The 144,179-nt window shown below is 31.8% G+C and overlaps 9 protein-coding genes and 3 pseudogenes across 28 annotated transcripts in view; 8 read left to right on the top strand and 4 right to left on the bottom strand.

Moving 5' to 3' along the window:
- Nucleotides 1–11,650: 11,650 nt before the first annotated feature.
- On the top strand, nucleotides 11,651–46,113 carry LOC129313894 (glycine-rich RNA-binding protein 1-like; annotated as a pseudogene).
- Nucleotides 46,114–52,976: 6,863 nt separating this feature from the next.
- On the bottom strand, nucleotides 52,977–59,189 carry LOC129313893 (aspartyl protease family protein At5g10770-like; annotated as a pseudogene).
- Nucleotides 59,190–64,302: 5,113 nt separating this feature from the next.
- On the top strand, nucleotides 64,303–67,985 carry LOC129312921 (mitochondrial import inner membrane translocase subunit TIM22-4-like). Its single transcript, XM_054955706.1, has 5 exons — nucleotides 64,303–64,452; nucleotides 64,999–65,203; nucleotides 65,393–65,583; nucleotides 65,691–65,763; nucleotides 67,480–67,985. Exons 2-5 carry the CDS (start codon nucleotides 65,044–65,046, stop codon nucleotides 67,563–67,565), a joined length of 510 nt encoding a protein of 169 aa, XP_054811681.1. The 5' UTR covers nucleotides 64,303–64,452; nucleotides 64,999–65,043; the 3' UTR covers nucleotides 67,566–67,985.
- Nucleotides 67,986–68,731: 746 nt separating this feature from the next.
- Nucleotides 68,732–72,706, top strand: LOC129314491 (pentatricopeptide repeat-containing protein At2g03880, mitochondrial). Of its 6 annotated transcripts, none has more exons than XM_054957940.1 (3): nucleotides 68,732–70,981; nucleotides 71,664–71,729; nucleotides 72,260–72,706. In XM_054957940.1, the coding sequence occupies exon 1, from the start codon at nucleotides 68,911–68,913 to the stop codon at nucleotides 70,822–70,824; it is 1,914 nt and encodes a 637-aa protein (XP_054813915.1). In that variant the 5' UTR covers nucleotides 68,732–68,910; the 3' UTR covers nucleotides 70,825–70,981; nucleotides 71,664–71,729; nucleotides 72,260–72,706. The 6 variants fall into 6 exon arrangements, with proteins under 6 accessions (XP_054813915.1, XP_054813913.1, XP_054813914.1 ...); XM_054957938.1 differs by having other exon boundaries at nucleotides 72,215–72,706; XM_054957939.1 differs by having other exon boundaries at nucleotides 72,210–72,706.
- Nucleotides 72,707–77,107: 4,401 nt separating this feature from the next.
- On the top strand, nucleotides 77,108–83,212 carry LOC129313350 (heat stress transcription factor A-1b-like). Of its 2 annotated transcripts, XM_054956353.1 has the most exons (4): nucleotides 77,440–77,564; nucleotides 80,675–80,891; nucleotides 81,136–82,410; nucleotides 82,906–83,212. In XM_054956353.1, exons 2-3 carry the CDS (start codon nucleotides 80,805–80,807, stop codon nucleotides 82,381–82,383), a joined length of 1,335 nt encoding a protein of 444 aa, XP_054812328.1. In that variant the 5' UTR covers nucleotides 77,440–77,564; nucleotides 80,675–80,804; the 3' UTR covers nucleotides 82,384–82,410; nucleotides 82,906–83,212. The 2 variants fall into 2 exon arrangements, with proteins under 2 accessions (XP_054812327.1, XP_054812328.1); XM_054956352.1 differs by lacking the exon at nucleotides 80,675–80,891 and having other exon boundaries at nucleotides 77,108–77,564.
- A 3,031-nt stretch (nucleotides 83,213–86,243) lies between these two features.
- LOC129314292 (O-fucosyltransferase 1-like) lies at nucleotides 86,244–91,391 on the top strand. 2 transcript variants are annotated; one of them, XM_054957691.1, is made up of 10 exons: nucleotides 86,244–86,381; nucleotides 86,529–86,648; nucleotides 86,759–86,906; nucleotides 87,109–87,187; nucleotides 87,284–87,354; nucleotides 87,540–87,628; nucleotides 88,873–88,996; nucleotides 89,091–89,374; nucleotides 90,034–90,163; nucleotides 90,284–91,391. In XM_054957691.1, the coding sequence occupies exons 2-10, from the start codon at nucleotides 86,641–86,643 to the stop codon at nucleotides 90,809–90,811; spliced, it is 1,461 nt and encodes a 486-aa protein (XP_054813666.1). In that variant the 5' UTR covers nucleotides 86,244–86,381; nucleotides 86,529–86,640; the 3' UTR covers nucleotides 90,812–91,391. The 2 variants fall into 2 exon arrangements, with proteins under 2 accessions (XP_054813666.1, XP_054813665.1); XM_054957690.1 differs by having other exon boundaries at nucleotides 86,744–86,906.
- A 1,882-nt stretch (nucleotides 91,392–93,273) lies between these two features.
- LOC129312413 (putative tRNA pseudouridine synthase) lies at nucleotides 93,274–97,427 on the bottom strand. 2 transcript variants are annotated; one of them, XM_054955037.1, is made up of 7 exons: nucleotides 97,070–97,422; nucleotides 96,945–96,980; nucleotides 96,442–96,554; nucleotides 96,192–96,340; nucleotides 95,735–95,879; nucleotides 94,755–95,174; nucleotides 93,274–93,900 (listed from the first exon to the last, which is right to left on the bottom strand). In XM_054955037.1, the coding sequence occupies exons 1-7, from the start codon at nucleotides 97,323–97,325 to the stop codon at nucleotides 93,487–93,489; spliced, it is 1,533 nt and encodes a 510-aa protein (XP_054811012.1). In that variant the 5' UTR covers nucleotides 97,326–97,422; the 3' UTR covers nucleotides 93,274–93,486. The 2 variants fall into 2 exon arrangements, with proteins under 2 accessions (XP_054811012.1, XP_054811014.1); XM_054955039.1 differs by having other exon boundaries at nucleotides 93,730–93,878; nucleotides 97,070–97,427.
- A 2,116-nt stretch (nucleotides 97,428–99,543) lies between these two features.
- Nucleotides 99,544–106,735, top strand: LOC129312344 (histone acetyltransferase MCC1). 3 transcript variants are annotated; one of them, XM_054954901.1, is made up of 7 exons: nucleotides 99,636–99,694; nucleotides 99,791–99,846; nucleotides 102,934–103,179; nucleotides 103,274–103,418; nucleotides 103,965–104,064; nucleotides 104,143–104,371; nucleotides 106,284–106,735. In XM_054954901.1, the coding sequence occupies exons 3-7, from the start codon at nucleotides 103,061–103,063 to the stop codon at nucleotides 106,468–106,470; spliced, it is 780 nt and encodes a 259-aa protein (XP_054810876.1). In that variant the 5' UTR covers nucleotides 99,636–99,694; nucleotides 99,791–99,846; nucleotides 102,934–103,060; the 3' UTR covers nucleotides 106,471–106,735. The 3 variants fall into 3 exon arrangements, with proteins under 3 accessions (XP_054810875.1, XP_054810876.1, XP_054810877.1); XM_054954900.1 differs by lacking the exon at nucleotides 99,791–99,846 and having other exon boundaries at nucleotides 99,544–99,694; XM_054954902.1 differs by lacking the exons at nucleotides 99,636–99,694; nucleotides 99,791–99,846 and adding an exon at nucleotides 101,513–101,573.
- Nucleotides 106,736–109,458: 2,723 nt separating this feature from the next.
- On the top strand, nucleotides 109,459–113,015 carry LOC129313662 (uncharacterized). 5 transcript variants are annotated; one of them, XM_054956952.1, is made up of 6 exons: nucleotides 109,475–109,725; nucleotides 110,193–110,246; nucleotides 110,766–110,869; nucleotides 111,966–112,004; nucleotides 112,504–112,643; nucleotides 112,742–113,015. In XM_054956952.1, the coding sequence occupies exons 1-5, from the start codon at nucleotides 109,614–109,616 to the stop codon at nucleotides 112,633–112,635; spliced, it is 441 nt and encodes a 146-aa protein (XP_054812927.1). In that variant the 5' UTR covers nucleotides 109,475–109,613; the 3' UTR covers nucleotides 112,636–112,643; nucleotides 112,742–113,015. The 5 variants fall into 5 exon arrangements, with proteins under 5 accessions (XP_054812929.1, XP_054812927.1, XP_054812926.1 ...); XM_054956954.1 differs by lacking the exon at nucleotides 112,742–113,015 and having other exon boundaries at nucleotides 109,459–109,725; nucleotides 111,902–112,004; nucleotides 112,504–112,614; XM_054956951.1 differs by having other exon boundaries at nucleotides 109,483–109,725; nucleotides 112,504–113,015.
- A 1,266-nt stretch (nucleotides 113,016–114,281) lies between these two features.
- On the bottom strand, nucleotides 114,282–124,651 carry LOC129313513 (cell division control protein 48 homolog C-like; annotated as a pseudogene).
- A 1,820-nt stretch (nucleotides 124,652–126,471) lies between these two features.
- LOC129314533 (uncharacterized) lies at nucleotides 126,472–130,201 on the bottom strand. 2 transcript variants are annotated; one of them, XM_054957995.1, is made up of 3 exons: nucleotides 130,037–130,201; nucleotides 126,935–129,004; nucleotides 126,472–126,776 (listed from the first exon to the last, which is right to left on the bottom strand). In XM_054957995.1, exon 2 carries the CDS (start codon nucleotides 128,982–128,984, stop codon nucleotides 126,957–126,959), a length of 2,028 nt encoding a protein of 675 aa, XP_054813970.1. In that variant the 5' UTR covers nucleotides 128,985–129,004; nucleotides 130,037–130,201; the 3' UTR covers nucleotides 126,472–126,776; nucleotides 126,935–126,956. The 2 variants fall into 2 exon arrangements, with proteins under 2 accessions (XP_054813970.1, XP_054813971.1); XM_054957996.1 differs by having other exon boundaries at nucleotides 126,472–126,773.
- Nucleotides 130,202–140,015: 9,814 nt separating this feature from the next.
- The window catches only part of LOC129313054 (stromal processing peptidase, chloroplastic), a 15,503-nt gene continuing 11,339 nt past the window's right edge, over nucleotides 140,016–144,179 (top strand). For 4 of the 5 annotated variants that reach the window (XR_008593840.1, XR_008593842.1, XR_008593841.1 and 1 more), the window contains exons 1-5: nucleotides 140,016–140,230; nucleotides 140,676–140,916; nucleotides 141,581–141,816; nucleotides 142,598–142,796; nucleotides 143,779–143,826. Coding sequence is in view for 2 of the 5 variants with exons in the window: in XM_054955881.1 (XP_054811856.1) it covers nucleotides 140,037–140,230; nucleotides 140,676–140,916; nucleotides 141,581–141,816; nucleotides 142,598–142,796; nucleotides 143,779–143,826 (918 nt within the window). In the remaining 3 variants the exon portion in view is untranslated. The remainder of the gene's footprint in view (nucleotides 140,231–140,675; nucleotides 140,917–141,580; nucleotides 141,817–142,597; nucleotides 142,797–143,778; nucleotides 143,827–144,179) is intronic. The other variant, XM_054955882.1, reaches the window with a different exon arrangement.

The following is a 144,179-nucleotide window of genomic DNA, read 5'->3' as shown; positions in this document are numbered from 1 at the left end:
TTGAGATGGTTGCTATAACTAAAAGTTGTACGGATATCATCAAGCAATTACCTCAAAAGATGAAGGATACCAGCAGCTTTTAAAATCAATCATAATATATTTGAAACATCATTTCTACACTTGCACTAGTATTTTGGCCCTATTAACTTAAATAACTTATCATACACAACTATTTAGGGCTTAAAATACAATTCAGACATTTTAAACAACTTATAGTGCAAGTGTGAACAAAATGCATCCTAGAATTTACAATGATATTCTATTATACAAAATAAACATATACTAGAAGTATACAATAGGAATGTACTAATTCCTAAGCCTCTTGAGCTTTCTTCCTTTCAGCATCAGAGCTAGAGCTTGTAAAGTCTTAAATAAAAGGGGTGAGTCTAGCTATTTAGTAATCAAGGTAAAAACTTATCTCATACAGTTTTATATCAATTGTAAATAAACACATGCATATGAAAGCTATTTCTTAAAACATGCTTGCACACATATCATGACATGTCATTACTCAGTTAGTTCATTTTCATCTCAACACAGGGTACAATGTCACAAGACATTGAGACATGTGCCATGACCAAATATACCATCGACGATGGTGCTCCAGTGATGGTAGCTGGTGCTTTTTTTTTAACATTTGAACTGTGAATATTTTTATCTTTTTTATATTCAACTTATTTTCAATTAAATCCTAGAGGACTGAACTAAAGTTTTAGAATCTCTTAGGACCCATAAGAAAATATGTTTCTTCCTAGATCCTTAAATGAAATTCACCTATAAAATATTAAGATGTAAAATATATTTTCACGAGACCAGCCAACAAGCACGTAACTAAATTGCTAAAAAGTTATACTAATTTAATTAGTGATCTTGAGTTTGAGTTTTGAGTATACAGATGTATTATAAATACTCATTATTAGAAGAGTTTTGCCATTAATGTGATCCTATCAGCCTAGAGCCATGAATAATAGTTTATTGTGTTAATATAATGTATACTGGGTAAGCAATAAAATGCGATTAACAAATTAGGTGCCATTATGTTACGCATAGGAAGTAATTATAATTAATATATACACGGACAATGACATGTTTGTATGCATACATGTAGCAAACAAAAGTTGAGAACACTTGGAAGAAGGGCAAGGGATATAAGAATAGGAAGAAGAGTGTGAAGGATCGAAGATTGCTTCATTCTAGGTGTAGCAGGAGACAAAGCCAAGGCATGGCAAACACTGAGTCCAAGGGAGGTCACTTCCCATGCCAAATACTAGAGACAACTCCTTTGCCGGAGTTCCCAACCCTACCCTCATGAAGTATTCCCCATTTGTCCCTAGAATCTGATTAAATTTTATACTCTTGGAGTTATTGATTAAATTGTATACTCCCTCCGGCACGGTTAAACACTTTTTAAAAGTACAATTTGATCTACTTTATAAGTTACAGCCTGCTAGGATTATTTTATTTCAAATTAAAATTTTTAAACTACCCTTAAAAAGTATGAAAGTAATAAAAAAAATTTATATGGTTTGTTTACTTTTTGCTTTTTATTTGAAGGTCATGTTTAAAATTTCATTTAATTTTGTTCCTTGTATTTTTATTATTTTTATATCAATGATGTTGATAAAAATAACTTATAGATAAAATTGGAGGGAGTATATTATAATAGAGTGAGAGATCGAAGAGAAAGAAACATTGAGGAGGAGGGCTGGAAGAGGATGAAAGGAAGAGAGAGGCGAGAGGAACATGATGATGAATTTGTTGAAATTCACTGCCTTCTTTCCTCGTTATTGCAGAAACAAAGGGTTTGTTCTCTATGAAGATGAAGACGAAGCAAACCAGAGAAATAAAAGCAAACAGGAAGCGATAATTAGAAGGAGAAGCCATGGAAAGAAGAAAGATAGCTGTGCTTCAAGATTAAGAGGTCTCAGAGCATACACTCAACGTCGGGATGCATGGCTGGCTTTTATAGGCTAAATTTCATGGCTGATCATTTTATCATTATTATACACTTCATGGTGGCCATGGTATTGATGAATATTATCTTATATTTAATACTGACTTGTATTCATCAAATGATGCCAAGCTTGATTGGGCAGGCTTTTTTATATGATATTTTTCATTGACCTTGTTTAAGGGAAATTAAATATACCTTCCAGTGTCCACTCAATACAACCCCACTGGTTTTAGTTATAAAATTATTAAAAAGCCGTTGTGTTTAACTGACAACTTAGTTCATTCCATATTGGGCTCTGTACCATCGTATTAGGCTCCTCTCTGTACACGATTTGGTGTTTATTGCGAAGTTTCTATGCCAAATATATATACATAGGGCAAAATGATGGTCAAACGATCCTTCCCCCCCCCCCCCGGCAGACATTACAACCTATGATCTGCGAACTCCCCAATGATTTCTTCTCCAAGGCATTTCATATCTCATTTGAAATCAACGACGACCTTCAATATTTCTTTTCTAACATATACACAATATGTTTAGGGTTTAAAACCATGCATGAGAAAGGGGAAAAAAACAGAGACCAATGTGATATAGAGCATTAAAATCCTCAATCCTCACACTTACATATGTCTGATTTTAATATGTTTTTGCATCCTGACAGTGGCTGGAATCTCAGAATAATTTATTTATCCATATGTGATAGGCATGCCGAGTTAACTAATTTACATATATGAATTTTTACTATGCCTTGTTTAAATAGGCCTTGGATAGTATACTTTGGATTTGTAGTGACCGACCTCCAAGAATCTGTGCGCGCGCGCGCGCGTATATATATATATATATATATATGTTCGAATTTGTGTGTCTATCACTCTCTGAGTCTCTGTACACAGACAGAGAGAGAAAGTAATGCTTCATCCCCAACGATTTTTCTAACAATATAATACAAACTACGTTCTTCACACTCCCCAATGATTTCTTTTCCTAGACATTTGATAATTGATAGTATAGTGGCATCTTATTTTAGTAAATTTTATTTACTAAAATCTTATCCGAGCTGCGTCAATAAGCTTGAAATATTTGGGTTAAAATTAACCAAAATCATACGTTTAACCTAAATACCTGAAACTTTTTATTATTAATAAAATAAAATTAATCTTACTTTCAACTTTCACTTGGTACTTGCAAACTTTCTCTCAAACACCTTATTCACACTTCTAATAAATTTTGATGTTCTAAAAACTATTTGTTTTCAATTTTTTTTGAAAATTTAAGAAAAAATAAATGCAAGAAATTACTTTATATGCTTTTATTTTTACTATTTCAATACTTGGTCTAACTTTAATATAACAAAGATAGAAAAGTGCGTTGCAGTGGTGTGTTACTTGAAAAATCTTAATGTTTTGATATAATTAAAATTGGTTAAGAAAAGAAAAAAATATAAATAAAATAATATTCAATGATTCGGGTATTTGAGTTAGTCCAACCAAACATAAAACCCTATTTTGTTAGGGACAAACTTGGCTATATATGAGCTTTTTTTTTTTAATAAGTTCAAGTATTTTAAACCCCATTCAAATAAGCTAGCTTGCTCGAATTACTTACTTGACGTCAATGGTTTGCTGGTCACTTGGTATTTCATTAATTATCACCAATTCTATTTATATAACCTCTATTGTGTAACTCCAATGGCAATGGACAAACTTATCCAGTAGTTAGCTCACACACGCAAGAAGACCAGTAAAACACATAACATCCACTGATATTAATTAACGCAATCCCATGACATGCATCACCTTTTCATGCTTATAAAGCCATGATTAATCAGCATTAAATATAGGTTTTAGTGAAACAAAACATGATTTTATGGATGTCTACATAAGAAATCCAGCAAATAAATCAAACGAATGTGAATCAATAAGTTGATCTTTAACATTCACACACAGTGAACCCCCTCTGAGGTTCCGAACTTTTTATAATAATATTTGTGTTTTTCTCAAGCGTACCTGCCCATATGGAGGAAAGCAACCAGGAAAAAACTCAATCACAATTAAAACCGTGCATGTTTAATTTTGAGAAGACTTGTCTTGAAGATAAAACCAATATATCAAATGGAATATAAATAAATACGTGGTCATATAAGAAAGTAATAAAGAATTAATCTTGTAAAACTTTTGCTTTTAGCTAAGCAATTATTAATTAGTTACAACTGCAAACACTTACTGCTCTGCTGCTTAATATTTTCTTTAGACAAGATTTCAATCATTTTGGTCATTTAATTTCATAAAATATTTCATTAATTTCATAAATCATTAAGTCTATTAATAAAAAATTTGCATTCAAATATTGATAAGATATTTTTAAATGTTGATATATCAAGTTTAATTTTTTAAAATAACAATGATTGACACAAAATAATCATTTAAAACTAATAATGTTAAGATAAGAGGATTTAAAACACACTTTAAAACATTATTTCATAGGCATGGCTTATTATCTTTCAAAATTTTTAAAGGTAAAATATAAATAAAATACATATACAATAAATTTGAACCTTCCAAACTAAAATTGAATGATTCAGATTTGCTCGCCAACTGTAATAACTCTAAAATTATAAGTAAAAGAAAATAAAAAAATATAATAATAATGAAAAATAAATAATAAAAATAAAAATAAAGATAAATTAAATATAATAATTTATTTTAAGTGTATTTTATTAATGATTGAAAGCAATTATAATAAGGAGGAATATTAGTGTAGTGGAAGTGCGCAGATGGTTTATCATTTAAATCTCGTTCGATTCTGACTAAAGCCAAAGTGAGAGTTTATTTTTAATATAGTCTTGTAAAATTACTAAATTACCCTTGCCTCCCTTAGATTTTTCTCTTTTCTTGTTCTCTCTCCCTCACCGACTTAATGCTCTGCTTCACTAGAAGAACCCAGATCCTCTCCTCTCTCTCATCGTCCTCCTTCTCCGTCTCTGCTTCTCTTCCATCATAGCGACACAGTACGAGTTAACGCATGCTCGACAGAGTTGCTACATTTCTCCCCCATTCTTCCTTGCTCGGGCGACAGCTTCTCCTCCTTAACAAGTGCAGAGCTGTTGCTACGTCTATGGGTGTGAGTGCGTCTGGTCTTAGACTCCCTTTCGTCCGTCTGTGCATCGCCGAAGAGAGGGCATGGAGTGTATGTGTGTGAAAAAGGGAGGCAGAGAGAGAGAGAGAGAGAGAGAGAGAGAGAGAGAGATCAGACCATCCTCCACTGTTCATCGTTGCTGCCGTCATCAGCCTGGCTGTGTGATTGTGGGTCTTCCAATCTTTTTCCCTTTTCCTTTGTTATCGTCCGTCTGCTGCTGGTTACCGTGATAGTGCCATTGATTCTTCCTCTTCTCTGAACATGTAGCAGTGTTAAGTTTCCCCTGTTCCGCGTTGCATCTCCTCTTCCTTCCTTCTTCATGCTGTCTCCAACGTTAATGATCTAAGGTGAGAAATTTCTTTTCTCCCCTGCGTCGATTCCTTGTATGCGTGGATTGTGATTTCTTGCCTGCACGGATTTTGTGATTTCTTGTATCTCATAAACAGGGTCTGATTTTCTTCAATATATATATATATATATATATGTATGTAATAATAGTTATAGTTATGTTGAAGGGGTGATACTAAGAGGCTGGGTTAATTTATAGACTAATATTGAAGAATTTATGAAAAATGGTAAGAAAATTTGATTGGAAAGTATGATGAATTGATGTTGTAGAATGGTTGGATATTTGTTGAAATGAAAATTAAAGAGAAGAGTTTAGTATTAAAATTTAAGTATTATAATGTTTGTGAAAGGTTTGATTGATAAAATAGTGTTTGGAGAATTTGCTTTATTTTGTATTTTTAAAATTTTGTTGATTATGATAAGAAGCATGACTAATGGTAGTTAACTTGGAAATTGTAAAGGAAGTTAATTATGAAATCATTATCTATCGAATGTTGGGAATTTTATTGTTGATGATTTATAAACCATGATGTTTTATGACTTGTTAAGGGATGTGCCTAAGGTGTTCGATAAAAAAAAAATGGGTGATATATTTTTGGATTTGTGAAATGTATAAAGGAAATAACGATGATATCACTTGGGTGTTAGGGAATTAAGAAGCAAACAATATTATAAAAGCAACAAATTAGGAGTAATTTATGTACTTGAAATTATTTCAGGTAAGTGAATAGCGTCCCAACTAATTTTTTTTAATTAAAATTTTCTTTACTAAAATATTACGTTTTTTTTTCTGAAAATTATTTTAATAGCATTAATGTGATTATTGGATATTTGTTGATTAACATTGCTTTATTTTGAGAAATTAGCTTTACCAAATTTAAAATGTTATTTGATCAATTAAACTAAGTTTGGACTTTGATTATGAGATTTTTATTTTATCAAATATTGAATTGATATAGAGAATGATTCTTGCGAGTTCAACTTCAAAAAATTTTTTTATTCAATAAATGCAAGCATGAGTATCAAATATGAAATTTAATTCTGGCAAGTTTTAATGCTTAAAAGTATTCATGCGAGTTTGATTTTGAGAATGAGAACTGTATTTTGAAAGTGATGATTTTCTTGCATGTTTGAAAATGATTTTAAAAAGGGACTTTATATAGAACACTGGTTGCTAACGGCAGTTCCGATAGCCCTTGGCGCGCCATGGTACACCCAGCCAGCAGAGTGTTTATAGGAGTTGTTAGTCTCGTACGATGACCAACGCACGTAGAATTGAGGGATGGTTATTCGTGAGCATTGTACTCACATTTGTTTCGTGGCTTCAAGCCGCGTTTGATTAGTATTACTCTCGTGAACTGTGTCTACATTTGTTTTGTGGCTTCAGCTGCGTTTGGTTACTTACCCTCGTGGACTGTGTGTCCACATTTATATTCGTGACATAAGTCGTGTTTGGTTATTTACCCTTGTAGACTGTGTGTCTACGTTTGTTTATTGTTCTAATAAGTCCCTAAAACTTTGTGAATTTGATTATTTAGTAATTTTATATTCTATCGGTTTTTATCTAGTAAATTATTTACAACTATTTATTTCATTTATGTGCTTTTTGAAAATCAAGTGATAAAAACATTTGTTATGATAGTTTAATGGTTTAAAAATTTTTAAAAATTTTATATAGTCATTTTATTTTGAAGTTTATTAAATTTTTATGAAAATTATTGTTTATTTGATTTATATAATTATTTCAAACTTTTCTTATGTTCAATTATTTATTGTTAGGACGTTATTCACTGAAAAATATTTTTCAGTGGTCTCAGATACCAAAGCTGATTTCGTACTCTCTGCTAATCTTTAATGGGCTCATTATTGAATTGATTAGAAGATTATTTTTGAGAATATCATCTTATTTATGTAAAACTTGAAAACCTATATAGTATCCTTTGGAAGTCTGATTTAGAGAGCTTTACATTAACTATAGTTAGGGTCCTGTCTCTTTTTGTTATGTTAATTATTTGCTGTTGAGGAGTAAAGCTTTATATTGTTGGATATATGTTGTAAATTTTCTGTTGAAGAGATTTTGGTGTATCCTACCTTTAGGGGAGGTGTTTCAGAAATTTTATAGAAACTTTGATGTTTTGATTTATGTGAAAAGTAAAACTTGATACATTAATTTAGAACTCTTCTTATTCAAAGCTTTAAAAATGTGAATTTGTATATATATTTTATGTCAGTCATGTTAAAATTTTAAGACGTGACAGAATGGTATCAGAGCTTTAATTTTTTATAGCTATGTGAAGTAATTTGTATATATATTTCATGACACCAACCATCATTGTTAATGGAAAAGGAACTTCTGCTACAACGAATAGGTCTAAATCCAATGTTCCTTGTTGCACATTTCCAATAATAACTATATCAGTCTTGTGTTGATAAGCAACAAATGCCAAACACACTAGCATCAAATGTACTAAAAATCAAACCAATTATTGAATCTAGGTTCAATTGAGAGTTAAACTAAGGTTAGACCAGTCATAATTAAATAATATAGTTTAAAAAATAATAAATAATAATTTTTGACCTAAATATACTAATAAATAATATTATTTTGATCTTAAAAAATAAATAATAATACAATTAGTTAAATAAAGGTATTCATTTCTTCTTAATAGAAAAAATGCTAGTCCCATGCTTTCACTCCAATTTCAAACCGTTTTTAATTGATTAATATTAATTTAGGAGTCCCGATGCTTTCAATTCCATCTCAAACTTTTCTCAATTAATTAATATTAATTTGGGAGTCCCCATGCCATAATTTTCAAAACCAAGAATAGACCCTTTACTGCATTTTAGTCATGTCTATCTGAAAGTGGGAAGGAAGCAAGCTCGCAAAGCCAAAAGCTCACACTAAGGGGAAGCAAAGCCAAAATCGTGGAACCCTATTAAAGCGACGGCAACAAGAATATGGGAGTAAGGGGAAGGGAGACCATAAACCAAAACACCAAATACTAAATGAATCACAGCAGCAGCGTCAACAGCGTTCATAGATCAGGAGATCAGAGACTCGACAGTGAAAGACTCAACAACAAAGGGAGGAGACAAGAGAGGATCGATAATGGCGAGACCAGGAGCCAAGAAGAGAAGGCGAGTCTGAAAGCAAGAAGCGAAGCTGAAGAAGGCCATCAAAGGTTCAAGTTCTAAGCAATTTGCAAAATGCGATTTAGGATTTTTTTCTAGATGAATTTAGGCGCTAGGAATTTGGAACAAAACGTAACCCGCCCAACTCTCATGAACCATGGGGATGGGCGGGTTACTTTGGATTAATCTCGTGTCACCAAGGTTAACCCAAGTTGATTGATACCTGAAGGAATGGCCAATCCGGACCGGACATATGGCCGGGTTATTGGCTCATCGGTTCGACCGTCCAATTCAGTCTGATTTTGCAAATGTTGCTTGCATCTCACTCACTGCATACAAAACCCCATTTGCGTCCAACTCCATTTTTCACCCAACCTTCAAACGACATCATTACCTTCGGAAAAACAATATTTTTGTGTCCACTCAAAATGTAGAGCATGTCCAATATGGAAATTGGATATATGTATTGTCAAGAATGAATAATAAGAGAAATAGGGAGAGATTTATACCGAACAACCTATATGTATATATATATATAAATAATACATACATACATATCTATAGCAAAGGAAAGCTGAGGACATTAGGAAGAAAGCAAGGGATAGGAAGAATAGTGTGAAGGAGCAAAGCCATACCGTCATGTAGTTTCGCGATCCTAAAATCTCAAAATCTTTGACCGAGCCGCCATCTGGTCTGACGATGATGCCACCTCTGACCTCCTAACTTTTTTTGGTTGACATTATTGATTGGATTATATTGATCTCACCCTCGTTTCGTCTTGCTCCAGGATTTTACTGTGTGGTTTTATTAATGGAGCCTTCACCGACGACAAAGACCAAGATGTGCGTTGGTTTAGTTTTGACTTTTGAGCACGGACTGTGCTTGTGTATCACTTCTGACAATTCCTTTCTTTGGTTTTTTTACTTGCACCTATGCATCGTAGATACGAAAAAAGTCATTTAACGTTGTTTAGAATCTATACATATTAAAGTCTGTACTTATAAAGTTGTTTACATCACATAAGGTCATTTAACTCAGTTAAATAGGCCCAGGATAGTATCCTTTGGATTGTGGTGACCGATAGAGTTGGTAAACGGACGGCCTAAGTCATATCCTTTGGATTGTGGTGACCGTAATATGTTCGAGTTTGTGTGTCTATCACTCTCTCTGAGTCTATGTACACAGTGAGACAGAGAGAAAAAGTAATGCTTCATCCCAGCTTTTTCGACAATACAATACAAACTGCGTTTGGCACACTCCCCAATGATTTCTTGTCCTAGACATTTGATAGTATAGTGGTATCTTATTTGTGATTCATCACCGAACTTCAAGATATTGTTCGTACGTATAGGTAAGGTAATAAGCTCGAAAAATCTCTTAAGAAAATTTTATTTACTAAAATCTTATCTGAACTGCATGAATAAGCTTAAAATATTTGGGTTAAATCCAAACCCAAATACATTTAACTTAAATACCTGAAATTTTTATTATTAATAAAATAAAATTAATCTTATTTTCAACTTTCACTTAATACTTGCAAACTTTCTCCCAAACACCTTATTCACACTTCTAATAAATTTTGATGTTCTAAAAACTATTTGTTTTCAAATTTTTTGAAAATATTAAAAAAAATAAATGCAAGAAATTACTTTATATACTTTTATTTTTACTATTTCAATACTTGGTCTAACTTTAATATAATAAAGATAGAAAAGTGCATGGCAGTGGTGTGTTACTTGAAAAATCTTAGTGTTTTAAGATAATTAAAATTGGTTAAGAAAAGGAAAAATAAATATAAACTCAATCACAATTAAAACCATGCATGTTTAATTTTCAGAAGACTTGTCTTGAGGAAAAAACCAATATATCAAATGGAATATAAATAAATACGTGGTCATATAAGAAAGTAATAAAGAATTAATCTTGTAAAACTTTTGCTTTTAGCTAAGCAATTATTAATTAGTTACAACTGTAACACTTACTGCTCTGCTGCTAAATATTTTGATTCTTTATGCAAGATTTCAATCATTTTGGTCATTTAATTTCATAAAATATTTCATTAATTTCATAAATCATTAATTTCATTAATAAAAAATTTGCATTCAAATATTGATAAGATATCTTTAGATGTTGATATATTAAGTTTAATTTTTTAAAATAATAATGATTGACACAAAATAATTATTTAAAAGTAACGATGTTAAGATAAGAGAATTTAAAACACACTTCAAAATATTACTTCATAGGCATGGCTTATCATATTTTAAAATTTTAAAAGGTAAAATATAAATAAAATACATATACAATAAATATGAACCTTCCAAATTAAAATTGGATGATTCAGATTTACTCGCCAACCATCATTGCTAATAGAGAAGCCGCTTACGTTACAATCAATAGGTCTAGATCCAATGTTCCCTGTTGCACATTTTCAATAATAGCCATATCAGTCGTGTGTTGATTAGCAGCAAATGCCAAACACACTTGTATCAAAGGGGTCACACTGGCTATAGTTAAATAATATAGTTTAAATAAAAACTAATAAATAATAATTTTTTACCTAAATATACTAATAAATAATATTATTTTTATTTGAATAAATAAATAATAATACAATTAGTTAAATAATTATATTCATTTCTTCTTAATAGAAAAAATGTGAGTCCTATGCTTTGACTCCAATCTCAAACCGTTTTCAATAAATTAATATTAATTTGGGAGTCCCGATGCTGTCACTCCCATCTCAAACTTTTCTCAATTAATTAATATTAATTTGGGAGTCCCAATGCCACAATTTTCAAAACCAAGACTAAACCCTTCGTTGCACTTTAGTCATGTCTATCTGAAAGTGGGAAGGAAGCAAGCTAGCAAAGCCAAAAGCTCACGCTAGGGGGAAGCAAGGCCAAAATCGTGGAACTCCATTGAAGCGACAGCAACAAGAATATGGGAATAAGGGGAAGGGAGACCATAAACCAAAACACCAAGTACTGAATGAATCACAGCAGCAGCATCCATAAGTCAGGAGATCAAGGACTTGACAGTGAAAGACTCAACAGCAAAGGGTGGAGAGAGTAGACAATGGCAAGACCTCGCTGGGAAGAGAAGGCGAGTCTGAAAGCGAGAAGCGAAGCTGAAGAAGGCCGTCAAAGGTTTGAGTTCTAAGCAACTTGCAAAATGCAATTTAGGATTTTTTTTTTTCTAGATGAATTTAGGCACCAAGAATTTGGAACAAAAGGTAACCCGACCAACCCTCCTGAACTATGGGGTTAGGTAGGTTATTCTGGGTTAATCCTGGGTCACCGAGGTTAACCCGGGTTGACTGATGCCTGAAGGAATGGCCAAACCGCATCGAACACATGGCCGGATCGTTGGTTCATCGATTTGACCACTCAGTCCGGTCAGATTTTGCAAACGTTGCTTGCATCTCACTCACTGCATACAAAACCCCATTTACGTCCAACTCCATTTTCACCCCACCTTCAAACAACATCATTACCTTCGAAACAACAATATTTTTGTGCCCACTCAAAATGTAGAGCATGTCCAATATGGTAATTGGATATATGTATTGTCAAGAATGAATAATAAGAGAAACAGGGAGAGATTTATACCTAATATATATATATAGTAATAATAATACATACATATCTATAGCAAAGGAAAGCTAAGAACATTGGGAAGAAAGCAAGGGATAGGAAGAATAGTGTGAAGGAGCAAAGCCCTACCCTCACGAAGTAGTTCCACGATCCTAGAATCTCGAAGTCCTTGATCGAGCTGCCATCCGGTCTAAAGATGATGACACCTCTGATCTCCTACCTTTTTTTGGTTGACACTATTGATTGGATTACATTGATCTCACCCTCACTTCGTCCTGCTCCAGGATTTCACTGTGTGGTTTTATTAATGGAGCCTTCACCGACGACAAAGACCAAGATGTATGTTGGTTTACTTTTGACTTTTGAGCACAGACTCTGCTTGTGTATCACTTCTAACGATCCCTTTCTTTGGTTTTTTTTTCCCTTGCACCTATGCATTGTAGATATGAACCAACTCATTTAACGTTGTTTAGAATCTGTACCTATCAAAGTCTGTACTTGTAAAGCTGTTTAGATCACATAAGGTCATTTAACTCAATTAAAACTTCATTTTCAATCAATCAGGAGAGGATTTCCAGAAATAAGTCTAATCAGCAACATAGAGATTCTCATAACAATCCAAGTCGTGTGGGTGGCAGACAATGAAAACGAAGGAAACTTTTTGCTTGTGCAAAGGTACTTTTCATAAGTCAAAAGTTACAATGACTTCATAGGATTTTTTACGCCACTAGGATAAAGGTGAAAACCATCTAAGGAATTTACAGAAGTTGGATCCTTCATTGTGTCTATCTTAAAGGTAATGGTAAACGAGTAAAGGTGAGATAACAAGTACACATGAGCACAAGGTTGAGATGGACCACATCTACCACATGGCTTCTTCCAGAATAGAACCTCAAATATGAGGAACAGCTAGATATGGAGTCTAGATGTCAACGTATTCAAGTTAAGGGTGGATTTGGGCTTTTTAAAGAAGGTGGTTAAGTCAAAAGAACAAGCTTCTTTTAGATCACTGGTGAATTTCAAGAACAAATGTGGGACAAGAATTAGGAGGAAAAACTAATTTCTTGAGTATGATAGTAAGGATAAAAATCATATGGCAATAATAAGGTTTAGGTAGTCTATAATGATGTTATGACCTCCCTTTATATGGCAAACTATGAATTTATAGCAGGAGAACCATTCTTTCCATCAAAAGAGTTAAGTTTCAAAGAGTACTTTTTTGTTTTGATCAAGGATTTTTGAAAATGAAGGGTTGTTCATTTTTGCCACAAAATGGTAAAGACTGAGATGAAAATTGAATTTCTCTACGCCATGTTTAATAACTAGAACTTCCTTATAGGCTATGTGATAATGTTTTTTAAAGTTTTTGAATTCTTCTCTAGCATGACCACAATATTTTTCCCCTATTTTCTTCTTCAATAAGTATGCTCCCTAAAAGTCATCATTCGCACAAGTCTAGAAAATTGTTTGCCATCTATTAAGGAACTAGAGTGGCAGAGGATGCTAAGATATCTTCTTTAGATATTAAACAGCTTTAGTTTGATTGATTTCCTAAGGTGGGGAATGTTTTTACAGTAGCTTAGATAGTTGCCTAGTATGATTGGACACATAATGAATAAAATCCTTAATGTAGTTCACAATTCACAATTATTGTTGAAATTGTATCACTGATAAATCTTCATCTAGAAAATTCAATAATTCTTGAGTAATATATGGCCTATGTTGGTTTTCTCTATCTTGGATAATCTTTCTCAAGACCAGTCTGGTCCAACCGAGATAGCACGGTCTAAATAAAAACTAATCTTTCAAGACTAAAAAAATTAGACTCTTTCTTTAGGTTGGAATGGAAAAGAGATTGAGCATTTTAACTTCAAAACTCAATTTAATTCAATACGAACATGCATACAGTCAAATTTACACTTACACTAATATTTTGACCTTGTTCAAATTTTTCAACTAAAAAGATACTACATACACTAAGGCTTAAAATACACATTTTAATACTCAATATTCAATAATGCAAGTATAAAGAAATATTAACATCCTTATTGATAATATCAATTAATTACACATGCATATGAAATTACGAGAGGCCTATAGTAGGAAATTGAGTTCCTAAACCTCTGATGCTTTTTCTTTCTCCTACTCAAAATTAGTGCCTTTAAAATGCTAAATAGATGGGCGAGTACAAGCACTCAATAACTAAAGTGATTTTAGCATATACAAATGCATATTAATTAATCATCGTGATGAAATGGTATATTCAAACGAAACATATCCACATATTAAACCACCCAATTCATATGGTTACAAAATTAACAATCATGTGACATTAGATTACTTGGCATGTAAGGGTCACAAAAATAGCAACAATGTGCCCTTCGTAAGATGTGTAAGACACTAAAAATAACAATCATGTGGTTATATAATTATATGCATCAAAATGCATGGGGTCACAATACTAAAAATCATGTGCCCCTGTCAAATTATGTCAGACCATAATAAAAACAACTATGCGATTGTGATATTATATATATGATTAATGCTAACCTTATATCCTCTAGATACATTCAACGTAAAACTAATGGCTATTTAGTAGGCTATGCCCATGAATTCAGACTTCCTAAGCCTTCTACTTGTGAGGAGTTACCTAACCAAGGCTACTACACTCATTTATGTAACACAGTTTTTACCAATACTAATAGCCATGGGATGTCATACCTTTAATCTTATCTTTTTATGAACATCAGGAGATTAGTTAGTTTTGAGTCCCTTGAAGAATAAGTAGAAAAGTCCTTATATAACAATGGGCCAATGACTACCTCTCAATTTCAATAGTTAGCAACCTGGCTTGCTTTCGATTCCAACAATAAGTAGCCATTATCACGTAAATTTACAACATCTACTCCTCTCCTTATAGGTGAACTTTCACCTGATGATCATGTAAATGAAACATGCTTACTCTATTATAAAATTTCTCATTAAATGCACTGCATGCAATTTCTTAATCATTAAACTCCACTGACCACTTTGTTCATCTTTTATTTATTATTCCCATCACATATTCATCTCATTCACATCACATTTCATCATATCAAAAGTCTTGGCATGTTCTCATGTTTATGCTCAAACATACCATTTATCCACACATCACATGTATATATTCAAACATATAATTTTTCTTACATGTCATTACACAATCCCAACACATCACATAAACTTACTTACATTGTCATAATTTGCATCAAATATCGGCTTACAAATATCACTTGGTTTTCAAATAATTCATTTAAACATATAATCAAATAACAAGTAAATGCATAAAAAAAAAATTTTCCCTATTCCCTCAAACATTTGAGAGATCAAAAGTATACCCCTTAGTACTACTTGCTTCTGAGCTAAACTCAAACTCGTTGGTGCTACATGAAATAGTCTACAATTAATATTAATGCCCATCATTAATAATCATCAAAATCATGACTTCTAACATTTAATTTCATACTTTAATAACCAAATTTCTCAACTAATAGATTAGTCTCACATCCATTAAGTTTCCCACTAACTTCATTTAATTTTTAACAACTTAAATAATTACTAATATATCATTCAAAACCTAAAATGATCATCAATGTCATGAATTATTCGCTATTAACTCTCAAATTTCAACATTTTAATCACCAAAAACTCTCAACTCTTGATGTTAATCATCACATTATGTTTATTAACTTCCATTAACTCCAACTAATACTAATAAAATCCTTAATCAATATCAGTGGCAGCCACCTACCTCAACTACCACCATTTATGGCACTTTAGGGCATAATTTCGTCCATACTAATAACCCTAAGTTTAAATATACTTGAACTCATTAACTCAAACAACTCCCATTAGTCTTATTTAGACTAATAAGTTTAGATTCATAGCCCTAGGTTCAAAAATCATCATCTCTCAACCTCAAATCTTACTTTCCAAATGTGTAGAGTTAAGAAGAAGAGATAATGAAGGCATACTTAGGTGAAATCAAGCTTCAATCACCTCCAAATGTCTAAAAATTGATGACTTAGCAGAGCAACTACTCTCTCCATCATCCTCTCTCTATCTCTAACTCATTTTTCCTATTTCAAATGTTTTTCACATTTTTTAAAAAATTATTCTAGAAATTATGTTGCTGTATAAATTTTTATGTTGCAATATATTGCACAGTAAGCAAAAATCTAATTTTTCTCTACAATTTGAGCTTAGGTGGCTCAATTCACTTTCAAACCCAATCTTATGGCTCAAGTTAAATCCATTAGGCTTATTTGTCGTCTTTAATCATTCTTAAACCCAATTATACTTACATTTACATAATTATCCTTCCTTAATTAATCAATAGGATAATTTTTGGAATGTTAGATCTAATCTCTTCTCTTCATAACTTGAAGAAGTTTGTTGAACTTCCAAGATAATTGGATATCAGTATGTTTGCTTAAACTTTATCATCTATAAGGTTTTTATAAATTCTTTGTTTATTAATAAACATCAAAGCCAGAAAAAAAATCTTATACCAATTTTTTTTTCTAGTAATAAGATCTATCTTGAAAGTTTTCCATCATAGTTGTGAAATATTCATTATGCGAGGCCTATTCTTCTTTAGAAAGGATGTCAAATTTCATGACACTTCTACAAGAACCAATGTCGATGAAGGCAATGGTTAAAATAAGACTATCATATTTATTGAGCATAATTTGGACTCTAATATTAGGCTGAGGATTCTCGTGAGAAGGTTGGTTGCAAGACTACTCATCATCAGAGAAATTAGAGTCTTCTTTTGATACAGGAAGAACATATTGCATATCTTAATCTCTTTCATATGGTTCTTTAAGAAAATATTCCATGTCTTCATCAACATTAAAGGATTGAAGTAGCTTCATGCCTTTTTTGGACTTATTAGGACTTTTTTTTTTGGTTGGAAAAGTGATATTTTGTTTACAAAGAAAGCATCAATTTGACTATTTTGGCAAAATGATATTTGCTAAAAGGCTTACCCTGGTAAGAGATTGTACCAAAGCAATCCTAGTTACACCAACTCAATCTGAATCTTCTTTGGTATAGGCCTGTTCAAAAATAGCTTTTCTGATAGAAGCAATAGTTTTTTGTCTGTCAATTAGGCCTTTTTTTTTTTAACCAAGAGGGCTGTGGTCTTTGTTTTAGTGGTAAAGGTGATGAAAATATCTTCAAGGATTTGGCAAGATATGATTTTAGGTGGTTTTGAAAAAGATAGTGAAGCTTAATATTCTTAAAGTTTAATATGTGCAGGTTGTTGGCCTAATTATGGTGATAGCACTGGTTTCCTTTTGGCTTGCCTCAGAGCAAGATAAGACATCTTAAAAATTTTGCCATAATTACTTTTTGTAGGATTGGTAGGATTTTTGAAACTATTTTTGGTAGGATTTTAGGTAGTTTATGGAATATGATTCATAAATAGTTCTAGATCGATCCTTAACTATATCAGCTTTTAATCCTTATATTTCTCTTTGAATATTGGAAAGTTCTTGCTCTTTTCTTGTAAAATCAAGCTTAAACTATCTCTTATCAATATATCTTCTGAGATCTACATCTAGCTATTGTTCTTGTTAGGAAAGTCTTGTATACAAATAGTTAAGCTTTGAATCAATTCCATGCAAGACTTTATTGATTGATAGCATTGTGAGATTTCCAATTGAGAACTTTTTCTATGACTTGGACAGGCTTAAGAACTCCTTAATAGGTCTAAATCCAATGTTCCCTGTTGCACATTTCCAATAATAACCATATCAGTCGTATGTTGTTTAACAACAAATGCCAAACATACTTACATTAAAAGTACTGAAAATTAGACCAGTCATCGAACCTGTCGAGATCAAGGGTCAAGGGTTCAACTGAGGGTCAAACTGGAGTCGGACTGGCCATAGTTAAATAATATAATTTAAATAAAAAACTAATAAATAATAATTTTTGACCTAAATATACTAATAAATAATATTATTTTGATCCGAATAAAAAAATAATTATACAATTAGTTAAATAATTGTATTCATTTCTTCTTAATAGAAAAAAAAAATGCGAGTCCCATGCTTTCACTCCAATCTCAAACCGTTTTCAATTAATTAATATTAATTTGGGAGTCTTGATGCTTTTACTCCCATCTCAAACTTTTCTCAATTAATTAATATTAATTTGGGAGTCCTAATGCCACAATTTTCAAAACCAAGACTAAAACCTTCACTGCACTTTAGTCATGTCTATCTGAAAGTGGGAAGGAAGGAAGCCAGCAAAGCTAAAAGCTCACGCTAGGGGGAAGCAAAGCCAAAATCATTGAACCCCATTGAAGCGACAGCAACAAGAATATGGGAGTAAGGGGAAGGGAGACCATAAAACAAAACACCAAGTACTGAATAAATCATAGCAGCAGTGTCAGCAGTGTTCATATGTCAGGAGATCAAAGACTCGACAGTGAAAGACTCAACAGCAAAGGGAGGAGACAGGAGAGAATCGATAATGGCGAGACCGAGAGCTAAGAAGAGAAGGCCAGTCTAAAAGCGAGAAGCGAAGCTGAAAAAGGCCGTCAAAGGTTTGAGTTTTAAGCAACTTGCAAAACGCGATTTAGGATTTTTTTCTAGATGAATTTAGGTGCCAGAAATTTAGACAAAAGGTATCCCGCCGAACCCTCCTAAACCATAGGTTTGGGCGGGTTACTCCAGGTTAATCCCAAGTCACTGGGGTTAAGCCAGTTTGAATGATACCTGAAGGAATGGCCAAATCGGACTGGACATATAGCCAGGTCATCATTTCATCGGTTCAATGGCCCGGTCTAGTCTGATTTTGCAAACGTTGCCTGTATCTCACTCACTGCATACAAAGCCCCATTTGCGTCCAACTCCATTTTCACCCCACCTTCAAACAAAATCATTACCTTCGGAACAATAATATTTTTGTGCCTACTCAAAATGTAAAGCATGTCCAATATGGAAATTGGATATAAGTATTGTCAAGAATGAATAATAAGAGAATGAGGGAGAGATTTACACCTAACAACCTATATATATATATATATATAATACATACATACTCCCTCCAGTTCTATTTATAAGTCATTTCTACCAACCTCATCAATACCAATATAACAAAGGTACAAAGAATAAAATTTTGTAAAATTACAAACATAACCCTCAAAAAGTAGATAAACCATATAATATTATTTTTTTTGTTTCTCTCTCTCATACTTTTTAAGGGTAGTTTAGGCATTTCATTTAAAATAAAACATTACTATCAATTCAATGACTTATAAAGTGAACCACTTTATCCTTTTAGAATGTGACCTATAAAGTGGACCGGAGAGAGTACATACACATCTATAGCAAAGGAAAGCTGAGAACATTAGGAAGCAAGCAAGCGATAGGAAGAATAGTATGAAGGAGCAAAGCCCTACCCTCACGAAGTAGTTCTGCGATCCTAGAATCTCAAAATCTTTGACCGAGCTGCCATCCAGTCTAACGATGATGACACCTCTGACCTCATAAATTTTTTTAGTTGACACTATTGAATGGATTATATGATCTCACCCTCGCTTCGTTCTACTCTAAGATTTCACTGTCTGGTCTTGTTAATGGAGCCTTCACTGACCACAAAGAACAAGATGTGTGTTGGTTTAGTTTTGACTTTTGAGCATGGACTATGCTTGTGTATCACTTCTAACTATCCCTTTCTTTTTTTACTTGCACCTATGCATCGTAGATACGAACAAAGTCATTTAACATTGTTTAGAATCTATACCTATCAAAGTCTGTACTTGTAAAGTTGTTTAGATCACATAAGGTCATTTAACTCAGTTAAAACTTCATTTTCATGTGACAATCAATCAGGAGAGGATTTCCACAAATAAGTCTAATTAGCAACATAGAGATTCTCATGACAATCCAAGTCGTGTGGGTGGCAGACAAGGAAAACAGAGGAAGCTTTTTGCTTGAGCAAAAGTACTTTCCATAAGTCCAAAGTTACAATAACTTCATAAGATTTTTTACGCCACTAGGATAAATGTGAAAAACATTTAAGGAATTTATAGAGGTTGGATCCTTCATTGTGTCTATCTTAGAGGTAATGGTAAATGGGTAAAGGCGAGATACCAAGTATACATGCACACAAGGTTGAGATGGACCATATCTAGCACATGGCTTCTTCCAGAATAGAACCTCAAATATAGGGAACAACTAGATATAGAGTCTAGATGTCAACATATTCAAGTTAAGGGTGGATTTGGGTTTTTAAAGAAGGTGGTGAAGTCAAAAAAACAAGCTTCTTTTAGATCACTAGTAAATTTCAAGAACAAATGTGGGACAAGAATTAGGAGGAAAAACTAATTTCTTGGGCATGACAGTAAGGATAAAAATTAGATGGCAATAATAAGGTGTTATAAGCTAGATCTTTTCTTAGGATCTAGTTAAGTAGTCTAAAATGATGTTGTGACCTCTTTTTATGTGGAAAACTTTGAATTTATAGCGGGAGAACCATTCTTTCCATCAAATGAGTTAAGTTTTAAAGAGTACTTTTTTGTTTTGATCAAGGATTTTGGAAAATAAAGGGTTGTTCATTTCTCCCACAAAATGGTAAAGACTAAGATGAAAGTTGAATTTCTCTATGCCATGTTTAACAACTAGAACTTCCTTATAGGCTATGTGATAATGCTTTTCAAAATTTTTAAACTCTTCGCGAGCATACCACAATATTTTCCCCCTATTTGCTTCTTCAATAAGTATGCTACCTAAAAGTCATCATTCGCATCAGTCTACAAAATTGTTTGTCATCTATTAAGGATCTTGAGTGGCAGAGGATGCTAAGATATCTTCTTTAGATATTGAACTTTAGTTTGATTAATTCCTTAAGAAGGGGAATGTTTCCATAGCAGCTTAGATAGTTGCCTAGTGTGATTGGACACATGATAAATAAAGTCCTTAATGTAGTTCATGATTCACAATTATTGTTGAAATTGTATCACTGATAAATCTTCTTCTAGAAAATTCAATAATTCTTGAGTAATATATGGCATGTGTTGGTATTCTCTATCTCGAATAATCTTTCTCAAGACCAGTCTGATCCAACCTGAAACAACACGATTCGAATAAAAACTAGTCTTTCAAGGCTAAAAAGACTAAAAAAATTAGACTCTTTCTTTAGGTTGTAATGGAAAAAAGATTAAGCATTTTAACTTCAAAACTCAATATAATTTTATGAAAATGCATACAATCAGATTTACACTTGCACTAATATTTTGACTTTGTTTAAATATTTCAACTAAAAAGACACTACATGCACTAGGGCTCAAAATATATATTTCAATACTCAATATTTAATAATACAAGTATAACAAAATATTAACATCCTTGTCGGCAATATCAATTAATTACACATATGTATCTAAAATTACGAGAGGCCTACAGTAGGAAATCGAGTTCCTAAGTCTCTAGTGCTTTTTCTTTGTCCTACTTGGAATTAGTGCCTTTAAAATGCTAAATAGATGGGTGAGTACAAGCACTCAATAACTAAAGTTATTTTAGCATATATAAATGCATATTAATTAATCATAGTGATGAAATGGTATATTCAAATGAAACATATCCACATATTAAACCACCCAATTCATATAATTACAAAATTAACGATCATGTGATACTAGATTACTTGGCATGCAAGGGTCACGACAATAGCAACAATGTGCCCTTCATAAGACATGCAAGACCACAAAAATAACAATCATGTGGTCATATAATAATATGCATCAAAATGTATGGGATCACAATACTAACAACCATGTGCCTCTGTCAAATTATACTAGATCATAATAATAACAATTATGTGGTTGTGATATTATATGTATGATTAAGCCAACCTTATATCCTCTAAATACCTTCCACAAAAAAAAACTGATGGCTATTTAGCAGGTTATGTCCATGAACTTAGACTTTACAAGCCTTCCACTTATGATGAGTTACCTAGCTAAGGCTACTACACTTATTTGTGTGACACAGTTTTTCCCAATACTAACAATCATGAAATGTCATACTTCTAATCTTGTCTTTTTGTGAAATATAGAGACTAATTAGTTTTGAGTCTCTTGAAGAATAAGTGAGAAAGTCCCAATACAATAATGGGACAATGACTACCTCCTAATTCTAATAGTTGGCAGCTTGGCTTGCTTTCGATTCCAACAGTAAGTAGCTAATATCATGTGAATTAACAACATTTACTCCTCTCCCTATAGGCAAACTTTCGCCTGATGATCATGCAAATGAAACATGCTTACTCTAACATAAAATTTCTCATTGAATGCATTGCACACAATTTCTTAATCATCAAACTCTACTAACCACTTGTTCAACTTTTAGTTATTATTCCTATCACATATTCCATCTCATTCACACCATATTTCATCATATCAAAAGCCTTGGCATGTTCTCATGTTTATAACATATCATTTATCCACGTATCACATGTATATATTCATATAGACAATTTTTCTTACACGTCATTACATCAATCCCAGCACATCACATAAACTTACTTACATTGTCACAATTTGCATCAAATATTGATTTACAAACATCTCTTAGTTTTCAAATAATTTATTTAAACATATAATCAAATAATAAGAAAATACATTAACCAAATTTCTCCCTATTCCCTTAAACATTTGAGAGATCAAAGGTATACCCTTCATTACTACTTACTTATGAGCTAAACTCAAACTCTTCAGTACTGCATGAGATAGTCTACAATTAACATTAACACTTATCACTAATAATTATCAAAATCACCACTTTCAATATCTAATTTCATTCTTTAATAATCAAATTTCTCAACTACAAGATCAACCTTACATCTATTGAATTCCTTAACTCCTGTTAACTTTATTGAGTTCTTAACAACTTAAAAAATTACTATTATATCATCCAAAACCTAAAATCCCCATCAATGTCATGAATTATTCACTACTAACTCTCAAATTTCAACATTTTAATCACCCAAAACTCTCAAATCTTGAGTTTAATCATCACATTAGGTTTATTAACTTCTATTAACTCCAACTAATGCTAACAAAATCCTTAATCAACATCAACAGCAGCCACCTACATCAACCACCACCATTTATGACACTTTAAGGCATAATTTCATTTATAATAATGACCCCAAGCTTAAAGATGCTTCAACTCATCAACTCAAGCAACTCCCATTAGTCTCATTTAAACTAATAGGTTTGAACTCATAGCCTTAGGTTTAAAAATTATCATCTCCTAACTTTAAATCTTACTTCCAAAATGTGTAAAGTTAAGAAGAAGAGATAACGAAGGCATACCGAGATGAAATTAAGCTTCAATAACGTCCCAATACCTAAAAGTGGAAGCCCTAATAGAACAACTACTCTCTCTATTGCCCTCCCTCTGTCTCTAGCTCCTTTTCCCTATTTCGAACATTTTTCACATTTTAAAAAAAATGATTCAGGAAATTGTGCTGTAGTATAAATTTTTACATTGCAACATAATGCACAGTGGGCAAAAATCCAATTTTTTCTCTACAATTTAAGCTCAAGTGGCTCAATTCACTTCCAAACCCAATCTTATAGCTCAAGTTAAATCTAATAGGCTTATTTGCCATCTTTAATTATTCTCAAACCCAATTATACTTACATTTACATTTTCATTAACTTAATTGATCAATAGGATAATTTTTGGGATGTTAGATCTAATCTCTTCATAACTTGGAGAAGTTTGTTGAATTTCCAAGATACTTGGATATCAGTATGTTTGCTTAAACTTTAATTATCTACAAAGTTTTTATAAATTCTTTATTTGTTGATAAACATCAAAGCCAGAAAAAAATTCTCATACCAATTTTTCTTCTAATAACAAGATCTATCTTAAAAAGTTTTCCATCATAATTGTGAAGTATTCATTATACGGGGCCCATTCTTCAAAAAGGATATCAAATTTCATGACACTTCTATAAGACCCAATGTCGATGATGAAACTCCACTAAACACAATTGATAAATGAAACTCATGATAATGAGAGGATTAGCTCAAAAAATAATTATCAAGGTTTAATTCAAAAGCAAGGGATCCCAAGTTTTCTAAATAGAAATGAGTTAAAATTGATCAAAATGTTTTATATCAGAGTAAAAATAAGTTTCAGAAGCATGGGATACCTTAGAGGAGTGAAAGAAGTCAAAACGGCTAAAAAACAAAACATGTGTTATGATACAAAGTAATGCGCTGTGGCTCGTGCATGCTGCACTGCAATATGTTGCTCTCTGTGCTAGGCACTACGACTCAAGCGTCATGTGCCACGGCGTGTTGCAAAAAATTTTCACTAGTTCTGCTGTCTTTTGACAGCAGAATCAGGGGAACTTCCGACTTGCCCTGTTTCTCCGTCCGACATCAAAATGACATGATCTAGGTGTCTATGAAAAGCTCTTTACATGAACTAGCTAATGGCACAGGTTTCACTTCCAAAACAAATCACACTAGGAAGATGGATACCCAAACACATGTTAACTACTTTTCAATATTTTTACACAAAATGAGTGTGTAAAACCCTCGACAAGTGCCAAAAGCTTTTCTTAACACCTGGATCATGTCCAATAGACCTAGTACTACCAGTACAACACGTCATAAGCACTGAAATATCATTATAATAAAAATTCACTCTTCAACCATATTTTACCAAAAACAAAGGGGGAGGTAATTTAGCATTGCATTTCACTCAAATCATTCAAAACATGTTCAAATCTTCATTTCTATACTTGCTCTAGTAATTTGGCCCTATAAACACACACACACACACACACACACACAGATATATATATATATATCATACACAAAGGTTAAAGGCCCAAAATACAATTCTAACATTTCCAACAACCAAAATAGTACAAGTGTGATCATATGCATCATAGAATTGGCAAATCATATACCATTACACAATTAAAGCTAAACTAGAGACATACAGTAAGAATATGCTAATTCCCTGCCTCTTTAGTCTTCTTCCTCTCAACACCAAAGCTAGAGCCTGAAAAGTATTAAATAAAAGGGGTGAGTCTAGCCACTCAATAATCAAGGTTAAACCTACCCTACACAGTTATATATCAATTATAAACCAAATATATGCACTAGGAAATCAAATTTATAAAACTTGCTAACATAAATCATATTGTCATTTATCGTTAAATAACATCTCTAACTCTCATAACTAAGTGCATTGTTATCATATTCTTAAATATGTGACATGACCCATACTCATTAGACTTGCTACCACTTATCACTTGTGATACGTCATATATTCATTTAGGCAATGATCAACCAACCTTATATCTCCCTTATTTTTTTAGACTGAAACTGTGGGCTATAACACTGATTAGGGCTTCGTTTGTGTAACTAGACTACCCAAGCTCACCAATCGTGAGGTGTGACTCAGCCAAAGATCACAAAACTCACTCTCAAATCATGACTTCCCTCCATTCTCGAATCCCTAAGGCGTCTCATACCCTAGGCTATTCTCCTCATTGAACCAGTGGAGATAGCTAGGTTCTAGTCTCTAGATAAATAATGGGATAAGGTTATAGCCCTCGTGCACCGGAGAGCAACCTAAATATCATATAGATTTTCTATACTCCTAAATTCTTAGGCGAACTCCCGCCATTAGTCATGCCATCATCATTACTCACTTGTTTTTCACTTTTACACTTTTGTATACTCACTATTACAACAACCACGTTGGACTCACGACTTTGCACTACCCAAGTGTATATTCTCATCATTTTCTTAGTAACAAACAATTATCTCTACACATCATCTCATTCATGTTTCAACAAAAGCATGTTCATAGTCAAAATCCTCTTGACTTGTATATTGCATTTTCAAGTCAAAAATAGCTTTTCCACGCACTCAATGAAACATATATATAGTTTTTACTTTAACAATCAATCCTATGCATGTAATATTTACAAACTCATATTCAACAATCAATTAACAATCAATTAACATATAACTACTCAAAGTAGAGTTTTGCCCCGGTTACCTCAAACTTTTGAGAGGTCAAAGATTTACCCCTCAATCAACTAGCTTCCAAGCTTGAAATTCCACTCAAATAGGTGACCAAGAGCTAAAACTACAATCAACCAAATTAAATTCGATCAGCATAACAAACTCAAACATTTAAACCCTCAATCTCTACTTCTAATGTGCCCAACATTCACTTTACAAGAGGTGAAGCCTAACCATTGGATTTCATAGTTACCTTTAGCCCCTAATAGCATTGATGAGCTATTAAATCTCCATTAATGGCATCACAACTTCCAACCACCCATAATAAATGAGATTTTCGGATATTTATGGTGCCCAACAACCCAAGACACCAAAACTCAATATACTTAGGTTTAAATACTCTAATCTACCTCCATTAACTCCATTTGAGTCAACAAATTTAGACCCATAACCTATATGGATCAAAATCCCACTTTCACTATCAAACCCTAACCATAAACTCATAAATGTGGAAGAAATGGGGAGATTAATGAGTGTGATACTTACCTTGGGTGTTCGTAGCCTTTAAAATACTCTCAAAGTCGTCCCCAAGTAAACCTTAACAGAGCATTAGCACGTCTCTTCTTTCTCTCTTTTCTTTTCTTTCTATTTCTGTCTCATTTCGCGTCTGATAAACTACAAAAAATGGTTATACGCCGTAGTAGACGCACAATGCGCCGTGGCACATGGCACAGAGAGGTCCTCCTTTGCTCAGAAATGGTTGTGCGCTATGCCAGACAATCTACGCGCCGTGATGTGTGGCACAACAACTTCAACTCTTTCTTTTCTTCTCCTTTCGATGCCCGGGTGGCCTACCTCAATACCGGACCCACAACTAAGGCTGAAATACCATCAAATATAATTATTAGACCTCTCTAGCCACACACCACTTCAACTTACTTAATTACCCTAATTAGATTTAATTGATCAGGAAATTAAAACTCGAGATGTTACAGATGAAGGTAATGGTTAAAATAAAACTATCTTATTTACTAAGCATAATTTGGACTCCAATATTAGGTTGAGGATTCTCATGAAAAGGTTGGTCACAAGACTATTGGTCGTAAGGAAGAACTAATAGCATAGATTGGAGGATACTACTCATCATCAGAGAAATTAGAGTCTTCTTTTGATATAGGAAGAACACATTGCATATCTTAATCTCTTTCACATTGTTCTTCAAGAAAATATTCTCTGTCTTCATTGACATCAAAGGATTGAAATAGCTTCATGCCTTTTTTGGACTTATTAGGACTCTTCTTTTTTTAGAAAAATGACATTTTGTCTACAAAGAAAGGATCGATTTGAGTATTTTGGCAAAATGATATTTTGTCCATAAAGAAAGAATCACATATGTTTCTAATTTTTGCTAAAAGGCTTACCCTAGCAAGAGATTGTACCAAGGCAATCCTAGTTATACCAACTTAATATGCATCTTCTTCAATGCAAGATTGTTCAAAAATAGCTTTTCTGATAGAAGCAATTATTCTTGTTCTATCAATTGGGCTCTTTTTTTCTTTTCTTTTTAACCAAGAAGGTTGTGGTCTTTGTTATAGTGGTAAAGGTGATGATGATATCTTCAAGGATTTAGCAAGATATGATTTTGGGTGGTTTTGAAAAAGACAGTGAACCTTAATATTCTTAGGGTTCAATATGTGCAGTTGTTGACCTAATTATGGCGGTAGCTTTACTGGTTTCCTTTTGGCTTGCTTAAGAGAAAGATAAGACATCTTAAAAATTTTGCCATAATTACTTTCTGTGGGATAGGTAGGATTTTTGGAAGTATATTAGAGAAACTATTTTTGTGGAATCATTGTAGGATAGATGGGATATGATTCATAAATAATTCTAGATCAATCCTTAACTATATCAACTTTTAAGCTTTATATTTCTCTTTGAATATTTGAAAGTTCTTGCTCTTTTCTTGTAAAATCAGGCTCGAACTATCTCTCAACAATATATCTTCTAAGTCAACCTTTAAGTCAATTCCATGCAAGACTTTATTTTAATTGATAGCATTTGAGATTGCCAATTGAGAACTTTTTCTGTGACCTGGACAGGCTCAAGAACTCCTTGTGGCGTCCCCTTTCATAGCTGTAATGAAAGGTCTACTAGTCACCCTTGTTATTTTTTTTTATCAAATCTACATTCCAAAGGAGGAAAATCTTCTTTATAAGGTATCATCATCGCAATACAAGGCAAAGCTTGTCTTTTAACAATTGAAAATGTTGGAATAATAAGGTGAGGCCTCCCGTGAAAGAAGATCATTACGAACTAATTCCTTTAAAATTTCAAAAAGAGAATTTCTTTCCATGCGAGGATATGGAAGTCCTACACATTTTCTCTGAGTTTGTTTAGGTCTATGGTCTTTCTGGTAAACCTTCGACTATCAAACCAATCATCCTCATCACTATCCGGATCATCCCAAAATTCACAATCATAACTGAATTTACACAATTTTAGGGTATAATGCCAGATAAAGTGACCATTAATATAAGATATAAAGACTGGTTTAGTTTACATTGTGAAATACTCAATAGGCAAATCACACATAAGATGGGTATAGACTAGTGCGATAGTTAAAATCTTGCTAAAGGATTGACTTGTTTCTTGGTGAGAATCTTAAAGATTTCAAAAGCTATGGTGAGAATCATACTCCTATTGCTAAGAGTTGACAATAGGGTTCCTATCAAAGCAATGTTGTATGTGGTGTAGCCATTGTCTAATAAGGCAACTTTAGTTATAGTAGGAATCCTTTCTATCCCATGTAAAATCAAGATTAAACAAACAGCTCCAACATGAAGGTGTATATAGCCTTGAGATTTTCAAGTGTGTCAAGGGCTGAGGAATTTCAAGGGTTCATATATTGTTCGACAAAAGTAGCTTGAAGACCATACTAATCAAGCTTGAACAATTTTAGCTGGTAGAAAAGGCTACCATAATAGAAAATGCCAAAAACTATGTTATCAATCAACATCAAATTTTCATATTTATTATGATAGGAATGGAATAAACCCCTTGTGCAAGCCTATCAATAGTGAAAAAGGATTACACACACTTCAAAGATACAAATTATGTATTATTCCTTATCGTGCAAAAAAGTAGGCAATTCCCAAAATAATTATATCACTCAACCTTTGTAGTTCCTGCCTACTTTAACACGCTTGTAAGCAAATCCTAAGTAGAGCTTTGTACCTCTACTATCAATCAATAAGCTGATTCTAAAATTTCAAAAAAAAAAACACAACATAAATAAATAAAGAAATCTACCAAGATCAATATAACTTGTACTCTCGTAAAGTCTCCTTGCCACAGCATCCAATAGTCGAACCATCTCAAGAAAGCAAATCAGTTATCAACCTAATCTAAAGTAAAAGGGCAAATAACAATGCAAAAGGGCCCTAAGGATGGCAGCAATAATGTCCAACATAGAACCATACTTTTTATAAAGCCTAGTTTCTCGATGTCGATTCTTTTTTTACAGCACTGCTTATGTTCCCTTAAAAATATTAGGGAAAGAAGTGAGACAAGATGTCTCAATAACCACGTTTAAGGTTATAAAGTATCCATGGTCAATAAACAACCTAATTAAGTGGGTTTTTGTATTCCAATCAATAATATTCCAATATATCAAAGTCATAAAATAAACATCATGCAACAATCAACACTAACAAGGGTCTTGATTCCAATGGTTACTAATGCATAGTTGAAAGCACATATCATATTTCATTAATCATTGCTCACAAGGTTCCCAATTTTAATGATTACCATGCAGCTGAGGAATTTTGAAGGTCATATATTGTTCAGCAAAAGTAGCTTGAAGACCATACTAATCAAGCTTGAACAACTTTAATAGCCAGTAGCTAAGGACATCATAATTGAAAAGGATAACATATATGTTATCAATCAACATAAAATTCACATGTTTACTATGATAGGAATGGAATGAACCCCGTGTGCAAGCTTATTAATAGTAGAAAAGGATTACACACTTTAAAGACACATTTATGTATTATTCCCTATCATGCAAAATAGTAGGCAATTTTATAAATGGTTAAATCACTCAACCTTTGTAGGCTCCACCTACTTTAACACACTTGTAAGCAAACCCTAAGAAGAGCTCCGCTGCTCCTCTATCAATCAATAAGCTAATTCAAAAATTCTAGAAAAAACACTACATAAATAAATAAAGAAATATGCCAAGATCAATACATCTCACAAGGCAAATAACAATGCGAAGGATGTTAAGGGTGGCAGCAATAATACAGCATAACATCATTACTTTCCAAATAATCACATGATTAATTAACTAACCTCCTCCTTTTTGAACACTTAGGAGGCCTAAAAATGGTACTGAACCCAGCCTGACCCTAGACAGAGGACCTAGATGAATCAAGTATACGAACACCACCTAATGTGCTCCTTATGAAAGCGAGAGTGTGATCATAAACACAAATACCTTCAATGCCCCATATCATGCAATTTATAATTTTCCATAAGCATGATGACAATCACAATAAACCTAGTTATATTAATCACATGTATAGACTAGTTTCTCAATACAGATTCATCAATTCCATTCCATGTTCAATCCTACACAACCAATATTTCACAATATAACATATTCATCAGTTCTATATAGTCCCTACTGAATCAACAATAATCAATCATAAACTAGTAAAGAATTCTATAGAAGTAAATTTACTCTCCATTAAGTTGTAAATATTTTTTGAAACCAATGACCACTAATCATGTTCATTTGCCAAATTCAATAATAGTTTTTTTAGTAAAATAGTTACCTACCAACACATGCATACAACGTAAATTTGAAGTTAGTTGGGTTCAAGTTTAACACAAGTAGCTGAGGTCTCTAATCTAAAGAGAGCATCCAAGGCTCTTACACAGACAAGTCAAACCTAAAGTTTAACTAGAACCCCTACAATTCATAACATCTCAAATAGTTAAAGATTCATTCAGTAGCTATAGGTAATTCCTAATCTCAAAAATCTCCATTATCTTCTTATCATTCAACGTTATCAAGTATGACTCAAATCTAATTGTGTTTATTGAAATAATGTATTAGGTCTCAAACTTACTTTTCTTGCCTTATGAATTCTAATTAATTAATATATTTAAATTCTCGGTTAGCCTAAAATTAATCCCAAGTTCCCCAAAATCCCAAGTATGTAAAGCTATGGCCTTGGTAATCTTGAATCTAACAATATATTACATAAATTAAGTTTTTTATGGTTTATAAAATTAGAAAAACATCCTAAATTCCAATTCTTAGATCAATTATAACCTTGTAAACCAAAATCCACAGCTCTAATAAATGAAATATGCAGAAAAATTAGGAAAATGGGGAAAGAAGTAATCTAGCCCTGCCAGCACCCGTACAGGCCCATTTTAAAAATAGGTAGGGCTTGCTTGTACAGGTTAAAATGGGTCAGGACTAGGGGTGTTCAACCTAGACCCATCCCGATTGGCCCGGTATCATCCCGATCATATCAGGACGGGTCTTGTCCCGGCCCGAAAATAATCGGGACGGGACTTTACGGGACGGGACAGAAAAGAGGTTCGGGACGGGACGGGACACGGGATTACCATCGGGACGTCCCGTCCCGTCCTGAATATTATATATATTATTTTTATTTTAAATATATTAATTATATTAATATAATTTATACTTATATTAATTATATCAATTATAATTTTAATACTTGCAATTCTTATTTAAAACTAAAGTTTTTTTATATTGATAATTTTAATGGCATGGAGTAAATATGGCGATATCTTTCTTTATAATATATTAATTATATTAATATAATTTATTCTTATATCTATCTATTTAATAACCTTTATTTATAACATATTTCTTGCTTATTTTTAGAAGAGTAATTAGCTTAGTACATCTTCACTAAAGTAGAAGAATAATGATTTGATGTTTGTTTGACTTGCCTGTTGTTGCTAATCTTATAGCATAAAGATCACTTGTATTTGTTATTATAATATGTAGTTATGATTAATATCATTCAATAATTAATTTTAAATTATTGTTATTTATGTGCTTGTGTTTATTATAATATGTAGTTATGATTAATATCATTCAATAATTAATTTTAAATTATTGTTATTTATGTGCTTGTGTTGTTTTAATTTTAAACTTATTAAATTATATGATTTAAAATTTTAATGAACGTTATTATCCAAATCTTTTTTCGATATTATTTCATTTATCAGGACGGCGGGACGTCCCGATCTTGTCCCGATCCCGTCCCGACTCTTAACGGGACGGGACGACTTTCGGGACGGGATAGAACACGGGACCAAAATTCAATCCCGATCTTTTTTTCGGGACAGGACACAGGACGGGGGTGTCCCAGTCCCGTCCCGTCCTGTGAACACCCCTAGTCAGGACTACCCATATAAAGAAATGTAAAAAAAAAAGTTTGCAAGTGATCTAAAGTCTCCAAATTACTAAAATCTTGGACTGAGTAATGGGTGTGATAGGATAGCCTAAAGGACTACCCGTATAGCTCGTCTCGATTCCCGTCCAAGATCAAAACAATCTTACCCTGTTGGTACCCTTATAGACCCATTTTAGCCCGTTTTAAAGAGGTAGGTCTAGCCCGTACAGGTTAAAATAGGCCAGGGCTACCCATATAAAGAAACATAAAAAATACCTTAGGAGAAAGTTACATAAAGGCGAGAAGAGAATGCATCTTTCATAAAAAACTATAGATAATCTATGGATAATCACTACTCATGTATCGTCTAGATAATCTCAAAAAATATCAAACAAACAAGAAAAATTCAAACAAAATGATGAATTTTATTTAATAAATCCAAAGAAACCAAAAAAGACCAAGCCAAATTACTCAAAGAGGATGAGGAAAGGATATTTTTGAATCATAGTAAGATCCCAAGGATCAGATCCATAAGCCAAGGACAACCTAACAAGACAAGTGAGTCAGAGAGAGAGCATGAGAGACGAGACTCTAAGGGAGTAATGAGAGACGTCAAGACCTCGCACGAGATTGAAACTTAAAAGTTTTAGGATAGGAGCAAAAGGTGAACGATAGAACAACAATGATGAGAAGGACAATTCGAATTTGGATAAGTAAAGAAAAGAGAAACAAGGGCAAGTAGTTAGGCAGAGAGAATAGATTGAGGAACAGAAGGGGGAGATGAACAAAAAAATAAGTTTAAAGGTTTCACCGTTTCATATAACAAAACGCAACGCACCACAATTTCAATTAAAAAGAAAAAAAATACACATACATTTACAAGCAAGAACAAGCTAGCCCGATGGCCACCCCACTCTTTGTCAATAGTAGCAAGCTAGCACCTATCTTTAGCCTTCTCGTTTTATTCTACAAACAAGTAGGTTAGTGCCCGCCCAACTTGATTAGGAAATGACCCCCTTACCTCAAATCCTCAAGAACTTTAAACTCTAGCAAAGAGAGGAATTTCAAAAGTGGGCCATGATTTGGAATGATTTAAGACTTTAAAATACTATTTAAGGCATCATGTAGTGACTTATTATGACAATGTTCATTGATAATCATCTGTGTCTTCCACATCCACCAATGGTCACACGTGAATAGAGGCTGCCACCTCTGCTCATGTCTGACCATGGATGTAAATAACATAGTTCAAGCCTTCTCTATTCCTCGAATGGACATGGACAAAACCTCCATGTCCTCATTCTATGACCTTTACAAGGTGTTCTAACCCTCTCTAAAGCATTCCTATAGCCACAAACATGATCCAAGGGCCCATTTTAGGAGGAGGATGCTCCTTTTTTTTATAAAAAGCATCAAGTACATTTATAGAAAGTGGAAAGGTTAAAAAGTTGTGCTTAAAATCTAAAAAAAAAAAAATCCTTCACAATGTAAGAAAAAGATCAACAAAAAGCGTAAGGAAAACGCAAGAAAGAATGGGATGATATATATATATATATATATATATAATTATATGTATATATGGTATGTGAGCAAGGTGGTTTCCAATAGTTCCACGTCAAAAATATAATTTATAAGAAACATACTATAAATGTTTGAAAATATGATACATTTTTTATGAATATATGATTAACATAGTTCATAAATTAAAAATTAAAGGAAAACAATAAACATTAACCACTTTTTGAAGAAGTAAGATAAAAAAAATTAAGTCTAAAAAAATATAAATAAATAGTAAACAATAGAAAGTTCAAAGATTAAAAAGGTGTTCTTATAACTAAAAAAGCTTTACAATGTAAGGAGATAAAAAAACAACAAAAACCAAAAGGATAAAAAGGAGAAAGAATGAAATGAGACATACATACATACATACATACATACATACATATATATATATATATATTGTGGTTTTCTCAAAATCCACAAGTTCCACGAGAAAGAACAAAATAGAAAGAATGCAACGAGTGGAGTAAATGCATGGTAGTGTTCTCAATTTCCACATCAAAAATATTTTTAAAAAAAATACAGTAAATGTTTCATAATATGATGCATCTTTTATGAACATATGAAGGATTAAAAAGATGTGTTTATATTTAAAAAAGCTTCAAAATAATGCGAAAAAACCAACAAAAATCCCAAGGAAAAAATAGAAAGAACGCAATGACTAGAGTGAAGGCATCATGATTTTCTCAATACCAACATCAAAAATATTTCTTAAAAAAGAAAATACTGTAATTGTTTTATAATATGATGCATTTTTTATGACTATACTACTAACATTGCTAAGAAATGATGACTTTTATTTAAAAATTGATAAAGATATCAAGAAAAATATAATGTATCAAGAACTTTTATAAAATATATTTAAACTAAATAAAAAACTCAAGTTTCAAAAAAAAAAGGTAAACAATAGGAAGCGGAAGGATTAAAAAGATGTGTTTATATTTAAAAAGGATTCATAATAATGGGAAAACCCTACAAAAATCCCAAGGAATAAAATAGAAACGATGCATGAGAGGAGTGAATGCATGGTAGTTTTCCCAAGTCCCACATCAAAAATATGTTTTAAAAAATAACATACTGTAAAATTTTGATATATGATGCATTTTTTATGAATATAAGATGTTTTTATAATACGATGCATTTTTTATGAATATATAATTAACATTACTGAGAAATGGTGACTTTTCACTTAAAAATTGAGAAGGACATCAAGAAAAATATAAATTATTGAGAACTTTTTGAAAACATATTTAAACTAAATAAAAAAACTCAAGTTTAAAAAAATATGGATAAAAATAGGAAGTGGAATGATTAAAAAGACATACTTAAACTTAAAAAAGCTTCAAAATAATGGGAAAAGCCAACGAAAATGCCAAGGAAAGAAACAGAAAGAATGCAATAACTGGAGTGAGTGCGCGGTGCTTTTCTCAATTCCAACACCAAAAATATTTTTAAAAGATTAAAAAGATTGATTATATTTATAAAAAAAAAAAGAATTGAAATAATGGGGCAAAAACAACGAAATAGAAAGAATGCAATAATCGGAGTGAATGCATGTTGCTTTCCTCAAGTCCCACATCAAAAATATTAGTTTTTAAAAAATTACTGTAAATGTTTTATAATATGATGCATTTTTTATGAAAATATCATTAACATTGCTAAGAAATGGTGCCTTTTATTTAAAAATTAAAAAAGATATCAAGAAAAATATAATGTATCAAGAACTTGTTCAAAAAAAACAAACTCAATTTTTTTATAAAAAATATGGTTAAAAATAGGAATTGGAAGAATTAAAAAGATGTATATATTTTAAAAAGCTTCAAAATAATGGGACAACCCAACAAAAATCCCAAGGAAAAAAATAGAAGGAATGCAATGACCAGATTGAGTGCATGTTACTTTTTCCAAGTGCCACGTCAAAAATCTTTTTTAAAAAAGCAAATACAGCAAATGTTTTCTAATATGATGCATTTTCATGAATATATGATTAAAAAAATTGAGAAACATATCAAGAAAAAATAATGTATCAAGAAATTTTTGAAAACATATTTAAACAAAATAAAAAAACTCAAGTTTTAAAAAATATATGGTTAAAAATAGAAAGTGGGGGATTAAAAAGATGTGTTCATATTTAAAAAGCTTCAAAATAATGAGAAAACCCAACAAAAATACCAAGGAAAATAATAGAAAAGATGCAATGACGGGAGCGAGTGCACGATGATTTTCTCATTTTCAACATGAAAAATACTTTTTAAAATAGAAAATGCTGTAAGTGTTTTATAATATGATGCAAATTTTATAAATATATGATCAACATTGCTGAGGAATGGTGAGTTTTATTTAAAAATTGAGAATCATATCAAGAAAAATATAATTTATTAAGAGCTTTTTGAAAACAAATTTAAACTAAATAAAAAAAATCTCAAGTTTTTAAGAAATATGGTTAAAAATAGGAATTGGAAGGATTAAAAAGATGTTTTTATATTTTCAAAAGCTTTAAAATAACGGGAAAAACCAACAAAAATCCCAAAGGAAAAAAATAGAAAGAATGCAATGATTGGAGTAAGTGTATTGTGATTTGCTCAATTTCAACATTAAAAATATTTTTTACAAAATAAAATACTAAAAATGATCTACAATACGATGAATTTTTTATATATAAGATTAAAAAAATTATAATGTATGAATAACTTTTCAAAGACATGTTTAAGGAAAAAAATTCAATTTAAAAAACAATATGATTAAATAAAAGGAAATGCAAAGATTAAAATGATGTGTTTATATTTAAAAAAAACAGCTTTAAATTATAGAGGAAAACCAACAAAATTCCCAATGAAAAAAATAAAAAGAATGCAATAAGTGGCGTAAGTGCATGGTAGTTTCCACAAATATCACATCAAAAATAATTTTAAAAAATATGTAAATGTTTTAGAATAAGATGCATTTTTTATGAATATATGATCAAAATTACTAAGAAATGCTTACTTTTAATAAAAATTAAAAAAATATAATGTCATAAGAACTTTTTGAAGACGCATTTGAGTTCAATAAAACATAATGTTTAAACAAAAAAAATGGTAAATTATAGGAAGTGCAAATTTTAGAAAAATGGATTATATTATTTTAAAAAAAGCGTCAAAATAATAGGAAAAAACCAACGGAATAAAATAGAAAGAATGCAATGATATGCATGGGGCTTTCCTCAAGTATCACATCAAAAATATTTTGCAAAATACAAAATACAGTAAATGTTTTATAATATGATGATTTTGTAGGAATATATGATTAACATCGCCAAGAAATGGTGACTTTTATTTAAAAATTGACAAAGATAAGGAGAAATAAAAATATATTCTATCAAGAAATTTTTCATATCATATTTAAACTAAATAAAAAAAACTCAAGTTTAAAAAAAACATTGTTAAAAATAACAAGTGGAAGGATTAAAAAGATGTGTTTATAGTTAAAAAAAAGCTTCAAAATAATGCAAAAACCCAACAAAAATCCCGAGGAAAAAAATAGAAACAATCCAATGATTGGACTCAGTGGACCGTTATTTTCTCAATTCCAACATGAAAAAATTTTTTAAAAAAGAAAATACTGTAAATGTGTTATAATATGATGCAATTTTTATAAATATATGATCAACATTGCTAAAAAATGATGACTTTTAAACATATTAAAGCTAAATTAAAAAACACAGGTTTAAAAATACCATCATTAAAAATACGAAGTGGAAGGATTAAAACGATGTGTTTTTATTTAAAAAAGTTTCAAAATAATGGGAAAACCCCACAAAAATCCCAAAGAAAATAATAGAAAGAATGAAATGGGTGGTGTGAGTGCATGGTATTTTTCTCAACTCCCACATCAAAAACATGTTTTTAAAAAGAAAACACTGTAAACGTTTTAAAATATGATGCATTTTTATTGATATGTCATTAACATTACTGAGAAATGATGACTTTCATTTCAAATTTGAGAAGGATATCAAGAAAAATATAATGCATTAAGAACTTTTTGAAGACATTTTCAAGCTAAATAAAAAACTCATGTATTAAAAAAAAATGTGCTTAAATAATAGGAAGTGCAAAGATTAAAAATATTGTTTATATTTAAAAAAAAGCTTCAAATAATTGGAAAAACACCAAGAAAGCCCCCCAAGGAATAAACTAGAAAGAATGCAATTGGTGGTGTGAGTGTATGGTGATTTCTTCAAGTCCCATATCAAAAATTAAAAATATTTAAAAAAAAATAGTGTAAATGGTATACAATATGATGCCTTTTGTATGACTATGAATATATGATAAACAATATAAAGACATGATGACTTTTATTTAAAAATTGAGGAAGGTAATAAGAAAAATACAAAACATTTAACTACTTTTGAAGACGTATTTAAGCTATATAAAAAATCAAGTATAAACAAAAATATATGGATATATATTTGGAAGTATAAAGATTAAAAAAGATGTGTTTATATTTAAAAAAAACTTCAGAATAATGGCAAAAAGCCAATAAAAATCATAAGGAATAAAATAGAAAGGATGCACTGGGTGGAGTGAATGCATGGTAGTTTTCTCAAATCCCACTCCCACATTAAAAATATTTTTTAATAAAAAATACAGTAAATGTTTCATAATATGATGCATTTCTTATGAATATATGAGTAATATTGCTAAGAAATGGTGACTTTTATTTAAAAATTGAGAAAGCTGTGAAGAAAAATATATTGCATCAAGAACTATTTCAAAACATGTTCAAACTAAATAAAAATCTCAAGTTTTAAAAAAAATATGGGTAAAAACAGGAAGTTGAAGAATTAAAAAGATATATTCATATTTTAGAAAGCTTCAAAATAATGGGAAAACCCAAAGAAAATCCCAAAGAAAGAAATAGAAAGAATGCAATAACTGGAGTGAGTGCAAGGTGCCTTTCTCAATTCCAGCATCAAAACTATTTTTTTAAAATAGAAGATACTGTAAATGTTTTATAATGTGATGCAATTTTTATGAATATATGATGTTTTATAATTAATATGATGCATTTTTTATTAATAGGTTATTAACATTGCCAACAAAGGGTGACTTTTATTTAAAAATTGAGAAAGATATTAAGAAAAATATAATGCATCAAGAACTTTTTCAAAACATATTCAAACTAAATAAAAAAAAAACTCAAGTTTTAAAACAGTAAGGGTAAAAATCGGAAGTGGAATGATTAACAAGACATGTTTATATTTTAAAAGCTTCAAAATAATGGGAAAACATAACAAAAATCCCAAAGAAAGAAATAGAAAGAATGCAATGACTGGAGTGAGTGCATGGTGTTTTTCTCAATTTGAAGATGAAAAATATTTAAAAATTGAATATAATATGTTATATAATATGATGCTATTTTTTTGAATATGAAATTAAAATTACTAAGAAGGGATGACCTTTATTTAAAAATTTAGAAAGATATCAAGAAAAATATTATGTCTCAAGAACTTTTTCAAAACATATTCAAACTAAATAAAAAAACTGAAGTTCTAAAAAAATGTGGTTAAAAATAGGAAGGGGAAGGATTAAAAAAATGTGTTTATATTTAAAAAAGCTTTAAAATAATGTGAAAACCCAACAAAAATCCCAAGAAAAAAGAATAAAAAGAACGCAATGACTGGAGTGAGGGCATGGTGATTTTCTCAATACCAACATCAAAAATATTTTTTAAAAAAGAAAAAATTGTATTTTTTTTATAATTTGATGCATTTTTATGAATATCTGATTGACATTAACAATGCTAAGAAATGATGACTTTTTATTTAAAAATTGAGAATGATATGAAGAAAAATATAATGTATCAAGGACATTTTGAAAAAATATTTAAGCTAAATATAAAAACTGAAGTTTTAAAAAAATATTGTTAAAAAAAGGATCAATAACATTTTGAAAACATATTTAAGCTAAATAAAAAAATGAGGTTTTAAAAAAATATGGTTAAAAAAAGGATATGGAAGGATTAAAAAGATGTGTTTACATTTAAAAAAGTTTCAGAATAATGGGAAAACCCAACAAAAAATCCCAAGGAAAAAAATAAAAAGAATGCAATGACCAGAGGAAGTGCATGCTGATTTTCAAAATTTCAACATGAAAAATATTTTTCAAAAAAAGAAAACACTAAAAATGATTTATAATATGATGAAATTTTTATGAATATATTATTAACATTACTAAAAAATGATGACTTTTTATTTAAAAATTGAGAAAGATATCATAAAAAATATAATGTAACAAGAAGTTTTTGAATGCACATTTAAGCTGAATAAAAAATAAAGTTTAAAAAAATATGGTAAAATAATAGGAACCAGAAAGATTAAAAAGATTGATTTATTAAAAAAAAGAATCAAAATAATGGGGGAAAAACAACAAAATAGAAAGAATGCAATGAGTGTAGTGAATGCAATGTGCTTTCCTCAAGTCCCACATCAAAAATATTTTTTAAAAAAGAAACTACTGCAAATGTTATATAATATGATGCAATTCTTATGAATATACGACTAACAATACAAAGAAATGATGACTTTTATTCAACAATTGAGAAATATAGTTAGAAAAATACAAAACATTGAGCATACTTTAAAGACATATTTAAGTTATATAAAAAAATGAAGTTTAAACAAAAAATATGGATAAAAAATAAGAAGTGCAAAAAATGCTTCAAAACAATGAGAAAAAAGAAACAAAAATCCTAAGGAATAAAATAGAAAGAATGCAATAATCGGAGTGAATGCATGTTGCTTTCCTCAAGTCCCACATCAAAAATATTAGTTAAAAAAAGAAAATACTGTAAATGTTTTATAATATGATGCATTTTTTATGAAAATATCATTAACATTGCTAAGAAATGGTGCCTTTTATTTAAAAAATAAAAAAGACATCAAGAAAAATATAATGTATCAAGAATTCATTCAAAAAACAAACTCAATTTTTTTTATAAATATATGGTTAAAAATAGGAAGTGGAAGAATTAAAAAGATGTATTTATATTTTAAAAAGCTTCAAAATAATGGGACAACCCAACAAAAATCCCAAAGGAAAAAAGTAGAAAGAATGCAATGATTGGAGTGAATGCATGGTGATTTGCTTAATTTCAACATTAAAAATATTTTTTACAAAAGAAAATATTAAAAATGATTTACAATATGATGAGTTTTTTTGCAAATATAAGATTAACATTCGTAAGAATTAAGAAATGATGACTTTTATTTAAAAATTGAGAAAGATTTAAAAACAATATAATGTATGAATAAATTTTTCAAGACACGTTTAAGGAAAGAAAGCTCAATTTAAAAAATAATATGATTAAATAAAAGGAAATGCAAAGATTAAAATGATGTGTTTATATTTTTTAAAAAAAGCTTTAAATTATAGAGGAAAACCAACAAAATTCCCAATGAAAAAAATAAAAAGAATGCAATGAGTGGTGTAAGTGCATGGTAGTTTCCACAAATATCACATCAAAAATAATTTTTAAAAAAATATGTAAATGTTTTAGAATAAGATGCATTTTTTATGAATACATGATCAAAATTACTAAGAAATGCTTACTTTTAATAAACATTGAGAAAAATATAATGTAAAATAATGTTCAAAAAAAATGGTAAATTATAGGAACTGCAAATATTAGAAAAATGGATTATATTTTCTAAAAAAAAAAGCGTCAAAATAATAGGAAATAACTAACGGAATAAAATAGAAAGAATGCAATGATATACATGGGCTTTCCTCAATTCTCACATCAAAAATATTTTAAAAAACATAAAGTAAATGTTTTATAATATGATGCATTTTTTATGAATATATGATTAACATTGCTAAGAAATGGTGAATTTTATTTAAAAATTGAAAAAGATATGAAGAAATAAAAATATATTGTATCAAGAACTTTTTCAAAACTTATTTAAACTAAATAAAAAAACTCAAGTTTTGAGAAAAACACCGTAAGAATAACAAGTGGAAGGATTAAAAAAGATGTGTTTATATTTAAAAAAGCTTTAAAATAATGGGAAAACCCAAAAAAAAAATACCAAGGAAAATAATAGAAAGAATGCAATGACTGGAGTGAGAGGACGGTGATTTTCTCAATTCCAACATGAAAAATATTTTTTAGAAAAAGAAAATGCTGTAAATGTTTTACAATATGATGCAATTTTTATAAATATATGATCAACATTGCTAAGAAATGATGACTTTTAAACATATTAAAGCTAAATAAAAAAACTCAAGTTTAAAAAAACATCGTTAAAAGTAGGAAGGGGAAGGATGAAAGGATGTATTTATATTTAAAAAAGTTTCGAAAAAATGGGAAAACCCAACAAAAATTCCAAGGTAAAAAATTAAAAAGAATGCAATGACCAGAGTAAGTGCATGCTGATTTTCAAAATATCAACATGAAAAATATTTTTCAAAAAAAGAAAACACTAAAAATGATTTATAATATGATGAATTTTTTATGAATATATTATTAACATTACTAAAAAATATGACTTTTTATTTAAAAATTGAGAAAGATATCATCAAAATTATAATGTAACAAGAATTTTTTGAATGCACATTTAAGCTAAATAAAAAATAAAGTTTAAAAATATGGTAAAATAATAGGAACCAGAAAGATTAAAAAGATTGATTGTATTTAAAAAAAACATCAAAATAATGGGGAAAACAACAAAATAGAAAGAATGCAATGAGTGGGGTGAATGTAAGGTGCTTTCCTCAAGTCCCGCATCAAAAATATTTTGAAAAAAAAAAAGAAATTATGGCAAATGTTATATAATATGATGCATTTTTTTTTTTGAATATATGATTAACATTGCTAAGAAATGATGGCTTTTATTTAAAAATTGACAAAGATATGAAGAAAAGAAATATATTGTATCAAGAACTTTTTCAAAACATATTTAAACTAAATAAAAAAACTCAAGTTTAAAAAAAAACATTGTTAAGAATAACAGGTGGAAGGATTAAAAAGATGTGTTTATAGTTAAAAAAAAGCTTCAAAATAATGGGAAAACACAACAAAAATCCCAAGAAAGAAAATAGAAAGAATGCAATGACTGGAGTGAGTGGACGGTGATTTTATCAATTCCAACATGAAAAATATTTTTTAAAAAAGAAAATACTGTAAATGTGTTGTAATATGATGCAATTTTTATAAATATATGATCAACATTGCTAAAAAATGATGACTTTTAAACATATTAAAGCTAAATTAAAAAACACAGGTTTAAAAATACCATCATTAAAAATACGAAGTGGAAGGATTAAAACGATGTGTTTTTATTTAAAAAAGTTTCAAAATAATGGGAAAACCCCACAAAAATCCCAAGGAAAATAATAGAAAGAATGAAATGGGTGGTGTGAGTGCATGGTATTTTTCTCAACTCCCACATCAAAAACATGTTTTTAAAAAGAAAACACTGTAAACGTTTTAAAATATGATGCATTTTTTATGAATATATCATTAACATTACTGAGAAATGATGACTTTCATTTCAAATTTGAGAAGGATATCAAAAAAAAAAATATAATGCATTAAGAACTTTTTGAAGACATTTTCAAGCTAAACAAAAAACTCATGTATTAAAAAAAATGTGCTTAAATAATAGGAAGTGCAAAGATTAAAAAGATTGTTTATATTTAAAAAAAGCTTCAAATAATTGGGAAAAAAAAAACCAAGAAAGCCCCCCAAGGAATAAACGAGAAAGAATGCAATTGGTGGTGTGAGTGTATGGTGATTTCTTCAAGTCCCATATCAAAAATCAAAAATATTTATAAAAAAAATTACTGTGAATGGTATACAATATGATGCCTTTTTTATGAATATGAATATATGATAAACAATATAAAGAAATGATGACTTTTATTTAAAAATGGAGGAAGGTAATAAGAAAAATACAAAACATTAACTACTTTTGAAGACGTATTTAAGCTATATAAAAAATCAAGTATAAACAAAAATATATGGATATATATTTGGAAGTGAAAATATTAAAAAAAGATGTGTTTATATTTAAAAAAAACGTTAGAATAAAGGACAAAAGACAATAAAAATCATAAGGAATAAAATAGAAAGGATGCAATGGGTGGAGTGAATGCATGGTAGTTTTCTCAAGTCCCACTCCCACATTAAAAATATTTTTTAAGAAAAAAATACAGTAAGTGTTTCATAATATGATGCATTTCTTATGAATATATGAGTAACATCGCTAAGAAATGGTGACTTTTATTTAAAAATTGAAAAAGCTGTGAAGAAAAATATATTGCATCAAGAACTATTTCAAAATATGTTCAAACTAAACAAAAATCTCAAGTTTTAAAAAAATATGGTTAGAAATAACAAGTTGAAGGATTAAAAAGATGTGTTTATAGTTAAAAAAGTTTCAAAATAATGGGAAAACCCAACAAAAATCCCGAGGAAAAAAAATAGAAAGAAAGCAATGACTGGAGTGAGTGGACGGTGATTTTCTCAATTCCAACATGAAAAATATTTTTTAAAAAAGAAAATACTATAAATGTTTTATAATATGATGGAATTTTTATCAACAAAAAGCACATGGAAAAAAGAAAAAGAATACAACGAGATAGGCAGTTTCTTAAGTCCCACATCAATCACATCATAATAGAGAAGAATAGCGTGATGGTTATCTATAAAAAAGGAAGCTATGTAGAGTCTACGAATGTATCAGTGGCTGACAAACAATTTCATGGATAATAATATGATACTATTTTCTGACTCTGAAATTGTTTCTTCCTAGAGAAGTAGTGAATAACAAACAAGATGGATAGCTAACGGAAACAAAATATCATAAAATGTTGGAGCGCTAGGAAAATGAGAGCAGAAATTTGGAAAATAAAGTATCAGCTACTGTAAACCTAGTCAACAATCAACAATATCAAATATGTGATTATCCTACTTTTAAAGCAAAATAACATATTTACATTCACTAGGAGTTCTGAATCAAGTCAATCATTAACAAGGTGACGCTGGGAGAGTAAAAAATTAGAACTTCAAAATTTAAAAGAAAAGAAGATCAGCAGAAATTTGAGAAATAATATATCAATTATGGGTGTGATGAGCCGGAAATGAAAATTACCCTGATTAACAGATTGGAGAAGCGACGCAATGTCTGGCCTTGATCTGTCTCGCCACCGTTTTGTGCTTTCACCAATTCAAGACCTAATTCTGTAATCAAACGAGAAACATAAATAGAATTTCTAGATTAAGGAAAATGGTATGAAAAAAAACTAATAATAATAAGACAGTATACCTCTGAGCCCTTGAAGAATTGTGAGAAAGATAATCATTCGGAGGAGTTGAGGCCTCGGCGAAGAAGAGAGATAAAGTGCTTCGTTTATTGAGAGAGTGAGAACGACAACGGGAAGAAGAGTAATCGTTGAGAAACAACGGGAAGAGAGAAAACGATGCCCTTGCTCCTTTCGACGGCATTATCGAATCGAGGGTTATCAACAATCGCGAGACCGAAAGGTCAAGAGGTTTGGATTCGTGATGTTCTCCTCAGAGCAGTCCATGAGGGATGCGATCTACGGCACGAACGGTCAGAGCCTTGATGGCTGGAAGATTACGGTGAAAGAAACTCAGTCGCGTGGAAGAGATGGCAATGGGATTGGCAGGCATAGCCGTGATGGAGGCAGATGAAGAAACGGCGATAGATGCCGCGAGGGTGTATCCTACAGGAACGGCGGTGGAGGATATGGCGGTGCCGGTTATGGTAATCGTGGATCTCGCTATTCTCGTGGCGGCGGCAAGTCAGATGGAAACGGGAGAAATATAGATTATAGAATGACGGAGTTTAGGGCTTTTTTACCCACAGCATTTAGTGAATAAAATAATAATAAAGTCTTTGGCAGTGGTTAATCGTCTTTTTTTTTTTTATCTTTTTACCGTTGATGGGAATAGATGGGCCACACTGGCGCTCTGCTGTTATGGCTCTTCTTATTTTTATTTATTTTTTTAATGGCCCATCAGAATATAGCCGTTCAGGGATTCTCCAATAAATAAGGCCATAATGAACGAAATTGATTTGTTAGGATAAGTTGGGAATTGAATAATTTTTTATTCATTAATAATAGTATGTATTAAATATTTATAAATTATAATGGTTGTTTCATAACTTTTCTTATTTATAAATTTATAATTCATAATTTATAAATATAAATGTGATACTCCCTACAAAATATAAAGCATTTTTAACCAAATCTCACTCACACTAAAGTGGTTACTTGTCCTTAAATTATAACTATATTTTTATATTTATCCCTATTTAATAAGGTATCTTATTCTAAAATAAACATAAAGTGATTTATTCAATGGGGACACTTTTGAAAAAAGACAACAATTATACATTAAAAAATTAAAAATATCTTATATTTTTTAACATCCAACCCCTTAAACAAATATATTATATTTTTTAATAAAGGGAGTACATACTATAAGTATAGGGAAAAAGTGATGGAAAGACAAGAATATTAATTAAATATTTATAAAATCTCTAAGAGAGGGAAAATTAATTAGGGTTTTGATCATTCCAATTTAAATTTTCAGATTAATTAGAATTAATAAAAATAAAAATATGTAAAAATAATAAAATTAATTAAGAAATGTTTATTGAGTTTAATTCAAAATAAAATTTTGATTTAAGATTGTTAGAAAATAATATATATCATAAAAAAAGTAAATGAAATAAAAAAAAAGAAACATCCATATATACATACATACATATTTATAAAAATTAGGGGGAGCGGAATGGAAAACCTATGAGAATATAATATAGGGTTGTAGGTCTTTTTTATCCTCAAACTTTTCACATCGAATATGTGGGTGTTTTGAACTTGATTTTAAACATGTCAAAACCCATCCATTTTTGTCCTGCCACTGTCGTTAACCAAATTTTTTTGACAAAAAATATACATGTAGCATCCCTAAGCAAAGACTTTGATGGTGAAAGTAACCTTATTAAATTTTAACATTTTTGTTTAAAAAATTATTTAACGGGGTTAAAAGCAGGGCAAAAATGCACAGGTTTTTTAAATACGTAAGATAAAAATAATCCAAAATTAAGTTTAGGATACTTGCATGCTTAGTGTGAAAAGTTTGGAGACAAAAATAACATTTAACCTTAAAAAAGTACAGCTTTTACTTTTTAGTGGCTAAAATTATAGTTAATTTGAGTCAAGATTTGGGGATTTATTTTTCATCCAACTTTTGTCAAAATTCATAACTTAATCGAATATCATTAACACGTCATTACCATAACTATAATAAATCATCTCAGGGGCCTTAGTCCTTGGCTAAAATTAACCATAGTTTGAAGCATTACTCTCTGACCAAAAGAAAAAAAATTATAGAACTTGATTTAGCTTACAATGACTTTATAGAGATTAAAAGTTACACTATATACCAGTACTTATTAGGGTGTATCATTAAATCTCGTGATTTTTAAGAATTTTACTGTTTTTAATATGGTCAACAAATAATTCTAATGATGACTTTAAACCTTTAAAGAATCTCATTTAGGACCTTCAGAATACAAAAATTTTCATTTAGGACCAACAAAATATGAAAGTGATTGCAGGCCAAGGGCCCTTCTGGCAAATTTTGTTGTAAATAAAAAATATGCATTTGCCCTTGTCTCAATAGAATGTTCATGTATGCACAACGTAACACCTCAACTTTACTAACTAAAAACTTAACCAAATACTATGGTAATAAAAAGATTTAAACTAATAAAAGTAATTAACATGGTATATATATTTAAAACCAATGGTATATATATTTAAAACCAACTCTCAAATTTATTTTGAAAAGATGATCTTAGTAGAAAAAAGTTAATCTATATTTTAGGAAATTACCATGGTTACAAAAATTTTATCTACTAAATAGATAATTAAAATCTAGCATTGCTAAAAATGATTAAACTAATTAAAAAGGCTATAAAGGTTAACAAAATTTGCACTTACTATTTAAGATCATAAATAAAACCCTACCATGATAGAAAAAAGTCTACCATGATAGATAGAAACGAACCTAAAAAAATAAATATTCCATTCAATAAAAGTCTAGGCTTACTAAAGCCTACAAACATGCGTGTCACATTCCACTATAAATACTCAAATATTTATTTCAATAAATGTCTTGACACTTAAAATTTTATATTAAAATATTTACTCTAAATAGATCTTTTAAGAAAATTCTATGACCTTAGGCCTTAACTAACAATACTATTTTCAGTCATTAATAAATAATAAATAATTTTAAAACTCAACCCAAATGACAAATAAGTCCTATATTAGAAAATAATTATTTTACAAACTAAAATAATTCTTAAAGCTTACTCAAGCTAAGCCCCAAACTTACATACACTTCCTCTTTGCTCCGCTAATAAGCTTATCTAAAATGTTAAAGAAATGGGTGAGCACAACATCTCAATAATTGAGAATTTAACCATACATACACAAACTACAACCACACAAATATATGACAGATATACAAGTAAGTCTATAAGAATCATTCATTCATGAAATTAAGAATTTCATAGGACATAATTTATAACCATTAAATGCAACATGCTAATATGCAACCTCTTATCACTCCATCTAGACTTATCCCGTTGACTAGAACCATAGGTCTATATATGGTCTGGCCCATACACTGGACTAACTAAAGCTTTTTTGGTGCTCGAGATGTACCCAGCCAATGGTACAAAACTCAAGCTCAGGCTATGGCTCCTCTCCTCAAAGAACCTAGCTAGGAGGTATCACTATCACACATTACCTCTTTACAAACCTGACTAGGTAAGTATTGAGGAATAGGGCTTTAAAAAAACCCAACCACTGCGTGCAAAGTGGAGGCAAGCCACATGGTCACAAAATCATAAATACATCAACATCATCATCTCCTCATCAACCCATCCCCAATGTATATCACACATATACCACATTTTTCATGCATACAAGCAGGATTAAAAAGAAATAAATTATTCCATTGGATTATTAATTTAAACTACAAGCATGCTTGAAGAAAAAACACTAACAATAAGACATAGGTAAGCTACAAGTATGCTTAAAAGGATTTAAGTGACATATGAATTTTCAACAAGTAAATTTATAATTATACGTGTTCATTATCACATACAAAGTTTGAATACATATGAAAAAATCTCGAGTTATTTGTTTTCTTTGAGTTAATAGTTAGTGTCACAGCAAAATTTAAAGAAATAAAAGCTCTCAGTGAAAGTTTACAGAAATCACATACATGTAAAAATATTAATATAAAATTCAAAGGTACTAAAAATTACACTAAAACTATCCTAAGATTACTCTAAAATTACTCTAAGACCTTAAAGCTACCCAAAAGATGTTTTCAAATTAAATCTTAAGTCTTAATCTAGATTTTTATTATACAAATAGATATAATGCTATATTATACCTAAATGCATCCGCAAGCACGAACATGATGTGTTGGAACGGATCCGTCGCAAGGGTACATATTTTCCCAAAGGATGATCACCAAAAGGCAACTAAGAAAGCAGCTATTATTATTATTACTACTACTATTATATAAGGTGGAAGCAACAATTGAAGTCACTTGTTGGTGTGTGCCGGTGAGTGGATGCCGACAACAAACTTCATGGCTTGACCAAGGAAAACACCCATCTTTTACTATGCTAGCTACCTACATCCATAAGGAAGGGAGAGCAAATCAAAAGCAAGAAAAGGAAAAACAAAAAAAAAAAAAAGCAAAAGAGGGAAGTTGATGGTCACTTACTAACACGAGAAGGAGACGCAGGGAAAGGAGAAAGCAAAGGACGAAGGATAAAGTTGGGGGGAGAGAGGGAGAGAGAGAAAGAGGTAGCTGGAGAAATTTTATTATTTTAATAACCATATCTTGAAAGATCCTCTAAAATGATGTGATATATTTTAAAATTTACAAGATTCTCTGATTATTATGTTTTCTTTTATTTTATAACTTAGTTTGAAACATTTGATAAGTTTAAATACTTTAATTGTTATTATTTTCCTACTCTTCTAAGCCCAACTCTCAAACATTTGTCCTCTTTAACATGTCCATTGACACTCTAAGACTCAATATAATTTATGATGTTACAATTCTCTCATTCCTAAAAATTTTTATCCTCAGAATTTAATACTTGATATACCATATTATCAGATTTTAACCTCCAAATATATGCATTAATTTCCTCTATGTTTATAAGTTCTTGAACTCTCTCTCTCTAGTTGTTCTAGTTGTATTATCATATGCTGTACTTACTTGACACTTATTTATATTATTCTAGATATTATGGATATTGATTTCTAAATTATCCTAATTCCAAAATCCCCAACATCCTTAGACAGCATCATGGCCAATATTTCCTTATTCGAATAAATCTCCATCTCAAGTCCTCTAACTCATGAGAACTATCTACCACTTGTCAAATTCAAACCTACCCCACATACTATCTTGAAAAGGAAACATCAACTCCATAAATCTCGTATCCTATTTTTAACACTACTTGTATAGTTGTTAACTCGTCTCTAGCCTCTAGACAACATCATTAGTGTAGGAATTTAATTTAATATTTATAAAATTCAATAATTTCTTTAGTGCCTAAAATTTTATACTTTCCCAAAAATTTTGCAAAACTATACACTTCATATATAACAATTAACATTCTAAGTCACTCTTCAATTTATTATACGAGAAACAATAAGTTAATGCGGTAACATTCATTACCAAACACATACATTGTAAAGCCAGTGCCATTCAAATCCTCATTTTATCTCTAGTTCACTTTCAGGGTTTTTTTTTTTTTTAAAAAAAAAACTACTCTCGCAGTTTACTTGCAACATTCCTCTATGCTAGCTACTCAGACTAATCACATCCATAAGGATTTCCTATTGCATATCTTGGTTTACACTATAATTTCATGTATGAACTATATAATACATTTCACTAGCTTGATTTTTCTATAGCACTTCTAAATCTATATAATTCTTCGTCCTCCAACTTCTCACAGTTATTTTCCTACAACATACTTTCACCCAACAATCTCAAAACTGTTTTTTTTTTTCCATACACGTGCTATCACCATTGAAACATAAAACTTCTCTCTTTAAATCTTATAATTTATTAGATTTGCACAAAACTCAATTATCACCATTCTGTAGGAAAAATTTAGTTTATTGTGTCTTAAAATGTTTTTATAACAAATACACTCTACCTTATAATTCATAAAGGTTATATTTAAGTTTATATTCTCATTCTTCAATTGATATCATAAAAAACATCCACTGCTGGGATTTAACTAATTCATACCATTATAAAATGAAAACATCTATTCCAAAAAAAAATCCGTAGAATTTAAACATCAACTTATTCTTAACTCATAGACTTCCTATACAAATATCTCAGTTCAAAGGAACCATTACTCATAACAGACTGCAATTGCTATCCTTATAAGCCACCATACCTAAAAATTTATCGAACCATCAGTATTAATTACCTAACTAACATCTTACATTCATCTTCTCATTTAAATAAACTAATAAAAGTTGTAAATCTCATAACTTTTGAAAATTCCTTTGTGCACAAAAATTTTCGTGGCTCAAAGTTCTTTACCAAAAGATTTCTTTTTTTTTTATATATACTCTCAATTCTAAAATATTCATGAAAGTATCATGGAAAGCAAATAATAAAACAATTCGATTTAAAAGTTGGCTAAGAACAAACATTGCTTTCAAAATCCTTTCTAGATAGTAACCCACACTTTAAGAATCTTTTTCTTTGCAATCACCAAGAAATATCAATTTTACAAACTATTTTTTTTTTTTACTTCATGGATAGAAATATTCTTTCTTCGTCTTTTTGTTCTTCTTCTTCTTCTTCTTTTTTAAAACTTGACCAAATCATGAAATAAATTTCTAATAATACCCCAAGTTCATAGCATGTGTGAGAAATTAAATGTACAAGAGAAAGTACTTAGCTATACATAATAAATTACTAGTAACAATATAAATTAAAAAAAAAACTCTTCACTTAGAAAGGGAATAGATTTCAAAATTAACAATAAAACCTCATAAAATCTTTATGTTCATATTTATTTTTGCAAAGCAAAAATAAAAACACAAGTTTTGTCTTCATACATTTGGTTTTTTTATTCTAAATATGGTCATCCAATAAGTTTCAATGTTTTACGTCTCTAAGACTAGCATACTTACTAGATCAATCAATAAATCCATACACTCTTCTAATTGTCCACCAAACATGTTCCAGTATAAAAGTTTTTCCCCGCTCTTATACCAATACCATAAAAATTAAAAAAAAATCCATGTACTATGTCATTTAACTCTTTCTCTCTCCCTACCCCCCCCCCCACACACACACAATTTCATCTCAATCTATTTAGTCAATTTCTTATTCTCTTATAAAAATTTCCCATAGATTTTAGTGCATAATCACAACTCGCACCCTATGGTTTCTAACATTTCTATTCTATCATGATACCCAAACATTATTCTTAGACTTTGATATCAATACTTGTACGTCATTATCATTCTTGTGACAATTCATACACTTCATAAGACATGAAATGATTTTTTTTTTGTTTTTTACATAATATCGTAGTAACTTTAAAAGTTTTCAAAAACCATAGATAGCAACAAACAAAAGTCTTTTCGCCTCTAGAAGAGTCAGTTCATATACCCTTTGTTCTCAACTGAAAATGAGTCCCCCAACCTAGGAATTTTAAAGTAAATCCTTTCCTCAGAAGGAATTGAAATAGTAAGAAAATTAGCATAAAATCCTTCCTCCTCTCGTCTCTTGGAATCCATTGGCAAAGAAGCTTTAGTCGGAAGTTGAGTTGTGCTATCAGCTTTTCTTAACAAATTTCTTTCAATAACTAGATGAAAACATTTGAGATATTATCATTTTAAAGTTTGATAATAGTTCCACATAAAAAGATATATAATAATATTTTGATGGATTGAAAAATTTTCACAACCATTAATGAATTTCATATCGCCCACTTTATTATATTTTTAAGAAAAGATCATTGATACCTGAAAATATATATAATTTTTTTTCCTAAAAGAAGTATCATTTGAAATAATTTTCTTATACCTGTCATGCTATAATGATCCTTTTCTATATATATATATATATTGGGAGGGAAAAATACATAATTCATTTTATATAATTCGTGTATACTTACTTATAAAGTTATACAAAAATAATTGTCTTATTCTTATTCCCTTTTTGTTTAATTCCTTACACACACAGTACATACTATCCTAACAATATATTTTAAATTTTTTTTTTTGAATCTTCTACCTTGTTCACTGCCCCGTTGAATGACTTCCAATTTGTTAGAACTTAATTTTTCTAATTTGTTAGAACTTCTTATTATTATTAGGTCTCTCTAAGCTATTCACATAAAAATCATATGGTCATCATGTAACTTCCCTTTTGTCATGAATATCTCTTATAATTTCAATTTTTCTAATCATTTAAATATTTAAAATTGATTTTTACTTTATATCAAGTAAAAATAATAAATAATTATTAATTATATACAATTTAAAAAATTATTACTTCAAATTCTAACATTATTTCTATAAATAATTTTAATTATATGTATTGTTTAATAAATTTATTTTTATATTTAAAATTTTTTTTAAAAATAAAATTTAGGCATCAGTGCAAAACCCAACTTGAGCATTCAAGTGGTTTGATGCCCGAATATGCACACAAGGTTGGGTATCGGGCTAGGGTGGAATCCAACTTGTCCTAACCCATGTGCACCACTACTTGTTTATACATTTCATTTTAAGTTAAACTACATTCATTAGATAGGTTGTGTAAGAATCCTCAAGCCCGCAATGAGTTTTCAAATTTTATATATTAAGCTTAAATGTAAATTTTTGTATTCTAGGATTCTAAGTGAGATTATCCTTTAAACTTTCCTTCCAAAAAAAAAACTGCATGGAATAATTAGAGGCCCTGATAAAATAAATGAAGATGGTGTCCTTGCTGATGAATTTTTGCAGGTGGGACCCCACGTGTTGAATTCAGAACTTCAATTTGGCCCTTGGGATCCTTGAGGTCTAGATCCTAACTTAAATTCACATGTAGTAAGTATAGTTAGTATTTAACATTAGAAACTAACAGTTTTATATAGTAAAGTTAATGATTTGGTCACTTTTATACTAACTCTTATAATGTTATTATTATTTTTACTTCTTTTTTCACTTTAAGTTACTAGATGCTCTTAGCTGACCACTTGTTAGGTATTTTTGCACATTAACTCCTTTTTTTTAATTTGCACCCTGACAAAGTCAGAATTAAAAAACAATATATTTAACTAATTCAAACATTAATTTATATAATTATTCGATATTTATCTGAAATAGTATTACCCGGAGGTGTTTGTGTGCTTACAATATAACTAGTAAATCACGTGAAACTGATAGTTATTAATCTTTGTAAATCATGTGAAACTGGAGTGGTATATATAGTTTATGAAAATGAACTTGTAAATTTTATAACCTCATGTTAGCTAACTTTTATTCCTCCTGTCCTGGTTTAAACTTTAAAGCCCTGCTTTATCTTAAATTTAATGCAAAGATCTAATAGTTAATTTTTTTTCAACCTTACCCTCTTGATTAATTGTAACAAGTAGTTAGCATGCTTTCAATTTCTATACAGCACTTTAGCATGGTTATTAATTTTAATGAATGGCAAAATTAGAAAGTTATGTATTTTTACTACAAGTTTAAGTATCAACTACCATCCTTTAAAATTTATGAAATTAGTTAATTTTATACTTTCAATGCTTGCAAAAGCGTCGGTGATAATTAAGGACTCTATATGATTGATTATTCAGCCAATGTGTGACCAACTGCTTTTTTTAATTAACTCAAAATTTCCATGTTTATTCTCGCCTCGAGAAATTATTGCTTGGTGGATTTCCATTATTCTTTAATTTTATGCCACCGAATCACGGAACTAGGCTTCAATATATACATATATAGAATCCATGTTTGAGAAACATGGAAAGACACGAATAAATCAGATGGAATATAAATAAACAGTCAAAGTAAAACATTAATAAAAACAAACAAACCTCTTCTAAAACTTTTGCTTTCAGCTAAGCAAATATTAATTAGTTACAACTGCAGAAAAAGCACCATCCCACTGTTTCCTTGTTTCCTCCATTCTTAATAGTTCTACATTATTTTTTTATCGATCAACATTATTTTATACTAGCTTGCATCTTTTAAAATTTTAAAAAATAAAATGTAAATAAAACATATGATCATTTATATTTGCATTATCACCAACAGAGAAGGCGCTTCCACTGCAACCTGCAGGTCTGAACCCAATCTGACCAACGTCAATGTCGTACACGACCTCGAATGTTTTCTGCTGCATATTTCCAATGATAGTAATATCATTTGCATTTTTATTCCTAGCAAATGCCAAACACACTGGGTTTCACTCACTACGTACAAAATACCGTTTGTGTCCAATTTTATATTGGATTGAACTCTCTAATGTGCCCTTCTCTAATATTTCAATGTCTCAATTTTGTTTTTCATTTTTCTTTGGATCAATAGCTTCTACATCAAATAAGAGACATTTGAATATCTTGATATTTCAAAATAGTAAAGATTTATATTTTTATGATTTTTCAAAAATAAAAGAGTGTATTTGTGATATTTTTTAAAAAAATTATAAAAAAATATAAATTTTTACCATTTTGAGACATTAAAATATTTAAATATTTTTTATTTTATATAGAAGTCAATTATTTAAAAAAAATAAAAAATAAAAATAAAAAATTAGGACATTATAAGAAACATTAGAGAATGGCCACTGACCCCTCTACATTCACTCCGCCTTCAAACAACAACGTTACCTTCGGAACGACAATAGATTTTTGCCCACTCAAATCATAGCATGTGTCGAATAGGGAAATCGGGGCTGTCATCGGGTACCTCGACATCACATTCCGGAACGCTTCTCTCAAGGAGCTGTAAGCTCTCGGAGGTAGCCGCGTGATGATAGTGCCGGAGTCGATAATCACGCCGGAGAACACAGAGGGTGTGATAGAGAGATTGTCCCCAGCGAGGGCGACCCCCGCAACATGGAGGGCGTAGAAGGTGGAGCTTTCGTGGATGGAATAGAGCGGCGTGTAGTTGATGTTGTCAGAGATGGATACACCACCGAAAGTTAGGAAGCCGACATCGTTAGCAGTTGGGGGATGCAATAGGAGAAGACTCTGTGGAAAGTGTCGACAGTGTGCTGGACAACGGAGATCGGGTAACGGCCGAGGCCGAGGAGGCCGGCGGTGCCATTGAAACGACCCTCATTGTCATGACCGCAGCCGAAGAGGAAGTTTTGGAATACGTCAGTTGGAGAAATTATAAGTGTTTCCTTGGCGAAGCTTCCTTCGGAGGTGGATCCGTCAATGTATGCAATGTCGTAAATGCATGCTTCTGAATCAGAACATCTCGGCAGATTTCCTACATATATATATATATATTATGAAGAAGCATGAAGGAGAAGTTTTTGTTATGCAAGAGAAGATCAACTTAAAAAACTCCACTTTTGATAATGGCTGTAGATACAACCTATTTAGACATAGGAAGTCAAGTAAAATTGATTGATTATGTACACAGAAAGTCAAAAGTATTGAACCAACTAATGATGACATCAGTTATTTCTAGAGTTATAACTACTATGAAAAGTGATTTTTTCCTGTTAGTGTTTGGGCCAGCTAGCTAGGAGAATTAATGATCTCAATTTAAAAGTTTTTACTTTTCCATTCTCATTGATAAAAAATAAAAAGTGAAAATTTGTTACCTATAGGAATATATGTGTGTACACGTGTGTCTGCATATATGTATATACCTGTAACAGAGAGAAGTAGAGAACACACTGGGAAGAAGAGCAAGGGATATCAGAATAGGAAGAAGAGTGTGAAGGATCGAAGATAGGTTCATTCTGGGAGTAGCAGGAGCCATCCCCATCGCATGGCATACACTGAGTCCAAGTGAGGTCACTTCCCGTGTCAAATGCCAGTGACAACTCTTTCACCGGAGTTCCCAACCCTACCCTCACAAAGTAGTTCACCGCACCTAGAATCTCCCCTGACCGAGCCGGAAGTGGAGGCTCAGCCAGAGCCATCGGCAGCTCTGATGACTCTGACAACCTCTTAGCTTCTTTTTGTTGGTGTTGCACCTTGGACTGGATTGCCCTCACCCTGGCTTCATCTTGCTCCGAGATTTCACCATGTGGGATTATTAATGGAGTTGTCACCGACGACGACGACGACGTGTGTTGGTTCAGTTTTGAGCATGGCCCGTGCTTGTGTACCACTACTAACGATCCCTTTCTGCTTCCACCTATTCACCATACGGTGCGTATCAAATATTTTCATTAACGCATTGTCTTGCACGTACAAGAGTTTATTTACAGATTCATGCAGCATAGTCAACGATGGAAGAGAAAGAACCTTGAGGAGAGCTGCAAGAGGAAGAAGGGAAGAAGGAGGCGAGAGGAACATAGTGATGAGTTTGTTGAAGAAGCTCAGTGGCTTCTTTCCTCGTTATTGCAGAAACAAAGGGTTTGTTCTCTATGAAGAAGAAGAAGAAGAAGAAGAAGCAAATGAGAGAAATAAAAGTAAAAAGGAATCGATAATAATTAGAAGGAGAAGCCATAGAAATTAAAGAAGACAGATAGTTTCTTTTTGTTGCTTCAAGATCAAGATCAAGAGACCTCACATCATATGCTCAATGTCTCTGGTTTTGGCTTTTAGAGGTTAAATTTCATGGCTGGTCATTATATTAATTATTTCATGGTGGCCATAATATTGATCAATATTATATTCTAATTATAAAACTATTTTTATATAACTTTTTGATACTGGTTCATATCAAATATTGTCGAGATTATATAATTGGATAGTTTTTTTAAGGATTAACGGACATGTTTATCCCTAAACTATATACAAAAGATCATAAATGCCTCTAAATTTAATTATGAGTCAATTCTGTTCTTTAACTTTAAAAATTTTCTTCATTATCGCCCTAATGTTAAAATTAAAACACTTAACATCCATTAGTCATCAGTGGGTTTTACTATTTTTTAATCAGGTTAATGATCATTTTTATCTCTCAATTTCTATTCGAAGGGTCATTTTTGTTCCTCAACTCAAATATTTTATATTAAAAAAATATAATATGAGGCTCGCAATGGTTAACTGATGGTGAGAAAACGACAGGATGATGAAAAAGAGAATCTTTAAAGTTGGAAGACAAATCAGAATTGACATATAATTGTATTTAGAGATATTGACCTTTTGTATATAGTTTAGGTTAAAAATAACTCTTAACCCTTTTTTTAATATGATTTTTTATCCACATTAATGACCTTGTTGAAGGGAAATTATTAAAAACCCATCATGGATAACAGACAACCTAATTAATTCATTTCATAATGAGCTGCGTGCCATCGTACTATATCAGGCTCCTCTCTGTACCCAATTTGTTGGTGTTTATTATGAAGTCTTCCAATAGAAACAAGCCAAAAATATATACATGGGCCAAAACGAGTCTCAAACGATCCTTTTTTTTTTTTTTTCCAAACATTACAACCTATGATCTACGAACTCCCAAAAAGGATATCTTCTCCAAGGCATTTGATATCTCACTATCTCATTTGAAATCAACGTATTATTTTGAAGGTGGTGACGCTGACGGGCCTTCAAGACTCTCTACACACACATATATTGCCAACAAGGGTCATGAATATTCTAACTATGATTCTAGTTTTTTTTTTTTTTTGTGTGCGCTTATGATACCTGTTCTATAATTTTCAGATGTCAATTTGTATATTGACATTACTACAAAAACTAACTTTAGTAGTGACGTTTAAAATTTTAATTTCGTGGCATTTATAAAATGCTATAAGATTTAATGCTATCTTAGATCTTAAATGATGTTTCATTAATTAATAAAAAACCACAAAAAGCTAGCAACAACGGTGGCATTTTCTCAATAAAATGCCACCTCTCTACTTAATTTTTAAAAAATAAAAAGAGATAGGTGGCGTACTATCTCCTTGTATTTTAAAAAAATTTAAAAAATTATCACTTTTTAATATATATATATATATATATAATTTTTTATATATCTATCAACTCATATACATAATTTTCTTAGTAAATACACAATAAATTTATATAATAAATTTTATTCATATAATTAACAAAAATAATTAATTAATTTCAAACTATACAAAACTATGATAAATTTAGCAATGTCATAAAAAAATCAAAGATGAAGAAAAATAAATAAATTAAATATTAGTTAAGAGATATAATAAGGTTTATCAACAATTTTTGTAATATAGTTTTCAAAAACAATACTTACAACAAAAATAAATAAACAATAAAATTAAAAAAAATTATGACTAATATTTAACAAGTTTCTTTCTCAATGATTAACAAAGATTATCATCATTACCTTCTTAAAAGTTTAAAACTAGACAAAATGAAATCATTTATTATTGAAAGCAAAAAAATTGAAGATCTTACTATCTGTTTTTCAGATCTAAATAAAGCTTTATACTCAGAGAATTATTTCACCAATAGATATGTCTATTAGCAAATTACAAGAACAAACCCTTCAATAGTGAAAAAAAAATTGTTAACTAAAAATAAACAACAGCAAATCGTAAAGACCCATATATGCGTATGTGGATAGGTAAATAGGAGGTAATAAAAATGAAAAAAAGAAACCTATTATTAATATAAATGTACAAGCGACCTTAGCAAGAGAAGATGATGAAAGCACTTTCAATTATTAGAAAATAGATAACTTGTGGATTATAAGAGAGAAGACCAAATGATTGAATGGAGAGAATGATTAAGATGAAAAAAATTAAGATTTAAAAATTTGAACAAAAGTTAAAAACTATCTTTAATTTTTAAAAATAATTAAAAACCACAATAGTGACGTTTCTTCATAAAAGAAATGCCATCTCTATACAATTTTTTTAAAAAATTAAACTAACTAATAAAAAAATAATTTTGAAGAGAGAGGTGATGTTTCCATCACTTAGAAACGTCACCTCTCTCAATTACATAATTTTTTTAATGTTTAATAATTGAAAAAATTATTATATATATATGTATTTAAAATTATATTAATTTAAAACAAGTTTAATCAATAAGAAACAGGTATCATTTTCATCACCTGAAAATATTACTTCTTTCATTTAAATAATTTTTTATTATTTTATATTTAATAAATAAAATTTAATAACTATATATTTTAAAAATAATATTAGTTAATTAAAAAATTAATATATATGAGAGAGGTGGCATTTCTATTATTTGGAAATGCCACCTATCTCATTTAAATAATTTATTTAATATTTAATATTTGTAAATATTATTTTATATATATATATATATATTAAAAATAATACTAATTTAAAAAGAGTTAATCTATAAGAGAGAGGTGGTGTTTCCATCACCTAAAAATATCATATCTTTCATTTAAATATTTTTTATTATTTTACAATCAATAAATAAAATTTAATAACTATATATTTTAAAAATAATGTTAATTAATAAAAAATTTAATATATGTGAGAAAGGTGGCGTTTCTATTACTCAAAAACGCCACCTCTCTCATTTAAATAATTTATTTAATATTTAATATTTGTAAACATTATGTTATATATGTTTTAAAAATAATAATAATTTAAAAAGAGTTTAATCTATAAGAGAGAGGTGGTGTTTTCATACCTAAAAACCTCACCTCTCTCATTTAATTTTTTTTTATTTTTTTACATTCAATAAATAAAATTTAATAACTATATATTTTAAAAATAATATTAATTAATAAAAAAATTTAATATATATGAGAGAGGTGACATTTCTATTATTGGAAAACGCCACTTGTCTCATTTAAATAATTTATTTAATATTTAATATTTTGTAAACCTTATTATATATATAGATATATATTTTAAAAATAACATTAATTTAAAAAGAGTTTAATATATAAGAGAGAGGTGGTGTTTCTATCACTTAAAAACCTCACATCTCTTATTTAAATATTTTTTTATTATTTTACAATCAATAAATAAAATTTAATAACTATATATTATATTTTAAAAATAATGTTAATTAATAAAAAATTTAATATATGTGAGAGAGGTGATGTTTCTATTACTCAAAAATGCCACCACTCTCATTTATTAGGTGGCATTTTCTTAAGAAGAAATCACTGCCTAAGATTAATTAAATAAATTTTCTTTAAATATTATATTTATTATGAAATAAATGTTGAAAAAACATATTTGTAATTTTATATTTTTAGTTTTAAATTGTTGTGATATATTAATAATGATTATTAATTAACTACTTAATTTATATTATAATATGTTCTAAAATTAATAATAATATTTTAAGAATTATTATAATAATTATATTAATAAGTATAGTAACAATAATTTTAATTATGATAATAAATAAAATTATTTTTTATAATTATCATAACTATTAGGTGGCGTTTCATTTTGAAATGCCATGAAATTATTTATTGGTAACAAGTTGTGACGTTTCATAAAGGAAACGCCACCTCTTGTTATTTTAAAAAAATTATAAATAAAAAATAATTGATAAGTGGTGACGTTTCATTAAAAAAACATCACCTAATATACTTAAGCTTTTATTTTAATAGTGTTTTATTTTTAATTATTATAAAATACATGTTATTAAATTTTATTTTTGTAATAGTGTGATTTGTGTTTTGGTTTGGTACCCTCCTTCAATTCTTGTTTTCTGATGTGGGTTCGATTTGTGCTCTCCTCCTGAACAAAATGGTCAGTTGGTCACTTCTTCCATTGTCTGTTTCGCTTTTGTTGATTTATGCGTGGCCGCAGGTTAAATAACCATTTTATATGCCGTATAATTGAGCTTGCACTGCGTAGCACTTAACTATATAACGGTTAAAAACGGTTATACAAAGCTCTTTTTCAGTAGTGAATCATAAAACAAAAAAAATAATATTTTATTTCTTTAAAAAATTGGGGAAATGACGAAAATGGACCAAATGAGGATGGGAATTACAATCTAGAACCTTTAATTATAGAAATTTCAATAAAAAAAAACATGATTCTTTTTTTTTTTTACAAAGGGAAAAAGAAAACAGAAAGCAAGTTAAGAATTGCCTCTATAAAGTCTTAACTTGCTGGCACCAGGGCATTCTTATTTTTGGATAAATTTTTTCCTAAGAAATTTTTTTTAATAATTTGGTCATGACTGTTGAAAATATCCTAGATGTAAAATTCCTTAGCTTCGCTATTGAAAAGTCTTAACGTCACTTGCAAATTGACATATTTCATACATGGTCTAAATTGTTGGTAACTGAAAATATGACTACAAAAAATGCTTAAGATAAGTATGAATTTTTTTTAAATTGTACTACTGAAAAGCTTTAATCTCACTTGAAAATTGAATTATTTCAAATATTGATTAAATTTTTGGCAACTGAAAATAAGGCTACTATCCTATTTAAGTGATGTTAAAGCTTTTCAGTTTTCAGTAGTAAAGTTAAAGAAACTTCATATCCATCTGAAACTTTGTTTCTAAAAAAAAAAATTCCTTTGGTTTATTAAATAATTTGATCATAGTTGCTCAAAAATACTTAAGAAGGGTGTGGAACTTCTTAATTTCACTATTGAAAAAGCCTTAACCTTACTTCAAAATTGACCTATTTTAGATTTGGATTAAATTTTTGGTAAATCAAAATGTATAAGAAATTTCTAACCTCGTTTGAAATTTCTTTAATTCCATTGTTGAAAAGTTCTAACCTCGTTTGAAAATAGGTCAATATTTTTATTTCTAGTTACGAACAAATTAATTCATTTTTTTAACCAAGTCAATTTCCAAATGAAATTATATTTTTTTCGGTAGTGAAGTTAAAGAAGTTTCATACTCATTGTAAACTTTTTAGCAGTTAAGTTGAGGAATATCATACACATTTAAGACTTTTAAGGAGTTATGACTAATTTTCTTAAAAGAACAATTTTTAAGAAAAAAAAATCGTGTGAAAAAAGTGGCTTGCACTACTAAACACTTGTTTAAGTGATAAAGAAGTTGTGGTAAATTAATGAGAAGTTTTGAATTTAAACTTAGAAATACAACATCTTTGGTAATAGAGCCATTTGTCACGGATGATATCTCCGTGACTGTGTAAAGACTAAGATAATGAACGATCCGCTGGTTAGTCTCGCACAATATGGGTAAAGGGGGCGACATTAGCATTTGGGGGTGTTCTGCCTCAATTTTTGGGCTGAGTGCACAACTGGTCGGGGGCTAGTGCCGCCTCCCTAATGAGCCCATGGCAAGGCGAAACCAGTGTGATCCGTATGTGGTAAGGCTTGTCATGAGGATTATGGGATCCTCCAGGACGTCGCACGGGCGCCGTATACTGCACCAGACTCTCAGCCCATGACACATTGCTTCAAATGTTCCTATCATAATCTCAATCTGGATTAATTTATGTTCTTATTAAAATCCTCTCAATTCAACGTGAGATAAATTCATGATATTAGGTGCTTTATACAAAAAATGTGTCGTTGGTAAACTCATGCTACTTGATGGCTATCGGAATTCATTCACTAGTAGGTCTTCGGTGATTGGCTAGCCACCAACAGCGAGTCTTTAGTGAAGACATTTTGGTAAAAGGAAACTTTCTCAATTAGAATTAATGGCCATGGTTTTTTTTATCGAAATTTTTATAAGAAAAAAATAGCATTCAAAAACCATTATATAAAATTTATGTCACATAAGGATTAAATAATTTACAATTTACTCTGCGAATTCTTTGGTACAATGTAAATTTCATTCAGTTTTCCCATTTCTATAATGCAAGGTCCTACATGAAAATTTCATCATTATGTGGTCCTTATTTGTCATTTCACGAAAAAAAAAATTTACTCTCTGAATTCTAATAATCTTCCTCCGTGGTTTAGACCGCTCGATGCTCTCTCCTTCCCCCAAAATCCCTGTTAACCCTAGCCGGCCACCGTTTGCCGAGCCCCTGCAGTGCGTCGTCGTCAACCTGAAGTCTTGGTTCCAGATCAACGGTAACGAGCAAGAACAATGTGAAGGAAGCTTTTGTGTTTATGAATTTGGTTTTGTTTGCTTGTTCCTGCGCAATATATTGAACTCAATGATATTGGTGGTCTGAATTTTTTCGATTGGCTTTCGCAAAAAGTCTTATAATTTTATTGGAGCGAGTGCCCGAATATTAAGTTTCTATGCTTTTGTTTTGTGAGGACATTTTTAAGAACTTAAGAGGCTTTGTTTGATAGGAGGGAAAGAGAGTTAAAGAAAGGATCAAGCGAAAAGGAAAGTTGATTTTAACATATTTCTGCAGCTGTAGAAACACCTGTTCGTTTTTTTGTGATACTTTCATTGGAATCAAGTTTTTAATTGCGAAAACTTTTTCATAAGTGATGGGTAAATGATGGACTTTAAGATTAACCTGTTTATTTGGCATTTTTATCCTTCATTGTGCTTGAGTACTGTTTTGGTAGTGGAAAATGAAGAGGCGTACCCTCGTGAAATGGATTCTTCAAGCTCCACCTCCTTTTATGAATTCTCATTTTTCCAACTGCTCTGTTTTACAGGGGATTTCAGTTAACTCTTGTATATTTTGGATCTGAGCCATATTAATGGCTGATAATTCGGGAAATGAATCTGGAGGCTCTTCGAACATGAAAGAAGCTGAGAAACCTCAGATTGAACCCATAAGATTGCCCACCGTTGAGGAAATTCGTGGTCAAGACATTTGGAACAATTGTGCAATGCGTAGTGTCGTAAGTGGAGTCATGGGTATGACAGTAGCAGGCTCACTCTTCAATTTTTCGATTTCAAAGCATATTTTTATCTCTACCTCTAAATAAACTGAATTGCTCTGCTCCAGATGTGATTTAATAAACATTCATCTTCACCCTAGACATATCAAGCTGTTGTAATATCTATGGTCAAATATTTATTTTATGATTTATGTGATGTTTTTAGGAGGCGGGCTTGGCTTGCTCATGGGTTTGTTTATTGGATCCCTGGACACCCATGTGATGCAAGAGGAAATGAGTGGGAGGCAACAGCTAATATATCAAGCAAAGCAGATGGGGCGAAGGAGTTGGAGTTCAGCCAAAGCATTTGCTGTCATGGGTTTGATATTCTCAGCTGCCGAATGTGTTGTTGAGAAGGTGTGACTCTAATGAAGTTTAGGAGTGAAGATTTTTATTAGATTAAACTTCTCAGGTTATTTTCTTTCTTTCTTTCTTTGGTTTTTTTTTAATAATATCTTTTTCAGGCACGAGCTAAACATGACACAACAAATACAGTTGTTGCTGGATGTGTAACTGGAGGTGCGATATCAGCAAAAGGTAACACCTTCCAAATTATAACTATACGTGCTTTTATAATTTTCAAATTTCCTGTTTACATTTTCTATGTGTGGTGCTTTCTAAACCACTTTACATTCTTGAGCAATAGGGGCTTAGGGATTAGGGAGATAGATTCTTAAGGTTCATTTTCATAAAGAGGAGTAAAGTGATTTAAAAGATGAGTAGGTGACTTGACAGTTTGGAAAATTGAAAATTGGTTTAAGGAAAAATAAAACAAAATTAGCTGTATTCTAAGCGGTGAAATAGTCTGTAGTACATATTTTCAGGTCTTGTAGTTCTAAGCAAGTTTAACTTCCAAAACTGATGAAGGAATTCAGAATGGCTTCAACAATTGGATAGAGATGTAAGTATAAAACAAGATAAGGCAAAGGATCTAAAATTATATAGAAAAAGAAATAGGGAGCACAATAATTGGAGAATTCTTCAATGCTCATGACTAACAAAGACTTTCCTGTATTGGCATTTATATGATGGAACAAAGCTATTCCCTCTTGAACCATCTCTGAGAGACTGCCTTCTCTCTTACTTACTTCAGTTAGTACTTAGTATACTTGTTATTGCCGGAGTTAGTTTCCCTGGTCATTTGCCATGTTTACCTAGAACCACATTTCCAGCTCATTCCTTTAGCATGCACCTTGAAGTCATTAGGCTTCATCAGTTACTCCTGATCAGGCGCATCATAAGAACTGATTGAGTTGAAAGCAGTTTCAGTGATGTCTGTTGTAGTAGTCCACCGTACATATTGTTACCTTGTAATGGATGTGAAAACTGAAACATTGAAACAATTTTATTTATTACATAAATTCACGAAGTCAACTCATACGGCCATACAGGTGCAAACTCATCTTAAAATGGAAAACCATAGTATGACTGTAACAAATATCATCAGTGAAAATTTGTTGTTCAGAACCAAGGATGTCAAACCCTTCACAGTTGATAGTCAATGCTTAATATTTTAACATCTTACCAAAATAAAAAGAAAAACCTCAACAGCATGAAGTTTATTAATAAACAGAAACTGAATTGTAAAAGTAGCTGTTACTTGAACTTGTCTTTTATCACTAGTTTGCAACTATTCTGTACCTCTAAATTGTAGCTTTACATTATAGGGAAAGGATTTATGCAAGTTTGGACTATTTTCTCCAATTTAACTCTGCTTCACCATTTAGCACGTGTTTTGGAATCTAGGCTGCAGTAAGCGTTTAAATGACCCAAATGAATGGGGACAGAAAAACTTGCTAAACTTGCACAAACATGAAAGCTACATGCGAAATTAAAGAATTTAGAGTTTGATCACCAAGTTTGGAGGGGTCCAAGTTTGCATACGAGTCAACATGAACTTTGAGCTTGTAAAGAGTGTAAGAGATTAAGAGTTAACTCTAGAATGAGCTGGTGCCGCAGTGAATCCTTTGCTTTTATTTCAGAAAGTTTAGCATTTTCGTTCTCTATGTGTTGTTTATCTAAGTATAATTGTGGTCGTCGCTTGAGGAATGGTGTATTAGAAGTTGTAAAGGGGAAAATCAACAAAAATGAATGAATGAATGAAGCAAAAGGAAATAGATAAAAGGTGCAACTTATTTAACAAACCAGAAGGTGAAGTCTATATTTTTACTAATTATATAATATAATTCTGTATTTCTGTTCTGGCTTTTTCTCAATCTTATTAGTTACCATTCTTGTGTTGTGTTGTTCTAGGTGGTCCAAAAGCAGCATGCGCTGGTTGTGCTGGCTTTGCAGCATTCTCAGTTTTGATAGAGAAGTTTCTAGAGGGCCATGATTAAGTAAATTGATTTCAGCCAAGTTCGTTTGATTTTTCATCGAGGTTGAATAGATTGAATTCTTGGTGAGGATCTTTTGCTGGTCAATGAAGGATTGAAGGGATATGTTAGGGAGCACACAAATTTTAGGATCTTTTTTTTTTTTTTTTAACACCCTTATCATTTATTGTATACAAGATGCCTCTGCGGAGAACTCTGGTCTAATGATACACATTGGCAATACCTCCCCTTGTGGTTTCCCTAAAAGTCTTGTTTGGGAAACCTGCTTGGTGCAAGTTTTTAAGTGAGGTTTAGAGGGTAATTTAATTTTTGGCGGTAGTAAAGACATTTAATTATTATGTTTCTGTAGTGATTATTTAACAATATTTTTTATATTCCTAAATTAAGGGAATAAAGCTATATTTGCCTCTTTGGTTCGTAAAATTATTATTTTATTCTACATGTTGAGTGAATTCTTCCCAAAACCGTGGACAATGAACCAAGTTTGTCCCAAAAAGTATGATATATTTATTAGAGGAATTGAGGGTTGGCCTAAAGATAAAGGACACGGCTAGTCTCTCGTTTGATGGGCATGGAGTAAAATGGGGAAAGAAAGAAATTTATAGCAACACATGTTAAATTCACTAGCGCAATTTTATTTTAAGAAAATGAAAAATTGTATCTATTTTTTTTTAAATACATTTCTTCTTTTTAAGAAAATATTCTTTTGTATTCCAAGGATGAAATAAAATTCTTTTGTTTTTCTCTTTTTTACCCTGATTATTGTAAATTGTAAAGCAATTACTGTTGTTCAATGGCCAAGAATTAGCCCTCGTACGATTTAGATTGATCTCATTTCCAATGTATGTGATATTCTTATTAAAATTCTGTTCATATTCTTATTAAAATTCCATTAACATGTTCTTAATAAGAAAATTTGGATTCATTGCGTTGCATGTAGTCTAATAAATCAGCGGTATAATTTACAAATTTATGACTAATGTGGCTCATTTAAGTTTTTATATTTATACTAAACTAAATTTGATATGTTGTTTTTTAATTTTTGGCATATTAAATGTAACCAAATTTGTGTTCGTATGGATTAAGCATATTTAAAAAAAGGTTTTACATTTAGTATACCATCCTATGATTATATGCGTCTCTTACTATCTTAATTTTTGGGTGCATATGTCTTGGCTACGTATTTGACATTTGATTATTCCTCACAAAATATTCGCTGATAATTCACAACTTCGATTGAGTTAGATTGCTGCTGCTCAACGATGGCTTTGAAGTTTTAATGTGATCAAGGTATTCTTAGACCAATTTTCATTCAGAATTGAGAGCATCCCACAAAACTCGTAAACCCATGAGAGTAATTTCAAGGTTGTTGCCGCGCCTGAAGCGACCTTCTTGTTCGTCCTGTCTCACATCTCTTGCATCCAGAACTAGTTCGTCTGTAAATTCTTCGTTACTGCTCAATGATTTCACCAACTTCTGCTACAACAGAGACCTTCCCAGAGCCATGCGAGCCTTGGAAGCCATAGAAAGGCACAAGGTGTGGGCAGATGCGATCACCTATTCTGAGCTTGTTAAGTGTTGCTTGGCTCGTGGGGCTATCGGGGAAGGTAAGCGTGTTCATAAGCACATTTTCTCGAATGGTTATGAGCCAAAGACGTTCTTAATCAATACTATGCTCAACATGTATGTGAAATTCAATCTCTTGGAAGAAGCACAGGTACTGTTCGAAAAAATGCCTGAAAGAAATGTTGTTTCATGGACGACTATGATATCCGCTTACTCTAATTCTAAGCTCAATGAAAAGGCCTTGAATTTTTTTATTCTTATGCTTAGAGAAGGCGTCACGCCTAACATGTTCACGTTCTCTTCTGTTTTAAGAGCTTGTGAGAGGCTGTCTGATGTCAAACAACTGCATTCTAGTATAACTAAAGTAGGATTGGAGTCTGATGTGTTTGTCCGGAGTGCTCTTATTGATATTTACTCGAAATTGGGTGATCTGCAAGAAGCATTAAATGTTTTTAATGAGATGGTGACCGGAGACTCCGTTGTTTGGAATTCCATCATTGGGGCTTTTGCTCAGCACAGTGATGGAAATGAGGCACTGTACCTTTATAAAAGCATGAGAAGAGCTGGTTTTCTTTCTGATCAGTCAGCACTGACGAGTGCTTTGAGAGCATGTACTAGTTTATCAATGTTAGAATTAGGACAGCAGGTCCATGTTCATGTTCTGAAGTTTGACCAGGATCTGATCCTCAACAACGCACTCTTGGATATGTACTGTAAGTGCGGTAGTTTGGAAGATGCAAAGTCAATTTTTAATCGGATGATGGAGAAGGATGTAATTTCTTGGAGTACCATGATTGCTGGGTTAGCCCAAAATGGTTGTAGCATGGAGGCACTTAATTTATTCGAGTACATGAAAAAGTCTGGTCCAAAACCAAACTACATCACACTTGTTGGGGTTCTGTTTGCATGTAGTCATGCAGGGCTTGTAAATGAAGGTTTGTACTACTTTCATTCTATGAAGAACCTTTATGGGATTGATCCTGGAAGAGAGCATTATGGTTGCATGCTTGATCTTCTTGGAAGAGCTGGGAAACTTGATGATGCAGTTAAGTTAATCAATGAAATGGATTGCAAGCCAGATGTGGTGATGTGGAGGACTTTGCTTGATGCATGCAGGGTCAATCAAAATATGGATTTAGCCACATTAGCTGCCAAAGAAATACTAAAGCTGGATCCACAGGATACAGGAGCCTATGTACTTTTATCTAACATCTATGCAAATTCAAAAAGGTGGGATGATGTTGCAGAAGTTAGGAGAAGTATGAGAGTGAGAGGTGTGAGGAAAGAACCTGGATGTAGCTGGATTGACGTCAATAAGCAGATACATGCTTTTACTTTGGGAGGTAAATCGCACCCTCAAATAAATGAGATCAACAGACAGTTGAATGAACTTGTTGCTCGACTTATTAGTGTTGGTTATGTTCCTGAGACAAATTTTGTCTTGCAAGATCTTGAAGAGGAACAGGGAGAAAATTCCCTTCGATACCACAGTGAGAAATTAGCAATTGTCTTTGGTATCATGAATTATCCTAGGGAGAAAACTATTAGAATAGGGAAGAACCTAAGGATATGTGGAGATTGTCATTTATTTGCAAAACTTGCAGCGAAGCTAGAGCAGCGGCATATTGTAATAAGGGATCCCATATGTTACCATCATTTTCAAGATGGGATCTGCTCTTGTGGTGATTATTGGTAGTACGAGAGGTGTGCTATTCTATGCTATAAGAGATACACAACAAAAAAAATCCAGCAATCACTGGGGCCTCGTACCAAATGAACAACCAGTTCTTGTTAATAAAAAGTGAAGCCTGTAGAAGTGGATTTTGTGCTCAGGAATGTATTTGATAGATTGAGTAAGCTTCTTGTACTGAAATTCTTTACCCTTTTTTGGTGTATTTTTTCATGTTGTAATGGTTCACTTTTGATATTAACTATCAGTCAAATCCTTTCATTTTCCAACCATGGATTTTTGTCTTTGCAGTTTCATTTTTTGAAATAAATGACAACTGGGTGAGATATCGTTTAAATTTTTTCCATGGAAGGCAGGTGAACCAAATTTTCTTATAAATAGCTGCAATTGTTGACCACATGGGGTACACCTCTGCAGGACACTAGTCATTGGTCATAAATGATGTCAACGTTTTTACTTGTATCGTTTTTCTGATTTTATAATGTTCCTTTTGGTTTTCTAATTTGGGCTTAACATGATATTGTTATGTTGTTATTTGTTTCTTTTCCTTTTTCCTAGGTGATGAACATCCTTTCTTCTACTTGTAATGATTTTTTGCATGAGAGTCCAACTTGTACCCTACAACTTTGGCTGGAAAAAGATCAAATCTTGTCCCATACAGTCTCCTATGTTTTCTTCTTCCTTTTCTGCAGCACAAAAAAATTGCTACTTGCTATAGAAATGGATCATGATGCACGACAAATATCCATAAGCTTTTCTTATTTTGTAGCATTTAGAAAAAAAAACATAGTACCTAGCAATAACGGTCATAAATATACTAAATCATATGATCCATCTTGTTGTAGCTTACAAGCAGAAGGCAGCAGTGATATTCTTGGCGATCAGAGTAAAGCTAAATGATTTACTTGAAGGTACTATTTTCTTTCACCTCCTCTTGCAATCTATTATATTTTATTATCATTATTTAACAATAACTGCCCTTTATTATTATTATTTTTGTTTATTCAAGCATGCAAAGAAAAATTTTCAAACTACAAAATCACATTTTCTCTTCGCATTCTTCCCATCTTATTCTATGAATTAGTAGTCTAGAGAAGGCTGTGGAAGGCTTTAGTGAGGAAAGTGGAATAGATAGCTTCACATTCCAAAGGCTTAGTTGCAGACAAAGTACAATGGCATCATGTAATGCATGTAATGGACTCCACCTAGTGAAATAAGACTTGATTGTATTCTATGAATTAGTGCTCAAGAAATTTTGTGTATGTGTTTGTGCGTGTTTTTTCCTCCCCCTTTTGGAATACGCTGGGCTAGCTAGCTCTCTCTCTCTCTCAAACAGCTAAAATATTACAGTTTTTTTTTTTTTTTTTGGTGGGGGTTTCAACATGATCAAGCATAGGAAACCAACTCAAGTGGTGAGCATTTCTTGCCTTCCAATATGCAGACAGCATGTATTCACTTGGGGTACACCTTCACTTCCCAGTTTTTCTCAAGCATTCCTGTAATTCTTCAATTGAGGTCAACATAAGGATGATTTTTCATCACAGCATCTGATCACAAGGTTGATGGCCTCTAAAGAATCACAGTGCAAACATGAAGACCATAAAATGATTCCCCAAACATCCAGAGCTGTAATAGGATAGTATACCACTTTGCATCCATAGCCTACCAGCTATATATCCTCTCCATAGGCATCACTTCCATTCAAAATGACAGAATTCTCAATGTCCAATCTGACCGTGCAAGTGCAACCCTTGCAAGGGTATCCAATACCAAACAGCAAGACTTGGTTAGATTGTTTATGATTCGGTTTGATCTTGTCTAGCTGTAAACCTGGAACGCTTCTATGAATATCTCATCTTCAATATTTAAACCTGAAATTTTTTGTGCATCTTGCTTTCTACAATTCCCAGCAGGTAAAAGTGGATAGCTTGTTCCATGCACTATTATGCCCCTGATCCAACCCTATAGTTTTAAAATTAAATACAATCCATCCGCACAACAAAAGAGTGGCAACTTGTTCAGTTGTTCCATTGAGAATAACAAGTAAAAATTCTGTAATTAACAACAATGTATTTGAATTTTTACAAATCAATTCCTTGGTGTTACATGTTATATTTACTCGTACAATTCCAAGTTACTTTTAAAAATTAACATGCAATGATTTTCCAAATAAAACGTGCGTGTTCAGATTTTGACCTTGAAATATATTGGGAAAATAGCATGGTGTCAAATTTATACCACACAAGGACTAAATGATTGGGTATTTATTCTTCTATCTTCTAGTCCTTCTTTCATATTAATTTTTGTAAGCAAAATGATGAAATTATCCCTCAAGTTAAAAAAAAAAAAAAAAGGATACCCCACCCATTGTCGACCATTGAACCGTCGACAGCAACAAGGCCATCACCAGAGCTCTAGTAACATTTTATTGCAAAAATAATTGGTTTAGATGATCAAGGAAGGGTTTGATCCCATAACCCATCACCTAACCCTTTAATCATTTATAACAAATATATATAGATATATATATATGTATATATATAAGTAGTAAGCCAAGCTTTTAACTACTTTCATGTAATGATATAATGGTGTGTCGTTAATTTTGGAATAGAATTTATTATTTTACAAATGTTACTTGTTAATCTGATATTAATATTTACAAATTGGGGGCTTTACAACTTCATACATTTTACTTGTTAACTATCCAAATATATTATTGTTAATCACGAATAGGTTATTGTTAAAACCAAATGGATAGTTGTTAATGAATAACTAACACATCCAACTAAGCCATTCCTATCAGTTTTTTTTAATTTGTTAAAACTAAAATAGATTGTTTTTAATTTTGAATAAATTATTGTGAAAACCTAAATGTATATTTGTTGGTGAAGGACTAACACATACAATTAAACCTATTTTATCTGTTTTCCTGGCTTTAAGCACGAATGGGCTGTTGTTAATTTAAAATAAATTATTGTAAAAACTTAAATAGATATTTGTAGTTAATGATTAAAAGCACAGTTCTAATGGGCTGTTGCTTTTCTAGCTTGTTAAATTCTAAATGGATTGTTGTTAATTTTGAATGAATGGTGTTAAAACTCAAATGAATACTTATTGATAAAAGATTAACACATATAATTACGTCAATCCTATATGCTTTTCTAGCTTGTTAAAACTAAATGGATTGTTGTTAATTTAAAATAAGTTATTGTCAAAATCCAAATGGGTACTTATTGATAAAAAATAAACATGTACAATTATGCTTATTCTATATGCTGTTCTAATTTGTTAAAGCCAAAATAGACTGTTGTTAATTAAAAATTGTTGTTTTTTATGCACCTATTCCATTAAACTTGTGCTTTTAATCATCAGTATTAAGTATTTATTTGGATTTTGACAATAACTCATTCTAAATTAATAGCAGTCTATTTGGGCTTTAATAAACTAGAAAGACATATAGAATTGACATAATTATATGTATTAGTGTTTCATCAATAAATATCTATTTAGGTTCTGAAAACAACTCATTTTAAATTAACAATAGTACGTTCGGACTTAACAAGCTAGAAAAGCAATAGTTTATTAGACCTGTGATCAATAAGTGTATATTTAAATTTTTACAACAATTCATTTAAAATTAACAATAATCTATTTCGGTTTTAACAAGTTAAAAAAATTGATAGGAAGAGCTTAATAGTACGTGTTAGTTATTCATTAACAAATATCCATTTTGATTTTAATAACAACCTATTCATTATTAACAATAATATATTTGAACGTTTGACCAGTAAAATTTGTGAAGTTTTAAAGCTCTCAATTTGTAATTATTCATATCAAATTAACAAGTAATATTTGTAAAATAATAAGTTTTATTCAAAAATTAATAATACACCATTATATTGTTACATGAACACACACACACACATTGCTATGTATGATTAAAGGGCTCCATCAAGCTTTTTAAGTGGTCAAAGGTCATGGAATCAAACCCTTCCTTGACCACCTAAATTAATTATTTTCAGTGGCAGGGTTTTGTTTTTTGTTTTAACTTGAGGGACATTTTAAACTTTTGATTTTAGAAATTAATAGCAGTCAAAAATCAAAGAATTACAATATAATTTTAAAGTCAATTAGTCTTTGATTAATATTAATTTTTCTCAGCAATCCTTAAATGCTATTTTTCCACGTATATTTTTACTACAGTCCAGTGGGCTTGGATAAGAAGATCAGGGTTCCATAGGGCCAAAATGCCATTTGCGTCTACGAGTCTTTGATGACATTCCTCATAATTATCAACAGCTTTGAATTTCTTTATATTTTTCTTCTTTTATAATCCGTTTTTTTAAATATTTTAAACTACAAAAGATGTAAGATCAAATTGGCCTTTAAATTATAAATCAAGAAATTTTAAACTCATTTTTTATATAATATTTTTTTTATTTTTAAAAATGATGTAATCAGATTTTTATCATTAGTAAAAGTTAACTTTAATGTTAGTTGTCCAGAAAATGATGAAAAAAATTAAAAAAAATACAGACAATGACCCAAAAATTATATAAAAGGATTAATAAAATTTTATTGATCTTTTTTTATAATAATTTTTGAGGTCATTTTTTATCATTTTTTTTGTCAATTTATGGTCAAAGTTACTCCCTCCGTTCAAAAATATAAGACATTTTTAGTCTTTTGAAATATAATTATTATTTTTTTTAAAATGTCCCTATTGATAGTAGCTTTATATTTATTGTAGGGTATTTAATAAGGATAAATATGCAAAAATGGGGTTAGTTTGAAAGTAAGTAATTACTTTATTGGGAGTTGAGATTTAATTAAAAATGCCTTATAATTTTAAATGAAGGGAGTAATTTTTATTAATGATAGGAACTAAATTGTACCATTTTTAAAAAGGTTGAAATAAGGTTGTTAAACTCGTGAGTTCACGTAAACTTATGACAGGGATGTAAATTCAAAACGTATATTTAAATTGTGAACTTATAAGAGTTTATCTTTGTTAATAAATAGCTTTTAAAAGTATATGGTTAAATAATTAAAATATAAGACATGATCATAATTTAATTTAAATATATTTTAAATATGAATAATTAAAATTAAATCTATCTACATTTATAGATTATTATATTTAATATAGAAATTTCAAAATAGGGCAACTTATTTTAGTATTTTTTGTTTTCATTTTTATTAATATTAGTTTTTTTAGTTTTATTTTCATGAAATCAGGTCCTACCGCTTATATGAACTAAGTTTTACATAATATATACATATATTGTTTAACGAGTTTATGAGCAGATTAGCATGATTATATAAGATATATACATAAAAATAATAAACTTAAAAAGTTAACTCGCGAGTTTAGTTAAGTTTTATCTAATTTAAATTTATGATCGAGTTAACACAATTTTATAAATTAGAGATATAAAAATGATAAATTTAAAAAATTAATTTAAGAGTCTGGTAACAATAGGTTAAAAGGTAAAATTGTACAAAAATAAATTTAAAGTTCTAAATACTTTTTAACCTATAATTTAGGGATTAATTTCCTCCTTTACCCAATTACAAATAACCACTTAAAGTCACCATTATTAATTTCTTCGTCATCTTAATTTTCACTTTTAGCATTGAAATGGTATATAGCATATGCGTATTTTAAGTAGAAAGACCTTGACTACTATTTAAATTTAAATTTATTATTATCAATGAGTTTTGTCGGCTAATATCAATAGCATAAATTCTATTATTTACACATAATTATTTTTCAAATTACATATTATAAATGCATATATTTTAAATAACTTAATCATTCTGAGAATCTTTTCATTATAATTTTAAGAGAAAATATACTTTTTAATTTTTGCACTTTGCTCATATTTTGTTATAAATTTTTACACTTTTTTTAATATTTTAAATTTTTATACTTTTATTTTTTGATGTTTTATGTTTATCCAAGCTTTTTATAATTTGTTCATTTAAAAATTTAAAATATTAAAAAATAAAAATATAAGGATTTAAAATATTAAAAAGATATAAAAATTTATAATAAAATGTAAGTAAAGTATAAGAATAAAAAAATATATTTTTTTTAATTATAAACACTAACTTATAAATACCATTGTACCAAGCGACAACTTTTACTTTTTTTAACTCGGAGAAGTCATCTTCCAAAAAAACAAATTCCAATAGACAGCTAGGGACTTAAAAAAAAAAAATATATATATATATATATATAGATATATATTTTTTTTTAATTGACATTTCTTCATTGCCAAGGCAATGATACTCGGAAGTGTCAGAGAAACGAAGTTGCCAGTTTCCCTTTCCTCTCCCTGGACTGAATAGAAAAATCCCTAAAAATACCGAACAAAAACCCTTTCCCCGCCAGTCCACTCTTATCTCTCTCTTATCCCTCCGTTACTCACGTTACAGAGAGTCTCCTTGATCTATATTCCATCGGGATTCTTCCGATTCCATTTCGCCTTCTTTTTACAATGATGGATGGAGTTCATGGCAGTGCGGCGAGTTCCGCGGCGGCAAATATGAATTCTCCGCCGCCATTCCTCAGCAAGACCTATGACATGGTCGACGATCCTTCCACAAACTCGGTGGTCTCATGGACTGAAAATAACAACAGCTTTGTTGTTTGGGATGTGCCCGAATTCGCTAGGGACATCTTGCCCAAGTATTTTAAGCACAACAATTTCTCCAGCTTCGTCAGGCAATTGAATACTTACGTGGGCTTCTCTTATCTTTTCTCCGACACCCCCGTTATCATTATATTAAATTATCTTCACTTAATCTGGATTAACTCTTTATGCTTGTTTATAATTGGACATTTTTATGTCTTGATTGTGATTTTCTCTGCTTGTAATTTGATTTTGGGAGCAAAGGGGGTCGTAATTACATGAAGAGTAGGATCAATTGCGTGGATCTCACTAGGGATGGAGGATTGTTATCCTGATGCTTTGGCGTCGTATCTTCTCTCCCCGTTTTTTTGTGGTATGACGGAGATATATTGAGGGTATCATTGTCATGGAGTATAATGGTGCTTGTGAAGTATGGAAGTGGAAGTTCTGGTAGTTATTTTTATTTTTATTTCTTTTTTTTTTGTAGGGTGGGGGGGATCATGGAGGGTTTTTTTGCTTGAAGAAAATAGTGATTTCTTGAGATTCTAGCAGTTAGAGAGATATCAAGAACTTGAAAATTTTGTTTGAAATATTTGTTCACGTCGGTTTGTAGGCCTTTTAGTCAACAGTAGAGACTTAGATCAGCTGAATTCCAGCTTGTTTTTTCTTCATTGGTATCCCTAGTTTCAGTGATTTATTTTTCCTGATGATATTCAAGAGACTCTGTAATTTTGAAGAGGCCATTGATCCATTATGCCTTTAGATCTTTATGAAGTCGAGTTAATGTTTGCACTACTTGTGTCTCCTTTTTTTTTTCCTTTTGAAGGCTCAACCGAACATGTATAATTTCTATTTGATGTCAATCTTTGGTAATGCTTTAAGGGAGAAACTCCATTCTAATTCAAGGACACTCATTCAAATGAAATTTGTTCTCTTTAAATAGTTATGTGTGTGTATGTTTTCATTTGCATGGTATGTTGTTGACCTTTTGGATTGGATATAATTGGTGAAATGGATTTGATATCTTTATATAAAAGGTTTGATGAAGCTTCAACTCTCTCTTTCTCATTGCTCTTTGGATGTTGTCAATAATCTGCCTAATCTATGTACTGTGGCTTGTCATTAGTTTATATTTTCAAACTTGCGGATCAGCTTACACCTTCAAGGGGCATGCTCGACTTTTCTAATATTGGATTAATGAGAATTTTTTTTTATATATATCTTGGTTTGCTCAGTAAGGTAACAAAGTAAACTGAATTTCCCCGCTGAACGGATATATCACTACTCCGTCAATTTTTTATTACTTTGCTAGATATAAAGTTATTGTAGAGACAAGAAGAAATAAATTGTAAATTTGAGTTATGAAAAAAGACATTGAAGTCAAAAGGTTTCTGTTTGAGTAGGAGTAAAATAGAATATTTACATTATAATTTTGATAAGAGGTCAATAAGTGGTAACTTGGAAGTGAAATTGGGTGATCAGATCATACCTCAAGTGAAAAAGTTTAGATATTTGGGAGCGATTATTCAACAAAATGAGGAAATTGATGGAGATATTGCACATATGATGCAAGCGGGGTGGTTTAATTGAAGAAAGGTTAGAAGAGTTATTTGCAATCATAAGGTATCTAATAAGCTCAAAGGAAAGTTTTATTGAACTGTTATAAGACTAGAAATTTTATATGGCAGTGAATGTTGGGCTTTGACGGGACAGCAAGAGTATGAAGTTGAAGTAGCAAAGATGAGAATGTTGAGATGGATGTGTGGATATACACGTAAAGACAAAATTCGAAATGAGCAAATACAAAAGAAAGTGGGTGTGGTATCTATTGAAAGGAAAAATGGTAGAAAATTATTTGAGGTGGTTCAGACATGTACGAAAAAGATCACGAGAGGCAATTGTGAAGAGAGTGAAACAAATAATTTTGAGTCCTGTCAAGAAGGGTAGAGGAAGACCGAAAAAAACACTTTTGAAGGTTGTTGAGCGAGACTTTTTAATTAACAATATTTTTAAAAACTTAATAAATGATAGAGTACAATGGCTTCATATAATCCATGTAGCCTTATCCCACTAGCCAACCCCACCTAGTGGGATAAGGCTTGTTGTTATTGTTGTTGCTGCTGTTGCTAGATATAAAGTCTTGTATGTGGATTTTACTTTGTTTGACTTGAGTAAGTGTTCTTAATAAATTTATTTTTCTCTCCCCTCCGGCATCAGCATTTAGTCTCTTTGTGGTTCATTCTCAGTAACTTTGGTTGGTTTGTAGCTGAGGAAACCATGCTTTTGAAGAATGAATGGTGAAATAGCTAATGGGCTTTCTAGGCTTCCAGCATGTCTGCATGAAACTTAATCGGAACTGTATTGTTTAAGAGTGTGATGCCAAAACTTGCAAGACTGATGAATTGACAATGATGCAGCAATGTCATGGGGAAACTTGCCACAAATACATTAAAAATCTTGATAAGACATTACCTGTCATGTGTACTAAAGTTGAAGAGCTCTACTGAAATGAACAGGTGTAAATTTATAGAGTATTGTATGAGCAAAGCTAGATGAGGTTAACTGGCCTAAATAATTTTTCTTGTGAAATAACATGTCATTATCAGATAGAAAGGAAAGAAAGCGCATTTCATGGGATGAGGAAACCTCCAGAAAAGGAAATATGGAAAGAAAATAAAACGAAGCAGACGTCTCTAAATAATGAAAAGCTGTACAATCTCCTTGTATTTCAATATCGATTCCCATGAATGTTGAAATAAGCTTTAGAGAGGACAAATTTTATTAGAAATGTAATTTCAAATAATTGTCTTTGAATGATTGATAAGTTTCTCAACAACTCAAAAAAGCGTCAGTACATACACATGTTATGTATTCTTTTGTTTTTTGCAGTTTCTCTTGGTAATGGTATTAATAATGATATACATAACTTTATCTCATGGGATTGTTGTCGTTTTCTTTTCAATTAGTAATTGTTCATCTTGCCCTAAGGCCCCTTCATACACAATAATATTCACTAGATTGATAGACTGCCGAGAATAAGGATTGGGGATTCTTTAGTTGGTACAGGAAACATATGAGCTTACCCATCATTTTAGGTGCCAAAATTTTAATTATTAATCAACCTTCTTGTAACCTTGGTTAGGGGCTCTAGTGGGAGCAAAGGATATGAGTAGAAATACAAGTGTAACAAGAACATGACTATCAGTTTTATATTGCAGGACAATGTTTACAATCAACTAATAGGATACTAGATTTGGTGTACATGGATCTATTACTGGGCACTCTAATATAGATGTTTAATTACGACAATTATCCGGTGCTAACCAACAGATTTTAGCTCAAATAGTAATGGGGACTGTTCCTCACCTTGCTATCTTGAGCTTAAATTGCTGGGAGATTGTCAGAAGGCATAGGGAAGGCCACTTGGACCAACAGGTAGGGAACTGCTTGCTCCTCATATTCGGCGTAGGAAACTTCACTCTAACATCTAGATAAAATTTTTAGCACTACTTTTTGAAATTGATTGTGTTCTCATGCACTTGAAAACTGATTGTTGTTTTAATTTTCTTTTGCATCATACACTGTCAATATATGTAACAACTCATGATGCATTTTCCTCTATATAATTTTTTAGTCTAAATTTTATTTAATCACATCATTTATTTTAATTGATAATTAGGGTTTTAGAAAAGTCGACCCAGACCGCTGGGAATTTGCAAATGAGGGATTTTTAAGGGGTCAGAAACAACTTTTGAAGAGTATCAGTAGGAGGAAGCCTACTCAAGTGAATGGTAATCAACAGCCATCTCCAGCACAGAACAAACCTGTTGGGGCATGTATTGAGGTTGGAAAGTTTGGGCTTGAGGAAGAGGTTGAACAATTGAAAAGGGATAAGAATGTTCTTATGCAAGAACTTGTCAGGCTGAGACAACAGCAGCAAGCAACTGATAACCAGTTGCAAGGTGTTGGGCAACGTGTGCAGGTTATGGAGCAGCGTCAGCAACAAATGATGTCATTTCTTGCAAAGGCCATGCAAAACCCTGGATTCTTGGCACAGTTTGTACAGCAGCAGAGTGACAGTAACAGACATATTACTGGAGGCAATAAAAAGAGGAGGCTCCACAGACAGGAAGAAGATGCACTAGCCTCTGAGCATCTCTATAATGCTGTTGATGGACGTGTTATTAAATATCAACCTTCTATGAATGAGGCTGCAAAAGCATTATTGCGCCAGATATTGCAAATGAATGCTTCTTCAAGGAGGGAAACATCAATAAGTAACCCTGATGCTTTTCTCATTGATGATGCTCCTTCTGCCATTGCATTAGATAGTGGGAGTTCCTCTAGTCGGGCTTCAGGAGTGACACTTTCTGAGGTTCCGCCCACTTCTTGCCAGTCTTATATGGCAGGGCAATCACAATTGCCTGTTAATCGTGTTCCGGAGATGCAATCTTCCAGTGCTATGTTGACTGACCCTGCTAAAGTAGCTGAATTCCCGGGATTAAATTTGCATAATTGCCCAGAGAATTTTTTGGGTATTGGTGAAGTCCAAACAGAGAGCAGTTTAGTGAATCCTGACCTCGCTTTTGGGGGGCCTGACACTGGGAATGCAGGGGATATAGACATGATGTCAGCAGTTTTGGATGGGACAGAGTCTGTAGATGTAGAAGCTGATGCCTTTTCACCTGATCCAGATGGAATTTCAAAGCTCCCAAGCATTAGTGATGTTTTCTGGGAACAGTTTTTCACAGCAAGTCCGCTTACGGGTGATACAGATGAAATTAGTTCTCCCTCTCTTGGAGATGGTTTGACCGAGGAAGGGGAACCTCCATCTAGAAAGGAGAATGGACAGGAAATGTTGGATAAGATAAAACATATTGATCATCTTACTCAACAGATGGAACTTCTAGCTTCCAGCACTTCGTAATTGTATTTATCTTTCTTGCCCAAAAAGGTAAAATTTTAAATGAGCTTTTATCATATCAAGCATGCTGTATGTATATGTTTCACACACTCAAAAATATGTCGTGGACAAAAATGCATTACGTTTATCATGTATATCATTAAAAAGGAACACCATTACAGTAGTATTATCGTCCTTTTTTTTTTTTTTCCCACGGAAATACAAGTGAGAGGAAGGAGGATGCTCTTGTTTTCTTTCTTTCTTATGCGTGTTTTTATTTTTTCCGGGGTTGTTGCTGGGACTTTCTTCTCTTCTCTTCTCTTTCTTTCTCTGTTTTTTTTTTCCAGATTGTTTCTTGCATTGACTTGGATATGGAATTTGAAAAGAATGAGTCTTAGCTGCAATCTGAAACTTTATATTGAGTGATGAATGATGATACTGTACTCGTTTAGAGAGGGGTGGTTAAAAGTGAAAGAGGCGGAGTATTTATTTGAGTTTCCAATATTTGTTGTGCATGATTCCTGACCGTGTTGAGGTCCTTTGCAGCTGAGCAGAACAAAGTCATCTACACCTACATCTACATAAAGACACCTGACAGATATAACCAAATTCTGAGAATACTGTTCTCTTCCCTTCAATCTGCTTATCTGCATTTGTGTTGTGTTTTGTTTGGCAAAAATCCAACCAAACTTAAATGAACTATAGCCCTGGCTTTATGTAGTTCGATAGGCTGTGTGCTTGATCATTACCCTAACAAGTTATGTTGCCTCTGCTTCCTATGGTTGTGATATTTTATTTGGGTGGATGATGTTGCGTTTTAATATTTAGTTTTCCCACCCTTCCTTTTCCTTTCTTTCCACGAGTAAAATGTTATTTCCCCTCTTTTATCAAATAATTTGATTCAAATTAATTTTCCCTACCCTTCAATTTTCTTTTCGATTCAAAATAACGCGTCCACGATCCATTTATTTGTGATGCCTCATCAGACAAAAATCGAAATGAGGGTTGAAATAACACAGAAAAAAAAAAAAAAACCAAGAATCCAAGATAGTGTTACGACGGAAACTACAACCGGTATGCCATACAAGACCTTCTGCCCCCGAATATTTTGAATGAGATTGCAGATTTGCAGCTATTCTACAGCCCCTTGCTTCTTATGAAGGAGCCTAGTGTTCGAAAAATTGTGTCTTCACAATTGCTTCTTCCTGTGAAAGCAAGCTGTTTGATTGCGGGGACGGGGTGAACCCATATTGAAAGATGGTGTGAAATTGGTCTGGTGTTCCACTAGTTCGAGTCTTCCCGGTGCTTGCTTTCAACTACAAGTATTAATGTAATGTTTGGTGGATAGAAAATTGTTTTTTAGAAAGAAAATAAAAAATGCACTTATTTTATTTCTTTTTAGCGGCATCTCTTATTTTTTCTATAACATAATTTTTCGTTGGTCAAACATAAGGCTTGTTTGCTTGTTGAAAAATATATAAAATGAAATGGATTAAAAAATAAAAATATAATAATCAAGAGGTGGAGAAAAGATAAGTCAACCATATTCCTAAAAGGGGGATGGATATAGTTTATGAGAGTAGAAATCATGTTTCTTAAAGTTTATAATGGATATGGTGATTCTTGCACTTCGAACATGTGATATTGAGCTTTATATATATATATATATATATATATTTTATCATGAGAGATTGAATAATTTAATATATTTTTGTTCTTATTTTTTACTTAATTTTTTTTAAAAAAGTAAACAAAGGGCCCAAATTCTCACTTCAAAGGTTAACTATGGACAATTACTTTTGGTTTGCTCTATTGGAAATTTTGGCGAACTGGCAATAGGAGGCTATTTGCTACTACCCCTCTCATATGATATGGACTTGTGATTTGTGAATGAAGCATTAGTATTAGCTCAACACATCAACACACCATCAGAGCTATGGAAGCTACTAACTATCTCACATTCTGATTTCATTCTATTTGTTACTCCTTTTATTTATAAATATAAGATATTTTTTAAAAAATTAAATGTTAAAAAATATAAAATACTTTTAATTATTTTAAGGTATAATCATTGCTTTTTTTTAAGTGTTTCTATTGATGAATGATTATAGTTTTATTGTAGGGTATTTAATAGAGATGAATATAGAAAGATAAAGTTAATTTAAAAGTAAGTAATTGCTTTATTAAGAGGTGAAATTCAATTAAAAATTCCTCACATTTTTTAACAGGAAAAGTATATTCTATTATATTTTTTTCTTTTGTACAATTATTCTTGTAGCTTGGTGGTTTTTCTTGCAAAACCGTGCCTCGCTTTTGTAAATAAATATTCTTGAGAAATGAATTGACTATTCACTCCAAAAATAAATATGCATTCACATTTAATTTCTTTATCAATTACAATTTATCTAAAAAAATCATTTTAATATGGCACAAACCAAGCTAAATGGGTTCTTCCATAACATCGTGAAAGCTTTCACTCTTTAATCTTGATTCCTAAATCGTCGATACCATCATCAAAACTCAGAAGTTAAAAACCTGTGTAAAAAGCTGGGTCTCATGGGCGAACACTGATCATGACTTGTGTCAGGTCTGGTCAATTGTTTGATGATGATTGGCGGAAGAAAAATAGTGCGGGACCCATTTTCTGAAAGCAATTTGTTAGATTTTTTGCATTTTAGCAAGGGTACTTATATGTAATTTGCAAATTTCGAGTTTACATTTCCTGGGGTCATTGTTTGTACTTTTATCACGATTGTATAATCATGAAAATATGACATACAATTATCCTTCTCGTGTTGAGATTAGTAAAAGCACCCTATTTGTGTCGATATTACATATATGTCCTCTCAAAATATATAAATCATAATGATAAATAAATGGCTTAAAATATTATAATTTTTGCAAAATTTTTAAGTATTTTTTGACATCAATGTTTTTAAATAATTAAATTGTCCCTTGTTTAAAATAAAAATAATAAATTTGACTTTATTTTTAACTAACAACTTTTATTTAAATAATTATAATTTTTATTTTATGAATCTCAAAAATTAAACAAAAATTTATGACTTTTCATGTAAAATTTATTTACGATTAATAAATAAATTTTAAAAATAATTAATTATAATCATAACTTTTATTTAAATAATTATAATTTTAATACTGTAAATTATAAAAATTAAATAAAAAATTACAATTTATTTTATTATCTTTAAAATTCAAGTTTTAAAAATAATTATGTATAATTTTTATTAAAAAATCACAAATTTTATTATTTGCACTGTAATAATTGAATAAGGAAACAAAACATTTCACATGAACCATTTATTTTTTTTATTTTAAGAAAGATCAATTTAATTATTTACTTTAAAATTATTAATGTCATAGAGGTATTTAGAGACATTAAAAAATAATGACATTCCCAAAAAAACTAATTATTATTTATATATTTTAATACTCTCTTAGTTTTAAATTATACGATATTTTTAAATAAATTTTTATATATCAATAAAACTTATTAAATACACTTTACAAATTTATTTTTTTAAAATAAAAATATAAACTTTTAAAAATACTATTCATTTAATGTTCCATTAATAAAATAATGTTGAAAAAAGAAAATGTATAAGAAGGGTAATATTAAAAAAATATTATTAATGAAACCTTATTTTTATTAAAATGTCTTATATTTTAAAATATTAATTTTTTTTAAAAGTATCTTATAATTTAAAATAGAGAGAATAAAATTTTATTATTATTTTTTTAAATTACATGTAATGATTTGCCATGAAACAATCCTAGCTTGCAAAAACTCGGATCTTGCCTGACTCGACACTCAAAATATGATACTTGATAACCCGCCCGACCCGAAAACTCGCACTTGCCGACGTGACTGTGATGAACAGTGTTCGCTTTCTTCCTTCTGCACTCACTACCGATACCTGGTTCCATTTTCGAAATCTGGACATAACTCAAGAACTCGTTTTCGATCCGCATTCCTTCATAGTCCGAGTCTGCTTCTAATGGTATTGTTATTATATTTTAAGTTAGCAATTTGAGCGTAACTTGATGGTTTAGCTAGTTATTCTTTACATTTCACTTATCAAAGTATACGATGGAGCGCTTCGTTGTTTTAATTGTTTTCACGGATATTTGATCGCACATTGATGTAGCGATTCAGGGTGCAACAATTCATGTTGTTCTTTTGGAGGATTTGAATAAGTGTGACGATTGGAGAAGAGAGCTAGTCCTTTATCCTCGCATTTACCCTTTAGAAACGTAACCATGAGAAGGTAATGGAAAACAAGCAAAGGTTTATTGGGTATCCCTCCTAGGGGTTGTTATTTATTTTCTAGATTTTAACTTTGTTGTTTTTTTATTGCTGCGGAGTTGGGAATCACAGGCAGCACTTGAAGCAAGGAGGAGGGGGAGGAATAAGCAGGATGATAATTAAGTTGTCAGTTGCTGTTCTAGTCTTATTGATTTGTACAATCTCGTTGTTGTTCTCATCAACAATCACTACCAGTGTTCAATCCAACTACCGCACGGAGGTGAGATGGGATTTTGACTAGCGTTGCGATTAGTGCACAATTACAATGTTATAATCACAAGCCGTAGGTTAAATGGCAAATTTTTTTTTTTTGATGTAATGAAAGGAAAAATGATAGATTTTGCCCAAAACCTTCTTTACGAGTGCTTGTTTCTTCCTTGTATTCCGGGATTGGCAATTCATCGTCGCTTTTGTTTAAACAGATCCACTTAGAAGAACTTTGGAGTGGTGCTGATTCTGGTGGTTGGAGGCCATCATCAGTTCCCCGATCTCACTGGCCTCGTATCTTTCTTTTCTTTTAATTGTAGCTTTCTTCTGAACATCAAAATTTCCGAATTTTCTTTTGTTGCATTCTATGCTGATTATAAGTTGTGGCAGCTCCTCCAGATGAGATCAATGGCTATTTGCGTGTTCGCTGTAATGGTGGACTGAATCAGCAGCGCAGTGCGGTTTGTACATGTCTCTCAACTTTAAACTCCGTTGCCGTTTTCTTCTCAGTAATTTAATTAAAGTATACTAAATTCTGGTGATATATTTGCTAATAAAGCCAAGTACAGTGCTATTGTTATGATGGGGTTGCCGTGCTATACTGTGCTTTTCTATAATATTTACATATTGCATTTCAATGCCATAGATTTCCAATGCTGTTCTTGCTGCAAGAATAATGAATGCTATACTTGTGCTACCTGAGTTGGACGCAAATTCCTTTTGGCGTGATGACAGGTAACAATCTTAATGTAACTCTTAATTGAGTCTTGACCTAATGCATCCATTGATCAAATTTTGGACTCGGAAGTTGGAATGTATTATGTTTAAGGGGAATCAAAATTGAAAGGTACCCTTAAGGCAATAAACCTCTAAAATGACTTAGGCAAAATGCATTAAACAAATTGCACTTAAGTGGAGCAAGTTCTAACGAAAGAAAATATGGTTTATACTTCAGAATAAGGGGTTGTTCGCTTTCTTTCTGAGCCCTAGGTTATATTTTATATTTCAGATTTCAGAATCATCTTAAGAAATTAAATTAGAATCCAAGATAAGGTTCATATTTAAGAAAGAGTTAGAAACTTTGAGTTTGAGTAAGTGTGGTTAGAACAAATTTTAAAAGAATGATAAGTTGAAGGCAAGAATAGTTTGAAAGAGAGATGAGTGTAGGAGAAAATTAGTGTGACAAGAGCGGAAGGAGAAATGTAAGGAATAGTACCTTGTACCTTGAGGGAGAAGCCAAGGAGGTTATGAGTATTGAACTTAGACATTCTTTCTTCCAATTTTCTTCTTCTCTGCGTTGTCAATAATGCATGTGTGTGGGGCTGTGGTTGCTTTAACTTTTTCTGTTTGTTTACAATAGCTTAAAAAAACTAATAGCCTAAATTATATCTTAAAACAAGATCGACTATTCTACCCTAGTCTAAATCTTTGAGGGCAGGCTAGGTGTCTTGGATTGGGTTTTGTAGTTTCTAACCCTAAACAATTCTATTCACCAAACATTTTTCCTTTCTCAATTAACTGATGAACAAAGAATCTTGTATGTACCCCCATCTGTAGGAACTTCTTGGGTACATTTATCTCAAAACCTTTGGCAATCAGCATACTGATGAGCTGGCAACCCTTCCTCTTTGTCAAGAAGTTGCACCCCTGTTAAATTTAAACTCATGGCATAAAAAGCGATGAAAGAGGTGATCTAGCTCTAGTAGCCAATTACCATGCATTACATGGCTTAAATATGAGGCAAAGTTTTTAAGAGTTGAGTTGTTTAAACTTTATATCAATTGTTTTTTTTTTTTTGGGGCAATGAATTCGTGTCACATTACAATAAGTCTTTTTCCTACTTGTGAGTGTCAAGTGTGTGTGTGTTAACCAAAATTGTTTTACCCACTGTCTGGAGCTGAATTTTAATTTGCGTTTCCTTTTACTATGTTTGGGTGTCATAGAAATAACCAAAACCATAAACTGTCTACTTAGCACAGTGGTTTCCATGGAATTTATGATGTTGAATACTTCATCGAGACGCTGAAGGATGATGTAAGGATTGTTGAAAGCATCCCAGAAATTGTGAAAAATGGCAAAAAGAAGAAAATAAAAGCCTTTCAGGTAGAAAAATGGCAATTTAGTTATTGATCAGTGATCGTGGGGTTGATATAATTTCAATATCCTGGATAATACTTTCCACTTTAATTTAACTCAGCTTCGACCCCCAAGAGATGCTTCTATCAGTTGGTATACTTCTGTTGCTCTGGAGAAAATGAAGGAACATGGTGCCATCTATCTTACTCCTTTTTCACATCGATTAGCTGAAGAACTTGACAATGCTGAGTACCAACGACTGAGGTGTAGAGTTAATTATCATGCTTTAAGGTTCAAGCCCCATATTATGAAGCTAGGTCAATCAATAGTCAATAAGCTCCGGGCACAAGGTCATTTCATGTCCATACATCTCCGCTTTGAGATGGATATGTTGGCATTTGCTGGGTAAGTTGTCTGGCTTTTCTTGGGATGTCGTGGACCATTTTGTTTCATTGGATTTTAATAGCATCTACATTATATCTATAATTGGTATTTGTCTCTCTGCTGTCGTATGAAAAGCATGCTTTTTCTTTGAATGTAAATAGGTTCAATCTGATGATAGATCAAACTTAAGAGGTCTAACTTGTTGATAGATCATTTCTTTAAGAGCCTATTTATCCAGGGACCTTTGTTGAATCCTTGGTGATTTTATGCATTAAAGCAGGAATGAAGATCAAAATGCTCATTGTTTCTGTTTAGGAATTTGTGATAATTGATTGACCAGAGTCCTGGGTTAGTGTAATTACCTTAGATAAAGCAACTTAGCTTATAATTTACAGGTTATGGATTTTAGCCAAGATTCATTTTCTCTGACCTATTGTTTTGTGCTAATCTTGTTGGTTCCATTCACATGAAAGTCAATTTATACTCTTTCTTGCATGTCTTTATCAGGGGGTCGAGCCAAAGTATCAAGGTGTTCCTACTTTAGGATTGAAAAATGAACTAACCTGCTGTTTAACTTAATAGAATCCAATCTTCAACCTCATTGATTTCTGGGATTATCTGTCTGTTACACTTTTAAGTGTTTGATGGTTGGCTTATATTTGTATGTACATGATATTTAGATGCTTCGATATATTTACTTCTGAGGAACAACGGATATTGAGAAAATATCGAGAAGAAAATTTTGCACCCAAAAGACTTGTCTATAATGAAAGAAGAGCCATTGGGAAGTGTCCATTGACCCCGGAAGAGGTAAGTCAGTTATGCTGCATTCCCATTTAACTTGTGTCTGATAATTATGCTTTTCAAACATGTTGAACACCATAATAATAATATTAGTTGGCCAACCCGTCAATGTGTCTCTCATGGTAGGTTGGTCTTATTTTGCGTTCAATGGGTTTTGATAATGCTACCAAGATATATTTAGCAGCTGGTGAACTGTTTGGTGGGGATCGGTTTATGAAGCCATTTCGAAGTCTGTTTCCGAACCTTGAAAATCATAGTTCCATAGAACCCTCTGATGAGCTTGCTGAGAACACTAGAGGCTTGGCAGGGTCTGCTGTGGATTACTTGGTCTGTCTTCATTCTGACATTTTTATGCCAACTTATGACGGCCCTAGCAACTTTGCAAACAACCTCCTTGGTCATCGCCTCTATGAGGGTTTCCGGACAACAATCAGACCTGATAGAAAAGCTCTTGCTCCAATTTTCATTGATAGAGAGAATGGGAGGACTGCTGGCTTCGAGGAAGCGATCAGGAGAGTCATGCTTACAACAAACTTTGGTGGACCTCACAAGCGTGTAACACCGGAGTCTTTCTATACAAATTCTTGGCCTGAATGCTTCTGCAAATTATCTCCAGATAACCCTGCTGATCAATGTCCATCAAATGATAGTTGAATATTTAGAATGAGCAGACAGCAGAACGAAGCGTTTAATTACTAAAATTTGGCAATATCTTCAGCAGAAAGACGAGAGTTGCTTCTTTACTTGAGCTAATGTTTATATTATTCCCAGGGATGAACTGCAGTGCGCCAAATTGGAAAGTAACAGATCCTTATGATCAGATCCAGAAAGTCAGGTTGTCTTCTTTCTTTTTTAGTCTCAGAAGCTGCTTTTCATTTCACAAGTTTAATGAAATTAGAAATCAGAACGAGAGGTGCTGATTTGTTCATTGGCCTTAGTTTCTCTTTGAACATGAAAGGAAGATCAGAAGACTTTAGTACCTCTAGTGAAACTGTCTATGTTGCCCTCGCTACCTATTGTAGTGTTAATTTTTTAGCTGAACTCCCATGTTAAGTTTTAGATGATTTTTGTATCTTTGATTATTCCTTACCTTGTACGAAAGTGATGGGTGATGAAAGTGTGATAGGAAACACTAGTGTAAGATTGTAATTTGCTCTCTCTTTCTTTTTTGAGTGATAGTCATATTATCCCTTTCCATGTAAAAAATGATATGACAGAAAGTTATTCTTTACCATTTTTCTTTGGTCAATCTCTTTCTCCACATCTGATTACTTTTCCATTCGCCCATACACGATGGGGGAAAAAAGGAAATTTACACCAGAAAAATAGCATTATTAGCTATATATTCGAGGGATACCAAGTTATCGATTCAATGAGAATGTTAAAGACAAGACTTTACCCACCAAAACAAGAAAAAGAAAAGGACTTGATTGGACGCTTGATTTCAAAAAGTGTAGTGGGATAGATAGAAAGTAAAATGGTTCTGTCAACAAAATGATTTTCCTCTAGAGAAAGATAGATTAGACTTGATATAAATGACTCTATCAACAATGAAGGTGTGATTGCTGGTGGTACTTTCATTTGAGATGATCAAGGCAATTAAATCAAAGGTTTCTCCAAATATATTGAACATGAATATCACTCCAATACAGCAGCTAAACTTATAGGTATCTTATAAAGGCTTAATATTTGTTAAGCTGGAAAATTTGATAAAGTTAATATCTATTATAACTCTACAAAAGCTTTCACGTTAATACGCAATGAGTTATTTGTAAATTATCTTTTAGTTACAACTATTAACAAAATCAAAAAACTTGTGACGAGAGATTGACCTATCACTTCTGATCAGGTGTTTAAAAAGGCAAATAAATACACAAATTGAATGGCTCATTAAATTTTTATTGATAATTTAAATATTTATATTTTTTTATATCCCGCCACTAAGTTATAAAAATCTTTTGTACACAAACATAACATAAGGTGTTTATTTGCACATTTTACCTGTGGCCTTCTATTAGCAAAAAAAAAAGTGTAGCAAGAAAAAGAAAGTTGTATTATATGAGGAATATGCTGCAGAAAAATTATGCAAATCAGTAAAAGATACAAAATCTAGAAAGAGGATAGTTGTAATTATTTTGTCTTGGTTTTGTGCGGGCGTGTGAGTGATTAGAGCTCTCTCTCTCTCTCTCTCTATATATATATATATATATTCTCATATAATTTAATTCTTTCATTCTTTCATTTTATTCATTATCCTAGACACAATGCAACAACAGAAAAGATTTGGCTCAGAAAAATTAAAATAACTCTAATTTTCCCCCAAATTCTCATATGCTAGTAGTAACCAAGAGGGTTTTTATATTGGAAATGAAAGATTAAGCAATGACAACTGGAAGACTATAGAACACATGTATGCGTGCATAAAAGATCAAACTAACTGTAATAAAACCAAAAAAAAAAACCAAAATGTTTTTGTTTTCTCAATATATTATTTAATGATAATGTATTTAGACTAATAGGAACTTGGATGGATTTGAATCAAATCTTCTATTTAGATACATAAAAATTTATAAAACTAGATTTGAAATTATAAATCTTTTCTAATTTCAAATTTCTTCTCTATCATAATTATTTAAAATTAAGTCACTCCCACCATTTCAGACTGTTCCCGGTTTTCAATATTAGTCTTCGTCACTCTTGCGTCTTGTCTCATTTCTCTTTTTGTCTCTCGCCAATTGAAGAATTAAAGCCAACCTGTCACTCCCAATCTTCCTGTATTCATTTTAAATATCACCTTGTCTCTCTTCTTTTAAAATCTTTTGCACTATCTAACTCTAAAATCTAAATCCATCAATCTAAACACCACCTAAGTGAATTATATTCCAAGAGACTTTCCACTCCATAAAATAATTTAATAGAAGAACGGACAAAAACTCTCTAAGCAAAGCACAGTAGATATAAATACAATTATACATTATGTATAAATGAATAGAACTTGAAACTAGATTGCCACATCTTCTGCATTTTATGTTAGCGGACGATAGTAGCAAATTACATCACCTTATGTTAAGATGAACATCCTTCCGACCTGCATTAAGGCATCAGAGCTCCACCAGTTTGGAAAAAGAAGAAAAATTCTGGATTATCTGCTCGTACTACTTTCATAAACTGCAGTTAACAGTTAGATCATGAACTGGTTTCCACCAAATTCAGATAAATATCAACAAACAGGTGAGTCTACTAGTCAAGATATGACCATATCAGATGCTGCATTATTTTCAATGCTGAACTCTGAATTGGCACATGTATACCTCAATTACATACATTCACTATGAATCTAATGCAGGATTTGATCTCTTTTCCTTCCATGTTTTCCAAGCCTTCCTGACTTCATCCAATTCAGCATTTGGAATGCTTGAGTTCCTATCCAATTTCTCAACCCAATCTGCCCAAGGAGAGCTTGATGAATCTAGGAACATTGAAACTTTAGGCAGCATAACAGATACATAAAAGTCATCAACTGCCTGAAGAATTTGTTCTGATTCAACCATAGACACCATTTCAGGCCTTGTCATGTTTCCAGCACTTGCTCTCATCCTAAATGTGTTTCCCCTTAAAATCAAAACTTCTGCTGGGGCAAGGGGGAGCACAATTCGAGAAAATTTAACCAGTGACAACGCAAGAACGTCTCTTGGGAGTAAGTTCCTCTTTACTGCCACAGCTGTTCCAATCATTTTGCGTATCTGATGAGTTACTGAGTTAGTTTGTATATGATTAATAATAATGTCATAGGTTCAGCATTTAACTCTACAAAGGAATCCATTAAGTTATTTAATTTCGCCTATAAAAGAGAAGCAACCAGTTACCAAATGGCAGTTATAACCTAAAGCAAAGCAACTAGGCACCAATGTGGACAGTGGATCTCAATCAGGTCAAAAGAAGCATGCAAGAGTAGGACTCAACCACTGTCCGCTGCAATGTCGTGAAAAGCATCTTTGCCAAAGTTTTTAAGGGTTCTTTCTCAATGAGGCAGACTCCTAAAACCAAGTGACAAGCGACAATTGCGTTCAATAAGCTACATTGGAATTCAAACATCTTTCAAGTTGGTCCAATTACATATCTTTTCATTTTGGGTCAGTTATTCTGTTATACCAACAACCACTGTCCAAGAAAGACATCATGCAATTGACCACTGAGCATTAGAATACTGTTAACTGTTAGGACGTCATGGTTAATTCTATATACCACATGAAAAGAAAAGCATAAATTGACAGATTGATTCAATAATACAATGGTTGTGTCTGGGATTAATCAATTTTCAATTCACTTTTCTTTCAACATCTCATGTATGATGTGAAAGCAAACCAAGCAGCTGTTTTTTTTTCCCTGAAAGAAATTAGCAACAATTAGAAGATCTTAGCATATCTTATAGGTAAAATTGTAGTCTTGCTTAAATTGGAGAAAACCGCCCCAAGAATTGGATGCCTATAATGGAAAATTTGCCACACATGTTCCACTTAGATATACAAAATCAACATAAACCAACATGAAAATAATTCAACAGTATAAATAGAATCTAGTTGCAATAAATACTTACTTGATGTAACATAAATGACTCCCCCCATATGTTGATCTCAACATAATCATATCCAAGTGAATTTTCCAACTTCCCACAAGAACAATGAAAAACCCTTCTGAAATGGGAAGCATTTAATTTATCAGTCCCATCAGGCTCATATAACCATCTTGCATAAACAGCTGAACGAGAGTTTTTATAATTTAAATTAGAAGCATCAATGTCTAAAGATTCCTGCTTCTGTTCCTCAATGCTTGAAGTGGACGGCCCACAACCTTCAAAATCTTCTCCGTCACTTTCCTCAGTCTCTGATTCAGAAGCTGATATCATACCAGGTGTGTTTGCTCTGTTTGACATTCCAACATTTCCATGTAATTGCTTTGCCTTAATTTTTTTCCTGTACTTTGACCTAACAGTATAATTATGGAAAGGATGTTCTCCCTACAAGAAAGTATCAACAGATGAAAAAATAACTACAGGTGTAGCTATCAAAATGTTACACTTACATCTTCCTTTTTATCAGTTAATAATAGAATGATAGTGATGGCTAGTCAGTCACCAATAACTATGCCTCATACTCACACAACAAGAAGGAAAGAAAGGGTCAGAATATCAGAACTTGCATAGGACAAAATACTTAAATGCAGGTTCCAGCTCAGTGATGGAGGGTCGTTGTCATCTAACATGTATGTCTTCAATGTCTAGTATGTTATCTTCTCCTCCTCATAAATATAATAAAAGAACAGAGAAATTTGAAAATAGAAGAGATTAATAATGAAATAAATAAGTCTTTTACCTAAAAAATGAAATAAACAAGTCTACTGTCATTATGATTATGTTAACTATAAGATTTAATTAAAAAAAAGCTGCTTTTCAGCAATAACTATCTTCTGTTAGAAATCTCACTTGGGTTTCTTCCACTAAATCAACTTCATTAGGTAGATAAGACAGAAGTAAAATTGACATTCACATTATATAATATACATACTAAAATACTATACCTCAAAGGCACTAAGTATAGTGTTGAAATCCGAGATATGATATTGAATTTTATCCTCACTAAGATGACTTTGGATTCCTATAATATCAGAAGGAAGGAGGTAAGAGTACTTTCGCAGATTGCACTCTCTTCTAGGATCAAATCTCCTGAGACAAACCGAAGCCATGTGGTTCGGGAACAGGGTGAGAGAGGGCATTAGTTAACCAGCAAGGAATGCTTCTTTTTACTAAACATGGAGAAAAGGATATTTCTTTGTTTCAAAACAACTCTTGTAGTAATAATCTCCTGTCCAAATGAATACTTGTACTTTTGTATTCTCATGGATGACAGAAAATTCTTAATTTGAGTAAATCTAGGGCCCTTCATATGTTTCTTGCTTAACGTACAAAAGAAAATGGTGATTTTGATGCTTATAACAGATTAGTAGAAGGTATAACACGTGAGACTAATAATCTTACTTTTTTGAAGGCAGTATGCTAAAGACTTTGATACTGTGAGGAAGGTAAGAGTTAATACAATTAGCAAGTAAAATGCCATAAGGGTCTCCTTGCCATGCATTCTTAGGGATTTCCATCTTTAAGGAGATCATTGTTGCCAAAGAGTGGACCTAGCACATCCATCACACCAGACAGTTAGGAAGTCATAATAAAGTGTATATCGGCTACAAACAGAACAGTTATAATCCACAGATGGAAATATTAAGGTTACCCCTTTATCTGTTCTGCTACTTCGGCCCCATGCAACTTTACACAGATCCCCATAATTGCTATCTCGGATGCCACCAGCCTTGAAAATAGCTGTTTCCAGTTCTTTCTCAATAGCTACATGTCAAATTTGCATTGCTTTAGCAAGACGCCATCTGATTTATGCATGCCAGTAGTCAGTTTTTTTTTTTTTTTATTTGACAAAAAGCAAGTAAGCATTTAATGCTTGTACTCATTAAAACTTCTTATATAATCTTTGCTTGGCCAACAAAAATTCTCATATAATCGTTTCAGACGAAACTAGGTATTGCTCAATGCAGCTCCTCACAGAGATATAAATGGAACGATGATGTACTACCATATATATATATATATATATATATTCGTTGAATAAATATATAGGAGTTAAATTTCGAATACATATACTTCATGAACTAGCATAATCACTTCTCTCTCTCACTCTCTTTTTTAACATAACCAAAGGGGAAAGAAGTAGAGGTAGCTTACTGGATAAGCTATGTTCATCTCGTTGCATTTGCAGACCTGAATAAAGCCTTGTGAGGTTCCGCCATTCCGAATATTTCAAAACACACACAACACACACAAAACTCGAAAAATGAGAAAGAGGGAACCTCTATAATCTGTGCCAACGTATCCGACACGCATTACGACCTTTTTCTTCAGAAAAGGATGCCATTTGTTAGGAGAGAGGAGAGGCGAAGGGTTTGGAGGCAATTGGGTAGAGGTTTCAGTTTCAGTGGAAGAACAATAGCATCTGAACGCCTCGGAGGTAGAAGTGGAAACTTCGAGATGAGGTGTGGGTTTGGATTCGGACATGGAGATAGTGGGAATCGCAGAGAATAAGAGACCACCATTGATAATCTTCATGAAGCTACTGAATGAAGCTGAGAGAGCAGAGGAAGCAAAAAATGTAAACGGAGCGCTCGGCTGCTTATTGATGTAATCTTATCAATACGGTCGTTTCTGGGAAAGTTGCGAAAGGTGAAGAATTGCAGACCAACCCACGGTTTTTTTTTTTTTTTCTTTTGGAAGGTAATTTTTTTTTTTTTTTAAATAAGGTGAATCTTGTTAGAAACTAACGAACTGATACCGCCAAAATAAACAATTGACATTAAAGAACCATGAACTTATGAGAGAAGAAGGAACTTGTCAGAAATGTTACACTGGAAAACCAAAGAATCGGGGTGCAAGTAAATAAGCTTACACTCTCCCCGCTTTGGTTCTTTGGACCTTCAGCACATTTTTTATCCCAAAGAAAGACTTACTAGCAAGATTAAAAAGCTCATGTAGTTGGACAATACAATAAGCAATAGATTATTTAAAAAAAAAAGTACAATACTCAATTTTTTTAAAAAAAAAATTGAACTTTGTTCACTATATTATGAAGGACTAACATCTTCTACTTGATTCAATCCTATTGATTTTTTAAAAAATTTAATCAATAACATAATTTAGTTGCAAAATTTTACAGTTCAATTTTAGGTATTTCCTCCATTCAAAAATGTAAGACATTTTTTGAGGAATTGAATATTTAAAAATGTAAGACATTTTAGTATTTTGAAGTGTAATTATTGTCTTTTTTTAAGTGCCCCTATTAATAGTGACTTTATATTTATTATAGAGTATTTAATAAGGGTAAATATGAAAAGATAAGGTTAGTTTAAAAATAGATAACTACTTTATTGGGGGTGAGATTCGATTAAAAATACCCTATATTTTTTAACAAATGGAATATATAGAAAGATTAATTTTAAATAAATCATAAATTGCAGAAGATTTATAAATTATGGAAGCCTTGCTATGAATATCAAAAGTTCAATAATAATTTGCAGCAGATTTTCACAATTGAATTTTTGAGATTTCTAACTAAATTTTCATGATTTGTAATTGAATTTATAAATTTTGCAATTAAACTTCAGCAGTTTAGAAAAAATTATATCAATTTACAGCTTATTTACAATTAATCTTTTTAGATTTGCAATTAGATTTTCCGTATAAATTTATAAATATAACTTTGTGTCATATTCTTTTAAATTTTAATGCAATTCATGTCAGTATTTTAGCAAATCTAATTGCTTACATTGTTCTAATCTTACTTCAACTTTTGTACTTGGACAAAAATTTACTTCAACATTTATTTTTTTCCTTTTATTGGAATTAATAATTTTTTGCTTTAATTCATTTTAAATTTATTTTATTTTTTTCTTGCCAACATTTTTAATTTATCTTCATTCATTAATTTTTTTATTAAACTATAATTTTCTAGCTTAATTTATATTTTATGTTATTTTTAATGTATTTTCACCTAATTACTTTGATGAAGTAATATTTTTATGATGTATTTGACAAGCCAAGTCACACGATTTGTTATTACATAATTTTTAATTAACAATTAAATTCAAATAAAATGGATATATGAAATAAAATTTAAAAATATAAGGATTTAAATAAAATTCATGAGTTTTCGTAAAATTCATAATCTAAATTAAATATAAATAAAAGAGTAACGGATAATAAGTAAAACAATTCATGCCAAATTGAAGATAAATAACATTTTATTGGGAGCTGGAGTGAAGCCTTCTCCACAGCTCCATGGAGGTAGTAGATGATTTAGGCTGTTCAAACTAAATTTAGACGGTTTATATTTAATATTTTAATTTTAATTTTTTTGCAATAAAAAATCATATAAATTATAAAATTTTTTAATAAGTTTATTTGTTAATTTAAATAATTTAAATTTAATATGAATGATTTATATTTAATATCAAAATTTTTATAAATTAATTATTTAAATATATCTTGATTTAAAAGATTTTTATAATTTTTTAATTTTTAATATTAAATATAGATGATTAATATTAAATATAAATTGTCCAAACTCATAATCAGATTTGTTAAAAAAATTTATAATTTTTATATATATATATATATATATTATTTTAAAAAAATTATATTACATTTAGATCATTTAAATTAAATCTAAAGTACCTGAAGCAAGGAAGCCAACTGCGAGTCTATGCTTAGGCTCTATATTGATGACTATTTGGATGCTGATACTAATAATATTTTGATAGGAAAATTCAAAATTAAATCAATAAATTTTAAAAAATATGACTTTAAGAAAACAAACTGTACAGAGGACGAGGAGTAAGCTGGGCTATTGTTCCAGATTCGTTGTCCAGAACCACGATCGAAAGCATTCCTCTCTTCAGGCATCTTCTAGTTTTGCTGTTTAGGTATAATCTTTCTCTGCGATCACGCTATCTTTTTTGTGATCTTTCTTCAATTTACCGATTTATTATATCAGTTGAGAAATCCTACTATGAAATCAGATGCCTTGTAATCCTTGACGAATTTTCGGTGACTATTGCTATTTTTTCATTGTCTGGTCAGTTATTTTTTCTTCCCTCTCTGTTATTCTATAATCTATATACATATATGTGATCTTGCATTTTGCCCTTTTTTTTCCGGGTTAAATTTATGTTGGTGGTTAACGGGTTTCCTCATTTCTTCCCTTCACCGCATAAGTTGTGATTGTTACCAGGTTAACGATTTGATTTGATTAACTGGGGAAGGAAGTATACAAACCAAAAAAAAAAAAAAAATGAGGCTAATTTTCAATAGCGGTAGATCAGAGCTTTCCATATTAATAAAGACTCTTAGAATTAAATGTTTCAATTATTATTTGAATTCCCAAATAATCAAGACTTGTAACAGAAGAATTATGGGTGCCTCAGAGATGATTTAGATGTAAAATACAACTGGAGGATAGAACAATACTCTGTTGATCCTTTTGAAAGCAAACCAAAGAACTTATTACTAACTAATTTTATAGGAAACGCAAATTTCCTAGGCTTTTATGTCCAGATTTGGCAAGAACCCTGACATACCATCCATTCTGTTGATCACCTTAGAAGATGTAGTTTCATGGATGCCGTGGCACTCTTCCTGGGATAGTGATTTTTTGCTGCTTAATTACCAACGCCAAAGCCACCTTCCTTCTAAAAAAGGCAGCTAAAATTCCTACTAAGTATTCTTTCCTTTATCTAAACATGGACTTTGTACCTTCACAATGTTTCTGTTACCCTTTGCAAATAATTGCAACAAAGGTGAAAATAGATAGGTGTATATGACGTCATGACTTACAAGAGCAGATTAAAGTAATACTGATAGAAAAAAAATAAATTATTGGCCATAAGTCCCCTTTTTAAGACTATCTATTTATCAAATTCTTCCTCCAATGAATTTTGCGCACCCATTTAATTGCATGAAAATCTGCGGAATTGTTGAATTTTAGGGAGAATTACATATAGGTCCCAGAACTGGAAACTAATTACTTATAAGTCCTGTCCACTTGTAAATAATAAAGTTTAGCATGTAAATATAGAAGTTTGACTTGTAAATAGGCTGAAGAAATAATTAGTTTTCTTATTGGGACCTGATTGTAATTCTCTCTCTTTTTTTTAAATTCATTACTCATATAGGTAAGAAATTGTTCTAACATATATCCTTCAAATTTTGCACTTGTGTTATTTTCTATTGATAAAAAATCTTTCCTCAAAACAGAAAATTCCAAGTACCTATTTTGAAAAGTTAATTGGCAATTTAGCATTTTCTCAAGAACATGCATAAAATATGAGGCATGAGAAATTATCATAAAGAAGATAACAGATAGTAGCATTTGGAAACTCATGATTACCTTCTTTGTGTTCTATTCACCTTTGTACTATTGGCATCATAAACTACTCAGATAGATAGAAGTAAGGTGATAAGGGTCATTTAAGTTCTTTGTATACCATTCTTGTGATAGTTTTCAGTTCAACGTGTATCTTTAAGTTTTATTGCTTGTTGTGCTAAGAAGTTGTTTTTGTTGTTATTTATATTATCATGTGGTGTGGTTTGCAGTATAAGCAAGTCCTGCAGAAAGCGTATACTTTGTTATTTGGTATTTTTGTTCTTAGTTTCAACTGCATGAATTGTAGGGTTTAGAACTTCAGTTTATACTTATATGACCTAAACAAATTTATTGGTTCCAAAACCTTTTCCTTGTGAAGTTGCCTTTCAATCAATGTGAGGTTCTGATTGGAGCTCAAGACAAACTTGGACCCTTATCAGGTTCCAAAATCTTTTCCTTGTGAAGTTTCCTTTCAATCAATGTGAAGTTCCAAAACCTTTTTCTTGTGAAGACTCCTCAAACGCTTTATTTGATTTTCTAGATATTTTCTTCAAATTATAAATTTAATCTAGTTTGAATATTTACAGTTCAAATATTTTTGCAGTATTATATGAAACATACAAACCATATAGATGTTGAACGTCTTTGTAGTTAAAAAATTAAACTCCAGTTATTTGTTATGTACTGCATCATTAAAAATTAGTGACATATACGTTCTTCTTCAAAGCAAACTGTTGTCCATGGCTTCTATTGGTTTCAACTTTCATGTGTTACTTTGGGAATCTGGGATTTAGTTGAGGTTGCCATATAGCTATATTACAGAGATTGACTTAATTGTTATCATTATAAATACAGATGCTATCTCAATGCTTGGAAACTATTTTTGGTTTCTGTTAAGGGAGAGCACGTCCCTAGTTCATAAGCCAACTGATAGCCTAGGGCCTAGGCTTAGATAGATTTATCTCTGTTCTTTTCACTTTTGATTTTTATCCACTAATTTTATTCGGCGTAGGATTGTTTGTCTAGAATATTTGTGGGTTTATGCTGACAGTCTTTATTTTTGAATGAATTCCTGTTAATTCCTTGAAGTTCTTATGACATTCAGCATCATACATCACTGGTGACCAAAAAAAATCCACATTACTTCATCAACACTCATACAGTTTTTCCCATTGCTCTGATTTCTATAGTTTATGCAGAAGACATAACCTCCCTTTCTAGTCTATTTTCTCCATGTAACCATCATATAGGATACTCAGCCTCTTCCACAGCTCTGTTTTCTGCAGTTGAGAAGAAAATGCTTGCGTGGATAGGTTTGGTTTGTGTTCTTTGACTGAGGAGGATTTAATGTATCTGAATCTGAGGGAGTAAAAATGTTCGTTTCTGAAACTAGAGGGGGCTAAAGTGTGAGATTTAGAATTTGGTGCATTGAGGTTGACTTTCATTAAAACTTAAGGGGATGAAGTGTGATTTATTCTTATTTTATTTTGGGCAATTCCTGGTTTGATATGCAGATGGCTCTAATGAGATGTGAGTTTCCCGTTCTTTGTATTTGATGCTTCCTGTTTTGTGTGGAATAATTATTTGCCTTTGTTTCTTCTACCTTTCTTTATGCTAGTTTCTGTTTTTGAGAAAAGACCTATTGATGGTATATTTGCTTGCTTAATAGAAATAATTAAATCTCTGGTTTGTCTTACTCGTGAAAAAAAATATATCTCAATCATGATATGAGGTTGAGTCAGTATTGCTAATATAGTTTATTATTTATTTAAAATTCTGAAGTTTCTGTTTAATTTGCAGTGGTTACAAGTATTTAATGGCCTTTGTCATTCGGCTATAGTGTTAATGAAAGGAACTGCAGTTGGACAAATTGTGCACTTGTATCAGATATTTGATGGGGATTAACTGAAGTTCCAAATAGTACTCAATGCCAATGGTAAACCCAAAATCAAAAGTGGCTGGTCGTCCAAAAATAGGCTTCAGATCTATACTACCGTCTGACCTTGACACTATAGAGCATTTACATGAAAAACTCTTTCCTATCAGGTGAGATGTATCTCAACATTTATATTTTTGAAATTGTCTTTATAGTGGACTATGGGAATTGTGCTAACTTAAAAAAGGATATTTCAAATTTTAGGTATGAGTCGTTATTTTTTCAAGATGTAGTCAATGGGCATGACATTGTGTCATGGGGAGCTGTGGACCATAGTCGGCCTGAGGGCCAAAGTGATGAACTCATTGGATTTGTAACAGCACGGATTGTTCTTGGAAAAGAAATTGAGGTTGGTCCTATTATGTACAATTGTATGCCTTTTTCCTTATTGCTTGAAGCTTTTTCAGAAGAAGTTAAATTGTGAATCATTGGTAGCGCTCCAGCTGGATAGAAAAACTGAGATTTTAGGTCTTCTATTACTCCCTGGAAAGGCAAATTTCAGTTGGAATGTGACTTTGCCTACTCATTGCTTGCATGCATTTAGCTGGTGACAATATATGTTGTCTCAGAAATTGTTGCTGGAAATCTTATTCAAGGTGCATTCAACCTATCATTTTATCAAAGATAAGAAACCTAACTATAAGCCATGGCTATGCACGGAGAGAAGGTTGGGGGAAAAAATCATATTCCCTTAACTTCCTAAACCTAACTACGCTTAGTGTAATGTTTTATGAATCTTGTCCTTTTAAAAGATTTGATTATGTTTCACTTCACTATCAAAATTTTATTATACATTATGGCGTACGCCCTCCTTAGAGTACAACGACTGTTTGAAGGCTCAACATTTTGCTGATTATTAATTGAAGTTCCTTACTTACGAATATTATTTATGCAGACAGGGGATATTCCTGGATGTGACTCATCCAAATCAGATCAAACTTTAATTTATATTCTGACTCTGGGAGTAGTGGAAGCATATAGAAATCTCGGAATAGGTATGAGATTCTCTCGCTTTAATTTAGTGTGAGTTCTTGGTGGCATAGTATGAGGTCCAACTTCTGCTTGATCTGCAGCTTCTTCACTGATTCGAGAGGTCATAAAATATGCTTCAAGTATTCCAACCTGCCTTGCTGTTTACTTGCATGTTATTTCTTACAATAACCCCGCAATCTTTCTATACAAGAAGATGTCTTTCAAGTATGTAAGAACACTGCGGGGATTTTATTTGATCAATGGACAACATTATGATTCTTACCTATTCGTGTACTATGTGAATGGGCGCTGTTCGCCTTGCTCACCATTGTAAGTACACCATACCCTCGATGCCTTGATTTGTTTAAACTGACCTTATAGTTTTTAAATGAACCCTTTGTTATAGATAATGTAAACGTTGTTGCCTTTTTTCTTTTTTTCTTTCTTTTTTTGGTGTGTGTGATTGAGACATAATGAGTTTCTGGAGTTAGAACCATTGTTAGAAGGAAGAAGAAGATAGAGGAGAAAAGACTAATTCATTTCATAAAAATCGGCTAGAGGGACAAGACAGGATATATATTCTACCCTAGACACGTGCCATAAGAAATGAGGGTCCTAGACTGTCAATACTATCTTAAGATTCAGCAATAATTAGAAAACACAGCAACATAATGCATAAAGACGATAAGGCCCTCTATAAAAGCAGTAACATATAACAACCATTGTGGTGCAAACCCATAAGTTGGATGAGTAGGGGTCTTGTGTATGCTTTATTTAATTATAAATGTTTATACTTGAATGTTTTCCTAACTCATTTTATATTCACATACCAAATTGTTTAGCATGGGCTAGTACTGTGGGATTCATTTCAAAAGGAAAGTCATTCCAAAAGTCTTGTCATTTATCTCCCTTAGGAGTATGTGATGTAGGACATGGGAAAAGAGGGGGAGGGAGAATATGAGAAGAATGCAGGAAGAAATAAAGAAATTGGGAGTGTGTGACAGCAAAATATTCTCAATATTATTCAATAGGCAAAGTGATCTGACATCAAAATAACCCTGGGATTATTTATAAAGCCTTAAGTACAATAATCAAATTGATAATAATTTACACTAAAACTAATTTAAACCTAAACGATAGATAAGGCAATGCCTAATAAGTTAAAGAAAACCTAACTTTTAAGATGAAGATAATTACAACTACAATAACAAATCTTATCCTACTAAGTGAGATCAGTTACATGGATTGCATGATACCTTAAAATGAAGATTATTACTAATCATAAAATTACTAAAACGTAAAAATAAATTCAAAACAAGTTTCCCATCACCATCTTATTAAGATTTGTATTTAAGCACTTATAGTTGTAAGGAGAAGATCACCCTTTTAACAAAAATAAATAGATAAATTAAACGAGCATATTACCCCAATCAGATTCGCATCATTAGCTTTGATAAGTGATTTGCATGAGGGTAATATTATTATTGAATATTATTTGAATAGTTAAGTTTTCTTTTAAGCAAATATAATGACCTAAGTAGGTAGATACTTTATTTTTAAATCTGTTGAATGCTATCTGCGAAGGCCAAAAGACGATAATTTTGTCTTCAATCTTGAGGGCTTGCTTGGGACTCAAATGCTGTGTTTAGAAAGTAAAAAAGGATGAAAAATGTCAATAGTGTCTCTAGACCAGAAAAAGTTAATAAAAAGGGATTATCAGTGTTGAGTAATATTAACTTGGGTATAATAGACATTGTACATCTCCTGTTTCATGCAACGAAAAGGCAAATGTATCAAGGGGGAAACCGTCCTAAGTCACAGATCCTTGACTGACTTTTAAAGTTAGAATTTTATATAATGATTTAGTATATTTTGTGCCTTGTAACAACTGCTTACTCCCCAGTTTTTATTAGAAGTCACTTTCAACTACTTCAATGGAATCTAGAAATGATAGTTAACTCATGAAATATTTCTTGAAATAAAAAAATTTCCCAACTTTACCCTTAATTAAAAATAAGGAGAGAGATATACAGTATACAATGACCCATAAAATTAAATTTACAATGAGGTATTGAAAAATAGTAATGAACAACTCTCCATGTGCTTTATGTTAAGGATCAAAAAATCCTTTCACAAGGTGTCCTATAATAAGGATCAGAGGGAGTAGCTTGGGAACTGTTTAGGATTTTATGTTAGTACTCAAGCCGTTTATAGAATTGAAATATCAAATTTCACTTTTCAGGGTGTTCCTCACTGGAATAGTAAGCTGCATGAGAAGTGGCTTCAAGTCTATTACTTCAAGGCTGTGCAGGAATGAAGAGAGGAAGATTTCAAGGTGGGTAAAATGTAAAGAAAATCATTCTCTTGTATCATCAACGCATAACAAGAAAAGCATGGCAATTGAGTGTACTAGGTATGAATGTGTCTGATTTTTTCTTCCTTTATTGTTGGTCTGTTTGCTATTCCCTGTATAATAATACACCCTTGCTTTACTTCCCTCTAGAAAATGTCATATTGAAGCGTAGAATAGCATCTACTTATTGAACGACCATGTCCTGGTAATAATGTTCCACATGTTCTGTTAGAAGGTGTCCGATTGTCTGTTAAGTTCTGCAAACAATTATACTTGTGATCCTGTGAATCGTCCTTAATTGTTGATTAGTGATCAAGAACTTCCAATTATTTTAGCTGTAACTGAAATTGTTTTATTACACACAGGACTGTTACCTAGTTCAATTTGTGAAGTTCATATGTCAATTTGATGATCAATTTAAGATATTAAGATTTGCTTCTTTAGCATAAAATTTTTGTTGTTAGCCTTTTCAGACAATCAAGTACAGTATGTGTGTGGGCGTCTCTCTCTGTGGGCGTCTTTGTTTTCTTTCTTTCTTTCTTTTTCTTTTCTTCTTCTTGTTTTTTTTTTTTTTTTTGGCTTCCCTCCTTGCTTGAACACAAGTCGGTGGCCAAAAGAAAATCCGGGGAAGATAAAATGGAAGCCAAGAAGCAACCCGGCTCTGGAACAGTGGGGTTCCATTAACAAGGAGCCAAAAAAAAAAAAAGGCAATAAATATTGCTCCGGCCATTAATATAAAATGTTGTTTGATTTTTTTTTTTGCCCTAAATATAAGACAAAGTTGAAATAATTAAGGCTTGTTATCTATTTTTATTCCTTGTATATGTGTTGTTATTTAAATTTCTAAATAATAATTTATTAGTTATTAATTACAAAGAAATTGAAATTTTTTTTTAATAAACTAAGTGCGAAATTTTTTACGCACCAGGGAAGTACCTTTTATCTTTTGAAATTGTGTTCATACCCGTCTTTTACTTTCATTCCATAAAAAATGTCACAAACATTTTTCACATAGGCCAAAGAAATTACTAAATAATTTAAGATTTTGTAAAATTGATCTAATAGTTCCCTAAAACGCCCCTTGTGTTAAATGAATACTTCCCTGGGATCTATTTGCAATTCAATTCTAATTATTTTACCATAACCAAAAAGAAGTGATTAATTATTTAAAAAAGAAAGTTTCTTAATTTACTTTTATTAAATACATAAGGAAAAATTAATTATTTAATCCTTGTAGTTTTGATTTAGGTGTAATTTAGTACTTGAATTTTAATTCATTATAACTCAATTCTTAAAGTTTTGACTTGGTTATAAATTAGTTTTTAAAATTTACCTTTTATAATTTAATTCTTGAAATTTTAACTTTTTAAATATGATATTTTTTAAAAAATAAAATTATAATGATTAAAAGTATTTTAAATTTTTAATATAAATAATATTTATAAAGATTAAAAGGGTTTAATAATTTAAAATATTAATAATAAATTTTAAAAAAATTTAATCTTTATAATTTTATTTTTTAAAATATAGGGATTAATATTTAAAAGATTAAAACTTTAAGGATTAAATTGTAAGAGGTAAAGTTTAAGATTGATTTATAACTAAGTCAAAATTTGAAGGATTAAATTATAATGAATTAAAGTTCAGACACTAAGTTATAACTACGTTAAAACTAAAAGAATCAAAAAATTAATTTTTCTAGTACATAATCTTTAAAAGTACTCTCTCTTGTGTAATTATTTTTTTATTTATTTATGGAAAATAGTTAAAAAGTAAAATTGAAAGAAATTAATTAATGATCTATTTTTTATGTAAAATAAATTATAAAAAGAATTATAAATTTCTTTTAGAACATGAATAAATTATAAAAAGAATCACAAATTTTTTCTGAAATATGAATTATATATAGAGTATAAATTTAATTGAGCCCACCCTCTGCCTCTGGTATGGTATAGTTCAAAAAATAAGTTATCCCATTCATGATTTACAAATCATTAATCGTAACATGTTTCACGTGCCTTTTAATGTGAGTTCATTATTAACTTGTTCTTCAATTTTATTTTCTCCTTTCAATACACCTTTTTTCTTTTCATCTTTCCCCCTTTTTCCACTAATTTATTTCATTTAAAATGTTTCAATGAAAAAATATAAATGATATCACACTTCAAAAATTTGTAATAATGTTTACGTCGGTTAACTTTCAAGAATATGATTTTTTTTTTTTCACATAGAGTACTTCTACTTTGAGTTGAATTTCATGACCATGTGTCGATATTGTAATGGGTAGTAAAATCTGGATCATTTTCACAAAATATTGATACTTTGAGTAAAACTTCATGAATTTTGCAAGTAATAAAACCGGTAATACAGACCAAGTTTAATGAGCTAGTATGATTGTATGAATAAGTTTGAAAAAAAAAAGAAGAAGAAGCTTAGAATCAAGTTTATGAGTTTAAATTTTTTTTTATTTTTAACTTATTCAAGTTGCTTGAATAAATTTTAAAAAATTTGGCCAAATTTAAAATAAGACGTGCTTAATCTGAATTTTTGAATTTTTTTTATTAATAAAATGAAATTATCATCCACTTCAACCTTCTTAATTTGTACACTTCATAATTTTAAATGAAGTTTCAAAGTTTTAATAACTATTTGTTTTGAATCATTTTTTAAATTAGGGATAATAACAATAAAATCCTAAAACAGAAATTAAAGATAGTTAAATTTTCAACAATTTTTTTTAAAAAATGAGTCGTAAATATTGAGTCAGAGAATTGTAATTAAGAATCAAGTTGAGTTACAATTGAGAATTATGTTTAGAATTTGAATATTTTATTTGTAACTAAAATTCCTAAATTTATAATTATTTAAATTAATTTTTATAATTTATTTCTCAGAAAATTTCATTAAACTTTAATTGCCATCAATTCTTTTTCTAAGGCCTGAACTGTCATTCTCCCTTGAAAATTAAAAAAAATAAAATAAATAAAAAAATTAAATTAAACGAAACAAAATTGGGGAAAAAATTTGAAGAAGATTAGAACGCAAAGCTCGGACCACTGTCAAAGTCTCAATTCAATGCAGTGCAATTTTGCTATAAAATGAGTAATGTACCGTCTCTGCTCATTCAATTACGGCCTCATCTCCTTCTCTTTGACTCTCCTTCTTCGGTTCTTCCTTCATTCTTCTTTCTTTTGCAAGTTCTGAACAAACCACCATAAGATGCTACCGGAGCAGTGGGTGCCTCCGTGCGGAAACCGATGTACCCACAAATATGCAGCCCTCACCAAACTTCCATGTAATCATCATCCTCTTCCCATTCTATCTATATCTCGTATGTTCTACTGGGTCTCTATAATTTTTTTTACACCTTTCTGTGTTTTCTTGTTCTCAAGATGTTTAATCTTGATAATGTATGCTTATAAGCATCATTTTCTCGATTTGTGGAACTGTGTTAGCACATTTCATTGACTCGTAATATGCTTGGTTGCTGGTTTCATGATTTGAGCACGTGACATGGGCTAGAATTTCTTTCTTTGTTTATAAATATTCTGGGTATGTGCAATGGATTCAGTCTACCATGCGAATTTTTTGTGTGGTTAATTGAGAGAGGCTGTTATGAAACCAGTGTCTGCTTTCAGTATATTCTTATTCTTCTTGGTGAATAAGGGGATATTCTTGTTTGTCCGACCTTGTGTGGAATCTTGTTAGATAGTTGGTTTTAACTCCAGAAAATAGGAAAGAATGGGAATTTAGTTTGTTGAAGAACCCAAATGACGTTGCCTTGTGATAATATTTTAGGGAGAGTATTCTGCAAGAAGGGATGCAACTCGGATGAAGAGACATGGGAAGAATGTAAGGCTACTTTCCTGCTTCATCACTTCTTGTCTTCAATGATATGCAGATGAATTCTTTTATATTTTATTTAATCAAACTATATAGGCTTTAAGGTGTATTGAAATTGAGGAGAATGGAGAAGAGAAGAAAAGTTTTAATTTAGGCATTTTCTTTGAATTAGATCCAAATCTGGCATTCTTTTCCTTAGAATATGTTTAGATTTAGGTTCATGAAAGGGAAGGGAAGAAAAGAACTACATATTTAAATACAAATCAATGAAAATTTCCTAATTAAATCTCTGTGCCCCTCTTTTCCATTTTCTTAATCCAAACATACCCTATTTAGTTTTCAGTTTCTTGTATCTCTGCTTTTGTACTGGTATAAGGACTACAGTGCATAAGGCCATCGTTAGCACATTTTGTATTTTGTCTAACCATGCCCTAAAATACTGACTCCGCGTTTCTTAACTCAAATAAATAAAGTTCATGACGATAGGAATTGCAAATGTGATGTACAAATCGAGTATTGGTGAAACAGGTTTGGAGGACTGCAATCACATTTGCTACAAGGACCCCGTAATAAAAGACCAGCAGTGGAGTGCATATATTGACCGTTCTCCTGGATCAGCCTCTTGTTCAGAGGTATTTTATGTTCTCATCCAGTTAACTATTACTTGCTGTACTTCCGGGTAAATTATTGCGGCATAAATTAATGATGTTTTAGTTTTGCTCTAGCAGAGCATTTTTCTAAAACGGTTTCTCTTTCACTTTTGCTCATTTTTAAATGTTTGATTCTTCTACCTTGAAGGGAAGGTTGTCTATATGTTAGTTTGTTATTATGTAAAAATAAATAAAATAAAATATTTGGCTTTTGTTGTTTTAGCTTTTACATGTTTTGGCAATTTCATGGATTTCATATAAACCATTGCTGAGGATACTGCATACCGTAATCATGTTCTAATTACCATTTTATCAGACTTCAGTTAAATATTTTTCATGGTGCCCATAGACCTATTAATGGTTTCCTACTGGCTGGTCATTGACGTAATAGTACCACTTTAGATTACATCTTAATTGAAGTTGGAACCTTTTATATTTAAAGTAGCTGCAAATAGGCCTTAGTGGATTTTTTGCTCTTTTTGGCCAACATGTTTTTGGGTTAGTTAGAGAAGCTGGTTGTGAACTATTTTATATAGCACAAAGTGGCAATGGAATAACTGTGTTCTAAAGTATCTTATAATGACATTATTTAGTCCGTCTAGGAGGTTATATGTGCACTATCAGGCCAGGGTTTAGGTCCTGTTTTGGTGTAGGAGCAATTAACTAAGATTAGATTAGTAGCTAGCTCTTGGTCATAGCTTTTTTTCACCATTCCTTGTCTTAATTAAGGGAAGGTCAATCTGATTTGAGATTAAATGTGGAAAAAGATTTTGACATAATTACCACATGAGCAGTTTTACTTTAAAGGTGAAAGCACGTCAACTTTCTGAAGTGAACTGGAAAATTGAGTCATGGATTCATTCGAGACTGATTATTCATTTGGAGGGCCATGATTTCTTTGTTACCTTTTGCTCGCTTAAGCTAAGCACGACTTCTTCCATTTTTATGTATTTCACATTGTTATGCTAAGATTTTATGAGAAGAAAACACACTCGTTTAGCATGTTTTAAGCAGGATGTTAATGTATTGCGCGGTGCTCTGCTCAAAACAATGGTTTATCCATTCCCTTCATGTGCAGGAATGCTTCCATGCCTGTGCATCTGGCTGTGGTTTCAAGGTTAGTTTGATCTTAATGACCTTCCGTTAGTTAAGTCCTCTTTGCTGAGATGCATAACAGTTTCCTTTTAATCCCAAGGTAAAAATAAAAGTCCGTGGCTTATATGGTAAGATGGACTCTTACCCTTCATTTGGATGGAGAGAGAAATAGAGAGAAAGGAAAACTAGGAGGGAAATCTCCTAAAAACAGTTTAAAAAAAAAACTACTTTTGGAAATTCCTTCTCCTAGATCTTTCTTGTCCATATTTTTTTCCAACTTTTTCCTCCATCCAAACCAAGCCTTACTCTTAGGCTTGAGAATTTTGCCAACAAGCACCAGAGAGGACAATGCTCCTGGGCACTATATCTTATCATACTTGTGTCACATATAACTTTCATTTTTCTAACATAGTTAATCTGTTAAATTAATTGCAAATGCACTTCTTTCCTTTTCACTGTAAAGAATCTGCATGTCTTCGACATTTTGATTTTACTTGTAATGATATCTTTGCATTTTACAGTTTAACATTAAAGAGGAAGAAGTTGAAAAAGCTTGTCCTAATAGGCCATCAAATCCTCCTGCTCAAAAGCCAGGGCAACAACATGAACAACCTACCAACCAGTCAGCTGCAAAGCCTGGCTCTTCTGCTTAGTGCTAGAGGTTGGTTAATATACACCAAAATCAAACCCTATAACAATTTTTTGGCTATATTTTGCAGGAACTAGCCTTACATCATACTTTTGATCGGCATGGTTTAGGACTTGTCAACATGCGATGTCTTTCTTCCTTGTGGATCTAGAAGTTTCTTGTTGCCTATAAAAGCTTGTAGTCTAGCTTTTTTTTTTTTTTCTCTCTCTCTCTCTTGAATTAGTATACAGCAACTTCAAGTACGATAATGGTCAGGAGTTGAAGAGATAGAATCTTGCAGTCTTACACACACTTTTTCGCCCTTATCAAATTGACTTGGGAATTTTGTATATTGTTTTCATCTGAACGGATGGGATTTTAAGCAAGATTGGTTGTTTTGGTTCAGTTAATTTTGTTCAATTGGTTAGTTCTATGACTACTAGAATTTGATACTTTAGTGAGACTTTGACACTTACAAGTTTTATTTCATTAAATGAGGTAAACTATATGAATTTTACGATACTACTGTATTCCATCAACAACAATTAGAACGTTTCATTCAACAATGAAATTTTGAGACTTGATCTATCAGAATTAATTCTTCTCTTTAAGCAACAAGTAAAATTATCATGTCTTATATTATTTTGTTAGAGTATAATAAAAGTTTTTTTTATTGCTCTTAGATATACTTATATATCCTATTTGAAACATGGTCAAGCATTAAATTTAGGCATTGTTTTTTAGTGGGAATTTGAACATTGATTTGCCACATTTTTTTGATTTTTTTTTTTTTACTAAACTCAATCCTTATGCATTAAAGTTTTTATTTACTTGTGTATTTATTTATTTGCTAATGACAACTAGTTTGATAATGCTGCTTTCTTTGATATTTTTTTTTTAGCATCTTCCTTTCTGTTTTGATAACATTGACAATTCTTTGATAAGGATCCTATTACCCGAGTTCAAGAAAAGAAGCCTTAATTCTTCTCTACTTCCGCTTGAAAATTGAAAATTACTGAGAACCACCGGTTGGCCCTTCTAGTAAATGTAAACTGTAAGAACAAGAATAATTAATGCTCAGTTGGCCCATGTGGGCTGCGTCCTTCCATTTCAAGCATACAACTTCTTTCTTAAAATCCCATGTTGATTGCTATTATCAATTTGTTTAGTTGATAAAGATGTAATCCTCTTATTCCTACTTATAGAGCAGAGAGATATAATTAATTTTAATTTCATTTATAAGACAGTTTACTATTTTCTATGTACATCTTTTTTTTTTGTCCTTGTTAGATATTAAAAAAATTATTAAAAATAATTCTTTTTTATCTTTATTAGAGAGCAGAGATTAAAACTTATTAAATTTTAAAAGAGTTAATAAAATTTAAATTTTCTTTAATTCCAATTAAATATTCTAAAAATAATTAATAAATAAAATTAGAAGAGTTAGCCGCAGTTTCACATTGAGGTGGGTTCAAATTTTGCTCTTAAATCTTTTTAGTAGAAAAGCACAGATAACGAATGTGCACAGATGGCGACATTCAAAGCAAAGAGCACAGTCTAGGAGAAATGTACAGCTTCCAAAAAATAGTGTTCATGAAGTGGTTTTGTTTTTATTTATTCCTTTTCTTTCTAGGAGAAAAATTCAAGCAATATGAAAGGCTCTCTCAAAAACTCGCAAAAAATCCAGCCATCTCCATCCTAATAGTCCATATAATCGCACTTAACAGGTCGTTTGATTAAAATAAATAAATAAATAAATTTAAATATAAGAATCGACACTCATTCAAGTTTTAAAAAATAATAATAATAAAATAAATAAATATAGAATAATAATAACAAATACAAAACAAAAATTACATATCTTATTTTCGCTGCAACTCCTCGTACCAGCCTTAGCTCCCTTCATTTTTTTTTTCTTTTCTTTGCACCTTTCCTGAAAATAATGCCACCAACTCACTCCACAATTGGGGAGAAGTTTCCCAACAAATTTTTTTTTTTTTTCCTCAGGCTGCCTTAAAAGTCTCTGCCAATCGTTGATAGTATTGTTTTTGCTGCTCCAAAAAACAAGAAAACACTTTTAAGTATATAAAGCTATATATATATATATATATATATATAATCCCCATATCATAAGGCATCATAATACAATTAATTCCGGCCAAAAATAAAAGAATTCATGCTCTTTGAGAATAATGAGTCCCTAAAAATCAACTCACCTAAACATTTTGGTATAAAAGAAAAAAATAAAAATTGAATTGATGGTAATCAGTCATACCGTGTCTGACACTGAGGGAGAGATTTTAGTGAGAGCACTCTCAAAATGGCTCATCTTGATGGTCAATGCATCTGAAGTTCTCCCGGTTGATGCCGACTTCTCTTCAGCAGCAGCCAACGCTGCCTCGTTCATCTATATGTTAATCAAAGTCAGCAAACCCCCCAGAATCATTACCATGAAAACTTGTTAGCTAGTCTATGGTCTTATTTTATTAGCTCATAAAATCAGTCAGTCCAAAGAACAAATCAAACTGATCAAAAATCAATCAAAACTATTTTTTAACTTTTTGGTTTAAAATTTTAAGAGGTCATATCTTTGTAACCACTCAATTTTTTTAAGTGACTAATCTTTTTTTTTTTTGGCTTTAATTAATATAAGCTTAATACTATATGATTTTTTATATATAAAAATTGTGCCTATATAATTATCACCAATTCTGAAACAGTCAGACCAAACAACAGTGAATATATGCATATATATATATATATATAATATCCACATAATACAATCATGCGATGCGGTGATGCTACAGAGACTGGGCATGAAGGCTTTTTGAAAAGTCATTTCATATCAGCTCTGACATGGGATAAGCATGGACATCAAAAAGCTAATACATACCAATGCAGCAAGATCAGCACCGCTGAGATTTTCACAAGCTTCCATTCTTCCTATGGCACACAAGTCCACGCTGTCATCAATTGGCTTCTTCCTTGCAAGAGCTTTTAAGATCAAACTTCGTTCATCAGGGTTTGGCAGAGGAACATACAGAAGTTTACCTAACCTCCCAGGCCGAAGGACCGCACGGTCCATCACCTCAGGTCTGCATAAGAGAAACAAACACTTGTTTGGTATACAGAATTTTATAGTGCACAGGTAAAAAAGAAATGACTGTGTAAAAGTAAATGATTCTCAGATTCTTACTAAAACTAAAAGAGACACTATTAAATCATGATGAAAAAAGCATAATATTACATTAAAAAATAATTCTTTATGCTTTCATTTTCCAATTCCTTCCCGGAAACATATAGGTTTAAATGAAATGTGATAAGAGATGGCAAACAAGTCACCTGTTTGTGGCACCAATAACAAAAACACCTTGCCTTTGCTCTGCACCGTCTAATTCAATAAGTAACTGCAATTGCAAATAATTGTCAATTTTCTGTCCAAGCTAAAAATAAGAGTTGTCTTTATAGTATGTCAGCATTAAGTAATTCCTTCCAAAGATTCAAGAAACCATTTGACCTGGTTCAATAGTCGCTCAACAACCCATCCACCTTCTTTACCACGTTTGGTTGTCAATGCATCCACCTAAAGATGATTCAAATATTACAGATAAATCTTACAAATTGTAGATAAGTTACAAGGATCGCTCTCCGAAACAAATCACGTAGCAAATATATTCAATATTCTGTTCGTAGGCCAAGAGATTAACAAAGGTCAAACGCAGACCTTCCATATTTTTAATTTCAATACTTTTTTTTTTCATTTCGAAAGATTCAATACCAAAAAAGAAAAAGATTTCCAACTGCCAACTTAAAATACAATAGTTTAAATAAAAAAAATGAAATTTGGAACATCCAGATTTTAGACATTTATCTGCTGCTTCTTGCAGAAGGGCAAAATTGAGTTCATAATAAACATTATTCAAAGGTCAGAAAGCCACAAACCTCATCAAAGAAAATAATACAAGGTGAACATGTTCTTGCACGACTAAACAATGTTCGCACTGCCAGCTCACTTTCTCCAACATATTTATTTAGAAGTTCAGGGCCCTACAACGTGAAAGTAAATAAGACAGTTCATTAAGAAACTTCATCTCACACAAAGGAGAACCCTGTAACTAAACCAGAACTTAAGAGACAATGTTGCTGTAGCTGTTAGACAGACCTTGATATGAATAAAATTAGCTCCTGCCTCATTGGCAACAGCTTTGGCTATCAGTGTTTTACCACACCCTGGTGGTCCATAAAGCAAAAATCCTGTCTCAAGATTCACCCCAAATTCCTGAAAAAAATTACAAGAAATTAACCATAATGTGAAACAAGGTACAGTGAATTTTCATGACATAGCGTGTACAAAAGTCAATTGATCCATTATAGATTAGTAAAACGACTTTTAGAAAGAGCATTAGAAAGTGACTACTACAAACATAATGTAAACAGAATTACAGAGGGTCACAGTACAGCTGAAAAAATGGCTAAAACATTAAAAGAGCCTACAACAATATCAAATTGACAATCCAGATTTACAATATTGTTAGTTAACAAAAATATACCAAGCCCCAAAATAATCCAAAAAGCAAATCCTTTTGTAAAGTATGCTCTCCAATTCAGATCTCCGACATTAAATCCCATTGAATGAAATGGATTGCTTTAATCAATATCAATATACATACTAAAATCTACAGTAAGCCACTAAGCCACGATATTCACAAGCCATAAACAATCCTGTATGCAATGCACGAGAAAACATGCCTAGTTAATATATACTTTATACTCAAACATTGTGTTTTGCTATTGTAAATGGAAGAGGGAGAGTCGAAAGGATAGCCTAGAGCCCTGTAAAGTGGGAAGAGGAAGACCAAAAAAAAAAACCTCATGAAATTTATTGAACTAGACCTATTCATCAACAATATTCCTAAAAACTTAATTAATGATAGAGCAGAATGACGTCATACAATTCATATAGTCAGCCTCACTTAGTAAGATAAGGCTTGTTGTTGTTGTTGTATTGTAAATGGAAGAGGGAAGGAAACAGAGAAGAGAAGAAGAGAAGAGATGAGAGGGAGAGAGGGAGAGAACAGCAAACTCAGAATCTGGTAATTCACTAAAACTCATTTGCGCTTGTTACAACATCTCAATATCTGTTTATGGACCCTACACTTACCTAACACAACAATCATTACATAACTACCTACCTAACCATTCATTGCAACATTATGATCAATGTTATTAAAACCGGACTAATATTGAACTGGTTAAGGCACTGCTTCTCGGTTCAAAGGTCGGACTGAGGTCAAACCATTTGTAATTAACTTAATATATTATAAATATTATGTATTAAAAGTAATAGGAAAAATGATAAACTAAAGAAAATTTATTAATAATAAAGTGGTGATCTCAATTGCAGAGGGCACAATGCCGGCAGGAAACAAATCTCATTTTTGAGGGGAGAGAGGCAAGGCTTCTTAGAAGAATGGATAAAAACAAAATAAATAGGAGGAAAAGAAAAGAGGTCAATCACATAAAAGACACCTGCAAAAACATGAGAAGACGTCTCACGGAGCTCAAAAATATTATCAACCTTTTCAAAGATCAGAGGGAAGGTCTTATATATATACATATATATATATTTATATTTAAAAGAGAAGGGTTTTTTCAAGCTCTTCATGCAGCCCAAGGCGTCTCACAGGAGATTCACCAGATCTGGTTCTGCAGAAGCTTGCTGGACTAGTTCTACAGCAGGTCGCTGGACTGATTCTGCAACAGCTCGCCTGATAGGGTTCTGCGGCGGCGGCGGCGGCAGCTTGTGTTCAAGGCTTCAAGACAGAGCAAAGGAAAGTAGACTCTGGTCTGGACTGTTTCTGTGAGAGGCTGAGGTTTAGGAATTAAGATTAGGTTATTTTCGTTTGTATTGTTTCTGCCAAAAAATGGGGGAAAAAAACGAGGCAGAAAACAATGTCATTTTGCCAAAATGGGAAGAATTAAAAAAAAAAAAAAGGACTGCTTGAACCGCCAGTTCTCCCAGTTCAGTCCGGTTCGAGCGGTTCATGGCCAGTTCTTTCTCCCCCTAGTTTTGGATCATCTCCAAACCAGATACCTGGCTAGTTTCTAGTTAAACCGGTCGAACCAAACGGTCTAGCTCGGTTATAATAACCATGGTTATGATTTTAACACCGTACACTTGCCTGCTAGATGGATTTCCTGGCAAAACAATGGACAAAGCCTTGCCAGCATTTTAAGCAACTGAGCAGCCAATTCTCAACTTCTAAATTATTTCACACATATCAGCTATAGCCTACCCATTTAAGAGTTGCACTAGATGGTGCAGAGTTACATTTTTCTATTTAATCCAAATACCCACCACTGTGTAAATTACTCTCTTCTCTACATTTCATTGCAAAGTCTTTAAAAGAGATTGACCATGAACTCAGAACGTTGAACTAAGGAATGATCAGCAGAGGTTACAACCTAGGAAGCACAGATACGTCAATTTTGGTGGCATATCTGTGCCTGATACGTATCGGACATGGACACTTGCTTCGTGCACGTACGTCTGCGTCCGACACCTTTTTTTTTTTTTTCAGGCGATACAGCTTTGACGCAGCAGACACGGCTTCTACGCGGGACACTGCATTTTGCATAAAAAATTTGACTAAATTCCTAATTCGCAAACCATTCAGCAGTTCGAATGTTTTCGGATCCTGCAATCTCTCCCCAATCTCGTTCATCACTCTCATCCCTGTTCGTGCTTTCTTGTTTGCACCATCGTGAACCCATCCATTCTCAACTCACAAGTCGCGTCTCATTCTGTCTTTTGTGGCTGCTCAGCTCGTCAGTCCAATCGAGGTTCTCAACTTCTTGTCCTTCACTCGTCTCGTCTACTCTCTTCTCCGCCTTCTTGAGTTCTTGTTAAAATATCTTACTCGTCTTCTCTGCGGACTGTGATAGCCTAAAACTGAAGCATATTATTATTTTATTATGTTGCTACTTTTTTAAAAGTTTGACTATTATTTATATTATTAATTTAATATCTTGCTCTCCATATGCACAGAACCTGTTGCTCACTTTGTTTATTTTAGACTTAGTTTGACTATGATTCTCAATGGTTCTGGTCCTGTCTTATTTTAGTTTATTTCAATTTGTTTTTTTTTTAATTAGATATGGCTGCAACTAATAATTCTGGAGGAAGTATTAATTCAACGTCATTATTCTTCTATGAATGAGCTACAAAAAGAATGTCACTTTGGTCATTTTGTATTTGGTTGAATTACTATGCACTTTTATTAATTGAATTGTTATTTACATTTATATAAAAAATTTTATATATCCCCATACTATATCCTAAAATTTTTAAAATTTATCATATCGTTGTATCCGATACTTGTATCCATATCTGTGCAACCTAGGTTACAACTGCACAGAAAGCTCTGAACGCCATGAATCTAGTACAGTCACCAGCCCATCAAACACCCCAAAATTTTGATTTCATAAATGGATAGATCTTACATTATGTTTCAAGACGAAGGAAGAAAAAATCAAGGAAAAGACAGCTAACATACCATCATTAACAAAATTGGGAGGCCAAATATATTTCATCCAACATAGACTAATATTCATCTTCAACTCATTTAATAATCATGCATTCTACTGACACAAACACTTTCCTCTTGTAATCAACTGCACCACACATTAGTCCTTAATAATAGTTCTAAAAAATGCATCAGTGATCCCTTTATTATAATATGAAAACAAGCAACCAATAAACCCAGAATCTTAGTAGAATAGAAAGATACAATCTAAAGATGAAAACTGTGCATAAAGTTCAGCCAATTTAATGACTTTCAAATTAAAAGCTGCCAACTTCATACATACACCTTAACTAATGCCACAATTCAGTTAAAAAATATATATATCAGTAAAAACTACCTTATAATCGTCTGGATATTTTATGCGCCTAACAATATAACGCTCAAACTCTTGTCTCAAAAGATCAAGCCCGCCAATATCTTCCCATTTTACGTTAGGAATGGAAGAAAACCCTTCTCTTCTTGATGAAGGCTGCACCAATTTGACTGCCTCCTGCAAAAGTATCCAAATGAATATAATGATTTTCCACGGTATTTAAAAATATAGGATGATAAAGAAAAAATCATTGACATGAAAAATCTTTATGTAAAACTTATTCTAATTAAACAACTGAGATGTTTGGAACTATGAATAAATGGAAACATACAAAGGCATGCACACTTCAGTATGAGAAATCTAAGAATAACACTTGGCTTAATGAATAGACATGATAACATGTGTTATAATTTTAGAGAGGAAAACAAACTTGGCAGCATTTAAAAAAGGAAGGAACAAATGAGAAGAATATTAGAACATAAATCAATCTAAAGCACCTCAAAATCTGACATTTTGATGACAAGCTTATCCATCTCTTCTGGTAACCAAGGTTCCCTCCACCAATCTTCATCATGCTCATCTAAAAGATCTTGGGATAATTCACGTTTCCTTTCACGAATAATTCTTTTCATTGCTAGGTTACCTGCCTTGTCAGCTAGAGCTGCCAAATCTGCTCCAACAAAACCTGGTGTGGACCTGGCTATTTTTCTAAGATCAAATGAGCCCTCCAGATTTAGATTTCAAGTAAGCACAGACAAGATCTCCTCCCTAGCAAATTCATCAGGAACACCAAGGAAAATTTCACGATCAAATCGCCCGGGCCTTCTAAGGGCAGGGTCAACAGCATCAGGCCTATTCGTAGCCCCAATAACAAGAATATAGCAAGGATGGACATCAGAACTTTCTGAACTATCAGCTGGTTGCAAGAGCCTGCTCGATTGATCCATTGAAGTCACTAATTGTGTCACAATTCGTTTCTCCATCTCACGTTGTAAATTCTCTCTTTTTGAAGCAATTGCATCAATCTCGTCAAGAAAGACAATTGATGGGGCAGTCCTATATGCTTTAGAAAAAAGCTCTCTAATATTTTCTTCAGATGCTCCTAAAGTATTTTATAAAATGACAAGTTAAGAATTCAAAAGGGAAAAAAAAAAGGCTTAAAGGTAGCAGCAATGAAACTAGTTTGCCAAAATTCACAATCATTTTTCAACTCTCAAGTCTGAACTGATTAACTAGAAATATCACTTACGAAGTTATGATAAAAGGTTATGTTCTTTAGAACTAAGAATAGTAAAATAGAACATTAAAATCCACGACTTTAACTTCCTGAGGCCAACCATCCAATAAATAACAACTCACTCTAAGCATTCATAACAACATCAGGATAACTGTAACAATAACAAGCTGTAATCACTAATCATGCTACTTAATATCAATCTCACAGGTTGCACCAATGTTTTATCTTTATTTTTATTTTTTTGCCCACTGCAGCAGAAGGTTTAAATTAACAAAGTTGCAATCAACAGAAATTTTTGTAATACCGACTCAACATATTCCGATCAGTATTATTCATTATTAGCAATTATAAAGCACCGTCATCAGTTCTTCACATATTTCACTTCAAATATCAACTATCTTTAGATAATGCCAATCAATATAAGCTTTGAAGTTTTGCACTAACAAGTAACTATATTGATATAAGATACACAAGCTGTAAAAAAATATATGCATTGAACAGCAACATTCATACCTGAAACTCCAGAAACCACTTCTGTAGCTGATATCTGATAGAACGGAAAACCAGTTTCATTAGCTATAGCAAGAGCAAGAGTGGTTTTCCCACAACCTGGGGGTCCATGTAACAAAATCCCTGCCATTGGCCTCACCCCTAACTTTCTTGGCAACTGTGGATGATAAAGTGGAATGATTACTTCCATCTTCAATTCCTCCAGCACCTTCTTCATCCCACCCAAATCTTTGAATCTGGGTCCACCCTTCCCCTTGACCTCAACATCACCATTGCCATTCAAAACAGAACCCGGCAATTGCCTTTTTGGTTCCAAATCCTCTTTCATGTCACCTCCAACCCCATTCATAGCATCAATCTTAGTTGCCTTATTATTATTGGACACCTCCAGTTCAACATTTTTCTCCTCTGCTGTAGATTTCCCATTCTTTGTTTCTGAGTACGATGCCCTCAACATTGTTTTCATCAAGTCGAAGGTTGGTTCCACTTCCTTCCCATAAATTGCATCCTCTGACATAGACACAGTCCCATCTTCACCATCACTCTCTTCAGACTCCGGTGACAATGATGGACTAGAAGTTGAGGCAAAAGAGGTTGATACACACCCCTGATCCCTTCGTAACCTTTGATGGTGTAAATTCTCCATTTTTTGCAGTCTCTCTTCACTTTCATCAACTTTCTTGTGCCTCTTTCGAAATGCACTTTGACCCTCTTCATCTTCATCATTATCATCTGAGGAGTCAGGCTTCAATATTGGAGTATTGGGCTTTTTGTTGAATTGCTTGTTCCCATGCTTAGATGATGCCAAAGCTTCTTGAACAAATTGTGTCAAAGTTTGCTGTTTTGTTCGCTGGTAATCAGGGTAATTTGAGCGAAGATGGTTTACAATTTCATCAACAGTTGAGTACCTCGATTTGCAGGACTCAAGGCGGCGGCGTAGAATTTCATGTAGTGACCTTCCTCCATTTCTTCTTCCCATCTTCGTAGATTTGGTAAAGCATCTACTCAACCTTCCTTCGTTGCTGCTTTAATCTGTCTCAAAAAGCCAATGTTTTTAAATTTGGATCATCATTGAATCAGTAGAGATAAAAGATCCATGGTTCATTAGCCCAACCATGATTGAATCCATGAAAATTATGATCTCAAATAATAAATAATAAGAGGAAAGTACTGATAAATTTTACAAGGTAAAACATGACTTGATATTCAAATCAAAACAAGTCAATATCCATTACAACATCCACAATCATGAACTGAACTTAAAGTAATCACCAATCTCTATAGTTTTGGAGCAGAGAATTAGAGACTAATATCCAGAAGCAGGGTAAGCAAGTATTTTGACAATTTCAGAACCTAACTCAAGCAAGACGGTAGCCTCAAATATCAACTAACAAATTGAATAAGGTTAATCCATAAACCATTGTCAAGGAAATTTCTGAGTCATCAGTTTCAACGTATATGAAGAAGGACTCTTTATCAAGGACCAAGTCTTTCATAATTGATTATTACTACATCTTCTTTTATTGAATAAATTGATCACCGTGCTTCTGTAACTTTTAATCCTAGGTCATTTAATTAAGCTCATCCTAGCAAGCTTGACATTTGCTTCTATCACTGAGATGATGAGGATAACTTTAAAATATATTATTACACCATTAAAGAATCTGTCAGAGAACAATGGTTTTCAGAGAATAAGGCTTTCATTGAAAATTATAAAGTTCTATTGCTGATGTTTGAAACAGAGGCATGTGGCTCCTCCAAAACAACTCAATCTTATTCAAACTGAGATTTTCAACAGATCAGCACACAGCTTAATCCAGAACCTGATAGAACTAGATAAGAATCCAAGTCCTCCCCAATCTCTGCACGAATCAGCATAGAACTTTTTTTTTATTTAAATAATACACCAAAATAACGAGACGAGAGGGTGAACCCAGATTTTACGTGGACAGAACAAGTAAGAAAAAAGGCACAAATCATTCCACACCAAAAAAAAAAATACTAAAACAAACTGCGCACAGCCATTACAATTTCAAGGCCGATAACAGATGATGAATTCTTTCCTAGAAATTCTCAGAACAGAATATCTAAACAGCATCATTTAAGATTGCAACAGGACTGGGAATTTTCTCCAATTGTGGGTGGCGTGCATTACACAGGTTTGAAAAATGAGCCGTTACTCGTGGCCCATGAATTGTTTGTGTTTCAAAATTAGATAGAGATATATAAATTTATGGATTTATACCGGAGACGCTGAGACGCGATGAAGTACAGACTACAGAGCAGATGGCCCAAGTCCCAACATGGTCACGACGATGACGACGCTGAGTATGACACAGCAGCGGAGCAGAGAGGAAATAGGGAACTGGGAAGCAGACCTAACCATAGAGTCGGTTTTTTTTTTTTTTTAATGTATATGTGGGTGGGTGTGTGACTGTGTCATATAAACTTTATAATTTTTTGCATTATATGTTTGATTTAATTCTAATTTGAATTTGAATTTTTTATTTTAATACTTATAATTATTTTTAGCTTAATTTTAATTTGTGTCAGTAAAGTACTGCTAATTAAGTTTGATCAATATAATAAACTGTGTAAAATTTTAATATTCTAATATGTAAATTAGGATGAATGTAAAAAGACAAAAGTTTAAATGATAAAAGTTGATTTATAAAAGTTAAATATTCAGAACTTTTCTAAATTTTGTGATAGTTGTATAACACTCTCATTACTTCTAAAAATTAAAAATTAACCTCCTAATCTTTTAGTTTTTATCACATACTCCCTTGCCATTATTTCTTAGAGTCTATTTGCTTCAATTCCAAACTTATTTGACATAACATACAATGTAATGGAATGTAATAAAATTTTAATTACCATCAGTGTATTTGGTACACGTTGAAAAAGAATATGAACACAAAATATTCTTAAAAGAAAAAGTAAAAAGACAAAAATATTTCAAACAGTTGCAAAACTATCCCCTCTTATTTATACCATTTTTTGTCAAATATAACAAACAATTGGATCTCTTAAATGAACTTTTACAAGATGTAAATTGAAAACTAAATATACATTAAATCCTGCCATCACAATACATCTTTCTTGCTATGAAATTGAAATCTGGAAAACATATCTAAAATTTAAGAAACAAATCTAGAAGAACATGATGAAAGATAAGGAGGAAAGAGAAGATGTGCAATGAAAATCAGGTCTAGAATTTAAGAAAGCCATGTTGACGTCAAAGAAGGAGACTCTTAAACGCACCTAATATTTTCGACGTAGAAGCTCTAGCAGGTTTACAGGTGACGAGTGGAATATCGGGCACATTGAAGACTCTTCTTTGATGTTAGCAGGGTGTTCCAAAATTCCAAGTTTAGTTTTCATTGTACATGATCTCTTTTCTCCCCGTCCTCCATTGCATTCTTCTTCTTGACATGTTTCTTTCTTTTAAATTTTAGATATGTTTTTCCGAGTTTCACTTGTTTGGGATATTTTTTGTCTTCTTACTTTTTTTATTTAAAAAATCATTTATGTTCACATTTTTTTTTACAAGTGTACTAAACGATCTCATGGAAATTTAACATTGCATTTCATTACATTGTAAGTCATGCCAAATAAGTTTAGAATTGAAGCAAACAGGGATAGGTCCTAGGTTACAAATCAAAATGTTTATGCATTCTTCTCTCTTGTGATCATGTTGTAAAGATGCAGGTCTATTTTCTTTAAATGTAATTTTTTTTAACTATTGGATGTAGAAATTTTAAAAGAAGTGAGGCGTGTTAAAATTTCAAATAAAAACAAAATCAAGTGTAATGATACTTTTTAATTGGCAAACAATGAGAACAAAAGATAAAAGAGGATGCGGGAGTAATAAAAACATCAATAATAAAAAGATTAACGAAAAAGAGAAAATTGAAAAGATTGATATTTTAAATAACTAAAAAATTGAAAAAAATAAAATTATAAAGAAATGATAATAAGATATTAATTTTGGTTTTGTGATCAAATAAAAAGGAGATTTGATTCAAATCAAATACAAGTACTCATTAATTCAAACACAACATAACATATTCTGGCATAATTTAAACACCAAAAAAATGTAAATAGACTATTCCATCCCATGACATCACTTTCCTATTTGGAATTGCAAGTATAAAAGACAAATACAAAATATTTAATATCGATTTCAAAATTTAAATATATTTGTTGGCAAAATAGGAAAACCCCATCGAACATGGGTTTGCAACACTCATTACATTAAACAAAATTATGACATGAGAAATCGGTCAAAAAAGAAGTGTGAATCCCGCTAGAAGTTTTGGTTATGATAAATAAATTGCTTGTACATTTGTACCCTAATCTATCCAACAAAGAAATAAGAGAAAGACAAGCACGAACAATTCCCATTAAAAATTCAAACAAAAATCAACTGAAATATGGGCCTTGTAAACTGCAATGTCAATCTCCAGCTCTATAATCTCATATTCAGCAACTGAGGTTTCTTGTATGGTTGGTTCCTTCTACAAAATTACGAACACAAGTTACAACAAATCTTAAAATTGAAATAAACTGCCATACAAAGAGGAAATGAAAACATAATATAATCAACCAACCGTTACTATTAGCGCTGAACAATGTCTATATATTTTTGATAAAAAATATTCATGAAAAGAATTACCTGCCAAAACTAATGCCATTGTTTACTGCTTTCTTTTATCCTTTGATTTAGAGTGTTGCTGCCCATAATATGCTTTATGCCTAGACAATGAAAACTTAAGATGAGCCATATTTTGCTTTCTCCTGGCTTTTCGAGATAAACTTTTTGTCTCAACATTTGACTCCTCTGCAGATGCTTTATCGTTGTCCCCCAATCTATATGATGATGTGGACTTGCTGGCATCATCTCTTGATTTTTTATTTTTCTTCTTCTTGTCCAAACTTCCTGAACGAATGAGCTCTTGAGTCTTCTTCTTCAGCTCGTATCTCTTACGTTTGCTTAACTTCCACTCCTCCTCCCTATAAGTAGCAAGTTTTTTCAAGGAAATATATTGATTCAACTCTTTTTCATCCATCATCAGTAACTCATAGGCGCTCAAGCCAAATCTGTTTGCCTTTGTTTTGGCATACTTGAATCTTGTCTTCAAGTCCCCAATGGTATCCTCATAATCTAATTTATAATACTCATCCATCATTGCCTGTCTTGCTTTCTCCAACAGAGCTGTTTTTCGCTTCCTCTTCCGCTTACCTTCCTCATGAACTTGTTCTTCATTGTTTTCTTCCTCCTCTTGGAAGTCATGATCACTGCCATTCTCCATCCTTTGTTTCAATGCTCGTTCCCTTGCAGCCAGAAACCCATCATCAGACCCACACACGTCCCAGTCTTTCGGAAGTCCAAGCAGTTCATCTTCCTTTGCAAAATCAGGCTTCTCCATTTCACTATCATCACCACAAAAATCTGCATCAGCATCTTCTGCATTATAATATTTTTCATCAAATGCCGCCTTCATCATCTTATCATACTCCTCAGGGTCAAACTCCTCCTCTATTTCTGCAGCAGACAAGGGGATAATATCATCATCATGAATTCCTGCAGTCTTCATTATCTTTCTAACCTTCTCCTGCATCTCTTGCTTCTTCAAATTCTTCAAACGCTTCAACTCCTCCTCCCTCTCCTTCTGTGCCATTGCCATTCTCTCCTCTTTGCTCTTCCTTTGCTCCTTCCTTGCATTTGTCTTCTTCCTCACTGATCCTTCCACACTCCGAGCATGACCTAACACCCTGTCTCCCTGATTTTCTTGATATCTGTATTCATATTCTTCCTGTCTTTCGAGATCACTCTCCTCTGAGTCTGATACCCATTGCAAGTTTTCCTTATCAACACCCAAATTCCCCCCCTTTCTGTCAATCCACATCTCGTTCATGAAATAGCTTTTCAGAAACTTGGAGTTTTCATTTTCATCTGCATCTTCACCAAAGTACTCATCCAATTCCTTTCCATATTCCTCAACATCACTTTCTCTTTTGTTTTCACCAGCCTTCTCCTTCACTACAAAAAAATCCTCTTCATGATCACTTAAACCTTCCTTTTCAGACGCATCAAGAAAAGCCTTTTTCAATTCTTCTTGCTCATCAGTATAAGTCCTTTTTCCATCTTTATCAACAAAATCTAATTCCTCCTCAATCAAATGCTTTGCCATTGAATCTTTCAAATGTGATGACTTCTTACTCTTCTTATTTTCTGATATACCTTTCTCTTTTCCATCACTTTTGTCTTCTATATCCCCAAAATCTGGTCCCTCCTCGATCAAATGCTTTGCCATCACATCCTTCAAATACATTGGGTTTTTACCACTCTTATCTTTAGAATAGTTTTTCTCCTTTTCATTGCTTTCTTCTTCACTGCCATCATCTGACTCAAAAAGCTTAACATCTTTTTCCTTGAGACAGGGGTCTTTCTTCTTCACCTTAATTAAGCAATCAAAAAACTTCTTATTATTCCTTCTAGACATTTTTAGTTCCTCATCATCAGATGATTCAGATTCTTCATCACTACCAGAAGATGAGGATGAAGATGAAGAGATAAGACCCTTCTTTTTTAACTCCTCAAGACGCTGGAGATCCTCCCGTTTCTTGTTGTATTCGAATCTGCGAGCATACTCCTCATTTATCTGGACTTCTGATATGCCATCATTTTCTGAGTCACTACCATCAAAGAGTTGGAGAGCCATATTCTGCGGGAGACCAATTTCTACCAATTTGCAACATAGCAACAACAACATTAAATAGAAATTCCCTCAAAGATTCATATTATTTGAAATTGAAAAAACACCTAAATGAAACAGGTAAAACCTTAAACTTCACATCACAATAAATAATGCTAGTGAAAGAGAACATTTAAACTGGACAGATCTAAAAACGGAGGTTATTTGCTCTCTATGTCAATGAAGACTTTAAATACATGTCAATAATGAATGTCACCTATCATACTTTAAGCAAAAAAGCATGCAAAGCACAAAATGTTGCACTAAAATATAGATGCTAAAAGTCCAAACAAAGCCAAGCTGTGCACCAGTTAAAACGCAGAATTTTGAACTAAGAGGAGCACTTAAAAATGCAGGATTTTGTATACACATTCATCCATAGGCGGAGCTATATTACACTCAGTCTGCCCCCGCTGAAATCTTTTATATATGAATAGCTGATATAACATCCTTTTAATTTTTGTTCCAGACTCTTTGACGAAGATGCCTTAGTAAGCCCATTGATTCAGGCAACTCCTCCAAGCCACTGAAGAATGACAATTTAACTCTATCTTCATAATTGTAAGACACTATTCGAGCCAAGTCATTTACCAGATCATGCATGACAAATACCTCGGGAATTTTCTAAATAGACCATAATATAAAGAGATTGAAAAACAGAATACCAACACACTACAAATCCAACATTGCACACCAAGACAATCCAAAACATACCAATCGCTAGTAATCAAAACGAAGAGTGCAGAAGTACAATAGCCGATAACACATCATTGATGCAAAAACTAGTAGTGAAGTTGTTTTTAAAAAAAAAAAACGTGAACTCAATCTTCAATCAAAAGCGTCAATATTCAAACGTTTACGCGACCAGACTCAAAGCAAAATTCAAGCAAAAAATTTTAAACAAAGTAAGAAACGGTGAGCGGCGTTCGAGACAAGGTCGACGGCAACGCAGAGAAAAGACGAGGCGGGGAATAAATTCAAATCTGGATTCAAAGCCATATTGAACAAACCAATCTCACCGGATTTTGGAAGCAGACAGAGCCCTACGGTTCGAACCTTCTTCAATACTTGCCCGAGAACTACCACCCAGGCCTGAAAACAGCGGGCTGCATCCGACGGCTAGCTCGACCAAGCGCGGAGTGCTTGCTCGTCGAACGAGACATATATATCCCTACCTCTTAGCAGATGACAGGGGTTGTTGATTTGTAATTTATAATTTTAAGAAGAATTTAGGCTCCCCATAATACTTATTTGATTAATTTATAATTAACTATAGTCTTACTGTCTTAGTGTATATGAATTTTCAAAATACAACTCAATTGAATTTTTTACCCAATTATTCTAGCAGTGTTAACTGACAATTATGTTATGCTGATTGTAATAAATTTGTGGTGGGCTTTTCACATCTTGTCTTCAAATCTTTTTAAAGGTATTATAGATGCAGATTACAAAAGATTATCATAAAAAAAGAGAGAGAGAAATAATACTATTTAACAAATAGTGACTCTAATTGAGTGAGAGAATGAAAAGAGAGAAAATTTATAATTAAAAAACATTAAATGACAACCTAATCATTACTTACTACTCTATTTATTTAAGAATATAAAATATTTTTAACTTAATTTCACCTCAAATAAAATAATTATTTACTTTCAAACTAACCCTATCTTTTCATATTTATGCCTATTAAACAACCTATAATAAATATAAAATTATTTATTAATAAGGACATTTTTTAAAAAAAACAATAATTACACCTCGAAAGACAAAAAACGTCTTATATTTTTTAACATCAAATTCTTCAAAAAATGCCCTATATTTTTCAATAGAGAGAGTAGTTACTAGCATGTTTGAGAAGTCTATGTGCTTCTTGGCAAAAAAAAAAAAAAAACACACACACACACATCTATGGGCACATTTACCAACCTGTTTTGTGAATAGTTTTTTTATTTTTCAGAATAAAAAAAATCTGTTTGATAATGTGTTTTTCAAAAAATATTTTAAAAATAAAAAATAAAAAATTATTTTAAAGAATAAAAAAATGAAAAGGTATTCTAAGATTATTGTTTTAGAGAACTAGAAAAAATAAAAAAAAAACATCTAGGCATGTTTGGCAACTTGTTTTGGAAATAATTTTTTATTCTCAAAAAAAAATTTTGATAATGTGTTTTTAAAAAATATTTTAAAAATAGAAAAATAAAAAATTGTTATGTAAAAAAATGAAAACATCTTTTCAGTATTTTGAAATTTTTGAACTAGAGAATGAGGAAAAATAAGAAAAACATGTATTTTTATTATTTTTTATTTTCAAAATATGTTCTATTAAATATTAATTTTCAGAATAATAAAATAAAAATATTTTCAAACAGACCCTTACTTTCATTTTTTAAGTTCTCAAAATATATTTTATAAAATATTAATTCTTAAAATAATAAAAAAATAATTTTAAACAAGTCCATATGTCCGTTTTTTTCCCAAGCTCTTTACAGTCACTTTTGTTTTAAACGAGAGTTTTTCTTTCACTCAGCTTTTAACTGAGCATGCCGGCACTTATACATTATCCAAGAGTGAGAGAGAGTAGACCAAGACAAAATTGTGTTGTAAGGTGACTTGTAAAAATTCAAAATTGCATAGTCTTGTATTTTGTATTAATGTGGTAAGCACTTGGTTAAAACTCATGGGTTTCGTGAACTGCACTTGGTTAAGTTTGTGGGTTTAGTGAAAATTTTCAACTATGATATTAACAGTTAAATGAGGGTCAAATAAAATCTCTTTATTTACTTTGTTTTATTGAAAATCATTTTTACTATTTCATTGGAAAAAAAATTTGAAAATTTCGAGAACACACGATTTATTCCTTGCCAAGTGCCAACTTGTCAAATATTATATTGTTATTGTGAGAAGAAAATATATAAAAAGGAAGCTAAAGGTAATTAAGTTAAAATAGATTGTTAATTTTTGTTGGATGGTAATCTTAAAAAGCTATGATAACTTGTTGTCATTTAAATGATACAAATCACTTCTAGTTATCTTACTTAACTTTTTAAAAATAGTAAAAGATATTATATATTTCAAACTAATATCACCTAGTATCTTTGATTGTCATTTTAATTATACAAATCACTTTTAGTTATCTTATCTAACTTTCTAGAGATAGTAAAAGATATAAAATTTTTTGGACCAATATCACCAAGTATTCTTGAATGTCATTATCTTTCCACCAAGTCCTTCCCTAGGATTAAATGTGCATGGACACTAGGCTTCGACTATCAGTTAGTAGTTTGAACGATGCAAATAAGAATTCCTTTTCATAATACAAAAAAAAAGAGCCCTTTGCAAGAAAATTAATGCAATATCTTCATTCTCTAATTCATTATTAACTCCAAATCTCAATTAATTAAGAGATCAGATTAAGATAAAAACAAGTTTACCAAATTTTCAAATAGGTGAAAAAGTTGGAATCTCAAGTTTTCAAAACTAAAACAATTTTCAAAGAATTGTGAAATAGATAAATCAGAGTTTATAATTATGCAGAAGTATGAGATCATTTCAAAGATTAGTGCATTTACAAAAAAATTAGAAAACAAAGTGATTCTACAAAAATTGGGGCGTACACTGCGACTCATTCACTTTTGTGCTATGCACTATAGCACATTGCAAGTTCTATGATAGCAGAATCTACTATCAAATTGACAGCTTTCGAGGCAACTTTTGACGTACTCCAAACCTCTATCCAATGTTCGATTGATGCGAACTAGGTGTCTAGGAGAAGCTCTTCTCAAGCTCTAACTAATGGCTTGGGTTTCATAACCAAATCATTACACATTCACAAATTAGACATTCTTTTTAAAACTTACACTTACATATATTTTCATAAAGTAAAGTGTTGAAAACTCATTCCATAAGCCAAAAGCTGCAAATACCATTTCAACCACATCCTATAGACTAACATGTATAAATCATATTTTTGACACTCAACCACTATATTTCAAAAACAAGGGGGTTGCTAAAATCTCCCACTTCATCAAATAATCTATGAACTGCTCGAGTTATACCCAACTCTCGCTTGCAGTAGTATTGTAGCCCTATTATCAATGACATGAATCACAAACACATAGCCTAGGGTTCAAAATACACTTATAACTCTCAAAATACATAATGCAAGTAAGAAGCAAAAATTGACTATTTCTAGTTGGCAATTTTAATTATCATATACACATAAAGACTCAAAATAAAGAGGCCTCCTAATAGGATCGTCGTCCTATGCCTTGGGTCATTTTCCTTTATCTAGTCCTCTTGAGTTATTTCCTGTAATATTAAAGATAACTGGGTGAGTACAATCACTCAGTAACTAAGGTCCAACTAACTCATACTAATGCATGTCAATTAATTTAAATGCAAGTGACTAATTACAATAAGATTTCAAATCACAAATCATTCTCTAGAACATAAAATTCACATTTTCAAGCATAAATGCTCATGTTCAAATATTTCATACAAGAGAATAATTAATCACATAATCTATCAACATAATTTCTCATGGAACCAAGCTATACTCGCATTTATCAATATTAGGGACACAATACATATAATCATGTGCCCCTTTTCACTATATATATGATCACACCTCTCTTAAATTTTCATTATTCCTCTAACATAAAATCATGGACTTTAGCATGTTGGGATAGTCTATAATTTAGGACTTCCCTAGCCTAAACACCCGTTAGGGGATTACTTGACTAAGGTTTACCCAACTCACTTGTGAAACACGGTTTCTCCCATTTTCTCACACTATGGGGTATCCTTCTCCCTAAACTAGCTTACTCGTTGAACCAATGGATAGCTAGCTGGGTTTCAATCTCTCATTGAATTAGTAGGACAGTCCTTTGTTGAACAAGTGTAACAATATATATATATATATATATAATCCAAGCAAGCCATTAGCTTGAATGGGTGCCCTACCATATGAATTTAATTATCTACTTTTCTTCTCAGGCGAACTCCCATCTCTCATGATCATTCGATGCATAGATATGCACTATTATACCTAATCATAAATAGGACAATCACATAATACACACCTAATCAATTCATTAAACTCCACTTATCTATTTTATTGAACTTCTTATTCACAAATTCATTGAACTCCTTAACCTCACGTTTTCATTGAACTTTACAATTTTAATTTCATTATACCATACACTTATCAAGTCTTTGAACTCACATTTCTCAAATTCATTGAATTTCATTATCAAATTGTATCATTGAGCTCCAATTTAATCATTTAACTCATAATTCATATCATTGAACTCTCAATTAAACAAGTCATTGAACTTCATATTTTCATAATCATTATACCTCACACATTAACAATCATTGAACTTCATTGAATAACCATCTCGTAGAGGGCTTTTCAAACAAAACATGCCACATTTGCATTTCAATAAATCTCACATAATTCAATTATCAAATATTAATACATAAACTAATTAACACACAAAAGTACCAGATAGAATTCCCTTGGTTACCTCAAACCTTTTAAAGGTTAAAGGTTTCATCTCTCAATTACTCACTCTCAAAGCTTCTGAGAAACTTGAATGGTGCCAAAATGATTACTTTACAATCAATCACAATGAAATTCATCAATATTCGCCTTTGAACTAATTTTCACTAAAAACTCAACACTTTTTCATGCTTAAGATTTATTTTCTACTTGTATATAAAAAATATCTATAAGGTTTTTTAGATTTTTTAAACTTTCATTAATACCATTGAGCTCTTTAATAGTCATTAATGGGACCATATTGTCCCCAACTAACATATTTATGATGGATTTTTGCATATTTATTACTTTTCAACCACCAATCAACATAAACCCATAAATACCAAGTTTCTTTAGCTCAATCTACTCCTATTAACTCTATTTAAATCAATGGATTTAGACCCATAGCCTATATAGACTAAAAATTATTATTATCAACTAAACCTTAACTTTCAATGATAAGAAAATGGAAGAAGGAAGGAGGATTGGAGTGTAAGAAGCTTACCTTTTGCATTTATGATCTCCAAAATATTCCTAATACTCGAATTCCTCAAGCCTTAATAGAGCATTTTTGTCTCTCCTTTGTATTTCTTTGTTTTTCTCTCTTCTTCTACTTCATTTTGCGACTATATTTCAGCAGAAAAGTAACCATACATCACGGCACATGGCATATAGAACATCTTTCTAGGCATGTCAAGACATACACACCGCAGTAGCCTGATCCATAAATTGCAGCACATGGCACAGAACCTTCCCTTTCGAATTCTCTTTCTCTTTTTATTCCCGAGTGACTTGACTTCCTTCGGATCCATGTTTAGGGCTAAAAATAAAATCAAACACGCCCGTTAGACTTCTTTGTCTACACACCTCACAAATACACTTAATTAATCTAATTGGGCTTAATTAATTTGATTTAAAATCGAGAATGTTACAATTAAGGCCTGTTTTGTATGATGGGATTGGAAGAATGAAAATGGAATTAATCTTTTTTTCATGTTTGGTTTATTAAAATCAAGTTGAATAAGGTTTCCATATGGAAATCATTTTCATCAAATTTGATGAAATCAGGTTAAAAAAAACCTCAGTTTTCAAATATCAGGGTGCTTTTTCATTTTTTAGCCCTTCTCCTCTCAACCACTCATAATCGAACTAAGCGTTATGAGAATTGCCTTTATCGTTCGATCTTCAACCTTCACTGTAACATCTAAAAAATTTTAACCCTAATTTATTAACCTTACGAGGGTAGTTAGTGAGTTAATGAGGTGTGTGGTCAAAGGGGCTTAACTTGACATAATTGTTGTGATTTCAGCCCTAAAAGTGAGTCCAAATCAATTGCGAGTCACTTGGGTAAGGAAAGAGGATGAAAAAGTAAAGAATTGTTTTCTGTGCCATACGCCGCAGCGTGTAATTGGTTTGTCGCGGCGTACAGAGATAATTTAAATGTAACGAGCTCCTCTGTGCCATGCGCCATGGTAGAGGGCATCGTGCATCGTGGCACACGATCAAAAATTAGATATATCTGATTTGTGAGTTACGTGAAAACAGAAGAGAAAAAAGAGGATGAAAATGAAGAGCTCGGTTTTGGCTCTACTAGGGCACGACTTTTGGTTCCATTATTGATAGATTGAAGCTCTCAAATACCTAAGGTAAGATTGTGGTGCTTTCTTCTTCTCTCTCTCCCTCATTATGATTGTTTGTGGTAGGGTTTGAGTTAAGAGATGGATTTTCAGTCCATAAGAGTATGGGTCCAATTTCATTAATTAAAATGAGATTAATGAGAGTGATTTAATGTATTGGAATACCACATTGATGATTTTGCAAGTGGCTAGTCCATAGGAGCATTAAATTCTTGAAAATTAGCATTTATGAGGTAGTTGGGAAAGGTTAATGTGCATTAATGATGGTTTGAAGTGTAATTAATAATAATGCGCATTTATGGAGTCTAATGAGCCCATTGGGTAAGAATGGGTATTGATTATGAGTTGATAAAAATAGTGTATCAAGAGTTTTATATTGATAAAGCTTAAAGAGCCACATGATGATATCTTTGTGATATGGTTGTAGAGAGGTTTGTCTTAACACCATTTGAGCTCGTTGAAACTTGGGGAAGGTGATATAGTGAGGGATAAATCTTTGACCTCTTAAAGATTTGAGGTAAGCAGTGAAAACTTAATTTTTATAGTTAAATGTTAATTGTGATTGTGAAATGTGATTTGTGGAATAAATTAATGATGCATATTGGCAAGTATTGATTTGTGAAATGGTTTTGAAAAGAAAACCTTGATTTTTATTACCCTTGGTGTTTTATGAAATTACTTGTGATTTATTACTATGGATAAAGAATTGTGATGAAATATGAGTTAATTATAAGCATATGTGTTATGTGAGTTCATGTGTTGAGAAATGATTGTTGAAAATGCATATTATGTGTGAAATATACATAGCATGATCATTGGCAAAAGTTCGCTTAGGAAGAGGAGTAGATTGGTTGAAATTCATGTGGTATTAACAGTGACCGTTGAAATCGAGAACTAGCCTTAGCACTGACCATTGGAATTGAGAGGTAGCCCTTGTCCTATGATTAATTCAGGATTGTCCCACTTGTTCTACGAAGAATTCAAACTTAACTAGTTTTTACCGGTTCATGAGGGGGCTAGATTAGAGGTATGACACCCCATGGTTGTTAGTATTGGGGGAAATTAAATTACATAAGTGAGTGAATTAACCCTGACCTGGTAGCTTCTCACAAGTGAAAGGATGGGTTAGCCCGTGAAAGACGTAGCTGCATGATAGCTATTGATTTCATGTTGGAGGTAACAGGAGGATGTAAGATTGTTATATGATCATGCATATAAGTTCGGCCACATTGTTATTAGTTTTGTGGTCCGGCACGTGTTAAGGATGCATGGTTGTTATTTTTATGACCTTGAGTTCTGTTTTTGAAAATATCATGATATAATATTTTGTGGTAAGCCCGATCACATGGTTATTAGTTTTCTGAATCGTGGCCTAGTGCTATGTGAAATATGTGTTTATTTGCTTAATTACATCTATTTACAATTAATATATAACTATAAGGGTTAAGTGAAACTTGATTATTGAGTGGTTGTACTCACCCCTCTATTCTTAATATTTTTAGGACCTAGGTCATTGAATCCAAGTTATGGAAAATATACAGAGGCTTAGGATTGGTGGAGTAATCCTCTATATGCCTCTCTTTTGTTATTTACATGTGTATTTGTTAATGTCTTTGCCAACTAGGAGTAATTGTCATGATTGGTGCACTACTTGTATGATTTTGTGTTTAACTAGTGTATTTTGTGTCCTGATTTAGTGAGTTTTTGTTGTGAACCCATGGATAGGGCTAAAATACTTGTGCAAATAGGAACATAGGTATTTTTGAGAAATATGAATGAAATGATTGATTTTGTACAATTTTTTCTCCCCTTTATGTTTTGTGAAAATTGGGGTTTAGTGGTGATTTTGTGAAATAAGCATTATTGGTTGAGTGCAGTGTGTTGCATAAGTCCGTAAGAGTCCATTGAGTGTGATCAGATATTTTGTCTAAGCTATTGGCACGTGTGATTGAGTTGAGATACCCCATTTAGGAGATTTTGTGAAAATGTGGTAGAAATGGGTTTTAATGTCCAACTTCTTATAGAAAATAAGTTTGAATGTGAAACTTATGCCATTAGCTAAAGCTAAGAGAAAGCTTCGTGTAGACATCGAAACCACCTCAATTGGATGTTGGCCGGAGATTTGAGGCATGTAGGAAGTTTGCTCCTCGTGCTATCAAATGACAACACTAATATGTCAAAATTCGTGCAATGCACCACAGCACATGGCATAGAGAAGACACACTGCAGCACACGAGCCGTAAGCTGCGGCATATGTGTCATTTCTGTGCAGAACTTGTTTTTGAGTTTAAAAACTTATTAATTGGGTCCTAATTGATTTTCAAGCTTCCGCTTTGTTTTTAAAACTCTGATTTGGAGTCCTAAAATTATGTTTGAGATTTGAATTGACAAATTGAGATTTCTGTGAAATAATTTTGAGAAATTCTTCTTTTAAAATCTCAAATTACTATGATTTGGAATTAATTATGGTTAATCTTAGGGAGATTACATTCACTTCTTAGTTGTTGTTGCTCATGTTGTTCATTACATGTCTCTTCTTTCCTTCGCTCACCGTTGCTCATTTTGTTTGTACAAATTCATCCACATCCATATATCCACCTCTTGCTCTCAATCCCCATTAGTATTTGCCTTTAATGTTAGTTTCCTCGTTAGCTATCGATAATGGCCTCTTCCTTCACTTTTCACGTATAGAGATATAGAGAAGAAAAAGGGAGGAAGGCATTTTTTTAGGATGGGAACATTTTAGTCTTTTTATATTTTAAATACCAATATTAAATAAAAATGATTTTTTCCATTTCATGAATATACCAACTATATTTTAGAACCTTATATTCATCTCTATTTTCATATCTATATTCACTTTTATATTCATTTAAAATTATTTTCATCACACCGAATGGAGCATAAAACACTAATAAACAATCCAACTCCGTAGTATCCTAACACAGCATGTGGAGTCACTCAAGCGTCAGCGAGAGGTATGAAGTCACTTTACTAGACTGAGAGGGCTTGAGATGCTAGTATGCCTCTATCTATCTGTTTCTAAGCCTGTTGCTTGTGTATAAAGTAGTACTAAATCACATCCACAAAGGGAAAACAGATGATCTCAAGGGTTTAGAGTTGATAAGCCAAAAGATTTAAAAACAAGCTTAATAAAATCATGATTTTTAATATTCAAGCTAGCTTGAACAAACTAAAAAACAAAAAATTCAAGTCACACGTGATTGGGCTTGATTCGAATACAAGATTTCTTTCATAAAAAAAAAATACATATATATATATATATAAATAATTAAATATTAATTAATTCTTTTAATTTTAATTCATTCTATATTAAGAGACCATTTATTTGAATATTATTACAGATATTTTCTATGAAAAAAAAATTAAAGTCTTCTACATTTGTTTAAGCATCACGAAAATGTATTTTATATTTTTTATAATGTAAAAATAATTATTTTTAAAATAAAAATAAAAATAAAAATTTGTTTTAACAGTTTTTAAAATTTTTGTTAATTCAAGTATTTTGATCAACCTAAAACAAAGTTAAACTCGAACTTAATTATTTAGTTTTTTCTAATAAATTCAGATTTGTCTGAGATAACTCGAAGACACCTCGCTCGAATTGCCTGGCCCGGGGCATTTTTCTGGCTTAATCGGACGGTCGGTAGAGAAAGCATCCCTTGTTATTTGGGCAATGCAGATAACACAGTTCAATCCATTACCAGGCAAGTAATGATTCCACGTGACAGTTCAAGAGAAGGGGAAAAAAAAAAAAACTCTCTATCGTATTCTATATATCTCTCTTCCTAGCCCCTTTCGTCTTCTTTCTTGCGAGCCATGGCAGCTTCAACGTCCCTAGTTGGAAGTGCCTTCACTCAACTTCCTCCTTCGTTTCACTACAGAGACGACGCTCCTTCCAATTCGAAATCCACTGCAAATTGCTGCCGTTTCCCCTCTCGATTGCGCGATAATCGATTATCTTTTTTAACAACTACTGCTTCTTCTTCTTCGCTTCGTTTCTCACCCAGAAGGTGATTCGTTTATGCTGTTATCGATTACTTCTATTTATATATATTCATCTGGAATTGCTTGTGCGTGCTTTGCGTGACATAAATAGCCATGGAATTGTTTTTCATCTTACTTTTAATGGATTTCCAATTTGAAGCTCAAATCGGTAATTTAACATGTATGAATGTGCTGATTAGAGTGACTCCTGACCCCAAAAACTTATTTCAAAGCTTGGTAATCTGACTTGTATGAATATACTGACCAAAAAGACTCGTTCCTCCAAATTCTCATTTCAAAGCTGAGATGTGTCTGAAGCTGCGAATCATCATGGAATGTATACCTTTTGTGTTATGATATTTTGCACCTCAATGTTAGATATAACCATAATAAGACTGATTTGTATGTAAGTTATTGAGTTCCTGTGCTGAATTCTGTAATTCTTATTTTGTGGCTCATTATTGTTGAAAGGGCTTCGCTTAATGCTGCTAAAGGCGGACTGGATTTTCGAAGGAAAAATGGCGGTGCTTGGAAACAGTATACCTCCATGCTTGGCGAGCCAGTTACAGAAGGACTTTCCTCCCCACAGTATCCCTTAATTTCTTGCTGTCTTGCCAGAAAAAGTCGAGCCAATCTAAGGAGATTTGTCCCCAGAGTCTTTCTTGATAAATCTACTTTCCAATTGTCCAAGAATAAACTTGGTCATGCTTGTGTAAGAACTCCTACTTCATTTTCGGCTATATGTCCTGCACTTGAAACTACGCAACAATACTCTAAAACAAATTGCTTATTGTTCGATTTTTTTTTAGTACATTTCCCCCTCAAAATGCAAAGCGTCTATCTTATTTGTTTTCTATGATGAGTTGTCTGCTGTGTGAAATACAAGTCTTGTTTCAATTGCCATTGCATCTTTATTTGTTCCTTATTCTTAATTTTTAACTTTTAATTATATTTTATTTTGCCTCACTTTTTTATGTTTAATTTTCATCTGTGAATCCTCATGAAACTTAAAAAGTGCCCTTTGAGTCTAAGAACACCAACAATATCTGTTTTGTCATTTTTTTAATTTGTTCATCGCTTTAGATGACATGTTTATTGAATACTCTCAATTTTATATGCTAGAAGCAATTTACACGCTATCAATTTTTCCACCTATCTGATGCTTGAAAGTTGAAGATGTATGTTTTATGTTAATACTCCCAGTAGACGTGGTTAAATTTGTAGATTATTATTCAGATGTTTGTGTTTGTTTCATTTCTGTTTTTATAACGAACAATTGTGGTGTGATAGCCTTATAAGGTGCAATCAAGTTTCTTTTCCTTGCCCTTAAAGATTACATGTAATTGGGTAGTTTATCCCCCCCCCCCCAACCACAGGATAAGCAGGTTCAAATTCCTCATGCAACTGTTGGTCCAGATGAGCCACATGCAGCAAGTACAGCCTGGCCAGATGGCATTACTGAGAAACAAGATTTGGTCATATTGGAATCTGAACTTGAGCAGATACAGGCATTTTTGGGTTCTGAACTCCCATGTCATCCAAAGTTGCATCGAGGTCAACTGAAGAATGGGCTGCGCTATCTGATTCTTCCAAATAAGGTTCCACCAAAAAGGTTAGTTTTAAACAATGATGGTAGATATACAAGTAATGATATATGGGCAGTGAGTTCAAATTTGTCATTATATATCGAGTCATCAAGCTTGAATTTGCATCTATCTATGAATTAAACCCTAAAGTTGGATATATAAATTTAGGCATTTTTGATTCCTCTCCCCCCTTCAATGAGTTTGTATGTCATACATTCATTAGTCAGTTTTCAGGAGGGCATGTTAGAGGACTTTTGATGATTATGGACACAAGGGTCTAAACAATGTAAAATTGCCTCACATCATTGACTTTTTGACTGAATATAAAGAAAGTAGGTTTTTGTTTTTGTCTTTTTTATTTTTTTATGCCTATTTATGCTACATACAGTGGAGTATGAGATGCTTTAAGCCTTTATGTATATTTGGCTAGCTGCTATTGAAATGAATGTTTTATCCTCAATTTCCTGAGACTCCTGTACTTTTCCTCCTCCCCTTTTCATTTTTTTCCCCACATTATTTAGCTACCATCTGTTATTTTGGTGCAATGTTGATGAAGTTTGCTAATTCTGTCCTCGAATAAATACTATTTAAGTGGTTAAGTTGAAGGAAGCAAGTGCTGTAAGGGAGGAAAAGTTGGGACTGTAAATGATTAAATTTGAGAAATCTTTTTTATCATTAACATAAGCCATTGAGGACTTTCAAGGGGGTTGCATGGTCCACTCCTTGTTTGTTAGAATCTTTGTGTGCTCCATTGATGATGGTTCTGGCTGGCATACTAATTCTTCCTATCAATTTATTGGATTTTAGGTTTGAAGCACACTTGGAAGTTCATGCAGGCTCAATAGATGAAGAGGACGATGAGCAAGGCATTGCACATATGATTGAGCATGTTGCTTTCCTTGGAAGTAAAAAGCGTGAGAAGCTTCTAGGGACAGGAGCACGTTCCAATGCTTACACTGATTTCCATCACACAGTATTTCACATCCATGCTCCTACCAGTACCAAGGTTTGGGCTGTTTGACTAGTAATTCTGTGGTCTGTTCCTGAAATTGAGGTTTGTTGGTATTTTTGCCAACTGGAATGTTCTGAGTCTTCATTTGTAATGTACATTACATATTTACATAGATGAGAAAATGGGGCAAAATATAATTCCTTTTCTATTGCTTCCTTGGAAATCAGGGGAACTGTATATGCTGTTATAATTATTAGGCTAAATCACTGTGTAGCTGTCATGGTTGACCCAGAATCATTTTGCTTCCATTTGGTTGAAAGTGCGTCATTTAACAGCCTGTAATTTGTCCAGCTACCAAGTTACTGTCCTGTTTTGTGTTTACATTCAGATTTTGTTTCACTTGTATCTTGAGCATTTTCAGTGTTTAGAACTATGTGCCACTGAATGTCCAAGGCTTGTAAATTGTTACTGAAATTTTTTTATAATGTACCCGATGTTCTTATTGCAAGTGGGCAGAACTTTAGGTTCTTCTTGACTTGTAAAGTTTTTGAAAATAAAACTATGTCAATAGCATGAGAATGCATTTCTTGATTCTTTAATTTAAATAGTACTGTTAAAAGAGATTGAACATGAGATTAAGAAGTGATAAGCATTGAAGACTTGATTATTGGGAAGAGGTCTGAAAGAGAAGTAAATAGAAGAGGAAGATGAGAAAGGAAGCACTGTATAATTCCGTTTCTTTTGGTTTTGTAATAAAAGGTTTAGTGCAGTCCCCTGATCCTTAGTTTGTACAAAAACTTTTTCTTATACAGTTTTAAGCATTTAATTTCCAGTACAGACCATAAATTTTGCTTGGGTCTGTCCTTATGCCCTGCATTTAGTTTAGTTTAAGAGAGTTGTTGTACTGAAGTGTCACAGGCTCACAACTGTCACTGCTGGCCATCACTTAGACTCTGAGCAACTTCCATGTCATGTATTGTATCGTTTATCCATGTTTCTATATTGAATTTGATTATAAATGGACGTCATTTGTCAGGATTCTGAAGATGATCTGCTTCCATCTGTGCTTGATGCCTTGGATGAGGTATGCTTTATTGTATCTTGAGTTACTGTTTGCCCAAACATCAAACACGCATATGAGGTTCTAGAGTGTATAATCTTAATTCTTAAATAAATGGTCTGATGCTTTGGTTTGAACCCAGGAGGTTACTGGCTTGTGGGAGGTATATATGAGGGGTAAGAAAGAAATGAAAAAGTATATGAATATGGGACCCACTTGGATTAGCTTTTAAATAAATCATGAATTACAGAGAAGGAAGAAGAGAGAAGAGAAAGAAAGGAGAGGTGTTGGTGGCAAAAGGATTGGGGAAGGGATGAAAATTGTCAATTCGTAGCTTCATTGAGGATAAAGTAATCCTCAAAAAATTGCATAGCTTT

Source organism: Prosopis cineraria, unplaced genomic scaffold, assembly GCF_029017545.1.
Source record: "Prosopis cineraria cultivar Desert tree isolate PC_DT_omini unplaced genomic scaffold, ASM2901754v1 PC6, whole genome shotgun sequence".
In the NCBI taxonomy this organism is placed as follows: Eukaryota; Viridiplantae; Streptophyta; class Magnoliopsida; order Fabales; family Fabaceae; genus Prosopis; species Prosopis cineraria.
Note: the sequence above shows the minus strand (reverse complement) of the source record. Positions and strands in the feature narration are given on the sequence as shown.

Excerpts from the sequence above, each read along its gene's own strand:
- LOC129312921 (XM_054955706.1), top strand. The coding sequence starts at position 65,044 with ATGGCTGATAATTCGGGAAATGAATCTGGAGGCTCTTCGAACATGAAA. Across the intron at positions 65,204-65,392 it reads TGTCGTAAGTGGAGTCATGG|GAGGCGGGCTTGGCTTGCTC; the intron begins GTATGACAGTAG and ends TGATGTTTTTAG. Across the intron at positions 65,584-65,690 it reads CCGAATGTGTTGTTGAGAAG|GCACGAGCTAAACATGACAC; the intron begins GTGTGACTCTAA and ends TATCTTTTTCAG.
- LOC129314491 (XM_054957940.1), top strand. The coding sequence starts at position 68,911 with ATGAGAGTAATTTCAAGGTTGTTGCCGCGCCTGAAGCGACCTTCTTGT.
- LOC129313350 (XM_054956352.1), top strand. The coding sequence starts at position 77,322 with ATGATGGATGGAGTTCATGGCAGTGCGGCGAGTTCCGCGGCGGCAAAT. Across the intron at positions 77,565-81,135 it reads TCAGGCAATTGAATACTTAC|GGTTTTAGAAAAGTCGACCC; the intron begins GTGGGCTTCTCT and ends ATTGATAATTAG.
- LOC129314292 (XM_054957690.1), top strand. Across the intron at positions 87,355-87,539 it reads TGAATCAGCAGCGCAGTGCG|ATTTCCAATGCTGTTCTTGC; the intron begins GTTTGTACATGT and ends TCAATGCCATAG. Across the intron at positions 89,375-90,033 it reads GATATGTTGGCATTTGCTGG|ATGCTTCGATATATTTACTT; the intron begins GTAAGTTGTCTG and ends CATGATATTTAG.
- LOC129312413 (XM_054955037.1), bottom strand. The coding sequence starts at position 97,325 with ATGAAGATTATCAATGGTGGTCTCTTATTCTCTGCGATTCCCACTATC. Across the intron at positions 96,981-97,069 it reads CGTTGGCACAGATTATAGAG|GTCTGCAAATGCAACGAGAT; the intron begins GTTCCCTCTTTC and ends GGCTTTATTCAG. Across the intron at positions 96,555-96,944 it reads AGATGAACATAGCTTATCCA|CTATTGAGAAAGAACTGGAA; the intron begins GTAAGCTACCTC and ends TTTGACATGTAG.
- LOC129312344 (XM_054954900.1), top strand. The coding sequence starts at position 103,061 with ATGCCAATGGTAAACCCAAAATCAAAAGTGGCTGGTCGTCCAAAAATA. Across the intron at positions 103,180-103,273 it reads GAAAAACTCTTTCCTATCAG|GTATGAGTCGTTATTTTTTC; the intron begins GTGAGATGTATC and ends TTCAAATTTTAG. Across the intron at positions 104,065-104,142 it reads ATATAGAAATCTCGGAATAG|CTTCTTCACTGATTCGAGAG; the intron begins GTATGAGATTCT and ends CTTGATCTGCAG.
- LOC129313662 (XM_054956952.1), top strand. The coding sequence starts at position 109,614 with ATGCTACCGGAGCAGTGGGTGCCTCCGTGCGGAAACCGATGTACCCAC. Across the intron at positions 110,247-110,765 it reads TGAAGAGACATGGGAAGAAT|GTTTGGAGGACTGCAATCAC; the intron begins GTAAGGCTACTT and ends TTGGTGAAACAG. Across the intron at positions 110,870-111,965 it reads GATCAGCCTCTTGTTCAGAG|GAATGCTTCCATGCCTGTGC; the intron begins GTATTTTATGTT and ends CTTCATGTGCAG.
- LOC129314533 (XM_054957995.1), bottom strand. The coding sequence starts at position 128,984 with ATGGCTCTCCAACTCTTTGATGGTAGTGACTCAGAAAATGATGGCATA.